Source organism: Vitis riparia, chromosome 8, assembly GCF_004353265.1.
Source record: "Vitis riparia cultivar Riparia Gloire de Montpellier isolate 1030 chromosome 8, EGFV_Vit.rip_1.0, whole genome shotgun sequence".
NCBI lineage: Eukaryota > Viridiplantae > Streptophyta > Magnoliopsida > Vitales > Vitaceae > Vitis > Vitis riparia.
This window is the reverse complement of record NC_048438.1, coordinates 5,715,646-5,859,824: the sequence shown is the minus strand read 5'-3', so window position 1 is coordinate 5,859,824 and position 144,179 is coordinate 5,715,646. Positions and strand designations below refer to the sequence as shown.

Here is a 144,179-nt window from a genome sequence, read left to right as displayed (position 1 = left end):
CAACTCACGTTTGGCAACATGACATTGGAGCTCAATATCTTCTATATGTCCAAAAAACTAATCACTCTAGAAGAAGAAGAAGGTCCAAAAGAGGTGTGCATTATTAACACTCTAGCGGAGGAGCACTGTAATCAGAAACTACAAAACAAGTTCAATGAAAGTCTTGGGGATCTTGAAGAAGGGTTGCCTAAACCCTCTGATATGCTTGCTCTCTACAAGGTTGGAGAAGGAGAGAAGAAATTCTACCTTTGTTCAATAAAGAAGAGACATAAAAAGCTTCTAAAGAAGAGACCCTAAAGCTCAATCTGAAACCTCTACCCACGGAGTTGAAATACACATACCTAGAAGAGAATAAACAATGCCCTGTTGTTATATCTTCATCTCTTACTACTCCTTAGGAGAAGTGTCTACTTGAAGTTCTCAAGAGGTGTAAGAAAGCAATAGGATAGTAAATATCTGACTTGAAAGACATCAGTCCTTTGGTTTGTACACATAATATATATATGGAGAAAGAAGCTAAACCAATTCGCCAACCTCAAAGAAAATTGAATCCTCATTTGCAAGAGGTGGTACGAGCTGAGGTGCTGAAGCTACTTCAAGCAGGTATTATCTACCACATATCTGACAGCCCTTGGGTGAGTCCTACTCAAGTGGTACCAAAGAAGTCAAGGATTACTGTGGTTCAAAATGAAAAGGGGGAAGAAATTGCTACATGCCTCACTTCAGGTTAGAGGGTGTGTATTGATTATAGAAAATTGAATGCTGTGGCAAGGAAATATCATTTTCCATTGCCATTTATTGATCAAGTGTTGGAGAGAGTCTTTGGCCATCCTTTCTATTGTTTCTTGGACGGCTACTCCGGGTATTTTCAAATTGAAATCGATGTTGAAGATCAGGAGAAGACCACTTTCACATGTCCATTTGGAACATATGCCTATAGAAGAATGTCTTTTGGTTTATACAATGCACCTGCAACATTCCAACGATGTATGCTAAGTATATTCAGTGATATGGTGGAGCGAATTATGGAGGTTTTCATGGATGACATCACCATATATGGAAGTACATTTGAAGAGTGCTTAGTCAACTTAGAAGCAGTCTTGAACAGATGCATTGAAAAGAACTTGGTGCTCAACTGGGAGAAATGCCATTTTATGGTACAGCAAGAAATTGTCCTTGGACATATCATCTCCGAGAAAGGCATTGAAGTTGATAAAGCAAAGGTGGAACTTATTGTCAAATTGCCATCCCCAACAACTATAAAAGGAGTAAGACAATTCCTTGGCCATGTAGGGTTCTACAGAAGGTTTATAAAAGATTTTTCTAAGCTTTCAAAGCCTCTTTGTGAACTTTTGGCTAAGGATGCCAAGTTTGTATGGGATGAGAGATGTCAAAAGAGTTTTGATCAACTGAAGCAATTCTTGACAACTGCTCCAATAGTGAGGGCTCCCAACTAGAAACTACTCTTTGAAGTAATGTGTGATGCCAGTGACTTTGCTATAAGAGTTGTGCTTGGCCAAAGAGAAGATGGTAAGCCCTATGTGATCTACTATGTAAGCAAGGCATTGAACGAAGCTCAAAGGAACTACACAACCATAGAGAAAGAATTGTTAGCTGTAGTGTTTGCCTTAGACAAGTTTCGTGCTTATTTAGTAGGGTCTTTCATCATTGTTTTTGCTTACCATTCAGCCTTGAAGTATTTATTGACAAAGCAAGATACAAAAGCAAGGTTGATTAGATGGATTCTCTTAGTACAAGAGTTCGATCTTCAAATCAAAGATAAGAAAGGAGTGGAGAATGTGGTAGCTGACCACCTTTCAAGGTTGGCTATAGCACATAATTCCCATGTCTTACCTATTAATGATGACTTTCCTGAGGAATCACTTATGTTGCTAGAAAAAAACTCCTTGGTATGCTCATATTGCTAACTATCTAGTTACTGGTGAAGTTCCAAGTGAGTGGAAAGCACAAGACAGGAAGCACTACTTTGGAAAGATTCATGCTTATTATTGGGAAGAGTCTTTTCTTTTCAAGTATTGTGCAGATCAAATAATAAGGAAGTGTGTCCCTGAAGAAGAGCAACAAGAAATCCTCAGCCATTGCCATGAGAATGCATGTGGAGGCCACTTTGCCTCTCAAAAAACAACCATGAAGGTGTTGCAATTAGGGTTTAGTTGGCCATCACTTTTCAAAGATGCCCACACCATGTGTAGGAGCTGTGATAGATGCCAAAGACTCGGGAAGCTAACAAGAAGAAATCAAATGCCTATGAACCCCATTCTAATAGTTGATCTTTTTTATGTTTGGGGCATTGACTTCATGGGACTTTTCCCAATGTCTTTTGGTAACTCTTTTATCTTGGTGGGGGTGGACTATGTTTCTAAATGGGTTGAGGCAATCCCTTGTAAACACAATGATCATAGGGTGGTTCTCAAGTTTCTTAAAGAGAACATCTTCTCAAGATTTGGGGTGCCCAAGGCCATAATCAGTGATGGACGTACTCATTTTTGCAACAAACCTTTTGAAACCCTATTAGCCAAGTATGAGGTGAAGCATAAGGTAGTTACACCTTATCACCCTTAGACTTCCGGACAAGTTGAGCTAGCAAACAGGGAAATAAAGAATATATTGATGAAGACGGTAAACACGAGTAGAAGATATTGGTCTATTAAGCTCCACAATTCACTATGGGCATATAGAACAACTTATAAGACTATTCTTGGCATGTCTCCCTATCGCTTAGTCTATGGCAAAGCATGTCATCTCCCTGTGGAAGTTGAATATAAGGCTTGGTGGGCAATCAAGAAGGTAAACATGGACTTGATCAGAGTTGGGGCAAAGAGGTGCTTAGACCTTAATGAGATGGAGGAATTACGAAATGATGCTTACATCAATTCCAAAGTTGCAAAACAGAGGATGAAGATGTGGCATGATCAATTAATCTCCAACAAAGAATTCCGGAAATGACAAAGAGTCTTACTCTATGACTCAAGGCTCCATATCTTTCCAGGGAAGCTGAAGTCAAGGTGGATAGACCCTTTCATTATTCACCAAGTGCATCTCAATGGAGTGGTTGAATTACTGAATTCCAACAGCACTGACACTTTTAAAGTCAATGGCCATCGTCTCAAACCATTCATCGAGCCATTCAAGCAAGATAAGGAGGAAATCAACCTCCTTGAGCCACAGAAAGCCTAATAAAAAAAGGGTTAGATGGACTTGGTCTTACCAAAGTCCATATTTTTGTTTAATTTTGTTAATTTAAGAGCTTTATTAATTGTTGTGATTTTATTTTTGATCTTAATTTATGTTATTTTTATGTAACTTAGACTTTTTGAATGATCTAATTTAGGAGGAATTGCAAAAGAAGTGAAGGAAGGTCTCAGGGAGCTAAAAGGAGCTCAGGAGCAAGAAAAATTCAGAGGTTTGCGAAATTTCGTAGCCCAAAATAGCCTCCTGCGAAAAGAGTCCTCTACTGCGAAATAATTTTGCAGCCACAAGGTGCCCGTTGCGAAATCAAGGCTTGGTTGCAAAAAAGGCCCTTCGTGCGAAATCATTTCACAGTCCCATAGGTACCCCCTGCGAAACCACCCATTGGCACACGAGTGCCATTTCGCAGCCCATGCCCCCATTTCGCAGCTGCGAAAGCCTATGCTAAATCACCCAAGCCTTCAAAATCCTAATTTTGCAGCCCAAGCCTCATTTCGCAGCTGCAAAACCAGCTGTGAAACCACCCCTTGGCACACGAGTGCCATTTCGCAGCCCCATTCCATCATTTCGCAGCTGCGAAATGGGTTGCGAAAACAACCCTTTGCTGCGAAAATGCCCCTACTCTGCTTCCAATTTAAACGTTTTAAATTCCAAGTTTTCATTTTAAACCGGTCATTTGCCTTGCGAAAACCTTTCTTTGGTGCGAAATAGGAGCCAAGATAGAGCACCACTCCCATAGCTACCCCCAACTGAGCCCAAGCCGCACACGCACCTCCGACACCTTCTCTGAGTTAGCCATGGAAAAAACCCGAGGAGCTAAGTCCTCATCTCCTTCAAGCCGCCTCAGAGCTACAAGAGAGGCCCCTGAGCCTCCATAGCCACTGGCCGTCCCACCTTCAGTAGAGGGTGCACCCTTGAGTTCTCCTTCGAGGCGATATGAGACGAGGAGACCACCCACCACACCCGGGACAAGCTCATCTCATGCCAAAAAGTCAAGTAGTCGTCCCCCTAAGAAGAAAGCAAGGGTATAAGCACTACTTGAGCCATCAGAGCCTGCATCAGAGCCTCAGCCGCCTCAGCCACCTGCCACAGAGTCTCAGATTCCCTCTTGGATGACTCCTGAGGTGGTTATCAGGCGTCCCATGGTTACTCAGCCACCCATTGAGGGTAACTTGGATTGCAGGGCTAGGCCATTTCACTCCGAGCTTTGCTTTGACAGAGCTACCTTCAGGCTTCAGCCAGAACTCAAAGATTCCTTCCATCTGCTGCAGGAGGTACCATATGGAGCACTTGATGACTCCTAGGGATTTCTTCTATCCCCGTGTAGCATTAGACTTTTATCAGTCTATGACTACGCATCACGTCCGGGATCCTACTGTCATCCACTTCACCATTGACGGACGCCATGGTATCTTGGGAGCCAAACATATAGCAGAGGCCCGCGCATTCCCTACGAGCCAGCACGTCCAGAGGATTATCGAGTCTGGGGTCATCCTTCCTAGAGTGACATGGTTCATATACTGTTCAGAGGGGCATCCACACACTCCTATATGTTGAGGAAGGAACTCCCTCCTAGCATGTTCTTTATAGATGCACTCCTACGCCATAATATCTATCTGATTCAGCATATGGTGCAGAGGAGATGAGCTTTTCTAGAGGCGCTGTTCAGGATATCCGAGGGATTTTTCTTTAGCCTCATCATCTCATTATGGTCGTTCTTCTGTACTTTGAAGAGAAGGTCCATAGGAAAAAGCTACTCAGAGTGGATGCTATTCCACTTCTATTCCCGAGGTTGCTATGTCAGATCTTGGAGCACTTAGGATATCCTTCTCAGCCTCAGCTTGAGCGTAGACGCATTTGCCGAGAGATATTCACTCTCGACAAATGGACTAGTATGACAACCTATGATGCAGAGCCAGGATCCCTAACTGGACCAGAGCATCCAGAGATTCCACATCCAGAGCATCTAAAGAAGCCACAGTCGGTTGAGATACCAGCTGACATGAGAGCAACTGCCCCTGCAGTGCCCTCTACAGAACCTATGCCTGAGGTTGCACCCTCTGCTCCTCCTGCCGCACCAGGGACTCTACCTGTTATACCATCTACATCAGAGCCTCCTCCTCTATCTAAGTCTAGGATCGCCATATCCATTTCCGAGTTCAGAGGCCTATGTCACACTTTGCAGACATTGACCACTTCTCAGAGCATCCTGACTCAACAGATGACAACTCTTTGTGCCCATCAGGAGCAGATTATCGCCACCCAGACCCAGCATACTGCCATCCTTAGGCAGATACAACAGCACCTGGGTATTCTATCGACTCCTGAGCACGCTATTCCTATCCCATCAAATCCTACAGATACATCATAGGGCCCTCCTCTCGCAGAGCAAACTATGCCCCCTGAGGAGCCATCTACAGGAGAGATTTAGGCATCCATCCCGAGCATTCCAACCTCTATAGCCGAGCCATCATCTCCACATGATCCTTCTACCACTATCTGATCATTTGCATAGTTTCCTTTCTGTATTTCTTTACTAGTATAGAACTTATAATCCCATGTTTTTTATGTTTTATATATTGGGATTGGTTGTATTACTTGTTTTGCTCTATAGTGTACTTTCTTGAAGTAATACAAATCTATCAATTTTTTTAGTATTCTTGGCATAATTTTATTTTAATTCTTCTACTCATATCTTTTATTGTTTTTGAAACATGTGGTTTCTCCTATTCTACTCAAACTTCATATCACTCAGGAGGCATCACTTCCTCCCTGTTTTTCAATCGCTCATGCCACATTGAGGACAATGTTCAGCTTGGTTGGGGGGAGAGTTGAGGAAGGAAGTTTTATTATTAATGCTAAGTTATTTTGATAATTTAGTTGCTTTTTGCTTAATTTTAAATTTTTTAAAAAAGTTTTTATTCCACTCTCCATGGTTATTAAGGAAAAATTCTCAAAAAAAAAAAAAAATGAGAGAAATCGAATTTTTGTTTTTCACTGGACTTAAAGTTTGTTTTATACTTACTAAAGTTGATGAATTGTTGAAACTTCTATTGAATTCAACCTTAGTTCTTCCACTTTAAGCTATTCACACACTGTGCACAATAGGTTCTGAGTATAAGATGAAAAACTATTTCCCTCTTGACTTAGGAAAATTTTAGACTTGGTACCTTTGACCTCATTTAATAGTGTTGGGACACCTTATAAAAGGCCAATGAGCCTTTGAAAAAAAAAATGTTTGCTTGCCTTGAAACCCAAGCAAGGTCTGAGGGGTATATGGTGAAAATCTTTAAAACCTGGTGCCCTAAGCCTTCATTGGTTGGGAGTCACCGACCTCAATGCTCATTACAAGGGTGGATAGGTGGAGTTTAACATACTGTAGGTGCTTGGGTATTAAAATTCATTTTCAAAAGTCTGGGGTAAAATCAAGGAGTTAGTGGTTGAAAGATCCTTAAAGCTTGATGCCCTAAACCTTAATTGGTTGGGAGTCATCGATGGACCCCCGTTACATGGACAATTTAGAAAAGAATACCTTTAAGCCTTGTACTCCTACAATGAAAAAAATTGTGAAACAAAAGGGTGCGTTCTTAGCCTATTAAATTTTGTCAGTTTGCTAAGTGTTGAAAAAAAAACTAGGTTGGGGGGAGAGATTAGTTCAACATACTATATTCGGAAGCTATCAAGTAACACTTAGATTTTTGTGGAAGAGTAAGGTTTGGACCTTTGGAAGTGGAAATGATTTTAAAGCTTCAATTTGCATAATGTCTACTCTTTATGAATTGTGATTAGAAAAAGTTTTTGATAACTCTTGTTGAAATTTGGGTTTTATATCTTTAATGTTCCATGTGAGAGTAAGATCATCATGCCACTTAAAATTTTTTGAAGTGATCAACATGATTTTGTAAATTATATTACTGTTTATTTTACTTTTTCTCTCCTTCATTGCTAAGGGACTAGCAATATGTTAGTTGGGGGGAGTGATTACTACTAAAAAAGTGTTATTTTGTACCTTGTAATTAACTCTTTTAAACACTTTTGAGTAGTAGTTATTAATTTTTAACCCAATTAGCATATTAAGGACCTTTGCAATCAGTTCTAATCAAATTGTGTTAAGTTTTGGTGTTTTTGATAGTATTTTGATCACCAAAGCAATCCAAGATTGAGGAGAGTTCTATGGAATCCATGGAAAAAAAATTGGAAGCTCATTAACATGAAGAACCTAAGCCTTGAAGCTTTATAGTCCTTTTCCAAAAGCAAATCATGAATGCAAGGAGGGAAAGCAAAGAGAGAAATCTAACATGAAGAATTCAAGAGGGCAGAAACTGTTGGACACTTTTGGAGCATTTCCTGGAGTCCATTTCATGCATACTATATGTCGTTTCGAAGTTTGGGAAGTCATAAATCCAATGCTTCAAACGGTGCACGAATCAGAGTTGAAATGAAGAAGTTATAGTCATTGGAAGCCAATCACACCAAGTTGAAGGCCAATTTCGCAGCTGCGAAATTAGCCTTTGGCTGCGAAATGGAGACCTTCAACTTGCGAAATTTTGCAGCCCATCTTGCATGCCTGTGAAATCCTCCTGAGTGCTTCCAGATATTTGCGACCAACACTTTTAGATTTTTTTTTCAGATATTTGTTGTTTAAATCCTCATTTTCTCCTTGTAATCCACCAATCATAGGATTCCTTAGTTAATAAGTAAGAACAAATGGTGAATAACCTCATATATGTTTGTAATTTTCTTTACACATACATCATCTCGGGAGCTTGTTCTCAGAGACAACTTTTTGTATAGTTTTGAAGGAAGTAATATACAAAGTTTTGCTCTGCCTTACCTACTCATTTTGATTGTATTTTTCTTACTAGCCAAACAAGCTCTGAAGATGTTTCCTCAAAGAATGAGTGGCTAGGTTTTTTGTCTCTTGGAGCTAAGGTAGCTGGGTAAGGTGCTGAGTGCAAGAATTGGTAGTTTTGTTTTTTCAGCTATTAATGAAGAGAAAGTGTGACCAGTTATTGGTTTCTATGTTTTTAGTTAACTTAAAACACCTTTAAATCACCTGGGCCAATACTTGGTAAGGCAAGTGATCTCTATCCACTGAGATGCACTAGTTTACCTCTTGCAAGCCTTTGAGAGGTGATTTGAAGGTAGGATTTTCTAGAATTGCCAACACTTAGTAAGCTTTTGGACTCTAAGGAGACATCCATTAATTATCTCTTGCGAGCTTGAGAAAGGAAATCCAAGGTTAAGAATCACCTTGAATGGAAAATGCTAGGTGAGAGACACGAGCCATTGCAAGATGAATCAGTGAAAGGGATTTAGTGTTTGAATCCATAAAAGGGAAGCATCTGTACCGCACTGGTTAGAGAATTAACTATATGTTAATTCTCTAATGCGAGGAAAAGATTCAAGTGACCGGAACTCTATTTTTGTATGAGGAGCCTGACCCCAGTGACCCTAAAACTCCAAGAAACTCTTTTCTTTATTAGTAATTTCAATTACTCTTAGTTTTGGTTAGCTTAAAACCAATCCTTTTTCAACCAAAGATTATGTTTTCTTTTAAAGCTAACCTTGAAATGAAAAAACATCAATTCAACTTTGAATTAATGTTAATAGTAAGTTGAAAACACTTCACAGTGAACGATCCTAGAGCCACTATGCTATGTTAGTTAAGGCTATCCTAGTACATGGTGATATAGGTTATAAATTTTGTTGATTACTCTTGTCTGAGGACCAAAATCAAGGTACACCAGCTAGGCACGCAATCACCTATGCAATGATTTTAAGCTTAAACAACAAATGAAATCTGAACAAAAGGTCTACAAAAATGATTTTAGCACGTTTTATGGTCAGTTTGGATTCAATCAAAAGGAAACTAAGCTCCATTCTAAGCAATGCAAAAAAAAGACAAGTAGTAAGAAAACCCAATAGGGAAAACCTTTATCATAATGAGAGGGGAACTCATGGAAAATATAAGATGAATGAAATAAGAAGTTAAGACACATCCAAAGAATAATGAGTAGATGACATCATGAGAAGATAGAAACCCCTTCACACTCCAATCTAGTTTGTTTTAAGTGTGGAAAAGTAGGACACTTTAAGAAAGATTGTAAGGTTAAGAAGAAAATTAATAACTTGAATGTTTCAGATGGGTTAAAAGACATGCTATGTGAACTAATGTTAAACACCTCTAAATCTAAATCTATGACCGGTTCAAATAACCAAGATGACATAAACCAACTTCAAAACACTGAAGAAACTTCAAGTCAATCATCTAGTGATCAACAAGAATACATTAAGGATAGTTGTGATTGCCAACCTAAGACTATAAATCTCAGCCAAGAACAAGAGTTAATTCTAGATCTATTAAAGAAGGTAAAAGATTCGTCAGTCAAACAAGAACTTTATGAAGTCTTTAAGAAATTTGTTCACAAACTAGAAAATAAGAAAATAGTAAGTCCATACAATCTAAATGAAATCTTAACAAGATTCAATCAGAAATCTCTCAAAGATGTAACTATTAAGGATCTTCAGGAAGAAATAAGACAATATAAGATGAAAGTACAAAAATTAAGACAGTTCACAAACTTAGGTTTAACAGACCTCCAAGATCAAATTAATAAGATTTTAAACAAAGCATAGGGGTGCAAACGGAAGAACCCTAAATGCATGAATAAAAACTCTAAATTGGCAGTTATAGGGTTTGAATATCAAAGCCAAAGAGAAAGAATTAATAGAACACATTGTCCCTAAGGCATTATAGAAAAACCCTAGAAAGTATAAAAAAATGAAGCACTAAACCAAAGTGTAGGCAAAACCCAAAAAACTAACTTGAGAAATTTGAAGAAACGGTGACAACCTTCGATAATAGATGGCAAAATAGTAGCGAAATGCGTAGAGAGGAGCAAAAAAGCATAGGAATGGTAGAAAGTGAAAATTGAGAAAGAAAATAGGTTTAAATAAGAAATAGGAGGAACGACGATCGAGACACCCTCTATGAAGCACCACTTGATAGTGGGTATAATCATTATCCACTATAATAAGACCATTCGGGTCTTAAGCCATCGACACACATCTAATAGGCATCAACTCCCATTTTTTTTTTTTTTTTAATTTCATCATCTTAAGCAATGTACATTGTGGGCCTATGAGGTTGTGATGCGACCAAGCTGATTTTTCTCAACGAAGCCCATTTCATCCAAAACATGAGTGGCCTTAGATGAGAAAGGTGGGCATTGTGGGCCTATGAGGTTGTTTGGATCTAGTAGATGGAATCGCTTGCTTAGTGGGAAACCATACCAAGGAACATAACTCCTTATTGGGTAGTAGGAATATAAATATAGTAGTTACACGTCATTAAAGACCAATGATCATCACATTAATCGCCAACTGTTTATAATAATTAAGTGGTTGGCCATTACACATTAATGTGCATTAAAGAAATAATGAATATAAATCATAAAAGTGCGAGTAAAGTTTTGGACCTTGCATTTATAAAAAGCACCAACACTTGAAATCAAGGTCCACAAAGAAAACCTTTTCAAATTGTGCTAGAAATTTCCTCAAGCTAACTTAGCCATTGGAGGGGTGTGCTCGGAAAAACCATCTAGTCACTCATTTTTGCAAGTCCATGTAACAACTAAGTGGAGAGGGTTGCCTAAGACAAACAATAGTTTGTCATGCACCAACATATATATAATGCACCAATTAAATGTAGAAAAATATAACACATACATAGGAAAAATCAAGTTATTTTGATGTAAAAAATAAAGTTGAAATGAAAAAAAAAAAAAAAGAATGTGGTGTTGGAAATTCCAATAAAGATATTTGAAATAAATGTAATGATGAGCCTATTTGTAGGAAATAAAATACCTTTTATTCTTTTTGGATTGGGAAAGTTAGGATATGTTTTAGAGAACTAATTTTTAGAATAGTTTTTTATTTTCTAGAATAAAAAATACGGAAAATATGTTTGAGAATCAAAAAACTGTTTTTTGTTCTTAAAAATAGAAAACAATATGTTTTCAGATAACATTTTTTAATTGTTTTCTATTGTTTTCTTAGGATTATACAAACATATAAAATTATTAAAAATAAAATACTAGATATAAAAATTATTTTTAAAACATATTTAAAAATATTAAAAATAGGTTAAAAACATTTTAGGTTTCAAGCATATTTTTGTTCTATAAAAATTAGAGAACAAATTTTTAAAACTATTTTTCAAAATTGTTTTCAAAAATAGTTACCAAACAGGTCGTTGGTCGCATTTCTTCATATATTTTCATATAATTAGACATTATCCTATTTTTTTTCCTAATATTTTTCAACTAACATATATAAATTTTATATCACTCCTACATTTAAATTAAAAGTTGGATCTTACACAACTTTTTATATTTTTTTCATTTTTTTTTATTTTACCCTTTAAGTGAAGCTCTATCATGGAAATGGTGATATTAATACCATTTATAATATAATTTTTATATATACCTAATAAGAAATCAATTTATATTTAAAAAAAAATTATTAAAAAGAAAAAAATTGTCACCCTAAGAATGCAACTATTTGAGTTGAAAAATTGTAAATCATATTTTGGGCTTTTACTCATGCTTTTTTCACTTGCATAAATTCAAACACTAAACAAATCTTTTGCACAAAATTTACAATTTTGTTGGACCCTATTTATTTTTATTATTGCTAGCAGCTAAGTTAGGAAAAAACTTTTGCAAAAATAAAATAATAATAGAAAAATTTTCAAATCTATTACCAGTAATAATCATAAAATAAGGAAATTTATGAAAGAGTAGGGGTATAATCTCTCAATTATTGCATAGCTCATAGCTCTACCAAATCCATCAAACCATTAAACTATGTTTAGTTTACAGATAATAAAAAATATTTGTTTTATATTTGAATATCATTAAAAATGGCAAGGAAAATATATTAACAAAAAAAGAGAAGAAAATATTAAAAATAAGTTTCTCCTCATTTTCCTTATAAATTTTTTAATTTTCTAAATTAGTTTTCATTTAACCTTTTTTTTTTTAATGAACCTCCAAAAAAGAAAAAAATAAAAAAGAAAAAAGAAAAATATAATATTTCGAGTGCATTTGAGAGTGATTTTAGAAAGCGTTTTTAGCATTTCTAACATTTGAATGATAAAAATTTTCAAGCATTAAGAATATTCGAAGTGCTTTTTAGAATTACTACCAAACGAGCTCTTCTTCATCCCTTCTTTTTTATCTCAATTTTCTTTCCAAACCAAAGTTAACGGCATGTAAAAATTAGATGAGTCATGGTCTTTAAACATGTGAATACAAAAATATTAAATTCTATAGGAATAAAATCTTCTCGTTCGCTTCATTAATGCATATAATAATAATTTTTATTTTTTAGTTTAGAAATCCTTAAAGCCACAAGAAAATATAAATTAATAATTAATTAAAAATATATATTAAAAAAAAGCAAACAAAAAATTCATAACGTAATTTTTTACAATTTCTATTCTTTCAATTTATTTCTTTCTCAAAATATATATATATATAATTATGTCTTTTCTTTATATATAAATTGAACTCAACCTCTTTTTTCTTTACATCTAAACTGAACTCAACCTCAATGTTAAATTTGCTTGGATATGTAGATATGTTATAGATTAGCTTTTTATCTCTAGGAAAAAACAATAGAAAGTTTTTCTAACTATGATAGAAAATAAAAAGAAAATAAGATTATGTTTGGTAATTGTTTTTGAAAATTATTATATCATTTTTGTATAATAAAGTCTATTTGAAAGCCTAAAATATTTTTAACATATTTTTAAATATATTTTTAAAATAATTTTTATATCTAGTGTTTTATTTTTAATTATTTTACATGTTTCCATAATTAATTTTTAAAACAATCCTAAAAAACAAGTAAAAATAATAAAAAAACAACTAAAAAGATGTTTTATGAAATCATCATATTTTTTGTTTTTAAGAACAGAAAATAAAAAATAGTTTTTGATTATTGAACGTTTTGTTTTTGTTTTTATTTCGGAGAACAAAAGACTATTTTAAAAAATAGTCCAAGCAGGCCCTAAAAACCTAAAGAAGATTAAAAAAAAAAAAAAAGGAAACTTGTGTTTTCAACCTATGATTAGGAAAATATATGGTTTTGGAATCGTACAGAAGTGAAATATGAGATTTCCATGTTAATGAGAAAATATTATATTTCTCGTGCACTATATACTGTTTAGGTATGAATTTCCAAAATTGCCCTTTAATGTTTCCCTGTCAGCAGCCACCAGTGTCCATGTCAACAGGAAGGTGCGCAATTTAATAAGCACCAAAATTTGAAACTTGAAGTTATCAAATCTGAAACCCACAAAACACCTGACCCAAGAAACATTTGAAATTTGGGAAACTCTCTCTGTCATTTTCTCTCATTTTGCCCTAACTCGACCTCATAAAATTCTCATTTTCATAGCTCATTTGATACACGAAGATAGGCAGTCGATCTATTTATTGACGTCCTGACCAGGCAATGGATACCCATTTTCCCAGAGCCGTCTTCGTCTCATTTCGGCATAACCCTAGTGTGCCTCTCTTCAAGAATTGGCCACCCAAACCCAGTAGGCATCTTCCGAAAACCTTCAATGAAGCCAAAGTCGAGGCATATCTTCATATTTCTTCATCAAAGGTGCAATTTTTTTAAGGTTTCTGGAAACTGAAGTGGAGCTTCCTCTTGTTGTGGATTAATAAATCATAGGTGAGTTCTCCATTTAAGGATTCGTTTGGTTGTTGAGAAAATATTGGGGCCAAAGGTCTTATATTTTGGGGTTTTTTGTATTTTGATTCATTTTCGCATCAATGAAATAGGCGGAAAATTTGTTTTGGTTAAAGAAATTTTTAGATGGAGTTAATTTTAGAAACGAGAATGGTTGTTTTCCGTTGTTAAGGACCCTGTGATTTAGAAGATTTGGGATTTTTTTTTTTGTTATATATTAAATTTTTATGTTTACATGGACGGCTGTTTGTGGGGAATTGTTTAGGAAAATTTTTTTGAGAACCACACACATCATAAATTTGTTGTATGTTCCTTTTTAGTTTTGAAAATGGAAGATATTTTTTTAATGTGAATGAAAGCCTTAGCTTAATAGGTTATGTGTAATAGAGGAAGGAGACTGTGTTGAAATAGTGAAAAAAATGTTTATGGGTTATGTACTTTCAAGAATCATATACAATTAACAATGTAACTAAGTAGTTTGATTCAAAAATAGCTTGCTATAGGACTTTATTGTTCTTATTAGACATTTTTTTTTGGTAACCTGTAATCTATTTATCATTAGCTCATGGATGTTACATACTATAGAGGATTTAAACCAAGGGAGTTGTGGATGAGTGGCAAAGTTTGAACTCTTTGAAATTTTATTTTTTTTATCCCATGGAGAGAAAACTATTTAGGTGTTGACATTTTAAATGCAAGTAAGTGGTATAGGCCTGATGGGTGAAAATAGGTGGATTAAGTTTATCAATACTACAATCAAATTCTCTATAGTGAAAAAATAAGATTCTCCTTTTGGTTTTTCACCAATCTTACTAGTTTTGAGACAAGGCAATCCTTTTTCCTCATATTTGTTTATGTACTCATAGAAGTCTCAAGTTATATGGTTTAAAGAGCCATCAATAATGGTTTCCTTCAAGGCTTTATGACCAGTGAAATAATATTGAAGGGTTATAATTTTTTCATTTATTCTTTAGTAAGGGTTGTATTCTTTCCTTTGATAGGAAATGGTAATGACTAATTGTTAGTTTTGGGGTGAACCTTCTTTTCTTTATGGTGGTTCTTTGAATGAATAGAAAATTTTATTTCCGAAGTAGAATGTCAGAACATGGAATTAGTACTTTCAATTGTTGGTTAAAGGGTAGGGCGTTTGACATTTATATACTTAGGCTTACCTTTAGATGTTCCTTTTAGATTGATGTTATTAGGGATTTAGTAGAAAAAATGATCATAAGAAATTAACTTATTAAAGAAGACAATATTTATCTAAGGCTAGAGACCAACTTTGATTAAAAGTTACCCTTACTAACTTCTCAATTTATTTCATATATATATATTTTTTGTCTTGAAGTAGACAATTCTTTGGAGAATAAGGTTTATCTTACAAAGTGTCTACCATTTGTTTAGGGAAATAAGTAGGAGTTTTTAAAGTTAGGAGTCTTTTAATACTAAACAAGTTGTTGGAAAGTAGGTTTTGTGATTGCATGGTTGTAATTTCTAAATTAATTCTCATCCTGAAATTGGCATTATGTACAAAAATTGTAATTTATTTGATGATGTGGTAAAACATTTAGGTTAATTCAAACATAGGGTAGTTGACTTAATGTTGATCACTTGTTAAAGAGGTTTAATGGTTACATGTTTCGTAGAGTTTTCTTATCTTGATCAAATTAGCATAGCAATGATTACTGACTAGCCTGATGCTTATAAAATATTATCCTATGCTTGTCTGAACTGGCTAGATTAATTCATGAAAACCCTTCAAAAATCAGGATTTATCGTTGTGTACGCATTTACTGACATTTGGAGGTTTGCTAGGTTCTTTTTTATACAACTAACTTATTGGAAAAGAACATAGATCCTCTTCACTCTGATTTGATCCAACTCCTCTTATCATGCAGATGCAAGCTTCCTCGGTTGTTTGCCTCCAATTTGCTCGACCATTCCCAGAAGCAAGCTAGTCCTTTATCCTTAGGTGCATTTGATTCGCAGAAGCAAAGTGTTGCGACAAAGTTTGAGGTGAATATGTTTGTTTCCTGGAACTGCATATACTGTGAATCTAGCTAGAAATTATTTTTCAATTACAAGCCACCGAATATGAAATGTGGAACAGTACTGCAGTATGTGAAGTAATACTATGTAAAACCTACTCTCTTTTGATAATTTAATTGATTTAAAATTGTAAATAGTATTTGCATAAGTACATGTTAATGTGGTTATTTGGATTATTGACTGCATATATGGTAGTTTGGAAATCATAATGTGTTTCTTTTGTTGTTTGATGAAGGTCTTTTATGCGTCTGTGATGAGATGAATATCAATTGTTCACCCCCATTGTGTTTTATGTAATGCTAGGTTTTTTAACTAGTTTGTGTATAAATGTTATTTAATTTATAACAAATTACAAGTTTAGCAAACTTGTCATAGAAAACATGTTTAATGGTCATGAAAATTTAAATATTCAAAATGTTTTCTTGTTCCTATATATTTTTTCATAAAACAAACATAGATATGAATACGTAAAAATAAATTTTAGGTCTACAGAAAAGGTTAAGCATGCAATTAGAATGAGATATATTTGGTTTTTCTTAAATGTAGTATTGTCAGGAGTTGTCTTAATTAGTTGTCACTGTGAATTAGAAGCTTAATAGTTGATGTAAAAAATATTTAAGGTTGGTATATGTGGTCATCTCACTCTTGAAGAGCTTTTCCCCTTTCCAATTATGGCATGAATCCAAGGACTTCAAAAGCTAGTCCAACACTCCTCTACTCACTTTGATCCATCTCTAATAACCTTTGCCTTTTTCCATTATATATACACTCCTCTACCCCTTGACTCATCCAACTCTAAGCTCAAAACACCTGGACTCAATAAGGACCAACCTTGAATTTTGTACACCCCTTGGATCCATCTATCTTCTATCTATATTCCTCATTACTTCTAGACATGCAACACTAGCTAGCTACCTATGTCTAGTATTCATTGATACAAACACAAACACTTATTTATTATTTATTTATTTTGATGAATTTGATACAAACACAAACACATGCAACCACAAACATATCTAGGTATACCTCATGTTAAGGATAGTAGTGGATGTGTTGATATGGGTGGAAAAAAGAAAGAAATAAATAGGTTTGAAATGCAAAACAACCCTGCTATGAGCTTTTCAAGAGTAGAGTGCACATCACAAAACACAATTTTCTTTTGGAGAAAAAGGACACGGTTCTTATACATGTCCACATTGGCAGAAACATTTAAACAAACTGATTGCCTCACTAAAAGAGAAAAGATTAGACTTGCCATAATGTTTCTTGGAACTGAATTTCCAATAAGGTTGGTTGCACAAATGCCCTTACTTTTGTCTAAACTATGTTCAAGCTAATGAGTCTGTTGCATAAAATTTTCAAAGAATTTCTTGTTTTCTGAACAATAAAAACCTAAGATGATCTCTTGATGAAGCCTTTCTTGGCCATCACCCAATAAAGGAGAATCTAAACCTGTGATGCCACCATATGTGCAAAATGGCAATGTAAAAAACTAGCATGTGTTAAAGGTGAACCAATTGTGGAGGAGAGTTGTAGAATATATGATATAGCTAAATTGAAACCCTATTTCAATTTGTAATCGGGTTAAGTTCACAGGGTAATTTGATGGCACATATGCTTGAACAGTTTATGGACTTATTCTCACCCATGTATATACTAGGTCACTAAGAATCACGAGTCTTTCTAACTTCCCAACAAATAAAAAAAAAATGTTATAACAATCTGATCTACGTCAGGTTTGTATTTTAAGACTGCTTTCTGCATCAATTATGTTTCAAGTAGTGATAAAAAAAAAAAATACTTAACAATATTATGGATTGGACTTCAATGTTGGGATTGATTTTTTTTGGGCAAATGAGATATGGATATATTTAAATTATTCAAAATTGGCACTTGATCTTGATTTTTTATTCAAAATTATTGTGGAAAAATTAAAATCTCTATGGATATTTTCTGTGATACAATTCAATGGTATTACATTTGTGTAGTTCTCTTGCCACTTACTATTCTAGTTTGAAGTATATTGTCCAAATTTGGATGCTTATATTTGCACTAACTTTTGTTTCCAACTCACTTTTCATAAGTTAAGGCGTACTTAGAATCATCAAGACAATCAACTTCCCAGTCATCAGAAGATGGGCCGGTATCATTACAACTGTTTTATACAATTTTCTGTTGATTTCTATCTATTGGATGCTAGATTGGCTATTGCAAATAGAAATGTGCAAGTGGATTGTTCTGACATTCATTTTTATAACAACAGTTGAAGGGGCAAAATTCTTTAGCTGAAGGGTCTAGAAGGGAAATTGAGATTCAAGGATTTAACTAACATGGTATGCTATCCACTCATGAAGTTCATTTGTATAATTTTTCTGTTGGCTAAACATGATTTTTTTTTCAAGTTGATAACTTGATATTATGAAATTTCTGAATCCATTTTAGTTGGAAATTAATTATTTCATTTGGGTAGTCTATTGGAGCCTACCTAATAGCCTTATAAAGTGCTAAAAATACTATAAAAAAAAAATAAAAGAATAAAAAACTAGTGTCTGCACATTTGTTATGTTTGGTGTTTTGCACAAATGAACACAATTCAATAGGAAAATAGTTGACTAAATGGAACACTAATTTTAGAAGATGCTTAATGCTTGAGGCTTTTAAATCTAAAAATTGTCACACTTAGATGGCAACATTTTTTTTGGTTTTTTCGATTAAGCAAATTGAGCTGATCCTCAACACTATAAAATCAACTGCTTGGTTTCCAGCTCATTGAAAGCTAGCCAATCATTGATTGTTCATACACCATAATTCTTTATATTTTGTAGATGTTGGATGTAACAGAAAATTTCGTACTTATTGCATGTAGAAACAGAGTTTAACCCATTTTTCTGTTTTCCCCACTTGGAGGCCAAACCCACCTCCTAAGGAATGGCCCCAACACACACATTGTTGCTTCCATAGCTGTGTGCAACTGATTTTAATGCTTCAAAAGCTCATTTGAATATGACAGAACCCTTTAAGCTTTCCCAAGCCAGAAAGCGGAGATCATCCTCAATGTCTCTTCTAATTGTTGGGCTCTTGAGTAATGTTCTTATTGCTAGAACAACCCTAGGCGCGTCACTGGGTCTGATGAGGATTATTTATTAGATGTAGCAGCCCAATTAGATCATCCTCAATGTACTTGTTTTAGTCATGGCAAAGGCATGACTAAAACAAGTACTTCAATAAAAGAGCAACTGCAATTTGTTGAATGAAAAATGTTGTCACAAGTCACATGCTTCAAAGATTAAGTTGGAATGCATTATTGCCCAAAAAAGAGGAACTAAAAGAAAGAAAAAGACAACTATAATTTTACAAATATTCAGTTAGATATTTTACCCATATGTGGAGCTTTTGAAAAGCTCATTTCCAGCATTGAGAAATAGGCATAAAACATTGACCACTTTATGAGTAGAATACCATAAATGTGACAAAGGCAAATTAGAACTTGTCTCTTGGAATAAATTTTTCTTCTTCCAGTTTGTGTAAGGATCTTCTGTATTATATGTTGTTCTATGGATATATCAGATCTTGGGTTAAGGGATGGGTCCCAATCTGGAAAATTAACCATGAAATCTGTGTTATGATCCCGCAACAATTAACAAACCATATTTTATTGTTTACGCAAAATGCTTACATCAACTAGGTGATGCTTTCTAGTTATCAATACACAAATAGGAGTTGGAAAATATGCATTATTGCAATTAAACTATATTTAGTAAAGCAAATTTATAATTTTACATCGTTAGAGTCTACTTCAAACGAACATGGTAAGAAATGATCAAGGACTCTGACCTAGCTCAAAGGCTATTCCACATTTTTTTTCCTGAATTAAACATTAAAAAAATTAAAAAATTGTTTGGTCCTTTACGAGTTCCTCGAAAATTCATATCCATAAGTATTAGTTTAATCTAAATACACTGGATAAACAACCATAAGGAGTATTCCCCAATTGAGGAGAAATTCTCAAACACTTGAAAACTTTGGGATCCTCTCATCCTTCTTTACAAGTGAATGACTAAAAATTTATAGGAAGAAATGATGAAGTATCACCCAAAAATTGAGTGCCTTTTTGGTGCTCAATTCACTCAACTGAACTTGTGAGAATGAGAGATTTTTTAGATTATCTTTCCTTGCAATTGGAATATACTAATATTCTTAAGAATAGGGTGAATCTACACAATCAAGGCATGACAACAATACCATGGATATATGAATCATTCCATAGAATATGACTGATGTTTCATAAGATAATCTTCCAAAAGGGAAATAAAAAAATTGTGACTATAACATGGCCAATTGATTTATCCCAAAAACATACATCAATTCCATTTGTACAATTGTAAATTGTTCGATAAAGAATTTCCCATGCTGCTTCAACATGATGAACTGTTTTACCATAGCGTCTATAGGAGTAGGTTTCTAGTCATTCCTACAAGAGAAATAAGTTAAAATCACGATTATAAAACGCCAAATGTCATCAATTATCAACAAAAATTCTGACCATTGTTCTGCAGGCTTGATATCAATCATGTCATGCACTTGGAAATTTATAATTCTAATATTTAAAATCAAGCATGCAACTCATAAAGGATGGGGGCAGGAGGAAGACACCATAATTACATATAACAATGCTAAAACAGATTGTATAGCATGCCAGATCCTTGTCCTGTTCATAGCACACATACAATCACACAATCGCAATCAAGTAAAATAAATCCACCCTAGGAGAATAAATGAAAGTGGCAATTTTTTGGCCTATGCTTACACAAAAGCACCATTCAATATTAATATTGCCACCAAACTTCAGCCTATTAATTCCAGATTGAAAAAATAATCATGGATCATTTATTGGAGGGCTTTCTAGTTCTCATAAGGTTAGAAAATAAAAGTACAATTAGAGAATTAGGTTATTGAAGCTCTAGAGAATATGAAAATGGAGAAAGTGGGATTTTGAATTTAGAAAAGCTCTACAGAAGATGAATATAGGAAAGACCATAGGAGACAGGGTGATGAAGTTGGACAAAGACTTCAAAAAATTCATGCAGGGCCCACTAGTGACCAAGGGGACCACCATGAGTTTCACATGACAGGATATCATTTCTTGTGGAGTATGGTTGAACCTCCATGGTTCTAGCCTCATATATTGAAAAAAAAAAATCTAAAAGTTTGATCTTAGAGGGTGTTTTGGAAATTTAAGATCATGAGGCTTTTTGGTATTCGACTACAAGAGAAAGAGCTAGGGGAAAATTCATTTTTCCCACCAAACCAAAGGACACATGATAATCAATCCTATGGGTCTCTATAGGAAGCCTTTATAACTTATCTCACCTTATTTATTTCATCTAGTTTGTACTCCTGAGCAAAAACACCTACTTGCATCCAACAAGTTTCTTTCACTAACCCTAAGTAGATAGTTAATCCTACGGGTCTTTGTAAGAAGCCTTTAGATGCTAATCACACCTTATCTGTTTCATTTAGTTTGTACTCCTAAGCAAAAACACCCACTTGCATCCAACAAGTTTCTTCCACTAACCCTAATTAGATAAAAGAGCAATATGGAATTTAAAACTGGAAAATAGAAAATGAACTCTTATGCATTGTCTTATAATATCCTTGGACATAATATTCTTCCATTTTGGCTCCGACAATGCATTTTTTTCAAATTTCAAGGCACAAACAATCACTAGATGGGGCTGCAAATGCACGATAGGAAGTCAAAGAAGCTGATTAAAAATTAAATAAAGACAAGACTTTTGAGAACATAAGAGATCTCCTAGAAAAATTATCAACCATCAATACGGTAGAAACAACATTAGATTATTGTGTTAATCACCTCAATGATATGTGGTTTGGGCATGAACCTATCTGACTGTGACTATTTATTTATTTTTATTAGAACATGACTAAAATATGGATCCTTTTAGACGCAAATACCCATGTCTAAGAGTAAAAGACTGGCGAACAAAAGAGAAAAAAAGAAAATTTTCCAATCATTATTGACTCAAGTAAAAATTCTTTAAGTATAGAATAACATTTTTTTTTTTGTATTCAATAGCAATTAGGGCAGTTAAATTACCATGCCATTAGGGAGTTAAATTACCACAAGTTGAACATTTTCACTACGAAATGCCATTTCAGACATCGGCTCATAAACAACTGGGTTTTGCTCAATTCCTTCCATGCACATGCCAACACCAACCTATGGGAAACATCAATAATTAGTGAGCCATGTCAATAACCTCCTCAAGAACATAGGAGGTGAAATGATATACTGGAATATAAACATCCAAAAGTTTAGTAAATCTCTATTTTATGAAGATGACAAATCAAACAGAAGGAGGAAACCAATGTAGGTTCGAATGGAAGCTTTCATATAGCTATGTACTAATCTTTGTTTTGTCTATACAAAATGACTACAAAATATAGCATCTATTATCTATTTGGTTCCTTGTCATTATATATTCATGGTCACTGATTAATATCTTAAAGTATTGGCTACTAAGTTTAACAAATAGTTTGATGAAGCCAACATGTCTCAAATCCTATTATGTTGTCTGCTTCTACTTTGATAATTAAATCTTATAATGTGCTCACTCAAATTAAATCTTATAATTAAATCTCATCCTCGTTTTATGCTCATACACATTTTTTTATCTGCATCATGGAACCTTCTACATCTAACAAAAATGTAATTGGGCTTCAATAGTTGCATCTAAAGTTTTTTTTTCTCAATTTATTTATTTATTTTTTCCCCCTCATGACTAGAACTTGGAACCTCCTACAAACCCATCCCATCTCTTTATCACTTGAGCTATGCCTCAAGGACTAAGTTTCTATTAATAATTTTTCTTGCACTTGAAAGGCTCTGTGAAAATCATAACTTAAAAAAAAATGGAGATTGCTAAGGGACTTATTGAATTTTACTATAGGTCTATTTTTAGCTCATAGTTTAGTTGGCATAAAAATTAAATTAATCTTTATTTATGTTGGTGTGTTTTGCAGATGCATTTTAGGAGCAACTAAAGGTGGCTGCAGAGAGGAAGGTGTGGTTTTTGTTATATTTTGCGTACTTTGAACCACTTACAACATTCAATTCTATGGTCATGATTAAGCTAGCAAATACACATTATTGCTTAAGGGCTTTTAATTGATAGGCTATGTTTATGCTATGCCTCTTTTTCTTTGTTCTTTAAAACTTTTATGACGTGGTTGAATGTCCCATTAAGCATAAATCACTGAAGTATGTTGTTCATTAACATATGAAATCAACTCACATTGTTATTTGAGTAGCCTTATTTTTAATTTCCATGGCATACTGTCTTTCAATTTTTCTTTCCCTATTGAATTTCTTGATCACTCCATTATTTGTGTTTGCTACATCTTTAGATGGATTTTTCGATTTTAAATATATGAAAATGACATTGCATTGCTTCATTTTACTGGATAACACACTGTGCTTATTCTCTACATGAATTTCTATATATATATTCTAAGAATATCAAGGTTGAGTGGGTTGCATGTACCTTAGTTTGTGTTTAAGTGGCAAACATTTCAATGTTACCCTCGCATCGTCAAGATTAGGTTATTATGCCCATTAGGTTTCGAATATGGGTTAAGGTGCCTCATTATTGTACTTGACAAGAGCATCTCCCTTATCTTATGAGATGTCAAGGTTTTGGGGAAGGATGAAATTTATTAATATTACCTTATAATGTAAATTGCCTATCATAGTGAAACTCAAGTTTCTCGAACTAACTATCAACCTTATCTGCTTACCAAACCTTAGGTACTTCCATACTCAACCTTAGGTAGTACTTTAGTTAAGTGCAAAACTAAATGCCAAAATGAGTCAATAACGATATTTAATCCAACATCATTATAATTATAAAGTGGTCCTTAATACAAAGAAATCTTATATTCATACATAATCCCTAGTTACTTTTGTTGTCGTTTTGTTTGTGACAAGTTTTTATGTGATTAAGGAGATGGAAAGGGACATGTTTTGCTACATTCATGAAGGCGGTGAGCTAGTTAAGTGTGTTGGTGGGTCTATAGAATATTAGGATGGTCGGACTGAATGCATTATTGTTAGCTCGCATATGTCACATAGTGATTTTGTTTCAAAATTGTGTGATGAACTGAACATTGACCGAAATTTAATCAAATTGGAATTCACAGTCAAGTTTAACCCATCATGTCTACTACTGTTGCATGATGACGCAGCCATATTGAAGATGTTCAGATTCAACGAAATGTTTTGTCGTGTCTATGTTTCCCTATCAAGTTAAGTTGTTGCAGCTTGTATCGCATCGACTAGGTGTATATGGCTTTACCAACATCACATTCACTTTGTCTAATAACTTTTGAAAGATATGTAGATGGATGAAGAATTTGTTTTTATGTTTTATTTGTAGTGCCCCAACCCCTATTGTTGGTTCGAATTCGATACAAGTAGTTTCCTTCAGTGGTGATCCCCCAATGGATATCTATAATGCTTTCTTACAATTGAGTCATATGGGTTTTCCTAAAGATGTGTTGAATCAAATATACTTGAATGTGACTCAAGACGGTTCAAAAATTCCATTATGGGTAGTTGACATACCTTCCCCAATGCTGTTGAGTTTCAGGATGTTGTGTATTTGATGTCAATTGCTGGTAGATTTCGTTATTGCTTCAAGAGGAAGAGTATAAAACACATGACAGTAGTCTGCATAGTTAATGAATGTCCTTGGAAAGTCACTACTCATGTAGTAAGGGATTCGAACATTGTTTAGGTTCACACATTTCAAAACCTCCATAATCATAGTTTGGAAAATATTGTCTCATCCCAACCTTTAATGAGATCCAATTGTGCCTCATTGCTTATTGATGATGTCCTACGGTCTACTCCTGATTACCAACCCCGCCAAATTTGTTAGGACTTCCAAAGGCAACATGGGATGCAATTGACATATCTTCAAGCATGGAATATCAAGGAGAAGGCAAATGAGCGCATTTATGGAGAGCCCAAATATTATTACAAATTGTTGCCTTGGATGTGTGAGAAAATGGTTGCAACAAATCCGGGAAGCATTGTTGAGTTGAGTCATTCGAGTGATGGGCATTTTGAGCAACTCTTTGTTACTCATTCGGTATCTATCCAAGGGTTTGCAATGGGGTGTCGACCAATCATAACTATTGACTCAACCCATATGAGTGGCCCATATAGGGGTGCCTTATTTTCGGCCACCGCATACTAAGAAAATAAAGGCTAATTTTAAATGAGGAAAACACCCAAAAGGAAGAGTGAATTGGTTTTTAAAAAATTATTATTGAACACAACAAATTTAAGCACAATAGAAGCAAATATAAAAAGATAGAGTTAGAGAAATCAAACTCATATTTTATAGTAGTTCAACACTTTCTTGCCTACGTCCACTGTCCTAAAGCTCCTAACCGAGTGAGGATTCCACTAACTTGAAGCTTCAACCAAACTTCTAATCTCCTTTACACTTGGATTCCGGCTCCAATGGGCTCTTACACAATCTCTTCAAGATTCAACTCACTTGAAGGCTTTAACACTCAATTTTTCAAGAATGAATCCCTCAACCTAGCTCAATAATAGCTCAAATACAAATCAAAGCTAGGATGAATAAAAAAGGTGCACTAAAGGATATGCAAGTGAAGATTTAATGCACCAAGAAAGAAATGAGAGCTTTTAAGGCAAGAACAAGTGGGTAGACAAATAAATGCAGGTGCTCTCTTCTTCATAAATGAAGTGAACCTCTCTATTTATAGGTTTCTAAACTCAGGAGCCAAGAAAATCAAAAAGCATCCTTAACCGATCGAGTTGGGGGTCGACCGGTTCACTAGCCATTGGAGCATTTAATGCTTTGAAAGGTTATCGTTGCTCCAACCAGGCCTCTACCGGAGGTCGACCAGGAAGGAAGATACCTCGACCGGGAAGGAAGATACCTCGATCGGGAAGGAAAGGCTACTGGAAAAGCGAGAGTATTTTTTACACTCCTCAATTAGACCTCGACCAAGCAAAGGGTACCGGTCAATCGGTTCCCTGGCCGGTTGAGCCGATTGGCCAATGCCTCGACCGGTTCACCATTTTGGGCCCGAAAACCTATTTTTTTCAGTTTGTTTCTCTTCTAACACTTAGGCAAGGTTTTTAGGTAAATTAATATGCCAATTTTGAAATGTTTTGCCTAAGGTATATTTGATAAAATTCGGGTTTTAATGAAATTGTAACTTTACAGAATAAACCGAGTTTTTCAAAGATGCATGAAATGATATGTAAAATCTAAGTGCACCTATGCATTCATCTTACATTTGTTTCCTATTATTAAAGGTCTTCCAAACGTCTTGATCTTATATCCACTAGGTCCTTTGATGAATTTCCAAATTAATACCTGAGATTCTTTACAATTCAAACCAATTAGTAACTTAACCATGGTTTGTTATCATCAAAACCTGAGGAGAACCCTTGGGTTAACAATCTCCCCCTTTTTATGATGAAAAACCTTGGTTATCTAGGAAAAGAAGAATCTCCCCCTCAAACCAATCATGGATCAATCAATCAAAATTTATGAAGTTAAAACCAAGATAATCAAGACATGCTAGAGAGAGAATGAATTTTCAATAAGAAATCGTGTAAGTCATGAAATATATAAGCATATCATATATAAGTCAAATGTACATGAAACATATAAGCATATCATATATATGATCCAAACAAATGATATGACAATGATATGCATGTAAGTCTCCTAGATCCTAAATATCTCCCCCTTTTGGCAACATAAAAAATGAACAAAAGGGGTCTCTATGAAATCAAGGCTAAGGAGGTGGAGGTGGAAACACAGAGCGTAGGTAAGCCATCATCTCCTCATGCTGACTCTGCAAGAGATCCTCAATGCGCTCAATCCTCTACTATAGATACTCAAACTGAAAGGTGAAACCAACTTGCTATTGATCCATGCGATTCTCAAGACGCTCAAATCAAGAGGTGAAGTTAGCCTGATACTAATCCATGTGATCCTCCATGGAGTAGAACCGAGTATCACTTACTACAACAAGCTCCTCCATGCGAGTGCTTAGAGAGCTAATCTAAGCATATAGATCCATCCAAGGTGCATGATCAGGAGGGTGAGGTGCCTGATGAGGTGGTATCTTTGTGTGAGGAGGCTCAATGAATGATGGCTGAGAAGATGGTCCCGCTATATAAGTTGGCTCAGACATCATCGACCCAGAAAATGTGGCCTCAAACTGAACACCCTTTGACTAGAGTGGAGGAATGTCAAGCTCGGGCTCTCTCTATTGATAGCCACTCTGGGGGTCTACTCCACTCTCCATCTCTCGTATCTTGACCTCCTCCTCTACTTCAGGATGTGTCTATCCCTATCCTCAGGCATATGCTGGTGGTCTCTCTGCTCGCCTAACCCAAGAACCATCGGGGGCCTTCTCAAATTTCATCCGCCCCATTGACAGATCATCATACGTGTCATAAATGTTGGGGGCCTCAAAATCCGTCTCTCTACTCAAATCAACCCCGACATCCTTGAACACTCTGGTAAGGAAGTGACCATAGAGGAGTACGCAAGTCGTGCTCTCACAAAATGAGATCATGTACATCATCATCAAGTACCCCAAGTGGATCCGTCTCCCTTTCAAAATAGAATCCATGAGGAATGCCTCATAATAGGAGACCTCATCTCGATGTCCGCCCCATGGTAGTAGGATACAGCAAATCATGTGGTGTAGTACTCTGTTGATCACGATTAAGCTGTGGACCGAGAGTTTGCCCATCCCTTGGGCTTCTACAAGTCCGTAGATCCTCTGAACGACCTCTCTAGGCTCGAATCCTGGCACAGTGGGCCAAATCTTGGACTCGTACACCCTAAGTCCAATCGAAGCAATATCGAAAATGCGACAAATGCTCTTCGGGTCCAGGCGGATCTCGACTCCTCTAACAGTGGAAATAATTGGGCCACCAATGCCATAAGTAGCCCTCAAATAAAATGCTTGCACCAGAGTCAGGAAAATCGGCTCTGAAACTGTCACCATAGGAAGCCAACCCATCCTATTGAAAATGCCCTCAAACCTGAAATGTTGGAGTTGGGAGAAATTGATATTTCTCTCTAGAACTACTTTCCTTTGAGTAGACTTTTGCTTGTATCGCTGGTAGTCCTCCACGGAACTGAATAGGGCAATGTCAAATCTTGCCTTTCGGCGAGCCTCCGACTAACAAGCTCAATTGGGCACTTGCCCTATGCCCTAGAGGCAACTGACTCTTTCCTAGGAGCCATGAGAAAAAGCAAAACACTGGAGAAGGGGCTGGTAGAGAGAGAAATGAGCACAACCAAAACCCTAGGTGTGCAAAAATGAAGTAGAACTTGACTGTGACGCGCAGAAGGAAGAAAATGCAGTCCAAAACCGAAACCCTAGCCTCCAATCTTGTCGAAAATTCAATCCAAAGCCTTCAATCTGTCCAAACCTCACTCAAAATAGTCTCTAGAAGCCAAAATGTGAAAAATCCCTGAAGAAATGGTGGAGAAACTAAAGCGTAGGAGTCACTTAAAAACCTTAATCCCGACGAACCAATCAACCAGTCCTGGTCCTGTTGACCGCCTACTCAACGCGGTCAACGACTTGACTTTTCCAAATTTTCACGTATTTTCTCATTTTGTGATCCTCTCCCTTCCCTTTTCAATCGAAATCCCCAATTTTTTATACCCAATGCCAAGGGAATTTTGATTTTTGGTCAAAATTTGACCATTTATCTAAGTATATGTCTATGTGATGCATATGACATGAAATTCATGCAATCAAAAGATACATTCATAAAAAATTCATAAAGTAATCATTAGATCATAAAGAATTCACCCCTAATTGTCTTCTAATATCAACAAATTTTTCTTCACTTAGAGGTTTTGTAAAGATATCTGCAAGTTGATATTTTATGCTTACAAATTCAAGTGTTATGTCACACTTTTGTGCATGGTCTCTAAGAAAATGATGTCTAATCTCTATGTGCTTAGTCCTAGAGTGTTGCACGTGATTTTTTTTATATAGTTATGGCACTAGTATTATCACATTTAATAGGAATATGCTCAAAAGATAAATCAAAATCACAAAGTGTTTGTTTCACCCAAAGAATTTGTGCACAACATAAATCGGTTGCTATGTATTCGGCTTCCGTTGTTAACAAAGTTACCAAATTTTGCTTCTTACTATGCCATGAAACAAGTGAGTGTCCTAGGAAATGACAAGTGCCACTAGTGCTTTTTCTTTCAATTGTACAACCGACAAAATTGGCATTCGAAAATCCAATTAATTCAAAGTTATCACTCTTAAGATACCATAAGCCTATGTCCATTGTCCTTTTCAAATATCTGAGAATTTTTTTTATGGAACTTAAGTGAGATTCTTTAGGACAAGATTGAAATCTAGAACACAAGCATACACTATACACAATGTCGGGTCTACTAGCAGTCAAATATAGCAAAGAACCTATCATGCCTCTATACATAGTAGAGTAAATGGATTTACCTTTCTCATCCTTATCAAGCTTGATGGATGAGCTCATTGGAGTCTTCATTGTTTTGGCTTCTTCCATGTTGAACCTTTTGAGAAGATCTCTTATATACTTTGCTTGATTGATGAAGGTTCCTTCTTTTAGTTGCTTGATTTGAAGTCCAAGGAAGAAGTTGAGTTCTCCCATTATGCTCATTTCAAACTCACTATACATGCACTTAGAAAATTCTTCACAAAGAGGGACATTGGTAGCACCAAAAATAATATCATTAACATATATTTGAACTAAGAGCATATCATTTTCTTTGGTTTTTATGAAAAGAGTTGTGTCAATTTTTCCTATTTTAAAACCCTTTTTCAAAATGAATTTACTCAATCTTTCATACCAAGCTCTAGGTGCTTGTTTCAAACCATAAAGTGCCTTTTTAAGTTTAAAAGCATGGTTAGGAAAGTTAAAACTTTGAAAACCGGGTGGTTGTTTAACATATACTTCTTCATTTATAAAGCCATTTAAAAAATCACTTTTCACATCCATTTGATATAAAACAAAGTCTTAAAACATGCAAAGGCAAGTAGCATCCTAATGGCTTCCAACCTAGGTACGGGAGCAAAGGTTTCTTCATAATCTATCCCTTCTTCTTGATTTAAACCTTGAGCTACCAATCTTGCTTTATTTCTAACAATTATGTCATTTTCATCCATTTTATTTCTAAAAACCCATATAGTTCCAATAACACTTTGATTTGAAGGTCTTGGTACTAATTCCCATACTTCACTTCTTTCAAATTGATTTGACTCTTCTTGCATAGCAATCATCCGATTTTCATAATCTAAAACATCATTTATATTTTTAGGCTCAATTTGAGAGATAAAAGCTAGATTATTGAAAATGTTTCTAAGAGAGGATCTATTTCTTACCCCACTAGATGGATTACCTATAATTTGATCTTGTGGGTGATTGATGACAAACTTCCAATCCTTAGGAAGGTCTTGGCTTGATTCACCTTGCACTTATTGAGGAGGGAGTAATGCCAATGGTGATTCTTCTTTCTTGGGATCTTATCCAATTACTTTTTGTTGCCTTCTATCTTCAATTTGTAATCTTCCCATGAAAGTATCCAAACCTAAATCATCATCAAAACTCTCTCTTTCTTGGAGAGAATTGTTAGATTCATAAAAAGTAACATGGATGGACTCCTCTACAACAATGGTTCTTTTGTTAAAAACTCTAAAATCTTTACTTGAAGTTGAGTAACTAAGGAAAATTCCAACATCCGATTTTGCATCAAATTTTCCAAGATTGTCTTTGGTGTTTAATATAAAACATTTGCACCCAAAGACTTTGAAATAGCTAATGTTGGGTTTCTTGTTTTTCCAAAGCTCATAGGGAGTTTTCTTAAGAATGGGCCTCAATAATATTCTATTTAAAACATAACAAAAAGTGTTAACCACTTCAGCCCAAAAATATTTTGGTAAATTGTTTTCATTTAGTATGGTTCTAGCCATTTCTTGAAGAGTTCTATTTTTCCTTTCAACTACCCCATTTTGTTGAGGAGTTTTAGGAGCTGAAAAATTGTGGTTAATTCCATGCTCATTGCAATAATCTTCAAAATCAATATTTTCAAATTCTCTCCCATGATCACTTCTTATACAAGTAATTGTAAAACATTTTTCATTTTGAACCTTAATGCAAAACTTTGAAAACTCATAAAAGGCTTCATTCTTTTGACTTAAAAACAAGACCTATTTGTATCTAGAAAAGTCATCCACAATAACATATGTATAAGACTTTCCTCCAAGACTTGGTGTCCTAGAGGGACCAAATAAATCCATATGCAACAACTCAAGTGGCCTAGATGTGGAAATGAGGTTCTTATTTTTGAAAGAGTTTTTGATTTGCTTTCCTACTTGACAAGCTTCACAACTTTATCTTTTTGAAAATTTATTTTAGGAAGGCCTCTAACAAGTTCATCTTTGTTGAGTTGGGAAATAAGGTCCATGTTAGCATGTCCCAACCTCCTATGCCACAACCAACTTTGATCATGCATGCTTGAAAAACATCTATCATGATCATCATATTTTGAAATATTTGTAGCGTAAACATTATCACATCTATGACCATGGTTTTATCATTTTAAATATCCTTGATGATGTAATGAGATGCTTCAAAAATCACTTTAAAACCTTTGTCACAAAGTTGACTAATGCTTAAAAGGTTATGTTTTGAATCATCTACTAATAAAACACTTTCAATAAGAGAGGATGTGTCATTACCAATGTTGCCTTGACCAATGATTCTTCCTTTTACATTGTCTCCAAAGGTAACATATCCTCCATTTTTCTTTGTAAGGAAAGCAAACTTGGATTCATATCCGGTCATGTGTCTTGAGCATCCACTATCCAAGAATCACTTATCCTTCTTTGAACCCTGTAATATAAAACTCAAGTTGATTTAGGTACCCATATCTTTTTGGGTCCTTGAGGGTTACTGACCTTGGATTTTTCAAACCAAACTTTTTTAGCTTTTGCATTTGAATTCTTTTGAGAACCATTTCTTAAAGGACATGTACTACTAATGTGCCCTCCTCTTCCACAAAAGTTGCAAGTAGTGGAAGGACTTGCACTTGTGGATTCTTTTACAAAATAGTTTTTAAAATACTTTTGATTTTTTGAAGATTTGAATCATAACCCTTGTTTGTCAAAAACACATTTTTGGCTAGCTAAAATCATTTCAAAAGATTTTTGTCCACAAGAAAATATTGAAAACGAGAAGGTCAACCATTCATTTTTCTTTCTCAAAATCTCATTTTCTTTTTCAAGAGAAATTTCAACATTTGAAAAATTTTCTTTTACTTCTCCAAGTTATTTTTCAAGTTGTTGAATTTTCTTTTTAAGAGAAATATTTTTCAAACTAAGTTTTTCAAAATCCTCGTACAATTATTCAAAAACATCATGTATATACTAAGGTCAGAGTTTACCTCATCAAGTTCATCTATTGCCATGAAGCATATGTTTGCCACTTCTTTCTCCTTTCCTTCTTCGAAGGATTCTTCACTTTCACTCCAAGTGGCCATCATTGCTTTCTTCATTCTCCTAATGGCTTCACTTTTGTAGAGAGGATAATCATATTTAATGTGTCCCATTTTCTTGCATTTGAAACACACAAAATCACTTTTCTCTTCCTATTTCTCCTTGTCACCATGAGATGAAGATTCCTTTTTAGAAAGGTCTCTTCTAGAGGTGAACCTTCTTCCTCTAAACCTTTCACCTCTTATGTATTTGTTGAGCTTTCTTGTGATGAGGGTTAAATCATTATCTTCTTCTTTAGTTGTAGCTTTGAGAGCTATGCTCTTTTTTTTTTTTCTTTTTTTTGTCTTCACCTTCTTGTAGCTTCTTTGCTAAATTGATCTCATACGTCATTAATGACCCTATGAGCTTCACCATAGGTAGCTTGGTCAAGTCTTTGACTTCTTGAATTGCGGTGACCTTTGTATGTCACTTTGATGGGAGTGACCTCAAGATCTTCATTAGCAAAAAAACATGGATAACAAATAGAGGAAATGAAAAAACCATGTTCCACCAAGATCTGTTCTGGTAAAACATTATATAGTTCTTTCACAAATTTTTATAACTCTGAACTTTTAGGCATAACTCAAATATTGCGACATCTTTGTAATATTTTTTTCTTATTTCATGTTGTAGGTTAAGTTACCGAAATCCCGATTCTTGGGAAAGAGTTTCCTGACAGTCATTGAGACACTCCCAATAGAGAAAAAAAATGTCATAGTTGATATGGGATTCGTAGGTTTGCTGCAACTAGGTTGCAAAGAGTTGCGGTATGAACTAATCACGTGGATAATCGCCAATTACGATATAGGCTATCACCGATTATGTATGCGGACAAATGTTGTTGTCCCAGTTACTCCCAAAGATGTTAGAGAGGTGATAGGCATCCCAGACAATGGTGTGGACATTGTCATTTATAATAGGTGCAACATACCCAATCGCACATATAACATTCAGTTATTGGAAGATAATCTGCGTAATCTACCACTTGGCAACAAATTCAAGAAATCCTTCCTCATATTTGCATGTGCCACTATCCTTGCCCCCAACTCAAAACTTGTAGGACACAATTTGGGATAGTGATGTGGCTGTCCACAAAATTTGGGCAAAGTTTGTGCTACAATTTGTAAATGATGGAATAAGGGACTATCGTAATAGTCACCCGACATACATTAGAGGTTGTATGTTGTTCCTTCAAGTAGTGCGTTATTACTCTCTTCACACGAATGTCATATACGTCTTTCATATTAATTTGTGAAGTTATTGATCTTTAAAAGGCTCCTCTAACTCACTTATATTTTCTTCCCATTGCACAACTTTTCTATATCACCAAGTTCTACATGTCGTCTGTTCAAGTTGAAGTGTGAACCCCACTATGTGCTGCGTGGATAGATGACCAAATTAAGCGGCGTTTAACAGTAGAAACTCAGACTTATGGAAAGTATGATCATGTCTAGGTATGCTCAAATTTAGCAACCCCATAAATGTAGATTGGTGAAATCATTAATTTTGTTTCGAACATAATCATCAATGTTTGTTTGTTGTATGGACAGGTTCGACAGCCAAAACAACCAGCTACACATATGGATGCACCTCCACACGAAGCAACATGCTCACATTCCGATGACCCCACCAAGGTACTCCATGGCTCTATAACTTTAGAAATGCACACACAAACATGAGCACCATGATTATTATAGTTGACATTGTTAATTGATACTCCATGTCCCTATCTATTACACCATTAAAGCACGAATGATTCGAAAATCAGAACAGTTTATGAGCCTCGCTTCATCTTTGGCAAAAGACATTGCTACACTACGTTCACAGTCCAGTGGAGGACAAACTGGTTGTGCAATCCCCCCACCACAAGCACCAGTAAATGTCAAAGCAAACAAAAAGGAGGCAAGAACCAACATTCATCCTTGTAATGATCAATTTATAAGAAATTGTACTGGTTCAGCAAGGACACATTCTTTGTTGGAAAAGGACACCACTGCAACAGTAGATGTTTCCCCATTGATTGGTTAACAATCATGTCCACCTTCTAATTATGGTGCTAAATTTGATTCATTTGAAGCGGTGGAAATTGGTTTTGAAGAAGGCAGTGGCAGCAAACCGGTTATCCCTACCTTTAGGCGGAGATAGAAATGGACAGCGAAAAGGCTTGTCAAGCCTACAACCATTTGCAAATCCCCCTTCGTGTCTCAATGTCTTACATAATTTCCTAAAATCACCTATCAAGAAAGGTTGGTTATTGATTTTGCATTGGCGGAAGACGGTGACCCGAGGTATTTCACATTAGTTCACCATATATTATTCATGCGACCATCATTTGTTCAACTTTCGACTATTGAGTTAAGGCATTTTGTACATTGCAGTGAGATATTGTGCGAATTCATGGAGCATACATCACACAGGATAAGCTTTTTTCGTTAAATGGAGGTCGTTGGGCTAATAGTGTGGTATGTGTTAAATGTTTCTACTTGATCTATGAAGGTTAAATACGAATCACATAATTTTGTTTTATGCTTATTAACATGTGTACATATAACATTATGTGGGCATTCTGACTATGAGCTGCCCAAATTTTTTATGTTGGTTAATATTTATCCAAATCCAGTCACCGTAGGCAATCTATGTTTGTTAATAAGGGGAACATAATTTTTTAAGTTGAAAAGAATTCCTATCATTTTATTGTCCATGATTAAATTATAGATGCGGAAAAATTCTTAGCCCTTTTTCTTTCTTTTTATAATTTTTAATTACATTGATTTTGCATTATCCAAATATAATTTCTATAAAAAAAACATAATTTAAATAATTAGAAATTTATTTTAGCTTATATTGACAAAATTTGTACATATGAGCTTTAATTTAAATTTGAAAAATGCTAAAATTTAATTTCCCTAGATATAGTTGTTAGCTTTACATTTCAACTAAAATTTATTCCAAAGCTTATGATGTATCAAAAATTCTCAATTTCTCTTATGTTGTGACCTTTAATAAACAAATTGTCTTATGCTCCAAACATTTGAGTGAACATTTTCAATTTAACAAAGTTGATAATAATAATCACATAGTACCTATGAACACTGCGACAAATACATTATTAGACATTGATATTCACAACATATTTACATAACCTATGTTAAACTAGATATTACACTAAGCAAAACACATGCTACAAAGAAGCCAACAAAGAAACTGATTACATATGTATATGAAATATTTTGCAAGGAATGCTGATCATCAACTACAAGTTCAAACTTTGGTTTGGCCAGTTGATGAACATTCATCACTTCTCTTCCATCTTGGTGCATAGAACACCCAAGCTCGAATAGTTTCCTCTCTAGAAGTATATGATTTGTAAACACTCCCCTCATAAAGGAGCACATTGTTTTGACATTCAGTCTAAGAATTGTACACTCCATGTCTACGACCCACTAACACTACATAGTATGTTTGCTTGTTCGTCATCTGATGACATAATTATTGTTGGTTAATTTTTTATAATCAATCAAGTAATAACTATTGAAAAATATAGTACGAAACGTATATAATTCACACATGTGTACCACATTTTAGGATAACAACACTGATGATTAACTAAAATTTTTTAAATATAACAAGTAATGTTCAGGATTCAAGGTTCAAGGCTTCGGATAGGTAGAACCCAACTTTAACTAAGGTAGTACCTAAGGTAGATTAAGGTGGTACCTAAGGGCTATTGAGGTAGTACCTAAGGTACAGTCAGAAAAAAACCAAAGGTGAACCACTTGACCACACAAAATAATCACGTAATGGCATGCTCTATGGGTCACAAATGAAGGTCTGAGGCTTCGGATAAGTAATACCTAACTTTAACTAAGGTAGTACCTAAGGTCGGTTAAGATAGTACCTAAGGTAGATTAAGGTGGTACCTTACAATTCACAAAAAACCAAAGGTGAACCACTTGACCACACAAAATAATCACGTAATGGCATGCTCTAGGGGTCACAAATGAAGGTCCGAGGCTTCGGATAAGTAATACCTAACTTTAACTAAGGTAGTACCTAAGGTCGGTTAAGATAGTACCTAAGGTAGATTAAAGTGGTACCTAAGGGCTATTAAGGTAGTACCTAAGGTACAATTCACAAAAAACCAAAGGTGAACCACTTGATCACATAAAAGAATCACATAATGGCATGCTCTAAGGCTCACAAAGGAAAGTCCGAGGCTTCAGATAGGTAGAACCCAAATTTAACTAAGGTAGTACCTAAGGTAGATTAAGGTAGTACCTAAGGTATAACCCGCAAAAAACCAATGGTGAACCACTTGACCACACAAAATAATCACATAATGACATGCTCTAAGGGTCACAAATGAAGGTTCGAGGCTTCGGATAGGTAGTATCCAACTTTAACTAAGGTAGTACCTAAGGTCGCTTAAGGTAGTACCTAAGGTAGATTAAGGTGGTACCTAAGGGCTATTAAGGTAGTACCTATGATACAATCCCCATAAAAACAATGCGGCTTACAACCAGATATGCTGTAAGTTCCATCTGGTTTCAATACGACTTATGGGTCATATGGTTATTTAGGAATAATATGGTTCCCACAACCCAACACAAAAGTTCAAGTCCACTAGCGACTCCAAAATTGTTGATGTGCTCTATTTCAAATAAATGAACTAAAGAACAATAAATGAAAATTATTTACCTTCAGATTTCAGTTTGGGGTTAGGGCAAAATGCCATTCAATGATAGGAAGAGATATCTTGTTCACGAAGCCAATATTTTGGATTCCACCTTTCCGTTCTAGTACGCGCTGCTGTGGTAGATTCACAATCACAGATGCGCCTCTTGAAGTCCTATTTTAACTAGACATTCTTAGGATGGCATGCTCCATTTTGTTGCACTTTTATGTGGACAAGAGAGAAACACATAGGTTGGAGTTTTGGATTAATTGTTTTTTTTTCTTAAATGAGACAATTTTTGGGAAATTTTACATGGGTCTCGAGATTGTGTGGGTGATGAAGCCAAGAGAGAGAGAGAGAGAGAGAGAGAGAAATGCTCCCAAATCAGAGAGAAGAAAGGTTTCATATTAGGGAAATAACAGCTGATTACTACTCAAAAAGTGCTATTTGATAGCTTCTAATTAATCCTTTTAAGCACTTTTGAGTAGTAGTTAGTGCCTTTTAACCCAATTAGCATGTTAAGGCCCCTTTCAATCAATACTAATCAAATTGTGTAAGTTTTGGTGTTTTTGTTAGTATTTTGATCACCAAAGCATTATGAGATTGAGGAGAGTTATTTGGAATCATTGGTAAGCAATAGGAAGCTCAGAGGCATGAAGAATCAGAGCCTTGAAGCTCTTATGCCATAAGCAAAGTGGAAATGCAAAGGGGAAGCAAAGAGGATTCAACCATGGAGCACTCTTGATGACAGTCACTGCAGCTAGTTTTGGAGCACTTCCTGATGTTCAATTTATGCATACAATATGTCATTTGAAAGCTTGGGAAGTCAACAATCCAATGCCTCAAACCGTGTGCAATTTGGATCTGAAATGAGGAAGCTACAGCCGTTGGAAGATAACTACTCCAAGCTGAAGGAAGGAAGACTTCAGTAAAGTGCTGCGAAATCACCATTCTTGTTGCGGAATGGTTTCGCAGCCTTTTTGCACAGTGCTATGGAGTTCCCCTGAAGCTTCACGCCGCGATGGAAGCCAAACACCTCAAGTTGGAAGTCCACTTTGCAAAGGTGTTGAAGCAGCTGGCTGCTATGAAGAAATTTCGCAGCTCCTCTTGAGTACCTGCGAAATTTCGCAGACCTCATCTTTCACCTGCGAAGTGGTCCTTAGTGCTTCCTGATATTTGTAACCGACTCTTGGAGATATTTTTCATTAGATTTTTGTTGCCTAAATGCCTAAATTCTCCTTGTAAGTCACCAATGATAGTTTTCCTTAGCTTTTAAGTTAGGAATTTAGCAAAATACCATGGGATAGCTGTAATTGGGATTTTTGGTATAAAAGGGAGCCCGAGGAGCCTGTTCGAGGCGTGCTGGTTGTTGAACCTTTTGTAAGTTAACAAGAAAGAAATACAAAGAGCTTTAGCTCTTGACTACCTTACCTTCTCACTTCGTATTTTAATATTTTCACTAAGTTATGCACTCTCTGAGGAGTTTTCCCCAGAAAATGAGTAGCTAAACCTCTTAGTTCCTTGGAGTTAAGGTTGCCGGGAAAGGTTCCAAGTGCAAGAATCAGAAGCTTTGTGGTTTCAGCTATGAATGAAGAGTAAGTGTGTCCCGTGAATGGTTTCTAATGTTTTTAGTTAACTTAAAACACCTTGGAGTCACCTGGGCCAACACTTGGTAAGGCAAGTGATCTTCACCATGGAGATGCACTAGTTTACCCCTTGCGAGCCTCTGGTAGGTGACTTGAAGGTAGGATTTTCTAGAATAGCCAACACTTGGTAAGCTTTTGGACTCTTAGGAGACATCCATTAGTTACCTCTTGCGAGCTTTTGACGGGTAATCCAAGGTTAAAGATCACCTTGAATGGTAAAGGCTAGTGAGAGGCTCAAACCATTACAAGTTGCATCAGTGAGAGAATTAAAGCTGAAATCCAATTGAGGGATGCATTTATGCAGCACCTGTTAGAGAATTGACTTTATGTTAATTCTCTAATGTGAGGAATTGAACCAAGTGACCGGAGCTATGCTTTTGCATGAGGAACCTCCCCTGTATACCTGAATCTCCAAGGAATGCTTTTTTCTTAAGTTATTTTCATCACTTGTTGTGTTGTTAATCTAAGTCCAAACCTTTTTCAACCAAAGTTTGTGTTTTATTTCTTAAGCTAATCTTGAAATGAAACAGCACCAATTCACTTTGAATTGGTATCATTTTCAATCTTGAGTACCCTTCCCAGTGGAACGATCCTAGAGCCACTATGCTATAGTAGCTTTGTATTTGCTACCCTAGTTCATGGTGTTATAGGTTAAAAATTTTGTTGATTACACCTGCCATCAAGGAGCACCAGCTGGACATACATCAGCTGAGACACCAATTAGGCATGAATCAAATGGCGCCGTTGCCGGGGAAGGTGTCAAGAATCAGTGATACTATTTCAGTGTACTTGTGATTTTCATCACAAGTGTGGTAAAGTTTCTTTAGCTTTATTAATTCTCATTATTTTCGTTTTACTAACTCATAATCTAAAGTTAGTTTTTAAATTCAGCTTAGTTTTATTTTGTTTTGGTAGCTTTGTTTTCTTTTTGTTGTCCTCTGTTTTCATTTTAGTTTCAAATAGTTGCTAGTTGTGTATGCCAAAGTGGATACGAGGTAGTAGAGGAAGGCTTGTTAGAATTGAATCACCTCATACTAAGGAATTGGAATTGAGCTTGAATATCATGGAAACTACTCCTGAAGAGCAGCATAGTCACCAAGTTCGTCAAGACAATCTCAATGAATTTAGATCAATGAGGGACCGTATGCATCCACCTCGTATGAGTGCACCATCATGTATAATACCCCCTACAGAGCAGCTAGTTATTAGACCATATATTGTTCCACTTCTACCAACTTTCCATGGAATGGAAAGTGAGAATCCCTATGCACATATTAAGGAATTTGAGGAAGTTTGTAATACATTCCAAGAGGGAGGAGCTTCAATTGATTTGATGAGGCTTAAGCTATTTCCTTTTACTTTAAAGGATAAAGCCAAAATTTGGCTTAATTCTTTAAGGCCAAGGAGTATCCGTACTTGGACTGACTTACAAGCTGAATTCCTTAAGAAATTTTTTCCCACTCATAGAACAAATGGCTTGAAAAGGCAAATTTCAAATTTCTCAGCTAAGGAGAATGAGAAATTCTATGAGTGTTGGGAAAGATATATGGAAGCCATAAATGCATGTCCTCACCATGGTTTTGATACTTGGCTATTAGTGAGCTATTTTTATGATGGGATGTCATCCTCAATGAAGCAACTCCTGGAGACAATGTGTGGAGGAGATTTCATGAGCAAAAATCCAGAGGAAGCTATGGATTTCCTGAATTATGTAGCTGAAGTTTCAAGGGGATGGGATGAGCCAACCAAAGGAGAAGTGGGAAAGATGAAGTCTCAACTGAATGTTTTCAATGCTAAGGCTGGGATGTATGCTTTGAAAGAAGAGGATGATACAAAAGCAAAGTTTGCAGCTGTGACAAGAAGATTGGAGGAGCTGGAACTGAAAAAAATGCATGAAGTGCAAGTGGTTGCTGAATCACCAGTGCAAGTGAAGCTTTGTCCTAATTGTCAATCCTATGAACATTTGGTGGAGGAATGCCCTATAGTTTCAGCTGAAAGGGAAATGTTTGGAGATCAGGCAAATGTTGTTGGACAATTTAAGCCCAATAACAATGCACCCTATGGAAATACTTACAACTCAAGTTGGAGAAATCATCCAAATTTTTCATGGAAGACTAGAGCACCTCAGTACCAACAGCCGGATCAACCATCTCAGCAATCTTCAAGTCTTGAACAAGCCATTGGGAATCTCAGCAAGGTAGTGGGAGACTTTGTTGGAGAACAAAAAGCCATCAATAATCAGCTTAATCAAAGAATTGACAGAGTAGAGAATATTCTGAACAAAAGGATGGATGGAATGCAAAATGATATGACTCAAAGATTTGATAATCTCCAGTACTCAATATCAAGGCTTACAAATTTGAATACAGTGCAAGAAAAGGGAAGATTTCCTTCTCAACCCCACCAAAATCCCAAGGGTGTCCAAGAAGTGGAAAGCCATGAGGGGGAATCATCACAGATGAAAGATGTCAAAGCCTTGATCACTCTAAGGAGTGGTAAGAAAATTGAGCAGCCACCACCTAAGCCACCTGTTGAAGAAGAAGAGACAATGAAGGACCAGGAAATGAAAGATAAAGAAGGAGAGATCAGTGAAAAGAAAGAGGACTCTGAGTCAACAATGAATGCAAATCCAGAGAAGGAACTTCTGAAGGAAGAAATGCTGAAGAAATCAACTTCTCCACCTTTTCCTCAAGCATTGCATGGGAAGAAGGGGGTTAGAAATGCAGTTGAAATTCTTGAAGTATTGAGACAAGTTAAAGTCAATATCCCACTGTTGGATATGATTAAGCAAGTTCCAACATATGCAAAATTCCTAAAGGACTTATGTACTATCAAAAGAGGGTTGACTGTAAATAAGAAAGCCTTCTTGACTGAGCAAGTAAGTGCAATCTTACAGTGTAAGTCTCCTTTGAAGTACAAAGATCCGGGAAGTCCTACCATTTCAGTCATGATTGGAGGGAAGGTAGTGGAAAAAGCTTTATTAGACTTGGGAGCTAGTGTGAATTTGCTTCCATATACTGTCTATAAGCAATTGGGGCTTGGTGAGTTGAAGCCAACAGCAATCACTCTATCTCTAGCAGATAGATCAGTAAAAATTCCCAGAGGAGTGATTGAAGATGTCTTGGTTCAAGTTGATAATTTCTACTATCCAGTGGATTTTATTGTTCTTGATACGGATCCTACTGTTAAGGAAGCTAATTTAGTTCCTATCATCTTGGGAAGGCCATTCCTTGCTACTTCAAATGCAATCATCAACTGTAGGAATGGGCTCATGCAACTCACTTTTGGCAATATGACACTTGATCTCAATATCTTTTATATGTCTAAAAAGCAAATCATTCCGGAAGAAGAAGAGGGTCCAGAGGAAGTGTGTATTATTGACACTCTGGTAGAGGAGCACTGCAATCAGAATGTGCAAGATAAGCTAAATGAAAGTTTTGTGGATTGTGAGGAAGGTTTGTCTGAACCCCCTAATGTGCTTGCTACTCTACAAAGTTGGAGAAGGATAGAAGAGATTCTACCTTTGTTCAATAAAGAAGAAGGAGCAGATAATGAACAAAGAGAACCACAGAGGATAGTCATCAAGAAAGAATTGATGAAGAAACGTATGCCTCTACTTTTCCTCCAAGCGTTGTATGGAAAAAAGGGAATTGGTTTCGTTGCCATCATACACACAAGCCTCAAATGAAGGATACTAACTTCATATGGGATCCGGGCAAGCTAAATTAGGATCAAATTCTTTGATGGACTTAGTCTTTTTAAAGACTAACTAGTCCATAGCTTTTTGTTTTACTTATTACTTGTTTTAATTTTGATTTCAATGTTTTAATTTTGATTTCAATGCTTTAATTTTGATTTTAATGCTTTAATTTTACTTTGTTTTGATGTAATATAGGTTTTTGGATGATCAAAATCAGGAGAAAATGCAAAGGAAAAAATCGGGAAGAAATCGGAGCGAAAACAAAGTAAAAACAGAGCAAAAACAGGGGAGGAAAAGAGCTCTGCGAGATTTCGCAGCCAAGGAGGATTTCTCTGCGAAAATGGTTTTTGCTGCGAATCCACTTCGCAACACTTTTAAACCCTCTGCGAACGATTTCGCAGCTGCGAAACCGATCTTTGGCACACGAGTGCCACTCCGCAGCACAGGAACCCCCATTTCGCAGCTGCGAAGTGCTCTGCGAACCACTGAAGCGTAAAAAAGCCCCATTCCGCAGCGATTCCTCAGCAATTTCTCCATTCCGCGGGGTGTTTCGCAGCTGCGAAGTCACCTTTTGGCACACGAGTGCCATTTCGCGGTACAGTGACCCCAATTTCGCAGCTGCGAAACGGCTGCGAACCACCAAAGCATGAAAGATCCCATTTCCGCAGGGAAAGCTCCATTTCGCAGAAGATTTCGAAGCTGCAAAACCAACTTTTGGCACACGAGTGCCATTTTTGCAGCACGGTGACCCTTATTTCGCAGCTGCGAAACGGTTGTGAAGCATAAAAACTCCCAATTTCGCAGCCAAAGTCCCAATTTCGTAGGGTATTTAAAAGCTGCAAAATGGCTGCGAACGTAAAAACTTTCAATTTCGCAGCCAAAGCTCCATTTTGCAGGGCACTTTTGGGCTGCAAAATCACCTCCAAGCTTCGAAATGGTTATGAAATGATCTCCAAGCTTCGAAGTGGCTACCAAATCATCTCAAAGCTTCGAAATGGCCTTCAAATTGTGAAATTAACTTGCAAAATGGAGGGAAGTTTGCAAAAACACCTTGCAAAGCTAAGGGAAGTTGCTAAAATGCCAACAAAGCCCCACGACCATGCATATAAAGATGAGAGCTCCACACACCAGCTGAGTACCCTCTGGAACTCATGAACAACTACCTCTCCATTTCAGCCATGACCAAGACTAGAGGAAAGCCCCGTGTACCCTGAGATCACACACATGAAGCCTCTCATTCCATTTCTTACCTCCTTAAACCATCAAATCCCATAGCTACCAACTGAGAGCTCCAGTTGAGAAGACTATGCCACCTAAGGAGACTACCAGAACAGAGGTTGAAGTTTTGATCCAACCCACTCAAGAGGCCACCACAGATGCATCAGCTCCACAGGACTCTACCATTACTTGATCATCTTTTTATTTTTTGTCTTTACATATTATATTAGTATACATAATTCCATGTTTTGATGTCTTATATTCTGGGATTGGATGTATTACTGATGATATATCATATATAGACATCAATTTTTTGTTTAAACTTGGCATTTTTCTATTTTCTCTACTCACTAACTCTTTTGTTTTTTTTGAAACATGTGGTTTCTCCTATACGACTCAGACTCTATGTCACTAAGGAGGTACCACTTCCTCCCTTTATTTTTTAATCGCTCTTGAAACATTGAGGACAATGTTCAGCTCGGTTGGGGGGTAGAAGAATGAGGAAGGAAGTAGGCTAAGTTGAAGGAAGTATGCTAAGTTATTTTGATAATTCAGTTGTGCCTAGTAATTTAGTTGTAGTTTTTTTTGCTTGTTACTATAATCTCTATGGATTTTGAGGAAAAATTTTCAAATTAAAATAGGAGAAACTGAACTGTTGCTTTTCATCTAACTTAGAGTTTGGATTATGCTTGCTAAAGTGGTTCAATTGTTGAAACTTCTATTGAAATCAAGTTTAGTCCTTCCACTTTAAGCTATCCACATATTGTGCACAATAGATTCCTTTTATAAAATGAGAAACTATTTCCCCCTTGACTTAGAAAAATTTTGGGACTTGGTACCTTTGACCTCATTTTAATGATATTGAGACACTATATGAAAGGCCAATGAGCCTTTGAAAAAAAAGAAAAGAAAGCAAAGTGTTTGCTTGCCTTGAAACCCGAGCAAGGTCTAAAAGGGTATATGGTGAAAACCTTTTAAACCTGGTGCCCTAAACCTTAATTGGTTGGGAGTCACCGGCCTCAATGCTCGTTACAAGGGTGAATAGGTGGAGTTAGCATATGGTAGGCAAAAAGGGTATATGAAAAAGTCTGGGGCAAAATCCGAGGAGTTAGTGGTTGAAAAATCCTTAAAGCTTGATGCCCTAAACCTTAATTGGTTGGGAGTCATCGATGGACCCCCATTACATGGACAAAACAGAAAAGAATGCCCCTTAAGCCTGTTGACTAAAAAAAAAAAAAAAAAAAAGTGTGTTCTCTGCTTATTGAATTGGTCAGTTTACTAAAGTGTTGAAAAGAGATAGGTTGGGGGGAGAGATTAGTTTAGCATGCTATATTTGGAATCTATCATATTACACTTAGATTTTTGTGGAAGATTAAAGTTTGGTTCTTTGGAAGTGAAAATGGTTTTAAAACTTCAATTTGCATAATGCATTCCCTTGATCAGTGGTATTTAGCAAGGTTGCTGATTTCTCTTGTTGAAATATTGAAGTTATAGTTCTTTAATGATCCATGAGAGAGTTTTTCAGTCATGCCTCTTAAATTTTTTTTTTGGAAGTGATTAGCATGATTTGTAAATTATGGTAATTTTGTTTTGTTTTTCTCTCCTTCATTGCTAAGGGACTAGCAATATGTCGGTTGGGGGGAGTGATTACTACTCAAAAAGTGCTATTTGATAGCTTCTAATTAATCCTTTTAAGCACTTTTGAGTAGTAGTTAGTGCCTTTTAACCCAATTAGCATGTTAAGGCCCCTTTCAATCAATACTAATCAAATTGTGTAAGTTTTGGTGTTTTTGTTAGTATTTTGATCACCAAAGCATTATGAGATTGAGGAGAGTTATTTGGAATCATTGGTAAGCAATAGGAAGCTCAGAGGCATGAAGAATCAGAGCCTTGAAGCTCTTATGCCATAAGCAAAGTGGAAATGCAAAGGGGAAGCAAAGAGGATTCAACCATGGAGCACTCTTGATGACAGTCACTGCAGCTAGTTTTGGAGCACTTCCTGATGTTCAATTTATGCATACAATATGTCATTTGAAAGCTTGGGAAGTCAACAATCCAATGCCTCAAACCGTGTGCAATTTGGATCTGAAATGAGGAAGCTACAGCCGTTGGAAGATAACTACTCCAAGCTGAAGGAAGGAAGACTTCAGTAAAGTGCTGCGAAATCACCATTCTTGTTGCGGAATGGTTTCGCAGCCTTTTTGCACAGTGCTATGGAGTTCCCCTGAAGCTTCACGCCGCGATGGAAGCCAAACACCTCAAGTTGGAAGTCCACTTTGCAAAGGTGTTGAAGCAGCTGGCTGCTATGAAGAAATTTCGCAGCTCCTCTTGAGTACCTGCGAAATTTCGCAGACCTCATCTTTCACCTGCGAAGTGGTCCTTAGTGCTTCCTGATATTTGTAACCGACTCTTGGAGATATTTTTCATTAGATTTTTGTTGCCTAAATGCCTAAATTCTCCTTGTAAGTCACCAATGATAGTTTTCCTTAGCTTTTAAGTTAGGAATTTAGCAAAATACCATGGGATAGCTGTAATTGGGATTTTTGGTATAAAAGGGAGCCCGAGAAGCCTGTTCGGAGGGCGTGCTGGTTGTTGAACCTTTTGTAAGTTAACAAGAAAGAAATACAAAGAGCTTTAGCTCTTGACTACCTTACCTTCTCACTTCGTATTTTAATATTTTCACTAAGTTATGCACTCTCTGAGGAGTTTTCCCCAGAAAATGAGTAGCTAAACCTCTTAGTTCCTTGGAGTTAAGGTTGCCGGGAAAGGTTCCAAGTGCAAGAATCAGAAGCTTTGTGGTTTCAGCTATGAATGAAGAGTAAGTGTGTCCCGTGAATGGTTTCTAATGTTTTTAGTTAACTTAAAACACCTTGGAGTCACCTGGGCCAACACTTGGTAAGGCAAGTGATCTTCACCCATGGAGATGCACTAGTTTACCCCTTGCGAGCCTCTGGTAGGTGACTTGAAGGTAGGATTTTCTAGAATAGCCAACACTTGGTAAGCTTTTGGACTCTTAGGAGACATCCATTAGTTACCTCTTGCGAGCTTTTGACGGGTAATCCAAGGTTAAAGATCACCTTGAATGGTAAAGGCTAGTGAGAGGCTCAAACCATTACAAGTTGCATCAGTGAGAGAATTAAAGCTGAAATCCAATTGAGGGATGCATTTATGCAGCACCTGTTAGAGAATTGACTTTATGTTAATTCTCTAATGTGAGGAATTGAACCAAGTGACCGGAGCTATGCTTTTGCATGAGGAACCTCCCCTGTATACCTAAATCTCCAAGGAATGCTTCTTTTCTTAAGTTATTTTCATCACTTGTTGTGTTGTTAATCTAAGTCCAAACCTTTTTCAAACCAAAGTTTGTGTTTTATTTCTTAAGCTAATCTTGAAATGAAACAGCACCAATTCACTTTGAATTGGTATCATTTTCAATCTTGAGTACCCTTCCCAGTGGAACGATCCTAGAGCCACTATGCTATAGTAGCTTTGTATTTGCTACCCTAGTTCATGGTGTTATAGGTTAAAAATTTTGTTGATTACACCTGCCATCAAGGAGCACCAGCTGGACATACATCAGCTGAGACACCAATTAGGCATGAATCAACAGCCGATTGTTTGGTCGGGTGATTTTTCATAGGTTTCAAATTCAAATTTTTCTATTTTATAAATTTTCAATCTCTCATGTGACATGGAGGGTTTCCTGCTAATATGGAGATAGGGTTACAACTGACATGGAGGCATGGAGGGGCAATCTAAGAACATAAAATGGAGTCAGCAAAGAGTGCATGAGAAAGATCATATTTTGCCATTTCACAGTCAAATCTCATATTTCAGTTCATTGCAATTTGATTGTTATAATGCTTTCAAATAATTGGCTGCAAACACAACTTTCTCAAAAAAATAAATAAATTAGAACTCATTTAAAATAACAACTTTTGATAATTTCGTTGGAAATAGGATGTGAAGATAAATTTCAAATGGATCATGTGGGTCCCAAAACTTGTGGTTTATTTAAATACAATTTTGTTTTGCTTTTTCTTTCCGGGTGGCTCGAAGGTGTGAAAAAGAAAATATTTTTAACAAATATAGATCATATAATTCTCTAGAGAATATTCCTCCATCTTGAGGATTTTTTACGATTGTTTGTCCTGATACTTTTGTCTATGCGCGCAAAAGTCGTGTCCAATGTTGGTTTTTCTAAGAAATCAATATCAATATCAATCAAAGACCATTTAACAATTGAAATTTGTAGTTAAATAATTAAATGATATGGAATTGAAAAAGTCTGAATTTTTGCAATGATAAAAGTAAAAATGATTTTCAAAATTTGCATCACCATTTTTATTCAATGAGATAAACATTGAATCCAACTGCACATCCATCAATGATTCAACTACCCCCCATATTCACTAATGCCAAATGGGACCGTAGAAAAAAGTCTTCAAAAATAACAAATAAAATAATACATGTACTATATGGTGCATCTCGGTGTAAGATAAAAAATCTGGACTTCAATCAATCCTACGGGCTACGCCTGAGTAGGTGGAGGTGGTGGAGGTGGAGATGTGCTACTGGTGTTCCCGCTACTGCTGCTGCCGTTGTTCTCCCAAGGCCGCACGGTGAAGAGCACAATCAACAAGATAATCACAATCAAGATGATAATACCGTAACAGGTCCACTTGCGGCTGCTGATCTGGTGCTTACGCGCCGTTTGGAGTTGCTGTGTTCCGCCTCTAACGAACGAATTGGCTCTTGCCACCTGGCTCTCGATGTCGTCGATTTGCTCTCCCTGAGCTTGGACCAGGACAGCCATGTCGAGGAACACCTGGTGGAGTTCCTTGAGGTTCCTCTCCAGTTCTTTGACGGACTCGTGGCGCTCGCGAATCTCGGAGATGGTGTCCAGAACTCTACCTCTGCCTTGCTCTTGGATCGCCTTCTGAAGGAAGGTTTCGCTCTCGCCGGTGGAGATGAGCAGATCTACGGTTTTTTCGTCGGGATTTTCGCCGGTGACGGTGAAGTAGCGGCGCTGGACGGTTTCGCGATACTCGGAGGTGATTTGGTTGCGGATGGAGTTGAAGGCGTCCATGGAGTCCCTGAGCTTCTTGCGAAGGCCGTTGACGACGGATGTGCGGGTGCGGTCGGAGGAAGAACCGGGGCCGCATCCGGGGAGACTGCGGTTGGCGGCGTTGGAGCGATCGAGGGCTTCGAGGCGGAGCTTGATGAGCTTGGCCTTCTTGAGAGCGAGGGAGACGTGAGAGTCCATCCGCGATCGGAGCTCCTTGACGGAGTTGGCGTTGTGGAGAGTCTTGCTCTGCTCGTGAGCGTCGTGGAGCTTCTGCTGCAGGGACTCCATCTCTCGGAGTTCCTCCTTGATGGATTCGACATCTTCGAAGAACTTGTCGAGATTGACACCGGCGGTGGCAGAGGAGGTCATCTCGACAGACGGAGGCGGCTCTTCGCTGCGGAAGCGGGAGAAGGAACCGGAGAAGAGATCGTTCATGATTAGCCGGGTGGTGTTCTTGGGAGGAGAATGGTGGGATTTTGGGGTAGTTTTATTGGGGTAAGAAATGGAGGTATTCTTTGTTGGCTGCTATGGGGTTCAACTACTACTCTATTCTATTTATCTGGATGATTAAATTGAGGGGGGAGAGAAGAGGGAGGGGGTCAACCGTGGACTGTTGATCTTTCTTTCTGCCTGTTTTTTCTTTAATATGGAAGTATCGGAGAAAGGGGCGGGATATAAGAAATCGATTAAAAACGCGTTTTTGGATCTTTTGGGCGAAGCTGACTGGGTATAGGCGTCTTTTGCTTCTGGACTTATTCTCATTTATTTTGGTACACGTCGTAAGTAAAGTCATGTAAACCACCCACCACCCAAGCAGCCATTTCTAAGGAGTACCCGGACCCAAGGTTTCCCGTGTCAGACCTCCTTTTTAAACCTCATTTTTTTAAACTCCATCCTCTCTATTCGGATGTACCCAATGCTTAATCCAACCTTAGTTTTTTAAACTTACATTAAATTTGTAATGACCATTAGACTTCTCATATTGAATTCACATTGAGCATTATACTCAAACAAAGATGAAAATATTGGTAATTACAGATATAGATTTAAAATTATTAAAAATTCATGAAAATGTAAGAAAAATCTCATAATAATATAATTAGAAATATAATAGACATTTTAAAGTTATTTTATTAAAAAATTTGATATATGCATAACATGATTTATCATATTTGAAAATAATATCGTATGCATCGATAAAAATATGAATTTTATAAATGTATATTATTATAAAATTATATCTAATATTATGATATTTGATTATAATATGTCTAATTTTAAAATATATATTAATATTAAAATTATGATCCATTTATCACTGGACGTCCAATTCAACAAATAAGATGCTCAACAAACTTCCAATGATAATAAACAACCAAAAAGGGAATGAGAAACAAGGAGGCATAGGCTTGAGTTTAGTCATGATTCAGATATCTCGAGACCGAAATAAGCCGCCAGGGTAATGAATTTATGACATTTTCTTTGCTTTTATTTTTCTAAGAACAAAGAGGAATTCAATCTCGGTTTCTGTCTTAACTAAACTTTGTCACCATTCCCTACTGTTACCAAAAAAATAAAAAATAAAAAACAAAACATTGAAACACAATAATTTACAAGCAAAAAGGTACAAAAATTACTACATCCAAGATCCTGTGCCCTTTTTCTTCATCCCTTTTCTAGCCCAAGGTCACGTGTCTAAAACTTTGTAGGAAGGAATCAAATATATATATTCTAGATAGAGATTCTCAAGCAGATTGCAGCACAGTGAGATAATAGGGGCTCCCTGGGCATTTCCCATGACTTCCTTCATCCTTGGATGACAGGAGATTCCAATGCAAAGCATAATTTGATAGATCATATGTACCTGGGGAGAATACACATATCTGGAGAGGTACTACAGCTGTGGACATTGGCTCAACTTCAACTTTAGTAGAGCTTGACCCAGACCAAATGAATTGGGAGACACTATCCAGTGATGGTGGCTTTCCAACTTTCATTCCAAGTACGTCGGATGTGACCTTAATATCATTCAACAGAGAGGTATCATACCACCCTGCTTGGTTTCCAGGAGAACCTGCCATTACCTCACTTAATTGACTGGTGCTGGGGATAGAATCAAGAGTATGAATGAAAATTGATGCTGACAAATCTGATGAGTTGTAGAGAGTCAACTTTAGTTTCACTTCACAGAAAGAAGCAGAAAAGTTATGATGTATGGTCCGAGGCCCTTCCATTAACCACCATATCGGGCTTGTGCTCTCAATCCTATTATAAACAACAAAATGTTCTACACAGTGAAACACCAGTATTTACATGAAATCCATATAAAAGTCATTCTTTTTCATGTTGAATCTTACCTGCAATGACATACATGATGAGAAAAGAGATGTGGAGGAGGATTGGGTAGCCCGGTATTGATACTATCATTTGATGGCTGAGAGATCAAGATGAAGTCGACAGAATTTGGATGTTCCTGTGCCAAGCAGAGAGAAAAAGATCGAGTTAATGGTAAGACAGCAAACTAGAAAATTTATTCTTCTACTAAATCCACAATACATGCACCTGACTACTAATGAATAATATTTTTTACATTCCCAAGACATTGCTTCTAATAAAAATAATATTTCCAAAAAGGAAATATAAGATGATCAATAGCCATATCCAAACTAACCAACTCTTGAGTGTAGATGACTTTAATGTGCCTAAGGAATCACTTGCTCAACTTGCATCATTTGATAGTACAAATGCAACATGTGTGAGAACATTAACAAGAACCTTTTCAAAATCTGCATGTTAATTGAATGAGAATATGACCCTTTTCAGCAGAAAAAAATGTTCCAAGTCTTCCTCTATACCAGCATCACTCCCTTTCTGATTTCAGCATTTGTAGGGTTCAAATGGATCCATAGTAAATGTTAAAATCAGAGCGGAGGTACTATATAGATCTTTCTGTATTATCAGGAAATTATAAAAATAACATTTAGATAAACCAAATCCCAGGTGGGCAGTGGTGATGGTGGTGTAGCATTATCTATATTAAGTGATTATATAGCAAGACAAAAATTAACCTGATGTGATCCTTCCTGGTGGATTCTTTCGCAAATGTGGAAATCAGCCAGAGGTGAGCTACATATGTCAAACAGAATTTCATTGCTAGCCTCACTGCCCAATTTTACATCACTTCCCTCTTGAGGAGCAAGCAAAGACACCTTGTCTTCAGGAGTTGTCAATTTCCTGACATTCTGAAGCAAGAAGATAATTAACAGAAAGGAAAAAGAAATAAAATTAGGTCATCCTCGAAAATAACGAAAACTAATTGACCGACTTAAGATGGCAAGTATATTGGTAACAAACTTAAACAAGGACAAGTGTGTTGTGGAGGACACAATGCAAAAGAGTGGCTACACACATAAAGAAAGGCAAGAAATAACTCTTTAGCCCCAGTGCTTGAGCATTAAGCTCTAAGGTCTGTAATGTGAAAATATGTCACAGCAATCAGCACAACAATGTATTGACAAAATCAATCCCAGAAACACATCCTTGTTAATGGGTTAGTAGTCAGTGTGAGAGAGTAATGATGAAAATCAAGGAAGCATATTAGTGGAAGAAAACAGAATACAATGAAATACTTTAAGATCAAAATTGAAATCATTGCAAAAAAAGCAATGGACAAAAAATGCAACTTCTTCTACCAACCTCAAGCTTGAAGAAACGTGACAAAGCTTGGCCAGGCATCAACTCTGAAGGAAGCATGGTCTCAACAGGTTGAAGCAATGAGATCTTCCACTGACGCCCAACAGATGATAACTGATGAATCTGGAAAATCTCTGAACTGGTCTTGTTGACAGCATCCATGCGCACAAGGAACTCTTTCAATCTTGATGGACAAGGGCTGATTTGGAACGACAAATCCAATGATGGTAACACCTATAAGAAAAATGTAACGGATCACCAAACAATAACAGTTCACAAATAGGTCGAAGCCAAATGGTAATACCTATAGAAGATCAATCTAATGGATTACAGAACAATTATAGTTAACAAATAAGCAGAAGTTAATAAACATAAAAATAGTCATAGTAATGAAACAGATGGAGTTCTCATTTAATTGGAATCAATATGGTTAAATGTGGTCATATACATGACCAGTAGAAGAATCAAAAGCTTAGAAATGAACACAATGATAACATTGCCACAACTTCAAAATGCAACTCAATAGGTATAATAGTATATTTGTTCTTACTATTAGCAGAACATTTGTTCTCCAGGAGATTAATTTCTAATCAAGCCATCACGAGAACTATAAGAAGCATATAATATATATATAGCCCTTGAGGCCTGGCGCAAGTGGTAAAGGGATGGGGAGGGTTTGTGGGAGGTTGTAGGTTCAAATATATATATATATATATATATATATATATATATATATATTACACACACACACACACACACACACATATGTAACATATATAACAAATCAAATTAAGAAATTAGAATTTCTCATATTCAAGTGCATACCTGTAAGTTATGATACATACGTAGAATTCGGTATCTCATGATGTTAGATATGTCTCCCATCTCATAGTATATTGTTATATACAAGGGAATGTTTCCAGGAACAGCAGCCCGAAGCCAAAGGGGCCACAGGAATGGTGTTCCCCCTTGAATTAATGTGTCCTGAAAAACATAAACAAATGAAAAGAATCAAACCCAAAAGATAGCCTGATAAAGACTTTGCATAAATTATCCAAAAAAAAACTGACCTCTGGAAACAGAAACACGGTATGAGACTCTTTGTTATGGTTAGCCTGTACTCTTTGTTCAGGATCTGTCTTCTTTTCTAAGCAAGCAGGGAATTCTGTGTTCAAAATTTCCCAGCTCCCAACATTTAGAAATCTAGGACTGCTGATCTTCATCTTCATATTCTGCCAAGAAATTTTACAACCAACTTTAAGGACTGAACAAGACCAGCACACATTTGCATGCATACTTTTGTAGGAAAATGTAGATCAACCTAATGCATGGCCAAGCTTGCCTATATGTGTTTCTCATTTGGAGACACATTATATGTGTGCCCATGTTAAGCTTATGCCGAAATACAAACTGCAAAGTTCTGAGCATTTGAACTCCGAGATAAGCAATGATGCACAAGTCAACTAGAGTCGACATGCAGAATGATCAAGAGGTAGAATTTTTTTTTTCTTTTTTGAAGATGCTAAATGAGAAATCCTTTGAAAATTACAAAGCTAATAAAAAAAAAGAGAAGTGTGATGATAATGCTTCACAAGAAAGCATGACAAACTTTATAAGTTAACATGCAAAGCTATATCAATTACTATTTAATGGACAGTAGAAGAACAAAATCCATACCTTCACAGGATATTCTGACTGGTTCCTCAACTCCAAAACAAGACGCCGCAGGTCTCCCGCATATACTTTTTCGGGTAAGTGATGAATAGAGCCCTCAAGCTTGGGAAGACTCTGCATAATGAGAAATTCAATACAAAATAGAAGTCTCCCGCCTAGTTTAATTGGCAGTCTAGAATTAAAGAAAGGGGAAGAAACAAGAAAGAGCGTGAACCTTGATCACTAAAAACTTCAGATTATCACTAGGAGAATGCTTGGCTTTCCTTCTTCCCTTCGCAATTTTCTTCTTTACAAGATTAGACTCAAAGTTATGAAAACCAACCACAGAGTCTGACAAGTTCCACCTCACACCAACTACTTTTAGGATGCCTTCTATTCTGGGAGTGACTGTAAGTTGTACCTGAAAATGAATAGCGATTGCAAGTTTACAGAATTCCTCAAGATAAAAATAACAGATGCACAAATTTGTCTTTAAAATAAAATCAGGAATCAAGGCAAAGAAGGGAAGGAATGTCAACACTTACCCCTATACAATAGTAATAGCCAATTAGGTAGAAAACAAGGTGGAGACATGTGGATTTCCAATTTAATTCCTAACTTTTAGGAATTAGTTTCCTAGTATTTTGGGATTAGATTCTGATTTTATTTCCTATTTTAAATAAAGATATAAAGATGATTGTATCTGAAATCTCTATTCTAATTCAATCAGCATATATCCTTTATTTTGAGGGACTGTTTGCTACTTGAATTATGGGGATTCAGATAAGCTTGTTGTCATGCTTCTCGTATATATTCTAGCTTCTTCTACTGTTTATTTAATAAGAACAATCAAAGTTTTCCTCTCTGGATTTCATTATGGTGTCAGAACCACATCTGTACCTCACTATCCAAATGGTGAAATACGGAATGACTACTCTAGACACAACCTCTAACTTGGATTTGATCTCCATCCAAGAGGTTACTTCTTCCAACATCAATAGCGGATCAGAAAGTTTGGTTATGTCGATTACTAGGCATAAGCTGAGTGAAAATAATTACCTCCAATGAAGCCATTCAGTTATGCTTTTCATCTGTGGGAAAGGAAAAGATGATTTTTTTCACCAAGGCAACCACCACTCCGCCAATAGAGGATCCGAAGTACAAGGCCTGGAAATCTGAAAACAACATGATGATGCCATGGTTTATCAATTTCATGACCTATTCCTTATCTAGCTGAAAACCAACTTCGCAAACTTCTTCCATGAAGGGGCATTCCAACCAAACAACGCTCTCTTTAGAAATGGGAGATCAATCCAACTCTTCTATCATCCATGAGTCTCCAGGTGGTCTAGAATACAAATTTCTAAAAATTTGACTATTTCTTCCAATATAACTAGTGTTGCCCTAATCATTTTGATGTACACAAATAGATTTGCCTTTTTGGACTAGTATACACTTATCCACCTTTTTGTACTAGTATACACTTATCCGCCTTATTGTTACACTTTGTATAGACAATTTTGTATTCTTAAAGGACTTCTCATCCTTCTTTGTACTTACCTTTTCAATGCAACTAATTCGTTGTTTTCTGATTGAAAAAAAAAATGAAAAAATAAAATCTTGGGCATGGGATTTAGTACCAAATGAGTGTCTAGACTCCAAATCAAAAGTGATACTTAGAAAATTCTTCTAGGAACTAGACATTGAGAAATCACTAATTGTGTGAAATGAAATTTCCTCTTAGATCTCCTTAAGCCCATGCAAAACATTGAGAAATGATAGAGAGGGATTCCAGATTGTACTCAAAACAGTCCATTGTGTTTATGAATCAGACCTTAAGGAATTTTGGAGTAACTTATTAAGCCCTTCTTTTCCAATTAATGAAAATGCTTATCCTCCCAAAACTTTTCTCCCTAAGCTATAGCTTTCAAATACAACATAGGGTGGAGTGATGATGATAGGGGTCAAGACAAGAATGTATACCAAGTTGACTTGATATGCATTATTGACTTGGTAGGTTAACATAGTACCAAAGCCTTGGTTAACAAGAGGTCAAGGGTTCAAATTTTCTTGATGTTTATTTTCTTCGTTTATTAAGCTCACATGCAAGTTCAAAGAAGATTGCCTATAAGGTGGGGTGTCAGGGATTTAGCTCAAGTTGACTTGATATACATTGTTGGCTCATCATTTAGTAGCTTAAATTGTGGGGTCAATTTGTAGCTTAATAATAGAGAACAAAAAATTTTATAAGTAGAGAGTAAATATAAAAATAAGGATTAAAGATCCTTCTCAAAAAAAGAAACAAAAAATAATACTAAATTCCCACCCCTACATACAACATCAAACATACAATTCCAACGAAGCTTCACCTAGCATACTACTACCAAAATAGCTCTTTCTTGGGATGGGAGAGCAAACTGTGCCCTTACTCCAAAGAGGTCAACTCTAAATAAAGATTAAAGATCCTTCTCAAAAAAATAAACAAACAATAATACTAAATTCCCTCCCCTACATACAGCATCAAACATAGAATTCCAAAGAAGCTCCACCTAGCACACTACTACCAAAAAAGCTCTTTCTTGGGATGGGAGAGCAAACTGTCCCCTTAATCCAAAGAGGTCAAATCAAAAGCAATCCTAAAAAATGCTTTAAACATCAAGAGCGATAGAGAAGATACAAGGAGCATACTGGAGAGTTTTGAGATGAGGATGAGGAGTAGGTTAGGGAAATCTATTAGTGTGTCTCACCTATTATATGATGACAATGATATGGTAGTTTATGGGCCAAAGCAGCTGAAATTGAGATACCTTGGCAATTTCCATGAAGCAGTGTCTGGTATCAGGACAAATTTCAACAGAAGTATTGTTACTTTTTTAATAGGTTCAGTCCTCAACAGCATGAGAATTTAAGATGCAGTTTTGTTTCACTGTCTACAACATGCCTGACACTCCCTTTGGGGCCTCTTTTGTTTAAGTCATTGTGGGATGCAGTGGTGATTCTGGTGTAGTGTTTCAAGCAAAGGCCACTTGAAGGAGCAACATTTCTCAAAGGGGGTAGGTTAACTTCAATCAAGAGCGCTTTGGCTACTCCGCCTGCATATTTAATATCATTTTTCACAGTCCCTTGAATAGCACTGCTGCAAAAGAAATTTCAAGGAGGAACCCTACTATGAAGGTTCAAGAGGGAACCAACGCTTCATCTGTTTGCATGGGAAAAATGTGCAAACCACCTGGAAGGGGGGGAATAAAGTTTCATCGATTCAAGTTGTAAAAAATGTCATCTGTTTTGGTTTTCAAAATCTCCCTCTGTTCGATAAAGCCCTTGCAGGAAGCAACCATGAAGGTATGCTCTAAGAAATGACAAGCTGCAGAAGATGGTATAAAGTATACCTGAAAGGTATGTGTGGGGGGGATGAACAATCAGGACCTCAGGGCAGCTGACTAGGTTGGTTTGTGTAAAGGAATAAGGAATTGTTTGTGTAAAGGATTCAGAATAAGCAGGGTTCTGCAGAGGGGGAAAGGATTTTGTAATATTTCTTCAAACATTAAAATATGAATATTGAAGTAACATTGTTTGTGAAATCTTAAGAGTTAATCCTTTGCCATAGAATGATAATTGTTCGATGATCCTCCGCATCTCTCCCAAAGACTCATCACAGACGCTCACCATGGAGACACCAGAGAACCCCAAGTCAATCGATTGAAGGGAGCGCTGCAACGTGTCTCCAAGCAGCTGACATACATGTAAAACTACACAGGAATGCAAAGGAAAATCCGAAATTTTTGAGAATATGTTAAGGACGTTGAAGGTCTCTATGGAGAGGAAGACCTTCTTGGTTAGGTTGGAAGGCGAGAACGGAGGAAATTGGTGTTCGATCACAGAGCACAGCAAAGGCTCTGTTTATGTCTTAGGATTTGAAAAGGAAGAAGTTGGGTGGTTGATTGAACATTTGACGAAAGCCATCGAAATGAAGAGTAACTTGGGGTTCAACAGAAAGTTCAGGGGAAAATTTTGTGTCCATTTGTTGGAAGTTTGCTTCAGCAACCACGGAAGGTTCATAAGGATTTCAGAGTTCGCTACCAACAGAAAACCAATTTTTCTAGTTATTCCTGAGGGCAAGAAGGGCAGAGGATGGGAGATTCTAAAAAGTGCGTTGTCTTCAATGTCGGTGGTCCCCCCATTGAATGCATATGAAAAAGGAAGACATTACAATGTGGAAAGGGTTACCCACAATCACGTGGGTCCTCTGTACCGGTCTTTTGCGAACGTAGTCAAAGACAAAGGACCAAGGAGAGGCGGACTTGTTCCTGTTGGGAGATGGGCGTGAGCCATGGTGTGTGAATGCAATGCAGATAGCGTTAAATGGGTTGAGGTTGGCCGAGTTGTGGCGAGAAGCTTAAGGAAGAAAGGAGTGGCTACGATTGTGCAATTCTTAGGCCAAAAAGGAGTTTTTTTTGTAGAAACGATAGAGGAAGCTCTCTTTCTCCAGGATTTAAGGTTTATTAAGATTGAGGGAGGGAATTCAATTCAGTTGAGAAGGTGGTCGCCAAAGGAAAATTCGGAAGTTGAGGGGAAGTTCAGAGGAGGTTGGATTGAGCTACGGGGTTTGCCATTTCATCTTTGGTCTGAGGTACATCTGAAGAAAATAGTGGAGCAGTGGGGGACAATGACTAAAATTGATTGGCGAACGTTGAAATTGTTTGATCTTAGCAAGGCAAGGATAAGAATTGCAATGAAGGATCGGTCAGTTCTTCCAGCTTTGATTGAGATAGACGGGGATTGGGTGTTCACTATTTCTATCGCAGTGATCGGAGATGAAGAGGTCAGGAAAGGCAGAGCAATAGGTGAGTCGACTCGGGTGGTTCTTGAATCTCACTCGGGGACAGGTGGTGGAAGGCTCAGAGACTTAGATCAACGGTTGGAGGTAGTTTCCGTGTTGGGAAAGTTGGCAGAAAGAAGAAGGGAGAAGAAAGGAGGTCGGCTGATGTTCTTCCAGTGGGGACATGTGCTAAGAGTGGTCAGGCTATGGGGAATAGTCGGTTCAGTTCAAATTCAAAAAAACTGAACTTTGGGCCTGTTGGGACAGAGATGGCGAGCATAGCTACGGTCGACGGGGACGAGGCCTTCTCAGACGAGAATGGTCGGGCCTTCGAGAGAGAGGCCCAATCTCTCCCCAATTTCAGCCCACTAAATGTTGCAAAATTGGGTTGTAATTTAAAAGGCCCGTTGAGGCTGGGCCAAGGAGAAGGAGAAAAGAAGACCTCTGAGAAGCAGGTTCCACCACGAAGAGAAGAAGTCGCTGTAGGGGGAAAGGGGAAAGGGAAAAAGAGTTTCAGACGATCATGATGAGCAGACGAGAGGATCCGCGAAAAAGGAAGTAAAGTTTGGTTCAAAGAAGCTGTGGAATACCCTATTTCCTTCAAGCTTCGATTGCCGACAAGGTTCTCGTAGTCGCAGCGAGCCTCTTTTGCTCGGGAAGCCTTCGTCAGATAGCGAAGAATTTCCAAAGGAGGGGGCTTTCAGGGAAGAAGCCCAGTGGGAACGAGGATTTAGTGCGAGTCCTATCTTCTTTTGCTGATCGCCAAGGATTCGATGTTTGGGGAAGGGGCTTTGTCATCTAGAGACGAAGAGGCTATGCATGATCTGCAGGTGCGCAAACCTTTTTTTGAAGAAGGCAGAGAAGGACTCTTGGGCCGAGTGGGGTCCGATCTTCGTGGTTCTTCAGTCACGTTATTGCCTTCTAATCCAAAAATCAGAGGTAAAGGGCTCAACTTTTCGGTGATTTGTGGAATGTTGGTAGCGAAAAACTTGGAGGTAAACTCGTCCTCTCTTTCTTAGTCACTCTTGTCTTCTTTTCCCACTTCTTCTGAGTTGGCAATTCCATTTGTGAGCCCTTCTGCTCCCGATCTCCCTAATCCAATCATTCAATCTCAATTTCCTATGAAAAATCGAGTATTTTCTGAAATTTTTTCCAAAAAAAGACGACGTGGGTTCTTTATGTCAAAATTGTGTTGGCAATCCTAACCATGTTGCGGTGGGGTCCCAATTTGTTTGTTCAAACCAGTTGCCCGAGACTTTCAACTCCATTAAGACTAAACCCGTTTTGCCTAGTGAGGTGTCCAACCGGGTTATAGGTAGCCAAGGTGATGATGGGGTCTCCTCATTAGGCGAGTTCCAAATTGAAGGTTTGTCTCCCAGGAAAAGGGCTAAAGTGCGTGAGGTTTTATGCTCTCTGGATATTAAGGTATATTCCAGAAGGAAGAGCAGACGCTCTACAGGTTTGTGAGACCTATTGGAACTGGTTGGGGGCTTAGGGTTTGTGTTGTTTTTCCATGAAAATAATTAGTTGGAATACCAGAGGTTTGGGATCAAGGAAAAAGCGAAGGGTGGTTAAAGATTTTCTGAGGTTAGAGAATCCGGATGTAGTGATGATCCAGGAAACAAAAAAAGGTGGAGTGTGACAGAAGGTTTGTGGGTAATATCTGGTCGATCAAAAATAAGGATTGAGCTGCTCTTCCGGCGTGCGGGACTTTAGGTAGGATTTTGATTATTTGGGACTCTAATAAATTGCATAGTGAAAAGGTGGTAATAGGATCCTTTTCGGTCTCAGTCAAGTTTGCTTTGGATGGTTGTGGGCCTCTTTGGCTGTTCGTGGTTTATGGCCCTAATAGCCCCTTACTTAGGAAGGATTTTTGGGTGGAATTGTTAAGACATTTTTGGACTATCTTTTCTGTTATGGTGTGTGGGTGGTGATTTTAATGTAATAAGGGGAAGCTCAGAAAAATTGGAAGGATCTAGTCTAACTTCAAGCATAAAGGACTTTGATGGTTTTATAAAAGAATGTGAATTGTTTGATCCATCTTTACGGAACGCACCATTCACTTAGCCAAACATGCAAGAGTCTCTCGTGTGTAAAAGATTGGACCGATTTCTTTACTCAAATAAGTGGGAGCATCACTTTCCTCAAAGCCTTCAAGAAGTTCTTCCTAGAAGGACATCGGATCATTGGCCGATGGTTTTGGAAACCAACCCGTTCAAGTGGGGCCCAACTCCTTTTAGGTTTGAGAATATGTGGCTGCAACATCCTAGTTTCAAGGAGTGCTTTAAAAGTTGGTGGAGAGGTTTTCAAGGAACTGGGTGGGAAGGTCACAAGTTCATGAGGAAATTACAATTTGTTAAGGCCAATTTGAAAGAGTGGAACAAGGTTTCTTTTGGAGTGCTAAACGAAAGGAAAAAAAGCATCCTGAATGAAATAGCTAACTTTGATGCCATTGAGCAAGGAGGGGGTCTCACTTCTGAACTTTTAGTTCAAAGAGCTCTAAGAAAAGGGGAGTTAGAGGAATTAATTTTGAGGGAAAAAATTCATTGGAGACAAAAAGATAGGGTGAAATGGGTGAAGGAAGAGGATTGTAACTCAAAGATTTTTTCATAAAGCGGCTAATGGTAGGCGAAATAGGAAATTTATCAAGATGTTGGAGAATGAATGAGGAATAGTGTTGAATAATTCAGAGAGCATCACAAAGGAGATTTTACATTACTTTGAAAAGCTCTACTCGGGTCCTATTGGAGAGTCCTGGAGAGTTGAAGGCTTAAATTGGTCCCCTATATCTGAAGAGAATGCGTCTAGGTTGGACTCCCCTTTTACTGAAGAAGAGATTTATAAGGCCATTTTTCAGTTGGATAGGGATAAGGCGCACCGGGTCCTGATGGCTTTACCATTGCAGTGTTTCAAGATTGCTGGGATGTGATCAAGGAGGATTTAGTGAGAGTATTTGCAGAGTTTCACAATAACGGGATTATCAATCAAAGCGCTAATGCCTCCTTCATAGTTCTGTTGCCCAAAAAAAGCATGACAAAGAAAATCTCAGACTTTAGACCTATTAGCTTGATCACTAGTCTTTACAAGATTATAGCCAAAGTGTTATCAGGGCGTCTAAGAGGGGTACTTCATGAAACTATTCATTCTACTCAAGACGCGTTTGTTCAAGGGAGACAAATATTGGATGCAATTCTCATAGCCAATGAGATAGTGGATGAGAAAAGGCGTTCAGGGGAGGAAGGAGTTGTATTCAAAATCGACTTTGAAAAGGCTTACGACCATGTGAGTTGGGATTTTTTGGATCATGTGTTGGAAAATAAGGGATTTAGTCCTAGCTGGAGGAAATGGATAAGAGGTTGTTTGTCCACGGTATCTTTTGCAATCTTAGTAAATGGAAACGCTAAAGGGTGGGTCAAGGCATCTAGAGGCTTAAGACAAGGCAACCCTTTGTCTCCCTTGTTGTTTACTTTAGTCGTAGATGTACTGAGCAGGATGTTATTGAGAGCAGAGGAAAGAAATCCGTTGGAAGGTTTCAAGGTGGGTAGGAACAATACAAAGGTGTCCCATTTGCAATTTGCAAATGATACCATTTTCTTTTCTAACACTAGTGAGGAAGATTTGCAGACTCTCAAGAGTTTATTGCTAGTATTTAGGCATATTTCGGGGCTTAAGGTTAATCTTGACAAGAGTAATATTTATGGCATCAATCTTGAACAGAATCATCTTTCTAGGTTGGCCGAGTTGCTAGATTGCAAGGCTTCTGGTTGGCCTATACCCTACTTGGGTCTTCCTTTGGGAGGGAATCCCAAAGCTTGTGGCTTTTGAGATCCAGTGATTGAGATGATCTCGAGAAGATTAGATGGGTGGCAAAAGGCTTATTTATCTTTTGGAGGTAGGATAATTTTTATCCAATCTTGTCTCACCCACATGCCTTGCTACTTCCTTTCCTTGTTTAAGATACCTGCTTCAGTGGCTGCAAAAATTGAGAGATTACGAAGGGATTTTTTATGGTCAGGAGTTGGGGAAGGTAAAAGAGATCATCTTGTCAGTTGGGATGTAGTGTGTAAGTCGAAGGCAAGAGGGGGTTTGGGATTTGGAAAGATTGTTCTAAGGAATGTCACTCTCTTAGGGAAATTGTTGTGGAGGTACCCTAGGGAGGGTTCAACTCTATGGCATCAGGTTATTTTAAGCATTTATGAATCACACTCTAATCGTTGGGATGCCAACACCATAGTCAGATGGTCACATCGTTGTCCTTGGAAGGCTATTGCACAATTCTTTCAGGAGTTTTCCAAGTTTACTCGGTTTGTGGTAGGAGATGGGGAAAGAATTCGGTTCTGGGAAGACTTGTGGTGGGGAGACCAACTTTGGGATCCCAATATCCAAGACTATTTAGAGTAGTCACGAATAAAAATATTCCTATTTCTTCAATTCTCGAATCTACTTGTCCCTTATCTTGGAACTTTAATTTTCGCCGCAACCTATCCAATTCTGAGATAGAAGATTTAGAAAGTCTCATGCAGTCACTGGATTGTTTGCAGTTGTCATCTTTAGTTTCAGATGCAAGATCCTAGTCTTTATCTTCTTCAGGGCTTTTTACAGTCAAATCTTTCTTTCTTGCCTTATCCCAATGTTCTGGATCTTCTCCAGTTTTCCTTACTAAGTTTGTTTGGAATTCTCAAATCCCTTTCAAAGTCAAGTCCTTTGTCTGGTTGGTGGCACACAAGAAGGTAAATACTAATGACTTGCTACAATCGATAAGACCCTACAAAGCTCTTAGTCCAGATATTTGTAAGTTGTGCATGAGGCACGGAGAATCAACAGATCATCTTTTGCTACATTGTTCTTTGACGATGGAGTTATAACACACATTATTTCAGTTAGCCAAGACGGATTGGGTTCCCTCGAGGAGCATTTCCGACATGTTGTCCATCAATTACAATGGTTTTGGTTTATCTAAGAAAGGGACAGTTTTGTGGCAAGCTACGTGCATAGTTATAATTTGGGTTGTGTGGCGGGAAAGAAACGTGAGGATCTTTGAGAATAAAGCAAGGAATTCAGAGAATCTTTGGGATTCTATTCATTTCCTTGCTTCTCTTTAGGCTTTTTGTTCCAAGGTCTTTAAGGGGACTCCCCTTATTGTGTTACAACTTGATTGGCTAGCGGCAAGTAATTCCTTTGGGTTGGTCTAGTCTAGAGTGTTTGTTCGTTATTACATTGTATTTCTTTGTTTTCGTATTCTTGTAGTTTAGTTTTCTTTGGTGGGAGGATTCCTCATCCTTCTCTTATACTTCTTTTTTCTATTAATATATTCCTTTGTCGTTTCCTATAAAAAAAATATATATATATATATATTTCTTCAAACATTCAACAAGCTCCTCAAAACTAGCATATAGATTTTAACAGAAATTAGATCTTTGTGGATTTATTCACCTATTCTTCTGCAATACTTACCATAATTCTTTCACCTCCTCCAAGTGAAAAATCAGCCTCGGACAATGTAAATGAACTATTAGAGGTCTGCTCCCTACAATCATGAAGCAAATACATTAATTAGCACTTGTAAGAATGTCAAAAATAGATATAGAGACTAGTATCAGAAATTTGTTCCACCAAATAGAACAGATCTTTGAGGGGGAAAATTAACACTCGAAAAATTCAAACACACACCTACTAATGGTTAATTTTCCAGATTCCTCATCATTCTGAAGCTCAGAGGTTGAGCTATTAGCATCTGCCACATTGATACACTTGTCAGCTCTCTTTGATGACAGAATTTACCAATCTCAGACACTAAGAAGAAAAGGGGAAAAACAGAAAAGAAAATGTGAACAGGCACTGGTACGAACTTACCACAGTCCATTTCCTCAGAACTAGCTGAAAGCTCACATATTAAGGAAACACTGGAGATGGAAATTGTGATTTGAAGAGGATTTTTGAATTCGACATCCACCTTTATAGCTTCTGCAAGTTGAATAGTCAGTAAATATCGAGAAATTATATTGAAAGACCTATATAAGGCATCCCTCTGAGACCTTTCCATCAATCCATAATAATAGACCATTTGACAAATAAGTGAGATTATTTGAATTCAACTCCCTAATATTTTTCTCTATTTGCATAATTCAGTATTAGAACTGAAAAAATGTCTCATTCTTGAGTTGATGCCTTCTCAAGCTCCAAAGCACCTCTTATCCTTATTTTTTCCTTACTAATTTTCATGGCAATGGAAAGTTTGTTTCTAATGTTTCTAAGTAAATAATAACAATAATAATAATAATAATAATAATAATAATAATAATAATAATAATAATAATATTTTTACTTACTATTTTTCATGGCAATGGAATGTTTGTTTCATGGAAATATTTTCAATAATAATAATAATAATAATAACAATTCCCTTTTTCTTGCATAATTTGATATGCATTCTTCTTTTTTAACACCCTGCATGTTCTAAGGATCCAATGTTGCTATTAAATATAGTAAGAGGCCATTTGTCTCCCAGGCGGATAATAATAGTAATTATAATAATTCCCTTTTTCTTTCATAATTTGACTTGCATTCTTCTTTTTTAACACCCTGCATGCTCAAAGGATTCAATTTTACTATCAAATATAGTAAGAGGCCAGTTGTCTCTCAGGCGCTGGTATACTTTAAACCACCTTCTGATCATGTGCCTTAGTTCCAAGACCTGTAACTTTGATTGCCTAAACTAGGTTTTGTTCTTGAATATCATGAATTTACAAATGACCCTTAAGGAAAAGAAGAGGCTTGATAAGCCAGTTACAGCCAATTATAAGATGTTGAAGAGATGAATAGGAGAGTGGTTGGAGAAGTTGTAAAAAGGAGAAGGGTTCCCAGCTGTGAATGAGACATGAAATTGCCCAGTTAAATCTTGGCAACTCAACTTTGATAAGCAGTAACATGCATCTACCAGTTCCATCCTAACCAATCTCACCAAGTGACATACATCTGATGCTTTATGAAAATCCATAGCTACTTATAAGTTGATCATTGCATAGTGGATCATCACAAACATATCTAGAAAACCCAAATAAACTAATCTGAGAGTTTAAGCCAAAACATGTTTATCCTTGACCAAAATCAATGTTGGAGAAGATTGAATAAAAAATAATATGATAACATGAACTAATTGTGCAATTTAATTGACATACTACAACCTTCTTTTTGATAGGCAAAATACTATAAACTTCATACCTCCTGTCACACAAATGTTTGATTGTTTATGTTTTTTTGAAATATTCTTAGGTAGTGACTCCAACCAATTAGTCCTGATGGTAGGCAAAGATGGAATCATGTCCTCCTCCAAAGACTGCCACATACTTTCTCTAACACTAGCCTGTATTTTTTTTAGAAAACAACAATAACATCAACGAAAAAATCATAATCATGTAAATTTCTTTTAAGCAATAAAATCAACACTTTGGAACCAGTAATGTTAAAACAAACAGGGGAACCAAAAAAAATGATGATGCCATGATTTTGAATATCAAGCTGTTGAGATGGAAGAAAACATATTTATTAATTGGAAGCAAATGCACAATTCCAAACCCCAAAAAAAAAAACATACTTTAGTTATCCTAGATACATGCACATTGGTAAATTGCATGACACTCTTGGCATATGAAACTCTGATTAGATGAGAGTATTCAGCACTACACTTGGTCTATAACACTAAGGGCATATAAAATTCTGATTACGAGATTATTCAGTATCACACTTGGTCAGTTGGTCCTTACTTTTTAACCAATACCCCTATGTGCAAATAAAATTTTTTCACAAAATAATAATCTAACTACAACTTTTAGCAAACAAAAAATAATTCTTAATGGCAATGGTAGAAACATCCCAACCTTCACCCAAAAATTGAGCCTATTAAGCCAACCTAATTGATGCCATTCCACAATGACTATCTGTAGGGCCATCTTATATGGTAAGCTGTATACATTCAAAATATTCCAATTTAAAGGGCTAAACATCCATAAATAACAAGAAAAGAAATAAAATCCAGCAAATCTAATTATGAGAGTTGCTTGGGTGTAGCATCAGCACTCTGAAGGCTAGGGTGTTTTGTAAAGCTTCTTCCTTTGGATTAATAGGTTGTGTGCTCTGGGAAGAAAGGATTAGAGAGGATTACTTCTCATCTTCTAGCATGCCCTATGATAGTTTACCAGGCAGCATTCTTTCAAAGTCCTGAAATCTTCCAAGAAATGGCTTCTTAAAATATATTTATAATATATATTCAGGTATTGTTTCAGATGTCGGTGACCTGACGTACATCTAGATGTCAGCTCCATTTAATACCCAGATCTTAGGACATAAAGGATACTTCTACACAATTTAATTTCACTTTTTCTCATTCCATACCCAAGGCCAAGTTATATTAGTAAGACAGAATGTCCAATGTAAGTCTAAGTTCACTTGCAATAAGTTAGGAACTTATTCTGCTTTCTCTTTCTTCAGCTCATGGTTAGTGAACTCTATGGAACCAGAAAATTTTTAGGCCTACCTCTTCCTACCAACAACAAAAGATTTGTGGGATGCTGCTCGGATTTTTTAAATTAAGACCAGCATTTGTGAAACCCAGCAAGGCAGTCATGAGATAACTCAGTATCACAACACTCTGAAAGGCATATGGCAAGAGTTGGATTTATTTTGTGAGTTTGAATGGGGATGCGCAATTAATAGCACCCAATACAAGAAAATTTTGGAAAAAGATTGTGTTTGAACTTGATGAAGTACGAGGATGTATACTTGGAAAGGAACCACTCCCATCCACTGATGAAGTTCTGAGGTTAGAAGAGAAGGAAGCAGAAGTTTGGGGATGATGAGGGGCCCTGCTACTACTGAGAATTCGGCACAGGCTACGCTTCAACAAAAGGTACTGCTCTGGTTGCTGGTCAAAAAAATCAGAATAAAAAACACTCGAAGAAAAGGATAAAGTATGGTGTTGTTTTCACAACAAGCCTTGACACGGCAGAGAGATGTGTTGGAAGTTGCATGGGAAACCACAAAACTGGAGAAGTGCCAGGTTTTCTAGACAAAACAGCTGTGCATTGCCAAGCTACAGCAGAAAACCAAGGAAGTGGCGATCCCACTTTCTTTAGTAAGGAACAGTTGGAATAACAGTAAAATTTTTGGAACAATTCTATTCAATCCAAAAACTTCAAAATCCTTAATCTTATTGTTCTTTAGCACAGAAAGGTAATCCCTTAAGTACACTAAATGTTTCTTCACAAACTCGACCAACATGGATCATTGATCCAAGAGCAACTAGTCACATGACAAGTCTTTTGCAGTTATTTTTTTCATATACTCCTTATCCCCAAAACTTGAAAATAAATATTGTTGATGGTTCTTTGTCTTTCGCAGTAGGAAAAGGTTTAATCATTGTTATAAAATATTTAACACTAACTTATGTTCCTAACGTATCCCACAATCTTTTGTCCATCGGCAAACTAACAAATGATTTGAATTGTGTTGCTAATTTTTTTCTTTTTGTACCTATGTTCAGGGAAGACGATTGGCAGTGTTAGAGAGGTTAATGGATTATACTACTTTGAAGGTGACATTGTCATGAGTGCACAAGCTCAAGCAACAAGTAGTGAGATTTCTTTTTATGTTGAAGATGAAATAATGTTATGGCATCGTAGGCTAGGCCCTCTTAGTTTTCCATATTTAAAAAATTTGTTTCCTTTATTGTTCAAAAATAAAAATCGTTCATTGTTTCAATGTAAGCATCATCGTGCATTCTTTCTATCATAGTCTTATAAAGAATCTAAACCTTTTTCACTTGATGCATAGAGACATATGTAGATCTTCTTGCGAGACTAATATTAAGGGACCTAGTGGTTTATTACTTTTATAGATGGCCATACACATGTTTGTAGGTGTATTTACTGAAAGAAAATTCAGAAGCTAAAAAAATATTTAAAAATTTTCATGCCATGATTAAGATCCAATTCCAAGCTAAAATACAAATTCTTAGAACTAACAATGGAAAAGAATATTTTAACTCCTTTCTTGGAAATTTTTTGTTAGAGCAAGGGATTATTGATCAGTCCTGTGTTGACACTCCTCAATAGAATAGGACTGTAGAAAAGAAAAAAAAAAAAAGCATCTTTTAGAGGTTGCGAAAGCACTAATGTTTACCATTGAGGTTCCTAAACCTTTCTAGGGTGAAGTAGTCCTCACTGCTTCCTACTTGATTAACCAAATGACTACTTGGGTCCTTAAGTTCCAAACCCCTCTAAACACTCTCACATAACTATCCCCACACAAAAATCTTTACATATCTTCATCTTGAAGTGTTTGGGTGTATGACATTTGTCCATGTTCATAATCATAATAGAAATAAACTTGATCTTAGAGCCTTCAAGTGTGTTTTTCCTTGTTATTCTCTAACTAAAAAAGGTGCAAGTGTTATGATCCTATATCTAGTAAATTGTTTGTTAGCATGGATGTTACCTTCTTTGAAAATAAACCCTATTTTCCCAAAACTTCTCTTTGGCAAGAGAACTTTAAAAAAAAAAAAAAAAATCATATTTAGGAAATTTCTTTGCCTATGACTTTGCCTCTTGTCCCTACCTCATCTAAATTGATGACTCCTAGTCCAAGTCCTCAATCTAAGATACCATCAATGAAAAATTGATGTCAAGGGGAGATCCATTGCTTGCTAAACAACAACCTGAGCTTTCTGTTTGTTCAAGATTACTTAAGACAGCCCTTATCAAAAAAAAAAAAAAAAAAAAAGATTACTCAAGACAGCAAAACCTACCAGCAATGGGAAAACAACCTTCTAATCTCTACCAAGAGTCAGAATTGAACATGGGGGCACTTTGGAATTTACAGGTACTCCTAATCTTTCTCTTGCTGTTCCTCTTGTTCCTTTATCTAGTGAAGAAAATGAATATAAGGATCCTGATATATCTAGTGCAATTAGGAAACCAATTTGTTCATGTATTATGCTTCTAATTGCTAAATATGTATCATGTCATAGATTGTCTCTTTCATATAGAGCATTTACGACTAATGTGTCAAGTGTAGAAATTCTAAAATTTGCATGGGATGCTCTTATTATTCCTGGATGGAGAGAGGGTGGTCATCGGCAAATAGATGTTTTCTTCATTCAGTCAAAGGGAAATCAATTGATCATGTTCTTCTTCACTGCATCAAATCAAGATTCCTATGATAGTTGTTGTTCTCTTTATTTGGAGTATTTTGGGTGTTTCCTTCCTCAATTAGAGAATGTCTTTTAAGTTGACATGGCTTCTTAGTAGGAGAAACGGAAGAAGGTTTGGAAGACCTCCCCTCTTTGCATGTTTTGGTCTGTGTAAGGAAAGAAACCAACAAGCATTTGAAAATAACGAGATATTGAAACGAAAGTTGAAATGTTTATTCCTGACTAACCTCTTAGCATGGTTATGGATGTATATAAAGGAAGGTTCAATGCCTTTGATTGATTTGTTGACTGGTTAGGATCTTATTGAGAGAGAGATAGAGAGAGAGAGAGAGAGAGAGAGTTGTTTTTTGTGTTCTCTCTTATGTGGCTTTACCTATTGTGTTTGTTGTATACGTTTTGTGTACTCTGGTATACTCTTTTTCTTTTATCATATATATACAACCTTTTTTGCCTATGAAAACAGATATTCCTAAATGGAGAGAGGCAATTCTGAAGGAGATAAAGGCACTTGAATAAAAATGGTACATGGGAAGAACCCTATTGATGGTAAATGAGTGTTTACAGTAAAGTATAAGGTAGATGGATCAATTGAATGATATAAGGTCTAAGAAAGGAATTTGTGTCTCAGAGGAAGTATACATTAATTCTGTTAGAGTAAATGCCTATTTACAAGAGCATAACAAATAAGAAACAGAAAATAAATAGAGCACACATCATTTATAGTGCTTCACTTTCAATGTGAGAGGTAGGTCCACTTTGCTGCTACAAATTTTCCACTACAATAAAAAATTATAAGGTAATCTTATGCCTTATAATAATCATCTCTACTACGTTTTCCCTCACACAAAAAATCAATTGCCTCAATAATTCTTTATATAATAATGAAAATTAGAATAGACTAAAACATGTGTAGAATACTTAAAAATACATCTTAAAAAATTCGCAATCACCCCCACACCCCCTGTCAACCTTGCCATGAAGGTTGATTCATGATCACAAGGAAGGGGTTAACGTTTAAAAAAAGAGATCATCTACAAGTTGAGGCATATATAGATGTTGATTAGGAAGATTATACAAGTGATGGGAGATCAACTTCACATCATTGCACAACATGGAAAAGTAAAAAGCAATAATGATTGCTAAGAATAATGTTGGGGCCGAATTTAGAGCTATAGCTCAAGGCGTTGATTAACTCCTATAGTTGAAGATTTTACTTAAAGAACTAAATATTGATTGTGAAAGGATAATAAAATTGTGCTGTGATAAAAAGGTTGGAATTAATATCAGTCATAATCTAGTATAACATGATAGGACTAAAAATGTGGAGGTAGATCACCGTTTCATCAAGGAAAAACTAAAGGAAGAACTGATATGTATGCCCTTTGTACCAACAAAGATGTAGCCTATGGATATCCTCACCAAAGGACTACACAGGTCGTGGTTTAAGTCTCTAAATAGCAAGTTCGGAATGTATCATATCTTTGAACCAACTTGAGAGGGTGTCTATAAAAATATAAGTTTTACAATTAGAAGTAGTTTTTTAAGTTACAGAATTATTCAAATTAGGGATACATTCTATTTATGAATTCATTTGTTTTTCTATTTCCCACTTTTTAGCTTGTGATCTGGCTAGTCTTTCATTTTTGTTTTTATGAATCTCTATAAATACTCAATATCCATATACCAAAAAAATTAATGAGAATTAAGTTGTTTCTCAAAAATGTATTCAAATATAATCATAACTATTAAAACTTATGATAAAATGATATGAGACATTTTTTATGAAAATTGATATGTATTGCAATTCATATCGTATCTTAAGTGAATTGATATACACGCACACACACATGCGCAATGATACATACACTTCCAACAATTTTTGTAATTTTTGTGAAAAATCAATTTTTTTTTTTTTTTTTTTTGGTGACAAGAATTATTATATTAATTTTTAAATGTGTTTGTCATCCAAATATGATAGGAGATTCCTCCATGGTTGATGTTAGTGGTTGCTAAGGAGAGGTGCAAGTTAGGTGTATATATATACACACCCACCTATTTTTTGTAATGCCAGTGAAAAATCTTTCTTTTTTTTTATGTTAGAAGAATTATTGTATTAATTTTTAAACATACTGAAAAGTATTCACAGTCCAACTATGGTGGGAGATTCCATGGTTAATGTTAGTGGTCACTAAGGAGAGGTGCAAAGATATTGAGGTTAGGGATGAAGGTGAAGGAAATCCATGCGTGGTTGGGAGAGGTTAGAAGAAAAGAAACGTGTTAAAGTGGGCTTGTAGGTGTCATGTATAGAGCATTATCTTCCTATGCATGAATAGTAGAGTCAACTTTCTCTTAGCATGATGGCAGAAGCCATTTGTTGTTCCATGAGCCTCATACTGATGTGGGCTTTATGCCCTCAATGTGCCCTAATGGGTCTCTTTGTTGGTTGATGGGCCTCTTGTCTTCCAAGGACAAGACTAATGTGGGCTTGTATTCGATGAGCCAACCTTATCATAAAGAAGTTGATAAAGGGGTTTCTAGCAAGCCTTTATTAGGCCAACCCATAGTAGTTAAAAGCTTTATTAGGTTAGAAGGGAGCTTTGGTGGGCTGGTTAAGGATAGGTTTGTGGCTATTTCGAGTGTCACACCCATTTCCCTCCTCTTTTTATTTTTTATTTTTATAAGTACCCATCTCCCCCGTTTATGGACTAAAGGTTTTTTTCTCAAACCCAATAGATGAATTGTGAGCAAGTTTATGAAGGCCTAAGAGGATCTTCAAAACTCTCCTTTCAATGAAGAGAAAGGTAGCAACAAGATCTTTGTCGACCACCTTTTGCAGATGAGGTTTCAAGTTAGGAGGGTTTTCGATGTCAATGATGCTATATTTGATATTAGTTGCAAGTTTCGAAGGTGGGTCTTCTTCTAGTGTTTTTTTGCTTTAGGGAGGGCACTCCACCTTTTCTTCCCCTTCCATTTCTATGGCTAGGACACTCAGCAGAGGTAGTGGACCTTTGAACCAACCCTTAGTAGAGAAATCCTAGCTAGGAGGACTCTCAGTCGAGGGTGGGGATTTCTATTAGGTCTAGGAGAGCTGGAAATGGGCCATGTCAGATGTTTCAAGATGGCTCAATGATGGAGTTTCTGAAGAACGATGTGGAAGGTCCTACTTGCAAGGAAGTGGTTGTCAAGCTTGAGGAGCAAGAGTCTTCTAAGGTGAATTCCAGTTTTTTAGTGAAGGAGGAGCATCCTTTTAATGGCCTCTTTAGTAAGTTGGCCAATTTCAATACCTTTGTGGGGATGCTAGTTATAGGTTTTGAAAAAGAGGTTATAACTGATTGGGGAAAGCCTTTAAAGTTTATTCAAGGAGGAAAGGGAAGACCTAAGTAAACTTCAAGTAGGATTAATATTAATTAGAATTGAATTAGGATTCATATTTGTTGGAGTCTAATTAGGATTAGCTAGTTGAGTTATAATATAATTAGAATTTGACTCATGATAGGTTATTAGAGTCCTAGTAGACTTTGGATGTTATAATTAGAATTAGAATCATAATAGGTTATTAAAGTCTTAGTAGACTTTGGATTTCTTAAAGAAGCCTATAAATAAGCTAATCAATGTAAATCAAAGGGATGAATTGATATTAATAATATTATATTTTCTTTCATCGCAAAGTTGCAACCCTCAATGGTGAGACTCCATTGATTTTCTTCTAGGTCAGACTCCTAAAAAGCCTTAGTGAGACTCTAAGGCTTTCCATCTTTTCTTCATTGTTTCTTCTTTCTCTCTATTTCTTATCTTATAAGTTTCTCTACCATAAAATTTATTCCTTGTTCCTCTCCTTACACCCTAAAAATAAAACCCTAGTCCACCTACCCTTGTTTGTAGGCAACCATCCTAGGGTTGTCCTACATCAATAACCCTTCTAAGAAGCATGGAGGCAAGATGAGGGAGTGGTGTTAAAGCTTCAAAAGGGAAGAGGAAGTCAAACTCATCATCCCATTTCAAGAGGGAGATCTAGAAATTGGAATGCTCGGTCAATTACAAAAGCTCCCCTATGATCGGTAGGGATAGGGGGAAGAGAATCTAGTTGTTGTTATGTGATGTTGCTTTACCTCCCTTCATGGTTTGGTAGAATGGTAATTGTTGTAAATTGCTCAAGGGACATATCTAGTTTGCTTTCAAGTGATAAAAGTGGCTTCACTTGTTGGTCTTGATGTTATAAAGCCTTTGTTTGCTTTATTCCTTGGTTTTAAGAGCAACGGTGGCTTGTGAGTCAATTGAGAGCAATTTAGATTTTTGTGTTGTTAGGGTGTTGCCTTTGTTTCGGAGGTTTTTTCTTATTCTCTTTTCCTTCTTACTTGCCTTTTAGGCACTATTGTTTTTTTCTTTCTTGGATAGGTAAAAGGATATTGTATTAAAAAGGTATACACAATGTATACAAAGCAACAAAAACTAAAAGGAGCAAATACACAAAAATAAGCAACCACGCCTTATGGGGAACCTAACCAATCCACAAAATCTAACAATGACATAGACTCATCCTCAATATACAATTTAATCCAATCCCAAAATAGATACAAAAAACTTTCACAATTCTCAAAGGCTCTCCCCCACTTCTCTCCCTCCAAATGGGCCAAAAAAAGGCATAAAGGAGCAACTTTTCAAGCCTTTTTCCTTTTTCTGCCAACTAAGGAGCCTCCCCAACTCAAGAGCACCCCTCTCACAGAAGAATGCATCACCCACTATACATCAAATAAAGCAAAAATCAGCTGCCACAACATGCGAGCTTTCGGATAGTGTAGGAGAATATGGTCACCCGTTTCTTCTTCTACTTGGCACAAATAGTATATGTTAGGCATCCTCCATCCCCTCTTTCTGAGTTGATCTTGACTCAAAATAATTTTAGCCCAATTTCTTCCCAAGCAAAAAAACTAGCTCTTATAAGAGTCCAAGAGTTCCAAACTATACTAAGAGGGAAAGGCTTCGCTCTCCTACTTGCCAAGGAGGAGTAGGACTTAACTAAAAAATCGTCATCTTTTGTCTCCATCCAAACCATAACATCATCATTATCTAAAGAGATGGAGTGATCATGTAACCTCCCAAAAAGGGCATCTACTTCTACCAACTCCCAGTCATTGAATTGTCTACTAACCTCGAGCCCAATTACCCCATCCCAAACATCAACCACCCAAGCATCTTTAAAAGAGGTTGTACAATAAAAGTCCAAGAAGGAATCCCTCAAAGAAAAATCCCCACACCACTTATTCTTCCAGAACTTCACCCGGTTCCCTAAGCCAACCTAAAGACTAATTTATCTTTGAAAGCCTCCTATCCATTTGTTATTGCCTTCCAAACCCCTACTCCATACCTCTCTCTCACCTCTTTTGAGCACCAACCCCCCTCCTCTGGCCCATACTTACCAACAATCACTCATTTCCAAAGAGGATTCATTTCCCTCACAAATCTCTAAGACTATTTCCCTAAAAGAGCCTTGTTAAGAATTGGAAGGCTTCTAAAACCCAAGCCCCCTTTCTGTTTTTCCAAGCAAACCACCGACTAATTTACTAGATGGGGCTTGTTAACCAAAGCCCCACCTCCCCAAAGGAAGTCCCTTTTGATTCTTTTCCAATCTATACACCACTCTTTTAAGGATAATAAAGAGGCGCATGAAGTAAATGGGTAAGTTGGATAAAGTGCCCTCAATCAAAGTTTGTCTTTCACATTTTGAAAGGTATTACCTCCTCCACGAAGCAAGCCTTTTTTGAAACTGCACTTCCACCCCTTCCTAAACCCTAATAAACTTGTAAGGAGCACTTCCTCAGTTGGTGGTTGGTAAGGTACCCATCTTGCAGCCTAAAACCTTAGCAAGCAGCTCCAAATTTGGGATATCCCCAACTAGAATCAATTCACTTTTCTCTAGATTAATCTATAGCCCTAAACACACCTCAAACCACATGAAGACCTAACTTAAGTGCTCAAGATTTTCCTTGCCAACATCACAAAAATATGAGAGTGTAATCAGCAAAGAACAAATGGGAGACCACCACTCCCACATCATCCATTCCTTTGATTGGGAATCCAATCTCTCAATAAAACCACCTTCCTTTGCCCTAGAAAGCAAGCGAGAGAGGATCTCCATCACTAAGATAAACAAATAAGGAGACAAAGGGTCTCCTTGTCTCAATCCTTTAGAGCTTTTGAAAAAACCTAAAGGAGTGCCATTTATGAAAACGGAGAAGTGGGTTGTAGAGTGTGAAAAGAGAGAAAATGGAGAATCCATAATTTTTGTTATTAAAAACTGTTAATAATACACATTGGACTTGGGTATATATATACATGCTAGTGGGACCCACAATACAATAAGGAAAAAAAAGGAAAAGTAAATAACTGTACACTATCTAACACTCCCCCTCAAGCTGGAGCATATATGTTATATGCACCAAGCTTGTTACAAATGTATTTAATTCTAGGACCTCTGAAAGATTTAGTAAAAATATCTGCTAGTTGATCATTTGAATTGACAAAACTAGTCGTCACACATCCTAATGTAATCTTCTCTCTAATGAAGTGACAGTCAACTTCAATGTGTTTGGTCATTTCATGGAAGACCGGATTTGATGCAATATGCAAAGCGGCTTGGTTGTCACAGATGAGCTTCATTTGTTCATCCTTTCCAAATCTCAACTCTCGAAGAAGATGTTTCAGCCATATGAGTTCACATGTTGCCAAAGCCATAGCTCGATACTCGGCTTCAGCACTAGATCTGGCCACTACATCTTGTTTCTTACTCTTCCAGGATATTAGATTACCTCCAATAAAAACACAATACCCGGAAGTGGAACGTCTATCTGTGGGTGAGCCAGCCCAATCTGCGTCTGTGTAACCAACAACCTGGGTATGACCTCTACTCTCGTACCACACCTTGGCCTGGTGTGCTTTTGATATATCGAAGAATGTGGATCACAACATCCCAATGGCTATCACATGGTGACTGTAGGAATTGACTAACAACACTTACAAGAAAAGAAATGTCTGGACAAGTAATGGTGAGGTAGTTCAGTTTACCTACAAGTCACCGATATCTCCTAGGATCTCCTAAAGGCTCCCTCTGTCCTGGTATAAGTTTGACATTTGGATCCATAGGAGTGTCTACCGGTTTACAGTCTAACATACCGGTTTCTTCCAAGATGTCTAAAACATACTTCCTTTGGGAAAGAACCACACCGGAAATGGATTGAGCTATCTCAATCCCTAAGAAATACTTGAGTTTCCCCAAGTCTTTAGTCTGAAAGTGGGTGAAAAGGTGTTGCTTTAGTTTCTGAATATCATTCTGATCACTATCTGTAATGACGATGTCGTCAACATAAACTACCAGATAAATACACTGCCCCGAAGAGTTATGATGATAGAAAACGGAATGGTCTGTTACTGTGAAACATGCCAAACTCCTGAACAACAGAACTAAAACGGCTAAACCATGCTCAAGGAGATTGTTTCAAGCCATATAGAGAACGGTGTAACCTGCACACTAAACCAAACTCCCCCTGAGTAACAAAACCAGGTGATTGCTCCATATAAACTTCTTCAGCAAGATCCCCATGAAGGAAAACATTTTTAATATCTAACAGATAAAGAGGCCAAGAACGCATAGCAGCCATGGAGAGCAATAGACGAACAGAAGCTATCTTGGCAACAGGAGAGAAAGTGTCACCATAATCAGAACCATAAACCTAAGTATAACTTTTCGCCTGATTCCAAAATTTAAAGCATGTTTTGTAGGCCTGAAGATGAAGCAGAATCTTAGCATCAACTGATTGCCATAACACACTACATAACTGTGCATCTATCTTCCTCCATTGTACTCTGTCAACCTTAGGGATATCCACCTCCTGCGTAACAAGGTGATCCTCATAACCTTAACCCATAAACCAAAGCTCCACAGAGGCAGACCAGGACAAATAATTTTCACTGTCAACCAATTTCTCCGAAGTAATCATAGGAGATTCAGATATAACAGAGGAAAAAATGGAACTTTTAGTAGTCATATCTACTTATCTGGAGAACGAAATATGTTTGGATCGAAGAGAGCCCTAATACGGCTTCAGATTGCGACTGAAAGAAGAAAAAAAAAACGAGGATTCGCGGCTGTGAGAGACCAAATAGTAAAGAAAAACAAATGTGACACTACTGGAAGGGTAGAAGAACACTTCCTAAGACACGTGCAAGACTCGGGGTGGAGAGGAAGTCACCGGAGGTCGCCGGAAAGGCTGTTTAGAGGGCTGGCGGAGACAAAAACCCCAAAAATACACTTGTAGGGCTCAGATGGCACAAGCACAGATGGAGAGTGGCTAGACGACGTCAAGCAAGGTTGGAGGTGGAAGTGCGTCGCCGAAAAGTGCTCCACGCGCCGACGCATGAGGTTCAGGCCGTCGGAGAAGAAACGCGCGTGGCGGGTGCGTGACTGAGATTCTTCCTCTGGTGCTTTGACAAAACTTGAAGATCTCCTCCTTGCGCACCTGATGGTATGGTTGGTGTCGGAAAAGGACTTCGCCGGAAAGAGTCGCCGGAAAAGTCGCTGACGGTGAGGGTTTTCTGACGGCGATACGATTGACCGGAAAACTTTAGGAGATAGGGAAAGTGATCGAAATGAAACACAGTTACTGAAAAGTTTCCCAGAATTGATTCACAGATAAACCGGAAATAATTAGGGTTTTTTTTTTTTTCTCCCTAGTGTCATGGACTTAGTCGTTCACTAAGCTCGTGCAGCACTTAAACAAGCCAAGACGCTTGATCTTGCTAAGTCAGCCTTGCTCCCCCCAATGCTTAGCTTGCTCGGCTAAGACACTTGCGGCTCGAAAGCTCAAGAAGCTTGGTAGGCAACCCTTGAAAGAATGGAAGCTCTCTATTACTCAAGGAAGCCTTTACAAGTGCTTGGATGCTCACTTGCTTGGTTAGGAAGTGATTTGGGTGGTGCCTTGGCCAAATGAGGCCCTCACCTATTTATAGGCACCAAGGGAACTCTCTGGAACCTTGGAGGGTTCCTTACAAATCAAGAATATTCTAGAACTCCCTACACTAATCTATGTACATCCTTATGTACAAGAAATCTCTAGAATTCTCTAGAAAGCCCTGGACTTCTCTCATGCCTTCCACCATAGTGTAGAGATGTGTGGACATCTCTAGGCATTTCTAGAACCTTCCACACTCTTCCCACCAATGGCTTAGTGTAGATGGCTCCAGGAGTCTCCAGAAGCTTCCCTCCTCCTATATAAGCCCATGGGGAGGGTCATTTGAAGCATCCTGTGACACTAGGCTCTGATACCATGTGAAAAGAGAAAAAATGGAGAATCCCTAATTTTTGTTATTAAAAACTGTTAATAATACACATTGAACTTGGGTATATATATACATGCTAGTGGGACCCACAATACAATAAAGAAAAAAAAGGAAAAGTAAATAACTGAAATAACTGTACACTATCTAACATAGAGATACACCATCTGATCCAACCTAACCACTTAGAGCCAAACCCTAATTTTCCATAACTATAAGGACAAAACTTCAATTTACGTGATCATAAGTCTTTTAAATATCCAGCTTGCATAAGATTATTTTTTATTTTTTTATTTTTTATAAGAGGTAAAAAAATATTAAAAAGAGGCATCAAAATGGCAACTCAAAGTAAACAAAAAAGAGACACCAACCCCCACCCAGCTAGAACAAAAATAGTTGTGAACAAGGAGGTACAAAAAAGACCTCACCCTCAATGAGAGCCTAACCAATCAATGAATTCAATTAATGTCAAAGAACCATCTTTTATGAACAATTTCGTCTCCCACCCAAAAAAAGCTCACTTTAGGCTGCACACAAGACTTCCAAATGATATTTGAGGGAAGGAAATTGTAGAGCTTGGTTCTAAGGCTTTGTAAAGGGATTTAACAAAAAGCTTCCCACACTTAGTCTCCGTCCAAAGCACCTTATCCTCCTCATCCCGCTGAACACTCTTCCCATTAAGACTCAATAAGAACCCGTCCACCTCATCCATCTCCCAATCATTAAAGGGTCTAGAGAAATGCAAGCTCCAACTCCCCCCTCCATTAGTGGAACTTCACACATCATTCACCCAAGCGTCCTTAGAGACGGCTAGAGCAAATAATGAAGGCAAAAAGTCACAAAAAAGGTGAAGCCCCACACCATTTATCCTTCCAAAATCTCACCCATTGTCCAGTATCCACCATCAAGGAAAGTCTATTACTTACCAAGTGCCCACTCCTTCCTAATTGCTTTCCACCACCCCACACCATGCCCATCCCTCACTTCCTTAGTACACCATCCCCCTTTCTCCTTCCCACACTTTCCCCTTATCACTTGATTCCAAAAGGCCCCTCTCTCAATTGCAAGCCTCCAACTCCATTTCCATAGGAGAGCCTTATTGAGAATAGATAGACACTTCACCCCCAACCCCCCTTTTCTTTTGTCTAGGCAAACAGTCGCCCACCTTACAAGATGAGTTTTCCTCTCAAGAGCCCCACCTCCCCACAAGAAATCCCTTTGAATCTACTCTAACCTCAATCTGACCATCTTGGGTAAATAAAGTACAGACATGTAATAAATGGGAAAGCTAGCCAAAGTGCTCTGTATCAAGGTGATCCTTCCTCCTTTGGAGATGTATTGTCTCTTCCACATTGTTAATCTCTTTTGAATCCTCTCTTCCACACCATCCCAAGCAGCCACAGACTTAAAAGGTGCACCCAACGACAATCCCAAGTAAGAGGAAGGAAGACTCCCGACCTTACAACCAAGCTCTACAGCCACTAGGATTAACTCACTTTTCTTCAAATTAATTCTCAACCCCGAAATGGCCTCAAACCACATGAGGGCCCAACATAAATACATCATCTGATCCTGAGAATCCTCACAAAATACAAGTGTATCATCCACGAACAATAAGTGGGACACCTGAGCCCCTTCACCACCTCTACCCTCACCTTACAAGCTGTCAAAAAGCCCCCATTCACAGCTCTCTTCACAAGACAACAAAGTGCCTCCATAGCAATCACAAACAAGTATGGTAAGAGAGGATCCCCTTGCCTTAAACCCTTGGAACTTTGGAAAAAGCCTGAGGAAGTCCCATTAACCAAAATAGAGAACCTGGTTGTGGAAATACACCATTGCATCCACCCTAGTCATTTCTCCCCAAAAGCCATCATACTCAAAATTGAAAGCAAGAATGACCACAGCCAACTGCCATAAGATCTCCCCCCCTTTCCACACCCCTCAGCCCAACAACAAAAGTCTGCTGAAAATGAATATTGAAGAATTTTGATTAAATCATTATGCTACAGCATTCTGACAAATAACTTGCACTCTCTCCTCTATCTACAATAATTGCCTTTTCATAACTAATAATGATGGCATTTCATTAATAATGGCCTTCAAATTTTATCACTCCAGATATAAACATGGGTACAAATAGGCTAATGGTTGTGACATGAACATAGTTGTCCAGTGGTTGAATCGTTGTCATCTAAGGCTATTGCCTAGTTTTTTTACTATTTTTTTTCTTGTTTTACTTGTTTTTCAGTGGGTGATAATACAAAATTCCATTTAGGAAGATGTTTGGCTGGGAGAGCAGCCCCTTTGTGCTCAAGTTCCAAATCTTTATAGAGTATTGAGATGTCGAGATTATTAAGTCTCGTCTATTTTAGACCTCTCATGTTCATAGTCTTGGAATTTCAATTTTTGCTCTAACCTCTTTGATTCAAAAATCAAGAAGCTTGAACTCCCTATATCTTCTTGATCCATGCGTATTTATCGCTTTCTTTTCCAGATGTGAGGGTCTAGTCTTCGACTTTCTCAGGGGTATTCTCTGTTTTCCTTTCTTTTCAACCCTATCTAAATCTATGAATCTAATTCTGATAAATATATATATATATATATATATATATATCCTATGAACCTGATTCCTTTCTTTCCATCCAATTTCATTTGGAAATCCAAAGCCCTACCTAAGGTAAAGACCTTTGCATGAATGATGCCCAATAAGCAAGTCAACACCATTGATTTGTAATTGTTATTTTGAGTATAACAAAATGAGGACAAACACAATTCTAAAAAATAAAATTAGAAAAACAATAACTTCAAGAATTATTACCAAAGGATTCACATGTCTAGACAATGAGGTAATAAATTCAACTTACAGCTGCAGGAGATGCATAAGTTCGATTATCTTCAAAAATAACTTTGACTGAAGGAATGTTGATAGCAGGCAACTGAAGTTTCAATACCTCAAATTTTTTCCCTGTGTTCTGTATCATCAAAGGAAAAAAAAAAATAGTTAAAATTCAGATGAATTGGTTCAATGAAACTTTATGGAAAACCAGGCAAAGGACAATAGAATATCTAAGTCAAACTTTGTGAACTATAGAATAAAAGACAGCTTTTAACATTGGCCTTTACCTGAACAATTTGAAGGAATTCCCTTAAGAATAAGTCCTGTGTTGTCTTAGACTGATGACCACATGTCAGAACTTCCAACATATGTGGGACTGCCACATCAAACATCCCAAGAAAAGCATACCACCTAAATTAAGTAATGAGTTTTATTAAGAACCTTTGCCCATTGTCGATGCCGAACTCCAATAGATTTATCATGCAATAACAAGTGTATGATTCCATAACTTACTTTCCAATATGGAAATGAACATGATCTTTGATATAGCTCCACATAGTTCCTTTGTACACAGAAAGAGCCCTTCTATATGTCCGAATTGCATGCTTTATCTGGAAAGGACAAGGAAGAATAACCATTTCAAAAGAAGACAGTATTTCATATTAAAAAAATTAACTTTTGAATTATATACTCGTGTAGGTACCTGATCACATTTTTTATAATGATCGCCAGAAAGAACAAGGTGAAATCCATACTTGTGTAACATGGGTGGTTTAGAAAACAAGTAGCAATAAGATGCTTGCTCAAGCATTACAGCAGAATGTAAAGGTTCCTAAGAAGAGAAACAGTGTCAGGAGCAGAAAATAAATCTTTCCAATCAGCACTCTTTTCAAGAAATTGGGAATTACCTCACCGGATATACGGAAGTAAACACTGGCAGCCTCTTTATACTGATCCCTTGTTTTCAACATTTCTATCCACCAAAGACCACAACGTGTTGCATTTTGCTGACCTGATGACCCAATTTTCTGCATGAACATCATTCAGATCACAGTACTGAGTACTAATTTTACCAAGTGATTCACTGAATTTGAAAAGAATCTTCCAGATCAAGGTGATGTAAAAAATAAGCTATGAGGCCTCATGGTATGGATTTTCCTTTTATTTATTATTTTGCACCAGAGATGAGTGAACTCATATTGACGCTATCTCCCAAGAAAATGATGAGTTCATAAGCTATCTGTCATCCAAAACTGACAAATTGCATGGCTTGACAATGAATCCCTGTTATCTTAATGAACAACCAAGCACTACAAGCAACTGCTAAACATTTTTCAGAAGCCCAATTGAATACAATATGCTGCAATGTTCTCATTAACATTTGTCTTATCTGATTAGGAGGAAGACCAAGTATCAAAAAGAACACAACATCATAGAACATGTATACTTTTGTACTAATCACAAGGAGAAGAAAATGCTCCATCCAGATTTTGAATATGTTAAAAACCAAAAAATTTCCTCAATAGGCCTACTTAAAGTTAGGATTCAATATTCAATGATGACAACATAGAAAATAGTACAACTGAAGGAAGATGAAGAAATAAGGACATATATCTTTTCCCTCTGCCATTGGTTGCTTAAGCCTTGAATTACCAAACTAGAATGGGACTATGATAGATAAATCTTATGCTAAAGCAAGCGAACAAAAAACAAATAAGAAAACAATCACAAGAGAAAACAAGATTTAACATGGTTTGACAATGCGTCACATCCATGGGGAGAGGAGAGATCAATTAACTATACTCAAAGGTAAGGTTACAATCCTAAAACTCTCAAATCTAAGTCCTAGTTACATCCAAAAGGACCTCTTTAGATCAAAATCTCTTCCCATATTATTTTCTAATTTTGTAGGAATATCTTATAGAGGGAAAACCTATTTACACAAGAAAGTATCACAATATTACAAATAGGAAAACTCCTAACAAAATTTTATCCAAATAGGAAAATATCAAATATTTAGAAATAGGCCAAAAAAAGGATTTAAGACATTTTTAAACAATCAAGAAGACAAGTTTTTAATATTGGACAAAAATTGACCTTACTACCTCAAATGGCAGTGTCCTTCAGATCAGAAAATAAGAATTGAGAGCATATAGTGTACAGAAAATCTTACCCACCAAACAAGAAACCCATAAGCAACAGGTTAATTATTAAAAAAATAACAATAACACAACAACATTTTCTCATCCAAATAAGGACCTAATATGTATATATCAAATTGGTAAACTGTACTCTGAAAGCTGAAGCTAGATTTGAGATTATATGTCCAGAACACATAAACTTATCTGGATAAAAAAGAATAAGTTCCATAATTCATCTTTACAAGGAAAAAGTGCATAACTCCAAGAATACGGAGACAAAACCTTTTTTCTCTTTTTTCCCTTTTTTGTTTTCATAAAACAACATGGAGCTAAATGTAAGATACAAGCAAGGCGTAATAGGAAAATTTTCACTGAAAGGATTGAAAATTTTGAAAATTAGCAAGAAATTCTGGATTTTCATTACAAGTCACAATTTTGGGGGGAAAACCAACAAATAAAAAATAAAAATAAAAATAAAATAACCATGAAAAAAATTAATAAGTATTTCCAACTCACAGTAAAATTTTATACAGTAAAATAAAACTAAAAGGAAAAAAGGGATCATCCTTTGGAAGATATTCTTTCTTCTTTTTATAGTTTTGTAACAGCAACAAAAATGCAAAAGTGGCAGATTTATGGGCGATTAAGTGGTGTCAGGGACATTGGAGTCCTTGTGGGATATTTTAGTCACAACTATAGAGTTGCAGTGGGTTCTTCCAGGAGAAAACAAAAAGATCTTTTCTCAGGTAACATGCTTAGGGCTTGGATAATAGGAAGAGAAGCAGCGTGGGGAATAGCTCCTCTCTCCACGTATTGGTTCATTTGGAGAAAGTGGAGCAGACAGTAATCTAGAAAGAAGGAATGCTCCAATTAAAGCTTGAAGTGCTTTTCATGGATTCAGAAGACCCTATTGGAGCACTTTAAAGTTCTGTTGGGATGATGAATTGCTCTTGCAACATTCATTGTCCACTTAAGCTAGGGCTAGAAAGTGTTCATGACTGTTCTTTTCCTTTTGGTGCTATGCTTCTTGTGTTCATGGGTTGGACCACCCACCTTTTTTTTTTTTTTTTTTAATGAGAAACAACACAGTAATATATTAAATAATGATTAAAAGATACAAAGGAAGGATGAGAAATCCTCCAAAAAAACAAAGAACTAAACAAATGGCACCTCCAAAATACTAAATATAACCTCTCCTTACTAGCCCACACCTTTGTACTTACACACCAACAACCAATCAAGTTGGATCATATGAAAGGGAAAATCCTTGAAAGTTGTGGTGCAAGATGCCCAAAAGGAAGCAAGGAAATGAATGGTATCCCAAAGAACCTCTAAAGTCCTCGCCTGATCCTAAAAAATTCTAGCATTTCTTTCATGCCGCACAACCCAAATCAAAGTCATACAAGCATTTTTCCACAATAACAATACTCTATTGGAGTTTCCCAATCCCTTATATGCAATAGTCATTATATCACAAATACTCCTAGGAGGAACCTAGTCCAACTTTTTTTTTTTTTTTAATAGGAAACAACAAAAATATATAATGATAGAAAAAGAAGTACAAAAGAAGGATGAGGAATCCTCCCACCAAAGATAAAACTAAACAACACAATAAAAGATCAAGAAACTACACTATGAAAACTACGAACAAGCTCTCTTGGCTAGACCATCCCATTGGAACTACACACTGCTAGCCAATCTATTTGTAACACGTTAAGGGGAATGCCCTTAAAAACCACGGAACAAAAAGCCCAAATAAAAGCAAGGAAGTGAATGGAATCTCATAGATTCTCTGAATTCCTAGCTTTGTCCTCAAATATCCTAGCATTTCTTTCCCGCCACACAACCTAAATTAAAGCAATGCACGCATTTTGCCACAAAACTATCCCTCTCTTGGAAGTGCCAAAACCTTTATAATTGATGGACATCATGTTTGAAATGCTTCTCGGAGGAACCCAATCCATCTTGGCTAGCTGAAATAATCTGTGCCACAACCCCATCGACAAAGAACAATGTAGGAAAAGATGATCTGTTGATTCTCCTTACTTCATGCACAACTTACAAATGTCAGGACTAAGAGCTTTGTAGGGTCTTCTCAATTGTAGCAAGTCATTAGTATTTACCTTCTTGTGTGCCACTAACTAGACAAAGGACTTGACTTTGAAAGGGACTTGAAAATTCCATACAAACTTAGTAGGGAAAAGTGGAGATAAATCGGGCATTTGGGATAAGGCTATAAAGAAGAACTTGACTATAAACAATCCTAAAGAAGATAAAGACTAGGATCTCGCATCTGAAGCCGAAGTGGATAAATGCGTACAATCAAGAGATCGAATGAGGCATCCTAGATCTTCTATCTCGGAATTAGATAGATTATGATGGAAATTAAAGTTCCAAGAGAAATGGCGAGCAGAACCGAGAGTTGAAGATATAGAAAGATTTTTATCTGTGACTACTCTAAATAGTCTTGGATATTGGGATTTCAAAAGGCTGGTCCCCCCACCACAAATCTTCCCAAAAGTGAATTATTTCCCCATCTCCTACCACAAACCGAGTATACTTTGAAAAATCTTGAAAGACTTGTGCAATAGCCTTCCAAGGACAACGATGTGACCATCTGACTAAAGTGTTGACATCCCAACCATTTGAATGTGTCCCATAAATGCTTAGAATGACTTGATGCCACAGAGTTGTACTCTCCCTAGGATACCCCCACAACCATTTCCCTAAAAGAGCGAGATTCCTTAAAGAAATCTTCTTAAACCCCAAACCCCCTTTTACCCTTGGCTTACACACTGCATCACAACTAACAAGATGATCTCTCTTACCTTCCCCAACCCCTGACCAAAGGAAATCCCTTTGCAATCTCTCAATTTTTGCAGCCACTAAAGCGGGAATCTTAAACAGAGAGAGAAAGTAGCTAAGAATGTGGGAAAGGCAAGAGTGGATAAGAGTTATCCTACCACCAAAAGATAAGTAAGCCTTTTGCCACCCGTCTAATCTCCTTGAGATTCTCTCAATCACTGGATCCCAGAATCCGCAAGCAATTGGATTCCCTCCCAAAGGAAGACCCAAGTAGAGTATAGGCCAATCAAAAGCCTTGTAGTCAAGCAACAAGGCTAACCTAGAGAGATGATTCTGATCAAGGTTGATGCCAAAAAGATTCCTTTTGTCAAGATTGACCTTAAGCCCAAAAATTTGCCCAAACACTAACAATAAACTCTTGAGAGTTTGCAGCTCTTCCGCACAAGAGTTAGAAAAGAAGATGGTATCATCTGCGAATTGCAAATGGGACACCCTAGTTCTATTCCTACCTACCCTAAAACCCTCCAACATACTTCTTTCCTCAGCTCTCAACATCATTCTGCTCAACACATCTGCGACAATAGTGAACAAAAAAGGGGATAAAGGGTCACTTTGCCTTAATCCTCTAGATGCCTTGGCCCACCCTTTAGCATTTCCATTCACTAAAATAGCATAAGAGACGGAAGACAGACAACCTCTCATCCAATTCCTCCATTTAGGACTAAACCCCTTCTTCTCCAACACGTGATCCAAAAAAATCCCAATTCACATGGTCATAAGCCTTTTCAAAGTCAATTTTGAAGACAACTCCTTCCTCCTCTAATCGCCTTTTCTCATCCACTATCTCATTAGCTATAAGAACTGCATCCAAAATTTATCTCCCTTGAACAAAAGCACCTTGAGTAGAGTGGATAGTTTCGTGTAGTACTCCTCTTAATCGCCCTGATAAAACTTTGGCTATTACCTTATAGAGACAAGTGATCAAGCTAATAGGTCTAAATCTGAAATCTTCTGTCTGACTTTTTTTGGGCAAAAGAACTATGAAGGAGGCATTGGTGCTTTGATTAATAATCCCACTACTATGAAACTCTGCAAACACCCTCACTAAGTCTTCCTTGATCACATCCCAACAATCCTGAAACACTGCAATGGTAAAACCATCAGGCCCCGACGCCTTATCCCTATCTAACTGAAAAATGGCATTAAAGATCTCTTCTTCGGAGAATGGGGAATCCAACCTAGAAGCACTCTCTTCTGAGATTGGGGACCAATCTATGCCTTCTACTCTCAAAAACTCTCCAGGAAGACTCGAGTAGAGCTTTTTAAAATATAGTAAGATCTCCGTTGTGATGCTCTCAGAATTATCCAACATCAAACCTCTTTCATTCTCCAAAAACTTGATGAAATTCCAGTTTCATCCGTTGTTAGCCACTTTATGAAAAAACTTTGAATTGCAATCCTCGTCTTTAACCCATTTCACCTTAGCTTTTTGACTCCAACGAATTTCTTCCCTCAAAATTAATTCCTCTAGCTCCCCTTTTCTTAAAACTCTTTGAGCAGAAAGATCAAAAGATAGAACCCCTTCTTGCTCAATGGCATCAATGTTAGCTATTTCATCCAAGATGCTTTTCTTCCTTTCCTTTAGCATTCCAAAAGTATTCTTATTCCAATCTTTCAATTTTGCCTTAACAAATTGTAACTTCCTCATGAACTTGTGACCTTCCCAACCATTTCCTTCAAATTCTCTCCACCAACTACTAAAGCACTCTTTGAAACTTGGATGTTGTAGCCACATATTCTCAAACCTAAAAGGTGGTGGGCCCCACTTGAAAGGATTGGTATCCAAAGCAATCAACCAATGATCCAATGTCCATCTAGGAAGAACTTCTTGAAGGCTTTGAGGGAATAATAGCTCCCACTCATTTGAATAAAGAAACCGATCCAATCTCTTGCACACCGGTAACTCTTGCATGTTTGACCAAGTGAAAGGGGCATTCCGTAAGGGGGGATCAAGTAATTCACAATCTCTTATAAAACCATCAAAATCCCTCATGCTAGAAGTGAAACTAGAGCCACCCAATTTTTCTGAACTTCTCCTTATAACATTAAAATCACCACCCACACACCATAAAGGAAAAGAAAGGCCAAAAATGTCTAATAGCTCCACCCAAAAATCCTTCATAAGTAAGGGACTGTTTGGGCCATAAACTGTGGACAACCACAAGGGTCTGCATCCATCCAACAAAAACTTGACTGAAACAGAAAAAGATCTAATTACCACCTCCTCACTGCTCAATTTCTTTGAGTCCCAAATGATCAAAATCCCTCTTGAAGCCCCGCATGCCGGAAGAGCAGCCCACTCCTTATTCCTAACCGACCAGACACTACCTACAAACCTTTTGTCGCACACCTCTCTTTTTGTTTCCTGAAACATCACTACATCTAGATTCTCGAGCCTCAAAAAATCCTTAACCACCCTTCGTTTTTTCCTAGATCCCAAACCCCTAGTATTCCAACTGATGATTTTCATAAATACACCTCACTGACCCTAAACCTCCAAACCAATGCCAACAGGTCTCAATTACTGTTCTTCCGCCTTGAATACACCTTAATATCCAGAGAACTTAAGACCTCACAGACTTCGGCCATTTTGCTGGGGGAAAGGCCTTCTATTTGGAACCCACCCATCGGGGGGAATTCCGCATCACCCTGGCTAACTATAAGCGTGCTGGGTTTGGTCTTAAAAGATTTAAAACTCTCGAACAATTGGTTCAGACTAGATAACTGGGACACCACAACATCTCGGTTAGGATTGCCAATAGACCCAAGACAAAAAGCTCCATCGTCATCTTTTTTGGAAAAAATTTCAAATATAACTCGAGGTTTCGTAGAATACTGAGACTGAATGGCTGAATTGGGAAGAACGGGAACAAAAAGACTCAGGTGAGGAAGAGCCAAGCCAGAGGGAAGGGAAAGAAAAGACAGAGATGACTGAGAATGTTGATAAGAAGATACCTCGAGGTTTTCCACTACCATCAATCCACAAGACCCCACAGAGTTGAGCCCTTTTTCTCTGGTTACTGGAAAAGAAGGAAAAACCGCGACTGATGAGCCACGATGAGGAAAACCCGCAAAACCCTTACAACCTGCTTTGTCTTCACCTTTAGAGAATTTGCGCAGTTTCTCCTTCCCCTTTGAAAGAAAAGGAGCCTTAAGAACAGACCTTTGATCCACGTCTCCACTCAACGGCGACATGCCTTCCCCAAAACACCATTTTCGAAACCCTAACGAACGACTTGGACTTGCACTGAAGCTTCATTCCAGCTGTGTTCTTGCTTCGAAAGCATCTTCCTTTGGAAGAGCATCGCTAGCTGACGATGGTCTTTCAAGCAATAGAGGCTCGCTTCAACTTCGGCCCCCTTGTCGGCATCCAGAACTTGAAGGTAACAGAGCATTCCACAGCTTCTTTGAACCACACTTTAACGCGGAACCCCTCAATTGATCTTCAAAAGCCCCAAAGCCTACCTTCCCCTTTCCTTTTGCAGAGGGGTCATCTTTGCGTAAAGAGCCCTTCGTAGAGATGGGTTGTTTGCCTCCCAATTCTTGGCCCAACAACGAAAATCGGCCATTTAAGGAATCTCCCCTCTTCTGGCCCAAGTCAGCTTCAACCTATGGACTGGGCTTAAGAGAAGATTGGGCCTTTCTCACTTGTTTGGAGGCCCAAAGCCCTTCCTCATCAGTTGATTGGGCTTTGTCGCCTCCGGCCCATACTTCTCCATCCTGCCTTGGCCCGACAGACCCAGTTCTCATAAAATTTGAATTCGAACTGAAAGATAGGGAAGGTTAGGACCAATTGTTCCCCAGTGTCAGTCTTCTCTTGCCGCGTGTCCCCACAGGAGCAATTTCAGCCTTTTGACAACCGCTTCCCTCCTTCATTCTGCCAACTACCCCATCAGAAGACCTACCTGCAACCGTTGATCTAGCCTCCTCAACCCACTTTCTGCCACCTGTCCACGAGTGAGGCTCAAACTTCTGCCGAGTTGACTCACCCATTTCTCTACCTCACCTAACGTCTTCCTCTCCAGCCATTGCAACTGAAACTGAAACTGTGAACTCCCATCCCCCATCTAACACCTCAATCAAAGCTGGGAGAATTGATCGTTCCTTCATTAAAACTCTAACCCTTGCCTCGCTAAAATCAAACAGTTTCATCGTTCACCAATCGATCTCTATCACCATCCCCTACTACTCCATAATTTTCTTCAGATGTACCTCAGACCATAAATGAAATGGCAAACCCCGTAATTCTATCCAACCTCCTCTGAATTTCCCCTCTACTTCTGAATTTTCCTTTGGAGGCCATCTTCTCAACAAGACTGTAAGCCCACCCTTAATCCTGATAAACCTTAAATCGTGGAGTGATAAAGCTTCCTCTGTGGTTTCCACAAAAAATAAACCTTTTCCAACAGAGAAGGGGACGATAGTCACCACACCTTTATGCCCTAATCTTTTCGCCAAAGCCCGGCCAACCTCAACCCAGTTAACAGAACCAGCATGACATTCGCACACTACAGCTCTCGCCCATCTCCCGACTGGAACAAGGCCTCCTCTCCTCGGTCCTTCTTATTTGACTACATTCGCAAAGGATTGGTACAAAAGACCCACATGTTTGTGAAAAGTCCTTTCCTCCCTGCACTGCCTTCCCTTTTCAACAATACTCGAGGAATGGACCACCAACGTTGAAGACAACACAATCTTTAGATGTTCCCATCCCCTACCATTCTCTCCCTCAGGTATTACCAGGAAAGTTGACTTTCTGTTGGAAGCGAACTCTGAGAGCCTTATAAACCTACCATGATTGTTGAAGCAAACCTCCATTAAATGGACTCTAGTTTTTCCTCTGAACTTTTTGTTGAAACCCATGAAATTCTTCATCTCAATGGCCTTCGTCAAATGTTCTATCATCCAACCAACCTCTTCCTTCTCAAAGCCTAAGGCGAAAACAGAGCCTCTACTGTGCTCTGTAAGCGAACACCATTTTCCCTCAGCTTCACCTTCGAACCTAACCAAGAAGGTCTTCCTCTCCACAAAGACCTTCAACGTCCTTACCATTCTCACACTTCTCCCCAACTCCTATCCCTTGGTAAAATAACCCAGTCCAACTTATCCAATCCAAATAATTTGTGTCACAACCCTATGGTCAAAGAGCAATGTAAAAAAAGTTGATCTACCAATTCTCTACGCTCCATACACAACATACAAACATCAAGACTGAGGGCTTTGTAGGATCTCCTCAGTTGTAGCATGTTGTTGGTGTTCACCTTCTTGTGTGTCACTAACCAAGCAAAGGACTTAACCTTAAAAGGGACTTGAGATTTCCAAACAAAATTATTTAGGTGCTCCACTATTTGTTAGGTGCCCTTTAATTTATTTATAACTGTCTATCAAAACAAAGCATAATTTTAATTCATTACAAGACATTATTATATTTTTAAACTGATTGGTAACCCCACACTTCTCGATTTTGAATTCAATACTTAAAATGAATAATACACTTTTTTCATTCTATGGTACCAAATTAGTAATCGTACCATACCCTCTTCTTCCAGCCAATGAAAAAAGGACACAAAATGAATACTTCAAAATATTTTCTTTTATCAATTTACTGGCTGCGATTAGCCCTCAACCATCCAAGGATTGAGATTGGATGGGGGGTATGTTAGCAATTTAGAGAGATTTATTATAGTGGCACAAGATCAACTGAGAGAAAACATTTACAATTTTAGCAAGAAAAAGCATACATACCAAGTAAGTATTAAATGCATTTTCCATGCAATATTCTGCCTCCTTTCTTGATTGATCCAACAAGAAGTATGTAAGCCCCATCATTTCCTGCAAGGAAGCATGAGACAGATCAAGAATATTCTATTTGCAGATCATCTGTGTGGCAAGAGCTAGTTACAATGGAGAAAATAAAGAAAGATCTGAAGCTACCTGTACACCAGCACAGCGCTTCCAGGCTTTGTCAAGCTTGTAATCAGTGGAAAGCAGTCGATAGTTTGACAATGCAAGTTCATAATCCCGTAACATAAAGGCATAATCACCCAAAACTCTAATTTGAGATTCAATGGAGCTAAAGGTATACCTTTAATAGGGATAACAAGAACTAAATTAGTAGAATATAATAGAGAAAAGAAGAAAACAGGGATAATAAACACTAAATTAGAACAGAATATAATTTTTTTTCAAAACCACAAAAAGGAAGAAGAAGAAGCATGAAGTGACATGTAAACAAAATATAGTAGTAAAACATACATAGGGCCATTGGAAGCATCTGGTGTATCTTCTTTCCCTTTTCTCCACCACAAATTTTTAATTTGGTTTCTAAAACCTTTCCGTGTTACAGAAACCTATAAAAGAATAAAAAAATGTATGAAGAAAGAAGGGCAGAAACAAAATCATGATTAAAGCTACAAAGTTCCCTTCATATCAGAAATCCTGTAGAAAATGCTTTAAGGGACAACCTGCTGATTGAGCACGCGTATTTTTTGCTCCATGTGAGGAATGATATGTTTAGAAGAAAAATCTTGCATGAGATCTTTTATCTGTTTCCAACTTACACAACATATCTTGGTCAGAATTTCTGATCAATCAGTAATCATAGACATGAAATCCTGAATAATTGTCAGTTTGTTAACCAGGGGGTAAGAAAATCAATCACCTCATTAAAATCATCAATGTTGAGAAAACAGCCAAGAGGCTGACTAAGTGAAGCATCAGTTTTCTGTCACAATAGTAGAAGTGTATAGCTTCAACCTCACTGATTTTTACCATATTTACCAAAGAAATTGAAAAATATAATAATAAGACAGTTGGGAAAAAAAAAAATAGTCCCTAAAAATGACTTACATAAGGAGCCCATGGGTTATCTTCATGTTCTACTAATCCATCTTGAGAAGAGTTAATGCACAGTAATCGACAATCATTAGAGCCAAAAGTACTCCTCATTTCTGTTAAAATTTTTTCTGCCCTGGAAACAAAGAAGCATGTGTATTTTAAAAATATTAAAAATTAAAAATTAAAAAAATAAATAAATCAAATTGCTGATATGTAAGCCCTATTTGGAAGAGTTTCTTAAACGCTAAAAGCAATGTTTAAAAGTCAAATACGAGGAAGATTGTCCAGTAGCCTGAACCCTATCCTATACTACTAAAGAAATTTCGAATCTCTTGTCCCCCCCGCTTTTCATTCTCTTGTCCCCTCCGCTTTTCATTCTCTTGTCCTGTACCCGCAAGAGTAGGCTTTTCAGTTTGGCTGCTAACGAGGGAAGAGGGCTGACACAAAAGTGGCTTTTAGGCTGGAAAAAAACCTTGGGTAGTAGTCTCCTTGGGGCATTGTATAAGGAAGAGATTTTCCCTTTATCACAGCTTGTTGAGAAAGGGGCGAAACGGCTTAAGGTAAGGAGCTGCATTAGTGTATAGAATGCCTAGTTACGTTCAACGCAATGTTTCCAGTCATAATTCTCTTCCTTTTTCAACCTTTAAGGATATCTGGATAATGTGGGCACCACAATTTCCAAAATAATTATCAGCATTGTGGAAAAGCAAAGAGATCCCTATTTTTCCTCAATCACAATGTGGAAAGTAGATTTTTTATTTAATGAAAGTTTAAAAATTGTCTAAATTATCCTTATTTTTAAGAAAAGTATTTCACGACCGTAAAATCAACTGCATGGCAATAATATTTACTTGTACTTCTATTAGTAAAAATAGAAGTTAAAAGGTATCTCAAATAGGCTTGTAAAAAACAAATATGTAGTAAATGGGGTTAAAAGCATAACAAAAGCAACAAGAGATGAAGGGAAAAGATACCAAGACTCACACTAGGACCGATGAAACATCATATTTGAATTAAAAAAATATATTCATTTTTCTGTTCTCAATCCAAACTTCTACAATACCCAAACATAAATCCTCATATTTCTTTTCTTTTTTTTTTTGGTTTTGATTTCATACTTCCTGCGTTTGTTTGAATTTAAAATATAAATAAATAAATAAATAAAAATCACTTTTCTCTTTTCTGTTCTCAATCCAAACTTCTACAATACCCAAATATAAATCCTGTCCTCTCCAATTGCCGACTTGCCATCCCTGCTGCTCACCACTGTTTACCACCCCCACTCCTCTTGGATCATCTGCTTCTACTCCAACACCACCACTCATCAACCAAGAGTAGTACACCACTGTCCACCACCTTAAATCCCCTCCAAAAGTGAACACTCTCACCCTCAGTCCTCTTCTCATTCTCTTTGCAACACCTCTATGCTCTCTTCAGGTGAAATGGTGGTTTTTGGATTGGGTGAGTGAATTGTGACTATGGTATTTCCAAATTTTTTGTACTTTTTAAGGGCTCGGTGAATGAAATTGTTGTTTCTAATTTATGTGGATGGATTCTTATATGGGTTTCCTGGTGTTTATGCAGTTTTGTTAGATTTGTTGATGTCTCTGTAGTTTTGTCATATTTATTGGAAATATGTAATGGAAACAATTATTTTTTGTAGGTTTAAGGCATCTAATTACTAATTTTAGATGCTTCTAAAAGGCAAAAATAACAAAACTTAAAACTTAACAACATTCAAATATCAATAAAAACAGATATATCACTCAGACTCATGCATTCCACTCTATTTAGATTTAAGTTCAAATCGGGTCTATTAAGATTTTAGATAAAAAAGAGAAGGAAAAAAAGAAACAAACAAACATCACCATAAACATAAAGGGAAGCACATTCACTAGACTAGTACTATCATATCTGGGTGTAGATATGAACAAGATTAAGAAAATCCTGGAAATGGTGAAAAGAACCACTTTTTTCTTGGTCTCAATCACTAAAAGCTTTCTTACAAATATTTCCAGGGATTGATTAGTGGCTTCCCTCTCCTATCTAATCATAAAACTTGTTAGAGACAAAGAGATCCACTAGCTTAGAGAGGCAAAGCTGCATTGAGTAAGCTTAGTTAAATCGAATTTGACATTCTGTAATATGGCCTTAATTCAACTTTATTTAAGTTTATTCTTGCAAGTGTATTTTGGTAACTTTAAGATTCAGATTGTCTGGTATCTGGCTTAGTATTCATTTGGATATAGGATTTGTCGCTTGTTAAGGATTAGTGTGTCACTTCAAGATTTTTGTTAGAAATTTCCATTTTTAAGAAGCTTTTGTTTCCATCGATCTTCCTATTTTGTAATAGTTTCAATTATTTGAAATTTACTTTAGTTCTATTAGTTCTTTCTTAGAATGCAAACCAACCAGGAAGTATTAATAACTTTCCATTTTAAAAAAACTCTGTCCTGCTGGTAAGTTATTTTTTCTTTTCTTTCTTTCCTTTTCTTTTTTCTTTTTCCATTTTGTGTGGAAATTTTCCTACTAGACAGCAGATTTTAAGAGCAAATACAACTTCTACATGTAAAACAAAATTATAGTATATAAATGAATGCTTTTAGTGCTTAGTTTGATTTTCTGGACTTTGAAGATATGATCTTTGGATCTTTTTTTTCGAAAGACATGATCTTTGATTCTTTTTCTCCTTTAATTCTTAGTGTTGCCATAATGCTAGTTTCTCCCCACGACAAGACACAACAAACCAATCTTCAGTTTTCTCACCTATGACTCCATATTCAATTGATCCCCCGAATGTTTAAGCAATGGCAAACATGATTTTTAAATAAATAACAACCCACATGATTAGAAGAATCTGAATGACTGATCTATAAATCCCTCAGGCAGTTCTTGTTATTTATCTATCTAAAGAATAGAGTCAAAAAGTCATTCCAATTTTCAGTTGTCTGGATTTAGGGTACTCAAAACAGCATGACTTCCACTCACTGGAATCACTATTAAATTTTGTCGTAGCTCTTTCCACATCCAAAGACATTCACGGTTGCCTGGACATACATGGCAATTAGATTGGAAGCCAAAAGAAACAAAACACACTCCACTTTCCCTTACTCTAATTCAATCTTGTCCCTTATGAACCAAAATGGCCAACATAACCACACTATTTTCTCCAGAGAGTTCATATTCCTTCTTAGACTCCAAAGATCACAATGAACTTGTCGTTCTAAGGGTCATTTCGTCATTTAAATCTTATCACAAGGGTATGATTGTGATGTTGGTTTGCTGCTACTTGGTGTGACCAGAATCATATAGATTTTTTTTTTGATTGGAACCAGAATCATATAGATTATGTCAATATCTTTTAATCATGTTTTGACAGTAAGTTTTTGGTATCCAAAACTGAAAATAAACCTGTATGCTTGCCAAATGCCAGCATACAACACCTCTGATGGACACATAATACTAGAAAAATATGATAGTTTCTTGCCAAATGAAGCATTCTAAAGTAATAAGGAACAAGCCAACATACTTCTCTGAGGAGCCATCTTGGTTATCATGCACTAATAAATAATGTTTCAAAATCTTTGGGTCCATCACACCATCATTAAGCAGAAAGGGCAATTGATTGGTGTTGAAAAGGTCAACAAATCTGTTAAGTGGCCGTTCATCCTTCGTTGAAACAACCAAAAGGCCTGCATGTCAATTTAGACAGAAAGCTGAAATTGAATCCAAAATAATTTATGGGGAATAAACAAACTTTTAAAATATTATCCCGAGAGGAGGATGGGTCACATTAAAATTAGTTTAAAACTTACATGCCACAGGATGGTCAAAAGCTTCATGATCTGAAAATGACAGGGAACGTACAAGCTCTTTATTGAAAAATTGAAACCATGATGGCAGAATTTCAGATTCAGGGGCTGCACAGGAAAGCCACAATTATCAGTCCCAACAACTCCAAACATTCAACATAATCTCCACTCTACCAACACTGATCCACATCCTCCAAATTATATTTCTAAAAATCTAAAATTTTCAAACAAAGAGCAAATAATGAAGGTAGCAGCCTCTCAAATCAATAAAAGCAAAAGAGGGAGGATGAGGAGGAAGATACTATGCCTAACACTATTGTTTTAGAAAAAATAAAATGTTAAGGGGAACTAGTTGCAGTAAACTAAAATGGAAAAGGTTAGCAAGAATGGGAATGATTTTGGCCATTCACAATACCCTTTAAATTAAGAACAAACTACAGAATGTTTTTCAAAGCCTTAGACAATCAGGATGATGAAGGATTAGAAACGCCATTCACTGAGAAGAAGGTGTTCAGGGCTTTGTGGGATTTGAATGGGGATAAAACTCCAAGCCTGAATGGCTTTTCTACGGCTTTCTAGCTATTCAGCTAGGACTTTGTGAAAGATGAAGCATCGGGATTCTTTAAGGAGTTCCATGACAAGGAAAGTTTGAAAAAAGGTTGAATGCTACGTTTTTTGTGTTAAAACCCAAAAGATGGGGTGCAACTGACTTGAAAGACTTTAAACGAATTAGCTTGATAAATAGTTTGTATAAGCTCATACCTAAGGTGCTAGCAAGGTTGAAGAGGATGGTGGGAAAGTGGTATCTATGTTCCAAAATGCTTTTGTAGAGAGAAGGCAGATTCTTGATGCAATGCTTATGGCTAATAAGGCAATTGATCCTATGATGAAAAGTGGCTCCATTGGTGTAATTTGTTAACTCAATCTTGAGAAGGTGTGTGCTCTTGTCAATCAGGATTTTTTACTAGCCACTCTTTGAAAGATAGGACTTGGCTAATAATGGATTGAACAGATTAAATGGTACATCTTGACAACAAAATTTGCTATCCTAGTTAATAGCACCACCTAAGGGTTTTTTTTTCAAAGCTTTAGAGGTTTAAGACAAGGAACTCTCTCCCCACCTATTTATTTGTGTTGGCAATGGAGACACTCGGTTGTCTATTAGAGAGAGGTAGGGAGGGTGGTACTTTGTCGAGATTTAACGTGAGGGGAAAGAGCTATGGGGATGAAAGTGTCCCATGTATTGTTTCCCATTGACACCTTAGTCCTTTACAAGGCCACACAAAGTCAAATGATTCATTTAAGATGATTGCTTATGTGGTTGAAAACTATCTCCAAACAGAAAATAAACCTAGAGAAAAATGAATTGATCCCAGTAGAGAGGGTGGCAAATGTGGAGGATTTAGCCCCTTGAATTAAGATGTAGCATAGAGGAGTTTCCATCTACTTGGGTATCCCCAAGGGTCTCCTTCCAAATAGTTTGGGCTTGTGTGGAAGAAAGGTTTCGCCAAAGACTATCAATGTGGAAAAGACGATATACTTCTAAAGGGGGTAGGGGAGGACCCTAATTTGAATTACTTTGTCCAGTTTAACAATATATTTTTTATGCTTGTTCAACTTTCCCAAAAAGTGATACTGAGGCCAGAGAAAATTCAAATAGACTTCCTTTGAAGAGGTGAGGCTTTGGAGAAAAAGATATACTTAGTGAAATGGTCAATTGGCTATAAGGAGAAACCAAAGGATGGCGGGGAGGAGGATGGTCTTGGCATTGGATGCCTTTATTCAGTTAATATGGTTATCCTAGGGAAGTGGTGTTGGAGATACGCTTTGAAAGGAGAAGCGTCACTCAACGAAAGTATGGAGAGGAAGAGGTGGGTTGGAGTTCTTGCAAAGTGAGCGAAAGGTATGGAGTTTGGGTACAAAAAAATATCATAAAGGGATGGAACACAGTCAGCAGAAGAGTAACTTTTGAGGTAGGAAATGGGAGAAGGGTAAAGTTGTGGAAGGATAAGTAGTGTGGGGAAGAACACTTATGCATGTCTTTTCCCTTCTTGTATGTCTTAACATTTTCAAAAGAGGCTTGGATGGCAGACGTTTATGATGATTTAGGTGAAGGGAGCCCTTAGAATCCCTATTTCAATAGGAAGATTTGACAAATTATGTTACGATTTGACAAGCTATAATTGGTTTGGCTTATAAATATTGCAACTGATTTTGTATGGTTATATGTTTTATTTCTTTCCTTTAATTCTTCCTTGGAAATTTGCCTAGTAATTAGGTTTCCTGATTTAGTCTTAAATTAGCTATAGCCCAATCAACCCTTGTATGTATATAATTTGTTTTTTTTTTTTTTTGATCAATTTGTATGTATATAATTTGTACTCACCCTTTTGGAATTAAGATATAGTGAGAAGTTATTCATTCCTCAATTTCTCTTAAGACTTCAATGATTAGGAGTTAAATAATGTAAAGGCTTACTCTCTCAAGGTTGCAAGGAAGGTCAATAAGGAATAAAATGATAGAGTGGTCTGGATGGTCTCAAGGAAGGGAGTCTTCTCAATCCAATCTTTATATTCCATCATGGAGCTAGGTTTTATAATTCCTTTTCCATTTGGCATTATTTAGAAACGATGGATTCCATCAAAAGCAAGTTTTTATGCTTGGGAAGCTATATGGGGAAAGGTGTTGACTTTGAATCAACTTTAGAAGAGAGGGTGGTCCTTGATGAACAGATGTCCTCGCTGCAAAAATGAAGAGGAATCAACACCATATTCTCTTACATTGTGCCAAAGTAAGAGAACTATGGCAATTGTTATTCTCTCCACTGGATATTGTATGGATCCTTCCTTTTATAGTTAAGGAGACTATTTTAAATTAGCACAACTCTTTTGTGGGAAGAAAAGGTAAAAAGATTTGGAGAGTCACGCCCCTATGCATTTTTCAGGTAATTTAGAAAAAAAATAGATCGAAAAGCATTGGAAAGTAAGGAGCAGCCAACTCAATCATTAAAGTGTTCTTTCCCTAAAGTCCAGTAGCCTAGGTTATATATATATATAGTCCAAAGCCTTTGATTGATTTTGTAGATTGGATGGATCTAATTGAGGAAGGGATTAGTTTTTTGTTCTCTCCTCCATCTAGCAAAATCTTTTGATACCCATTGTATATGTCCTCTGAACATTGGTGCATACCTTTTCTTTATGTATTTATAATATCCTCTTACAAAAAAACAAGAACAATGAAAACAACAAACTATTGAATTTCATGTCATTTAAGAGCAAGAGAACAAAAATAACCAGACAAAGGAAAACAAACGAAGGAAGATAACTTACTAGATAGGACATCTTCAATTTGAGGTGGGTCTGAACACAAGTCAGAAAAGTCTTTCTCCCCAGCATGGGTAATAACCTCTTTCAGCTGCTCTTTTGCAACCTAGTTGAAATAAAAATGTCTTCAACAACAGATAGCCAATAACTCAAAAGGAAAAATTTTCACAATGCTACTACTAATATTACTAACATGCACAATAGTGCCAAATATTCAATAGTTCAAAGTGCACAACCAGCATAGACCCTCTTTTCTCAGTGTAGTTAACTACATAGTCAAACCAACACAAGGAAAATCAATCAATGCAAGAGTGAAAAGGCTTTTAACAACTTGGAATACAAGAAAATCAGCTCCAAGTGAACTTTAAGTTCTTGTGCTCCTACATCACATTGTTTATTTTCCAATATATTAAATATCTGCTACCCTCTTTTTGGGTAGGGAGAAATTAAAGAAAAGAACAGTAAACCGAGTTCCGAATGTTACTGTTATATATTGTTTTATTTTCCAAGAACAAGTGAAAAATTCATTTAAGAATCCATAGTTATTGCCTTAGGTTCATCCAAGAAGTATGAAGAAATACAAATTAATGAAAATTTAAGACTCAGAAGACCAGTCTCAACTGAAGTTTAAAATCCTCATATTCGCGTATCCCATTGCCTACTTCAAGATATATTATATCAGTTACCGTTCGATGAGAAGATTATGCAAAAGGACAGAAAATAAAATAAAATTATGTACAAATCCTATTGTACTATGTCGTTGTCTTCTCCCATTATCCTGTTTAAAATGAGAGCAACTGATGAACAAGTCCAAATCCTCTCATTGAGTTCAGCTAAGGAAAGGTTTAATTTCTTTCATTTTAAATTATTTTCTCGGCTACCAAGCACAGCATTAAGAAAAAAACTACCTCCAGATTCGGCTGTCGGATATCCGATGCATAAAACAATCGTAATTTGAATTTCTGAAGCCTATAAGGTTGATCGCTCGCCGTCCGTACTGGAACTGCCACAAATCAAAAGGATCCAAACACAATCATCTCAAATTTCACTCACCATTATACACAAATAGAGGCACAAGATACACATAGATGTATGATTTTACCGTCGATATTGTTAAAGGTACAGAAAGGAGTAAGCAATTCGACGAGGTTGAGGCCGTTCTTGAGGCAAGCTTCTTCGACAAGAGGAGTGCGGAGAACCATCACCACCGGAGTGATCTCGTCCAATAGCATTAGGCCAAGTGGCGAATTCGCCGGATCGGATTGCCCTAGCATCGTCGCCATCGTTGTCGTCGCCGCTGCCGGCCGGTGAGTGGATGGTAGTGAGCTTCTCCACTCGGCTTCAATGATGGTGCTGAGTCAAACTCATTCACTGGGTCGACTCGGCTTCTGAGGGAATTGCTCAGATCTCTGAGCGCCTTCTCTCTGTTGCGAGCCAATAGCCAAGGCAAGTCGTGGAGGTCTGTGACCCGTTTTCCCTTTTGGATTGTGAACTGTCTTTCGGACTATCCACTTTAGATCTGTTGGGCTTGGGCCTACAAATTTTTATATTGTTTAGGTGTTATTTTCTTAAAAAATAAATAATAATAAAATCATAAAATACATATTTGATAACGCATGTGAAAATTATTCTCCATTTTGAGGAAGAAAAAAAAATATAAATAAAACACATTTTTAATAACATACATAAAATGTGCTAATAAATTTTTCTCAAAATTCGTGGATGTTTGAAAAAATACCTCAAGAATCCATAGGAGGAATTGGAAAATCCAAACAATTTGAAAATAAAATTTTATTGATTTTCATTTGAAAAATATTTTTAAACAAATATTCTCAAGCTTTTAACATGATGATTGGTTACTAGAATAACATAACTTAATTGATTTTTTTTTAAATTTCTCTCTCTAAATTCATTTCTGTATTTTTTTTATTTTTTTAAATATGTTCACTATGGAAAAAGTCCTCATTTCCCTTCTTTTTTTTCTTAATAAGCTACACAACAAAATTTAAATGTTAAATATTTTCATTATTTACACAATTTCTCAGTGACTGCTTTTAAAATTCTATAACCTAAAATTAGACAAAAATATAAATATGAGAAATTTTTATAACCATAAGTTATACAAAATAAATACAATATATATACTACTTATAAAAGTTAGAGATGGTTTACATCTTTTGTTTCCAAAAACTACTCTTATCAATTTCTTTTTCTTTTTTTCAAAAATACCCTTCAACTCATCATTTATGTCAAGTGTTTGTAACCTACCCTATATTTATAGCAAGCCGAAGCCTTAAATAATAAATAAATAAATCAACTTAACAGTTTATCTCAAACATCATCATCATCATACCCAACTTATTACCCATTTTTCAGCCCCAACCCTTCTTTTTATGTTGGTTGTGAATAATTAAAAAAAAAAAATCAACTTACCAATTTACCATACATTACATATAATCAAGATAGTACAACATTGGACCCATTTGCAAACTCCTCACTCAGAACCAAATGGTGAGTCAATTGGTCCTTTGTTTCTATTGCACCGCGACAAAGTCTTCATGGAGAGCCGGTACTATACAATTAGCTTTATTCTTTTTCCCTATTCTGAAGTTTCTTTTCCATAGACAAATGAAGTTTTCTTTTCTTTTTATTTTTTATTTTTTATTTTTTTGGAATAGTAGTGGGATTTTTAAGGGGGAAATGGGGTTTTGATTGTCTCAATAAAACAAACACAAGGGAATCGAAAGATTAAGGACTAAGATGGTGAAGTCACCATATTGTTGTATTTATACCTTGATCAATTGGGTTGTTCTCAATTTGATAGAACTCAGATTTGGATGGAAATGTTACTTTGATGCATAAACCGAGTTTTTAAAAATGCATGAAAAGATATGAAAAACCTAAGTGCACCAATGCATTCATTTTACATATGTTTCCTATTATTAAAGGTCTTTTAATTGCATTGGTCATGCATCTATTGGGTCCTTTGATGAATCTCCAAATTAAAACTTGAAACTCTTTATAATTCAAACCAATTAGTAACTTAACCATGGTTTGTTATCATTAAAACACGATTAAGAGAACCCTTAGGCTAACATAAGGTATTCATCAAACATTGAAACATCACCAAATGACATGAAAACCACCCTTATAACACTTTGTGTACCCAGAGGTAACAATGAATGTAACTGAATGTACCACTTCAAACAATGCATAACTTTATATTCACACACCTAGTCAATAGCAAATGGAAAATTATATAGTTGATTCATTAAGGAATACAAAGAAATCTAATATCTTGCATAAGGTATTTCTTAACAGAGATGACAAAACTAACTTTAGGTGTTAAAAGTTAAGCATAATAAATGTGCACTTAATTGTCAAAGGTTACAACAACATAACCTCAAAAGACAAAGAATGTATTCATCCCACTTACATTTGAATAAGCAATTATCCAAATGATGATAATAATGTTAATTATCTTTAGTAATATTGACCAAAACTAAAAATCTTAACTTCAAATAGAGATATTTTGGACAACTATTTCCTTTGCACGAGCCTAGAAGTGTATGTTAAACAATGAAGCTAGAAATGTACGTTGGACAATTGTTTCCCATCCATGATATATAGAATACCAACTTAGATGTCCATTAAACAAAGACTAGATGGATACAACATTTCCAGTTTTATCACAATGTTACTCTTACATTAAAGGGTTGTACCCTAAGTCAACATCAATCACAACTCACATCAAAAGTGTACATCATTCAACCAACATTAAGAATTTATAGCGAAAAAATTGATGTTAACATTACAATTATTGTACCTTCAACTTGTACAAGGGTTGGGTGGCATGCTAAGGATTTACTTAATTGACCTTGGTACATCATTAAAACAAAAAGTGTTAATTGTCATTGTTTGCAAACAATGTCAAACATATCTCAATCACGTTAAGGCTAAGACTACAGAAGTGTATAATAGTTCTCTTCTAAAAGAGAAACTATTTTTATTTACAAGTAACAATGTTTTTTACTTAAAATACCACCGCCTTTATGCAGAACATGTTGGAATCGCATCACAATTGAACTGATCTAAGTTATTTCATCTTATTAATTTAGATGAAAATCAAGATTACGCACAAATATATTATCTTCTAATAAACTTAATACGAGCTTTGAAAAGGCATTTTGTTCTTTAATTTATTTACTTAATCATAAAAATTAATATCTCTATAAAAATAATATTATTTATATTTTATCACTATCATGATTTATGTAAATAAATAAAGATACAAAGACATTAACTTCAACAATCAACCATGACTTGCCAATTTTTCACCAATGGTCGAAATGTCTTACAACTTTTTCCCTTGAATGTCCAATTCAATATCAAATACATTCATATTGAAAAATAATAGAAGGTTCTATCTTCATGACCAATTCAATATTCTCATATCCTTTTTCTAATCTCCTTAATACAAGGGTGACCACAATTGATAGATCATAAGATAATAATAACTAGAGTCAAACTCATTATAGTGCACAAATAGTGATCAATGGAAAATTTTTGGCGGAATGAACATAAATGAGGATCTTAATTTAGCAACAATCGGGTTTCTACTAAATAAAAATAAATAAATAAATAAAACATGGTCAAAGAATGGGATTGACAAGTTACATGATAAGAAGAAATATATTTATTCTCTATGATACCCATCTAAATAGGTACTCTTTAATTTCTCAGATAATATACTACTACAACTATGTTTTCATCCAAACAAAATATGAAAGTTAGAATTAACATGCTTTAGTAATTATAACCAGGTATGGAAGGTTAGCAATTCTTCATCTACAAATGCCTCTTCCACAAAAAAAAATGCAAATACTCAGTATAACAAAGCTAAACAAAACAATCACATATTGTAAGATCAAGTTCACCAAGTATTGGAATTGAAATGATATATCAAATTATTTGTCATCATACACATATTGGTATGAATATCGACACACTAAAATTAAGAAGGAAATTGGGTATTTGTAAGCGATCACAAATCCAAGCATGAATTACAAAGGCCACAATGAATATGATGGTGGTGAAAGCAATGTTGCAACATAATCAATCAAGTGTTTTCATCATCCAATATATAATCTCGGACACAAGACCAAGGTTCAAACTAAGAAACATGCAATTTATATCAATCAAACTTCTTATTTCCTTTTAAACAAACACTCAACAAAACTCTGATAAAACTCTGTCCTTGAATTTGTTTTTGAAAAAACATAGGAAAAAGAATTAAAAATAAATTAATTAATTGAATATCACATTTAACCTTTTTCGTTCTTGGCAACCAAGCGACTATAAAGAAAAAATTAAAGTTCATATTTGTTATTTATCTTTTTTTCCAACACTCTCTCAAAAACCAAATAGATTATACACCAAAATCAATTTTTGCATCAAATCAATGACCCTATCCAAAACTCAATTTAAAACTTCAAACCATATAATGTAAAAGCAATATCAAACATATATCATTATCTATAGAAAATAAGAAACAAAAATTCCACCAAAATGCTAAGGATGTATTTTAGCCTATATGGGATTTAACTTAGAATTGAAAGTAAATATTTCATTTCACAAACATCAAAGTATTAAATCATGTGTTTGGAGTTTAACGAATTCAAATTCAATCTCAAATGTGCATTAAGAACCCAAAGAGAAGGTTTCAAATTAGGTTTTCAAGTTCCAATTCCAAGAAACCTAACACAACCTCACTTGTGAGGTTCAAATAACAAAACTAGTAATTTTTTGAGTTCATCCCTAATTTTCATTAAGCGAATAATACCAACTTTTTCTCGTATAATTCAATACTTCTTAAATTATTACCATATGCCTTGAATATTTCAGGAAACAAATACCTAATTTTCAAAAAATACATCATGGTGTCATACAACCATCTACAAAATGTTCTAATTATATGTTTCCATATTTCTAACATGCACCCTAATCATTTACATCTGCTTATCATATATTCTCCAAATTACTTCAAAAATTCAGGGATACTCAATTTATCACTATAAATCATAATAAATCTCTATGCATGTCTTTATATATGTAAACTTTCAAAGTACATCAATTTCCATTCTTCTAATAACTCATTTGCTTTCCAAGAAAATAAAGGAAAAGAAAATTTCCAATTTTTCACATTTTGTGAATTAGAATATGAAAAAGGAAAAGGGTACAAAGTTTAATGCTAGACCAAACTGAATCAAGCTCAATTCAACTAAAACAACATTCAAAAAACTACATCCCTCTTTATTTTCCCATATTTTCTTAGTAACCAAACAAAGTACCAACTCAAACAGAAATTAAATTCCCCAATAACCCATCACCAAAACAACTAGTTTCACAAAAACCCCAACAACTTCCAAAGAAATTCCCATGGACCCATCACAAAAAGACCCAATCAAAGAAAAACCCCTAACAAATTCCAAATAAATTCATCTATAAAAGGCATGGAAAAAAACAAAGGAAATAATGACAAGACTCACTATGGGAGGATGGCATAAGAATAAACCCTAAACGGTTGGAGTTTGGTAGGAAATCAGGATCACTGGTGGGAATCCATGGTGTTTCCACAACCTCAGGAGATACAATTGTTGAAATTAGAGAAGAGAACAAATAAATAGTGCATGTAAACCACCAATTTTCCTACTGCTTTCGTCTTCACTCATTTTCCAAGGGTTATAGATTTGAAGAGATAGAGGGTTTCTCACTCCCTTTCTACCAACACAAAGTCGATGTCATAGGCAACGAACCTCATGTAGAGATGGAAAAATGGTTGGGCCACTTTTTCCAAGACATGAGGGTTAAGGCTCCACCAAGTAAGCCCATTTCATGGGGTTAGGGCTCCACCAGAGAACAGATGTTGATTCATTTTAGTTTTCATTTCAATCAGTTTTTAATTTTGTTTTATTATGGTTTAACATGTATTATTATGTTTTAAAAGGACAATTATGTTTCAATAAGTTTTTAAGGTGGTGGTAAGTGATAATTTTTCAGCCAATGGAGGAGGCTAACGTGGCTACCACATTGCCTTGTTGGCTAGTGTGGGTGCCAGCCAAAAAGACACTCCAAGGGCATTTTCAGCCAATATGGGGAGGACACTGTACTAGTGCATGAAATGGAATTTTTTTGCCTAAAAATGCACTACTCATGAAATAGCCCTTCTTGGTTTTTTTTTTTAATCTATAATTCCTAAATTTTACATACTTACATAAGTCCCCCTTCCCCCTAATATAAAATATTTAGTTTATGTAGATGATCACTAATTTACCTAAAAAAAAACTGTGTTCGGGTCTTACATGTTAATACTAGACCAGATTTATTGACAATTAGATTGTCTAATTTCTTTATCCTTTGGTTTCATTTGTTCGTATGTGGGTCACATTTCTTCATTTGTTTAGGATGTACTTATCTCATTACCTTGCTCATAGTCTCATTCGGTTATATCAAAGTCTTAATCATTCCTATTTTAACAAATTTATTGAAAATTACTTTATTTAAATTTTCTATAATTTTTGTTTATTTTTATTTTTTGGTACCTCGACTTCTTTTTTCATATCATAGTCTCATTTCATTGTACCTTGATATTATTTGTTTATAATTAGGTTTCATATCTTTATATTTTACTCTTATTTGGATTTACCTTGCTCCCATTAATTCGTACAAAGATTTTATTTATTCACATTATGTTATTTTGTTGTCTCTTAGCCCTAATGCTTATACATTATCATAGTCTTATTTTATTGTACCTTAATCCTATTTTTTTGTATCTTGGGCTCATAACTTCCTACTTGACTCTCATTTGGTTTTACATTAGTTCATTAATTGATACCTTTATCTCATCATTTTCTTATACTACAGTTCTATTTTATTGTACCTAGTCCTACATGTTTGTACCTTAGTCTTAATTTTTTGTACTTTGATCCCAAGACTTCATATAACTTAGGTCTCATTTCTTCATACTTTACCTTTATGATACAAATTACTTGTCCTCATTTTCTTTTACCTTTGTCCAACTTGTTCAAACTATGGGCTCATTTTCATATATGTTGACAAATTTTATTAAAAATTGGTTTGTTTAACTTCTTCACACCTTGGTCTTATTAATTCATATTTGAATCCCATTTCTTCATAAATTTAAGATATAAAGTAGCCAATCCAATTCACCAAAACTACTTCCAAGCACCATATTCCACTACTCTAGAGAGTGTAACTCATCTATGTAGTGCAAATTTCATAAAAGGTCATAATACTCTCTCAGCAACAACATTCCCCAATACAACCTTCCAGTCTAAAGTGTTTCACTATAAATTTGTGCACTTATAGTTATTGCATAAGATATCTTATCTTCTAAAATTGACCATTTTTCTCTATTGTAATATAATAAAGCTTAATATGTAATAATTTAAGGAGAAAAAAAAAACAAACAAAGATAGGATCACTATAGCTTAAAGTATCCTAGTTGTCATCCTCTAGTATCACCATGTTAGGATAGAGTCCTTCAAAACATGACATAATCTAACATTCATTGGATTTATTATTTATTTCATAATATTCAAGTTTCCAAATTCTTTAGATCTTATTCCATGCATTACATTATGAGCATTCATATCTGACATCTTTTGCATTATACATGATTTTGGTATATTCAGAGTTTCATGGAAGATTCAAGTCATGAGTTCCTTGGAATTAGATGACTTATTTACAACTGATTCATGGACTTATGACAATTCATTTAAGCCTGTAGTGCACCACATCCTAATTTGAGGGATCTTGGTCATCAAAATGGGTCGTCCATGGTGAGTGCACTAATGTGTACGATTACACATTAGATAGGACCTATGATGAGCCATGGTTATTGGAAAACCCCGAATTGCTCAATTCACATGCCTTAGATCATTAGGATGCATTCAACCCTATCATAGGCTCTCTATATCTAAGCTCAATAGAAAACTTGGTATTCAAAAACCAATAATAATACAAAAAATCTAGAGATTACTCACATACTTGTGATTTGGATGTTCTTTATCGATTCCTATTAGGGTAGAACACTCCAAACCTATAAATGATATCATAAACTCAATAATCACCCCATTTTCCTATTCCTTCCTCCTTGATGACTCCTCCTTGAGTTTAGGCACAGAAATGGTAGAGATCTCTAGGTTGAAGGCTAGGGTTTTCTCTCTTTGGACTGAAGGGAAATGTAGCAAGACTAAAGCCCTCACCCCTAAGAGGAGTGTTTATTAGTTTCCTATGGGGCTTAAGTGACTTAAGCCCACCATGAGTTTGGATCACTTAATATAACCATAAGTTTGCTAATTGATTAATTAAACCAATAAGGCTTAAATTAGTCTAGCCCAATCCATAGATATTGTTCACTTACCCTCATGCAACCTCGCATAATTAGCAAAACACCCTTATGCACATAAGTGAACTAAAAACCTATCCAACTCTTATAAACCATATCATCAAGGAATATAAGCTTGAACGAAGATCATTTTGACCCATAGGACAGTAATGGCTTCCTCAAAATCCAATTACGAAGTTGACTTAAAGTCCCATTATAGAGATTCAACTATGCTCCAATACCCTACATATATTACACGAGACACAAGTGCTCAGATCTATGACCTGTTATTCACTATATGTAGTCTTCCCATGAACTAGTCGTCTATAGTCTATCAAGATGAGAACTATCAGCCTTTCAAGACTATCTATACTATCCTCAAGTTATAGATCCTCCTATTATATGAACAATTGACATACTCTAACTCACTAAGATCATATATTAATTTCCACTAAAGGAATTACTACGAGCCCATGGATTTCATGATCATACATCCTTAGGATCACCTAAGGAAACATAATGTCTCAAAGTTGATGAGATATCATGGTGTTTTTATTAAGAATACTTGTTGCTACTACTTCCATCAATAGTAACCCAATCCATAGGGAATATATGATCACTTTAGCATCTCACCATAGGTCAAAGTCATTGCTAACTTTGGCATAAACTCAGTATTCTCTCAAGGTTAAGATAATACAATGTAGCAACTTGGTGAAGTCATAACTACCCGATAACCTATGTCATGACTCATTGTGAATCCTATCCAATATGTTACCATATACACTAGTGCACTCACCATGGGAACATCATCCCAATGGCCAAGACTCATTATTCTTTCAATTAGAAGGTGGTGCACTACAACCTTAAATGGATTATCTAAGTCCATGAACTTACTGTGAACAAATCATTTATTTGTAAGGAACCCATAACTTGAATCTTTCTTATAACTCTTAATGCATCCCAATCATGTACAATGCAAAAGATTCTAGGTGAGAATGCTCATAAAGTATAATGCACAGAATAATGATAGATAAAAGTAAAACTAGAATATCATTAAATAAATAATGGATTCCAAAACTATTATGTTAAGCTTTTAAGATATCTATCCTAATATTCTCCCACTAGCCCTCAAAGCATTATGTTATCAATGCATACTAGATACTCATTTAAAACCTAAGACATTCTTATAACTATCAAAGACTTTTTTCATCAATGTCTTGGTTAAAGGATCCACCGGGTTGTCTAACAAAACTATCTTTTCCAACTATTATGTCACCCCTTTGAACTATCTCAATACTCTAGAACACAAGCACATAATCTCTCATTCTCCTAAGATACTTGAGTATATGCTTAACTATTGTCTGGTGTTTTGGACTTGGATTTATTGAAATCAACTCACCATACCTATAATAGAAAATATTTGATCTAGCACATAACATTACATGCAAAGTTGAGATTAAGCCCCTAAAAGCAAAACATGATGTAACAAAGTCAAACTTAACTATCCCCTTACCATCTATTTTATGCAATGACATTTACTTGAGCATTCAACCCATATCTCTTGCATTGTACATAACTTGGGGTGTATTAGGAGTTGCACAAAGGATATAAGTCATGAGTTCCTTATAAGTATATAAGTTGTCTATAGTTAGTTCATAGATTTGGGCAATCCAGTAGAGACTGTAGTGCACCACCTCTTAATTGGAAGGATGACTTGTCTTGGCCGTTAGGATGGGTTTCCCATTGTAAGGGCACTAATATGTGTGATACTTACAAGACAGGACTTATAATGAATCATGAAACAAATTTATCAATTGTCATGATTCACCAACGTACTATACTACATAGACTCTCAACCTTGAGAGGATATTGAATCTATGCCAAAAGTAATAAGATGCTTTGACCTATGGGTGAGGCCCTAAAGTGGTCATATATCCTTATGAATTAGGTTACTATTGATGAAGGTTGGTGGCAACAAGTATTCTCAATAAAGACACCATGATACTTATGGGATTAAGACAGTGTGTCCCCTTGGATGACCAAAAGGACATGCGATCATGAAATCTGTAACCGGAATAATTTTTTTAGTAGAATTTGGCATATGCTCATTGAAGCTAGAGTATGTTAGTTGATCACATAATAAGTGAGATTTGTAACTTAAGGATTTGAGAGGTAATCTTCATAGGTGATAGCACCTTGTTAGATTATGGACACCAGTTCATATGGGGCTTACATTTAGTTAATAGTAGGTCAAAAACCTAAACTTTGTCTCATTGTTACTACATAGGATACAGGAGTGCAGTTAATTCTTTTTAGTGGAATGTAAAATCAATTTTAGAATTAGATTATGAGGAATCCAATACTCTTGTGGGTCGTAATGGTCCCCACTCTAATCTCATATACCATGATGACACAATTTATGAGGGTTGGATTGACTCTAGGTTCATTCTTGAACATAAGGGTGTTTTGATAATTATGCAAGGTTGTACAAATAATAATGAACAAGTTCTTTGGATTGAGTTAATTGATTAATTAGATGACCCTATGTGGTTAATTAATCAATTAGGACTCGTTTTGGACTAAGTAACCCAAGTCTTGGTGGGCTCAAGCTACTTAAGCCCAGTAAGGGAACTTTCTAAATACCCTTTAGGGGTTGGGTTTCCATCACTTTTAGTGTAAAAGTTGTCTTCCACCTCCAAAGAGAAAGAGCCTAGGATTTATCCATTCCAAAGCCTACACTTTGGGGTGTTAAGATCGTGGTTCAAGTCATTGGATAAAAGATCTTGGGTATACGAGACCTTCAAGCATGTTTTTCACCACCAAGAATTGATCTAGGAACATCTAGATCTAGGTATGAATACTATATCTCTAGATCTATAGTTAATAATGATCTTTATTGCCATTTTATTTTGTTATGATATATTTAGATATTCGTAAGGATAGATGCATGCACCTTACGAGATCCAAGGATAGGGAACAAAGTAATTTGAGGTTCCTAACAACTAGTATCAAAGCCCTAGGTTAGGTTCTAGTATGTTAGATCCTTTATAGGGTATGCTAACTTTGTTTTATTCATCTCATGACCCAAATGAATGAATGAATGTCATTATTACTTTTGGATTTACTAATAATTATCGGTTGTAAAAATTGTTTCCTTTCAATAGACAGGTTGTAAGATCCATTATAAGAGCATAGGAATTTTTTATTATTGTAAAAATTTTAGTTTTTTATTATTGTAAAAATTTTAGTTTTTTATATCCATTTATTGTGACCCAAGAAAAAAGAAAGATTTTTTAAGTTTCTTTTTTAGATTCTATGGCGACCCAAGAAAAAAAAATTCTTAGAAGTTCTTATTTTGAGATCTATGGCAACATAGTGACATCAAATTTAACTCAAAATTGAGACTACCTCTTGTGAGTTTAAAAAATATATATATTTATAATATTATAAAAGTATAAATTATATTAACCATTAATCTTCTTCTTCCTTCTTGAATTAGAATTATTGGGGGTGGAAATTTCCATATCATACAAAAATAAATATTATAATATATAAAATTAGATGTCAATTAAAAAATATATTTTATATTATTTTATCTTTTTTTTTTTTTGAAACAATTTTTTATAAGAATGCAATTGCTTGGAATTCTATCATTTCAAGATACAATCAAATTATTATAAAACTAATAATTTTATGTAATAAATTTAATGTATAACAATAATTAATATATTATTTATATATAATATTATAAATTAATTATTTTTATATATTATGTATAAATACAATATTATAGAAGTATAAATTATATCAACCGTTAATCTTCCTTTTCTTTCTTGAGTTAAATTATTCTAGGTGGGAATGTCCATATCATAAAAAAATAAATAAGATTATATAAAAAAAAATTAGATGTCAATTAAAAAAATATTTTAAATTATTTTACCTTAATTTTTTTAAACAATTTTTTTATAAGGATGAAATATGTTATTTTATTTTAATTTTTTCAAAATAGTTTTTGATAAGGATGCAATTGCTTGGAATTCAATCATATCAAGATACACTCAAATTATTATTATAAAAATTAATAATTTTATGTAATAAATTTAATGTATAACAATAATTAATTTATTGTTTGTAAATAATACTATAAATTAATTATTTGTTACATTATGTATAAATAACAATGTTATAAAAGTAATCTTCATTTTCCTTCCGAGTTAGAATTCTTCAAGGTTTGAAATATCAGTAGATACAGAGATATATCGGAACTTGAATTTTACGGATATATTGGAAATATTGGAGAAATACAAGTGGATATTTTGATAAAAATATCGATGTAGTGAAAATTATTCAAAATTCATAGAAATACTTGAAAAAACTCCAAAAAATGATAAAAATAAGCAAAAATATAATGTTAAAGTTATTTTGTAAGTGTAATCGATATAAGTACAATTAAAAATAATATTTATCAAGTTTTTATAAAAAAAAATTAGCTTAAATTCCTTTAATATATTTATATTCATTTATTTTAAAAATGAAAAAATACTTTTATTAAAACATGTTTTATTACATTTTAAATTAAAAAAATTAAATTGATCTATATAAAATATTTCATTTGAGATTTAATTTCTAAACTTTTATTAAAAATATGTTATGACAATTTTTTCCATTAACATTTATTTATTTAAATAATTAAAATTATTAATGATTTATCTTATCAAATTAATTTTAATTTATAAAATATTAGGACTTCATTAAATTTTTTTATATTGTAGCAAATTTTGAGTGAGTGAAAATAGGATTAATGAAATAAATATGAAAAATAGTTATAAATAAAAGGATAATATAAAATAAAATGATAATATAAATTTAAAATAAATAATTTTAAAATGGATAAATTAAAAATAATTCAAAAAATCACAAATTATCAGTGATTTATCAAAGTTTTTTTCAACTACCCTCACCCGTCGCCTCATGCTCAATTTTTTCGCCGATGTATCTCCCTACAACCAATATTTTGGCAATTTTTTCGATTTTTCTTGATTTTTATCCCAACCAATTATTAATGGTTGATTTTGTTTCAACCACCGTCGATCGATATTTCGCCAATATTTCGGTGAAAAAATTCGATTTTTCAAACACTAGAATTCTTGTAGGTGGAAATGTCCATATCACACAAAAATAGATATTATTATATATAATATAAAATTGTATGTTAATTAAAAAATATTTTATATTCTTTTATCTTAATTTTTCCAAAACAATTTTTGATAAGAATGCAATTGCTTGGAATTCAACTATCTCAAGACACACTCAAATTATTATTATAAAATTAACAATTTTATGTAATAAATTTAATGTATAACAATAATTAATTACTTTTTATTTGTTATGTATAAATAATAATGTTATTAAAGTATAAATTACATTAACCATTAATCTTCCTTTTCCTTTTCAAGTTGGAATTCTTGGAGGTGGAAATGTCCATATCATACCAAAATAAATATTATTATATATAAAATTAGGTGTCAATTAAAAAATTATTTCATATTATTTTATCTTAAATTTACCTACATTAAATATATTATATTTAAGTTGTTGGAGAATATTGACCAAAAGTTTAATTTTTTATTAAATTAAATTTCTAAGATAAAATTCAAAATTAATTAAAAGAAACAATATCAATATACGTGTTATGCCTCTGGGATTTTTTTTTTGTTTAAACATCGTTTTAAAAACCGGACCGAGTTGGCTGGTCTGACCGTTGGCCAATCACGGTTCCGGTCTGGTCCGACTAATAGAGTTGGCCAAGGGTTGAACCAAAATCGAATCAATTGAATTGGCAATCAAATCAGTGAAACGGACGGTTCAACTTCTTTTTTTAAGCTAATTTTTTTTAAGCAAAATAACTTCTTATTCTTTTTTTTCCCTAAGGGAATCAAATCACTTTATAAGGAGCCCATCCAACCCATTTGTCATCAAGCCCAATAAGTTTTTAGTCTTACAAGTTAATGATTCTTACATGTCTTTTATACCCTACAATCCCTACATATTTGTAGACCCTCCATTTTATCCTTCTAGCACATGTTTTATTAGGTATTTGTTCAATACTTTACAATAATTCCCTGGTGGCCTATTACTACTCATGTAGCCTATCTTTTCTAAGCCACCTTGGGGACTTTGATTGAGGGATTTACCTAACCCCATTATGACTCTTGGCAACCCTATTTAGACTTAGGATCACTTAGGCACCTTAGGATCACTTAGGCACCTTAGACCCACTTAGGCACCATAGGCCCACTTAGGTACCTTAGGCCCACTTAGGCACCTTAGACTCATTTAGGCATCTTAGGCCCACTTAGGCACCATAGGCCCACTTAGGCACCTTAGGCCCACTTATGCACCTTAGGCCCACTTATGCACATTAGGCACCACCTTAGGCCCACTTAGGCTCACTTGGGCCCATTTTGGCTCTCCCTGGCCTACTTAGGTATACCTAGTCTTGCTTAGGTCACCTCTCAAGTAGAATTGTATGGCTTGTATGACTAACACGTGATTGATTTTTTTTTATTCTTATTTTTTTTAATTTTTTTAATCTTTTTATTATTATTGCATGCATTTAATAATTATATTTATTTTGTTTAACTTTTTTTATTTACTTATTTAATTGAAAATTGCTTGAATTGCTTTGAATTGAAATATGCATTGGTTTCCTAATTAAATCATAGAATTATGTAATTTAGTCTTTCTTGTTTTTTCTTTTTCTTTTTTTTTTTAATCTTCTTTTATTTTATTTATCAATCTCATGATTTTCATTAGTTTCTTTTTTTTTTTTTATAAAAAAATTAAGCTTATTTTGTTTTGTTTTGCATGAGGAAACGATTACACATATGAGAATAAAGAAGACAAGGTACAAGATTTACAGCAGGAGATACAAGCACTCCACATTGCTATTGAATCACTATGACTAAGGCCTAGATTTTCAAATGCTTAGGCGCTAGAAGCTGGGAAGACTGAAAGTTAGGGTTTGTTTTTTTTTTTTTTTTTTTTTTTTTTTTTTGGGCGAGCTTGAAAGCATGGAAGCAGTAGTGGTCGACACTGGTTCCAAGTTTCTCAAAGTTGGATTCACTATTCTATATCAGGCTCCTTCCATGATAATTCCTACCCAAATGAAACGCACACTTGAAGATGGACCCTTGACAGACAATTCGTTATTTGAGGACATTACTGTTGATTTAGTTGTGCGAGGTTTTATTAGAGATTGGGATGCCATGGAAGATTTTATTTACAGACCCACTTTCAACTCCCAAGGCTTTCAAGGAACAATTGGTGCAATTGATGTTTGAAACATTTAATATCTCCGACTTTTATGCATCAGAGCAAGTAGTATTATCACTTCATGTTGTTGGACGAATCTCAAGCTGCATTGTTGATATTGGTCATCGGCAGATAGTTATTGCACCAGTAATTGAAGGTGCAGTTCAGCATATTGCCTCGAGAAGATTTGAAATTGGAGGTGTTGATTTGACAGAGTTGCTTGCTCGGGAACTTAATAAATCCATCCCAATGGTGAATCTCAACATAACTGACGTTGAGAGGTTAAAAGAGCAATATTCATGTTGTGCTGAAGATGAACTTGCTTATGAGAATATCCTTGATGTACACGACTGAATGGAGGAATATGCCAGGATGCACCTAAAATGGAAAAGAAGCAATCAAAAGAGAAATTGCAAGACAAGGCGCAGGGAACTGTCAGCATTGGTAGGCAGTCCCAATCCAAAATCAAGCGGCAGTTGCTTACATGCCTGCGATGGGCCACACACCAATACTTCCTCTTGTACTCCACCCTTACCCACCGCCATTGATCTCTACACTCTCATATCTTGTCTCATTCTTCACCAGAAAAATTCTCTCTCATCCCGAAAAATGTTTCCTGGCAGAGTTTTGCTTGCAACACTTATGTTTTTCTTTGACAATTCAGTTGGGTGAGTCGTTCATGCCCTTCAATATGTGGCCTGATCTTATTGCAAAGAGCAAGGAATGTGGGACAGATGTTATCCAAGTTTATGTATTTTGGAATGGGCATGAGCCAGTGAGATGATAGTATAACTTTGAAGGAAGATATGATAATGTCAAGTTTGTGAAACTAGTGGGATCTAGTGGGTTGTATTTCCATCTCCGCATTGGTTCTTATCTTTGTGCCAAATGGAATTTTGGGGGCTTCCCTGTGTGGCTACGTGATATCCCTGGTATAGAATTTAGAACAGACAATGCACCATTCAAGGATGAAATGCAGCGAGTTGTTAAAAAGGATCTGATGTAGAAGGAAATGTTTTTCTTTTGGCAAGGTGGTCCAATTATTATGTTGTAGATTGAGAATGAATATGGAAATAATGAAAGCTCATTTGGTTAGAGATGGGAGGACTATGTAAATGGGCTGCTAGAATGGCTCTTGAGCTAGAATGCTGGGGTTCCTTGGGTTATGTGTCAACAAGTTGATGCTCCAATATTATTATGAATGCTTGCCACGGATTTTATTGTGAGGGTTTTTGGCCAAATTCAACAAACAAACCCAACATATTGACAAAGAATTAAGTTGGTTGGTCTAAGAATTGGGGTGGAAAGGACCCATGTTGAACTGCGAAGATCTTTATTATTCGGTTGCCCGATTTTTTCCAAACTGGCGGCACATCCCAAAACTATTACATGTATCACGGTGGAACCAATTTTGGTAGAATAGCTAGTGGTCCATACATTACGACATCATGTGATTATGACACAGCTCTGGATGAATTTGGAAATTTGAACCAACCAAAACGAGGACATTTGAAGTGAATGAGAAGGAGTGCATAGGTATAAGGACGAAATATGAGCTATGTTCAGAGAAGAGAGAGTCTTGACCATGTTGTAATGACGCGGGTGATTAAGACTCTCTTCGGGCTGGTGAGTTGTCTTCCCATGTTGGTGGAGTCAACGAGTAGGAGGAGGGCTGAAAAGGGGAGTTTTCTCTTAGTAGAGAGGAAGATTGGCGGCACCAAAATGGGAAGAAGATGGGCAACACCAAAAATAAGATGGGAAGCTGGCTGCAAAAAGGATGAGAACTAGCAGGAGGGAAAAAGGAATTTTATAGAGGAGCGGACACCGATTCTGATCGTGAGAAAGGTGCAATTGCACCATTAGAAGGGGAGCATGAAAAGGTGCAGCCGGAGAAGAAAGAAAAGAATTCTAGAGATGAGCGGACACTGATTCTGATCGTGAGAAAGGTGCATTCGCACCATTGAAAGAAAATTCCTAGCACGTGGAGAAGGCTCAGAAAGTTTGGTTTTGCCGGAAAGGAGGCTTGGATGAAGCACGCATCCAGAAAAAAAAAAAAAAACGGCCACACCAAAGAAAGAACATTTTGAGCACGTGATAAAGGGTGGAAGAGACACCATTCAGCAAAGAAGAAAAGTGTAGTTACACCATTGGAGAGGGTGGAAGAAAGGTGCGATTAAAAAAAAATTCCAGAGAAGGGTGAGCAAGAGATGAACATAAATAGCCTCATTTCAGGGTAGATCCATGGGCTAAAATGGGAGAATGATTCACAACAGATTTTTAACATGAACAGAATCAGACGGAATCAATGGCATTAACTGAATGAAGAACATAGCAAACAGACAAAGAAGTAATTTCAATAGAACAATTTGTGGCCCTTTTTGTCCACACCAATCAATAAAATATTAAATATTCTGAAACAATCAGAAGAAGAAATTGAATATAAGCAAGAATTCTGAGAGTAACCAGAAACGTACCCTAAAGAACTAGTCTTTGAGAGGTATTCCTCGACTTCAAGTGAGATTGATTCTCTTTCTGAAAAATCAACTCAAGACCGGTGATCACGATCTCTTTTTCTTCTTACCAAGGCAAACCAAAAATTCCTCTTTTATTTTTCCTTAAGATTCCTCTCTTTTTCCGTTCTCTCTGTTTTTCTTTAAAAACCTTTCCCACTTCTCCTCTCAAACCATTGTTTTCTTTTTCCTTTTTCATTTCTTTTCTTTCTCTCTAGGTGTCAAATCCACAAAGACCCCTAGAATTTTCTTCCACGCTTTTAGTTTTCCTCCTATCGAGTCTCCACCCAGGATTTCTCAAAAACCCCTTTTTTATTTTCTCTCCAAACATCTCCCTTTTTCTTCCTTCTTTCTTCTTTTTCTACATCAACATCCGCACCATCCCATTTTCCTTCCCGTTTAGCTCTGGAAATCCTCACCTTCAACATCGGAACCCTAACTCATTTACCTCCCCCCTTCCCAAGGTGGGCAGCTGCCCCTCATAACTTAATAATTCCTTACCCACCAAGAATCCATATGGATTCAAGGTGGATTACAATCCATCCACAAAATGGCCCAAATCGGACCTAAAACCATTCTCCAAACCTATCTAGAGCACCAAGGCTCAAACCAACCAGAAAAATGGCACCCAAAATGCTAAAAACAGAGTTGTTTGCCAGCATCCCTGATGAATCGGTCGACCGGTGGCCAATCGGTCAACCGCTTCAAAAAAAACTTGTCGAACCGGTTGAGCCGATTGCCCATCCGATCGACCGGTTGAGAAAAATTCTCAAATTTTGACACAATGTTCCTTGAAGAATAAGGAATCCAAAAAAAAAAACGGTGTGCAATTCCGAGATCGGATGAGGGAGAAATGACTAAAACAAGCCAGTGTGTTCCGTCATGATCTCCAACTTAACTGAGGTTGTGGAGACCTCAACCTCTATCCCATAGAATGATATGAACCAAGGAATTGACCATGACGACACTTCATAATGGACCAATTACTCACACTGAATCGGACCATAGGTGAACTCACATGAGGTTCGAGAACCGATTAAGCCCAACAAAGGCTCCATGGTCGTGACACATAGGAATTGAGTGCGGGCGACACCCCCAAGATATATGCAAGTGGCAAGGGATAAAATTGAGGGTCTACAAATATGGCCCTCTTCGATAGAGATCACGAGTGTAGGGAATGTGAGTAAAAATACGAATAATGAGTGGAACGAAGTGAACTATACCAAAGAACTAAAAAAAAAAAAAAAAAACTAGAGATTTTGTCCTAGCACATGGCGTGAGTAAGCTCAAAACACAGGATTGCAATCATAAAAAGAAAATGAAACCACTCTATGTTGTGAGCTTAAGGCTCTAAGTGGAAAGAATGACTCTAGGCCATAGATAAGAAGACGACTCTAGGTCATAAATGAGAAAAAAAAAAAACGACTAAGGGAACCATGCACGATGTTGGAGAACCGCCGAAAAGAAAAAAGGATCCAAACACGATACCGAAGAACCGCCGAAATGATAAGGGATTCCGGGCATGATGCCGAAGAACCGCCAAAAAGATAGGCGATCCAGGTGCGATACCGTAGAGCCGCTGAAATAGTAGGGGATCCGGACATGATGTCGGAGAGCCACTAAAATGATAGAGGATTCAGACACGATGCAAGAGAGCCATTGAAAAGAAAAGAGGATCCGGACATGATGTCGGAGAGCCACTGAAACTATAGGGGATTCGGACACGATGCCGAAAAGCCGTTGAAAAGAAAAAGGGATCCGGGCGCAATGTCGGAGAGTAGCTGAAAAGATAGGGGATCCGGGCACGATGCCGGAGAGCCGCCGAAAAGAAAGGGGATCCGGACACGATGCCAAAGAGCCGCTGAACTGGACATGATGTCGGAAGGTCATCGAAAAGAACAGGGGATCCGAACACGATGGTGGAAGATCATAAAAAAGATAGGGGATCCGGGCACAATGTCGGAGAGCCACCGAAAAGAGAGGGGATCCGGGCACGATGCCGGAGAGCCACCGAAAAGATTGGGGATCCGGACACGATCCGAAGAGCCATTGAAAAGATAGGAGATTCGGACACGATGCCGGAGAGCCGCTGAATCGATAGGGGATTCAAACATGATGCCGAAGAGCTACTGAAACGAAAAAGGAATCAGGACACAATGCTGGAGAGCTGCCGAAATGATAAGGGATCCAAGCATGATGTCGGAGAGCTGTCGAAACGAAAAGGGGATTTGGGCACGATGTCGGAGAGTCGCCGAAATGAAAAAGGGATCCGAGCGGGATGCTGGAAAGCCGCTAAAAAGAAAAAGGGGATCAAACAACTCAAAGAGAGATGGGGTATGCCCCAGCCTAGTGTCTAGGAAATGCTAATAAATGACTTAAATAAGCAAGAAATCAAACACCTAAATCAAGATTAAAGAATAGGGTATGCCCCAATCTAAGATATCAGTACTATGTTGGAAAATGGGAGTATGCCCCATTCTAAGGTATCGATACCATGTCAGAAATAGGGGTATGCCCTAGTCTAGGATATTAGTACCATGTCAGAAAGGGGGGTATGCCCCAGTTTAGGATACCAATACCATGTTAGAAAGTCGTAATTGCACATGCGGTTAAAATCCAAGAACTGAAAGCACCACACATAGTCATCCATAACAAATCATGCATTATTTTCCACAACATCTAGTGTTCACAAAGCTATTGAGGGGAATGTCCCTATATGTACATCTAACATATGTATGCTTTGGCGCACCAACTATGAAAACGCATCCCTAAAGACCATCATCCGTCGGAACACGTGAACATGACAATGCATAGGATATGCTCCAATGTACACTCCTGCTGGGTCGATCAATACGGATGAATCTGATCTTGGGCAAGCCCCGGAAGCACTCTATTGTATGAAAAATGCAGGCTGAATGTGGAGTATGTCTTAGACACCGATGCTAAACCTCCTCAGGTGAGATGGACCGTATGTTTACATGTAAGAACTGATGTTATCATGCGAAGGTAGGGGGTATGCCCCAGTATAAACATGTCAAAGCAGCAAGTAAAGGTGTCCTTGATAGTCCCAGCTCTCTGCATCATCTGTCTCTGATAGTGGCCCTTGGGCAAGGAGACCGAATGGAAAAAGCATTATGCGACTCCTCGATATCCTTGAGAAATGGAGGTTGGGCAACATCCTGTGCATTAACCAGTAGACGGAACCTGTCCAAATGAAATATGTCGAAGTGAACAGGAGATCTCGTGGCCTTAGGATGGTCTTACGACTTAGACCGTAATGAAGGCTATGGGTAAAAGGTGAATGAAACGATGGGAAACAAGGCCCAAATACCTAAAAGATAATACCAAACCTCTAAGTGCGCAATGTCACATATCAGAGAATCATGTGAGCATAGTGACTCAGCCTACATACAAATGAACAGTGCCAAATAATAGGTTAATAAACACTAGAGGACACGTCGTTCAAGAAGTAAAAGGACGATCGAGGAGGGTAAAAGAAAACAAAAAATGATAAGACAATGATGAAGGAGTATAGAAGAAAATAATGAAAACAATTGGGATAGAAAACGTGGCAACGTGTGATAACAACAAACAACTCACCCCAGCAATGACAGGTCAAAGCAAGCCACTGTAGGACGAGAATGGTGATGTAGATAATGATCCAGGGGACCCAGCACTAAGGGAAACCAATCCTCACTCCCAACGTATCTCCCAAATCCATGCAGAAATAGATCATACAATGTTCTCACTCACTCTCAGAAGAAAAATAAAATCTCTTTTACACAAAACGACATTTGATGACTAAGTCATGATACTAAAGGCTAACAAGGTTAACTCAAACATCAATGAAGTGAACAATGAACAAGTTTATTCCTTTTTTTTTTTTTTTTTGCAATGACACCGCAAACCAAGTAAGCTAAGGGTTACACTAGCACAATCTAACAAGTGATTTTCAAACCCCAAACCTAAATGGTTCCCCCCAAACTAAGACTCCTGGATCAAAACCTAACAGTGGAATGAGGGGAGTGACATGCTCGACCTAAAATACTGGGACGAGAGTGCATCATCATCACACATGGGAAAATAAAATAAGTACAAGACGACACGATAAAAACCTAACTAAAAAACAGATAAATCGGCAATGCCAAATGGAGGAAATAACAACCATGAAAAACCTACAAAATGGAACAAACAAACAATGGCACAATGTGCTCGTAACACTCTCCGGCCAAGGAAGTAGTTGCAAAGTGCACCATAAGAGGCTCCCAACCCGGGCAAGAAAAAGTATGCAGGGCTAAATGAACGAAAGGATCGTAATATACCATGTGAGGCTCAATGGGCTAGCAACTGGATATATCAATGTATGGATACACAAAAGGGATATGGCTACTCAAAACGATGGCCACCCATCCTTCGACCATGATCTCACGCGTAAAACTTCTTCAGCTGATCCATGTTGACGGGCTCCGAAAACTGATTTCTGTCCAGATCTGTCAGCCAGGCGGCTCCCTCTCGAGTCAACTCTCAGATAACATAAGGCCCACTCCAACTTGGTCTAAACTTGCCCCTAGGGTCACTAATCAATCCCCTGAGGACCTTCAAGACTAGGTCACCTTTCTGAAATTTTTTAGGCTTGACCCTCTTCCTGAATGCACGGACCATTTTCCTTTGGTAAGCATGCATGTGATCTGCAGCTCTCAATCTCTTTTCATCAAGTAAATTCAACTGGTTGTATCTGGCTCGTAGCCAATCCGTCTCAGCAATCTAATGCTCTAAATATACCCTCAATGAACCCACCTCTATCTCAACAGGCAAGACAGCTTCCATGACATACACCAACGAAAAAGGAGTAGCCCTTGTGGACATGCGAAATGATGTGCGATATGCCCATAATGCAAAAGGAAGTTTCTCTAACCAATCTCAAGATGTCTTGACCATCTTTCGTAGAATCCTTTTGATATTCTTATTTGCGGCCTCAACTGCCCCATTGGTTTGCGGCCTGTACATAGACGACCGATGGTGCCGAATACCATATTCCTGAACTAGTGTATCCACCTCACCTCTAAAATGTACCCCTCTATCTCATATCAACCCGTGAGGAATCCCATATCAACAGATAATATGTGATCTGATGAACTTGGCCACCTTAGACGTTGTCAAGCTAGCATAAGAAGCAGCCTCCACCCATTTGGTAAAATAATCAATAGCTACTAAGATGTACTCATGACCACTAGAGGATTTCAGAGAAACTTTCCCTATTACATCAACACCCCATGCTGAAAATGGCCAAAGGGATGTAAGTGCATGTTGCTCAGATGGAGGTATATGTATCAAGTCTTCATGGATCTGACATTCTGGACATCTCTGTACAAACTGGCAGCAATCCGTCTCCATAGTCAACCAAAAGTAGCCAGTCCTCATGATCTTACGTGCCAGCATGTGACTTCCCATGTGTGGCCCGTAGACTCCAGTATGGACCTCTCTTATCACCCTATATGCTATGACTCAATCTATATATAACAACAACATGCCATCTGATGACCTCCTGTAAAGGGCATCCCCACAAATAACAAATCTGGTGGCCAACTGTCTCAATGCTCTCCTATCATTGGTTGTAGCTGACTCAGGGTAAGCGCCATATACCAGAAACTAATGAATATCGTGATACCATGGTAACTCAACCTAATTCTCAATATCTCCAATCAAACAACAATAAGCTGGTGCGAATCTGGTCTCAATCAATAATGGTCGCATAGTCATCCCTACAGGAATCTCAATCATAGAAGCCAAGGTGGCTAACGCATTAGCGAGCTGATTCTCTGCCTTAAGCAGATGTATATACCTTAACTCATCACATCTATCAATCAACAAGTCCAAGTAAGCGTGGTAGGGTTTCAACTTCTCATCCCGAGTCCTCCAAATGCCCTAAGTCTGCTGTATCACCAAGTTGGAGTCCCCGTGGATCTCCAATTGTCTGACCCCAAGAACAAGTGCAGTCTCTAGGCCTGTGATGCATTCCTCATACTCCACAACATTATTCGTCAACCGGTGATTATCAAAAAATACTAATCGAACCGACCTAGGGATATGATCACCTAGGGGTGATATCAACAGGATGCCAATGCCAAATCCCGACTGATTAACGGCACCATCAAAGTACAAGCACCACCCTACAATACTGGCAATCGAAATAAACTGCTCATCAGGGAAATCATCATCAATCGACCTATCATCAGATACCGATAATGAAGCTAAGTGATATGCGACAATGCTACCCTTCACTGATTTCTGCATGACATACTAAATATCAAACTCTGTTAACAATACCAACCATCTCATGAGCCTACCAGTCAAAATAGGCCTGTCGAATAGATATCTCAACGGATGCAATTACGAGACCAAGCGTATGGAGTACTCTGTCATGTAGTGTCTCGGTCTCCTAGTGGCCCAACCTAGTGCCAAGCAGAGAAGCTCAATCATAATGTATTTGCACTCGTACTCAAGCATTCTCTTACTCAAGTAATAAATGGCTCGCTCCTTCCCTGAGTCGTCGAGCTGAGCTAACATGCACCCTAAAGCCATGTCTGAAACTAACAAATATAGAAGTAGAGGGCGCCCCGATGTAGGAGGCACTAAAACTGGAGGAGAAATGAGACACTCCTTAATCTTCTCAAAAGCGTGTTGGCAATCATCATTCCAAATTGTAAGCTGGTTCTTTCTCAGAAGACAGAAGATAGGCTCACATATGTCTGTCAATCTAGCAATGAAACGACCGATATATTGTAACCTGCTTAGAAAGCCTCTTATCTCTCTCTCAGTCCTCGAAGCAGGCATGTAAAGTATGGCTTTGATCTTCTGTGGATCAACCTCTATACCACGCTCGTTGACGATATGTCCCAGCAGCTTCCCAAAAGTTACCCTAAAAGTGCACTTCTTGGGATTTAACCGCAATCTGAATTGTCTGATCCTCTCAAAGAATCTCTGCAAGGCTGCTAAGTGATCTGCCCTGTCTCGGGATTTCACTATCATGTCGTCCACATATACCTCAACATCTTTGTGCATCATGTCATGGAACAGAGTAGTGGCGGCTCTCTAATAAATGGCTCCTACATTCTTCAACCCAAACGGCATGACCCTGTAGCAATAAGTGCCCCACTCAGTGATGAAAGATGTCTTCTCCATATCCTCTACAGCCATTAAATTCTTATTATACCCAAAAAAACCATCCATAAATGATAACATAAAATGCCTTGTAGTGTTATCAACTAACATATCGATGTGTGGAATGGGAAAATCATCCTTAGGACTGGCCTTGTTAAGATCCCTATAATCGACACAAACCCTAACCTTGTCGTCCTTCTTAGGAATGGGAACGACATTAGCCAGCTACTCAGGGTACTCGACCACAAATAAGAAACCAACACTGAGTTGTTTCTGAATCTCTTCTTTAACCTGTAAACTCCATCGAGGGTGTAGCCTTCTCAATTTCTGCTTAACTGGTCTAGCATATGGTAGAATGGGCAAGTGGTGCTGGACTATAGAGGGGTCAAGGCCTGGCATGTCCTCATATGACCATGCAAATACATCCAGGTATGACCTAAGCAGGTCAATCAGTATGCTCCTCTTGTCAAGAGATAAGGAAGAGTCAATCTTAAGCTCCTTGGGTTGATTAGAGGTCCGGAAATCCACTAACTCAGCACTACCAAAAACGGGTATAACTTTCCTTTCTTCTAAGCTTGAATCACAATCTGACTTACCACTCAGTGGGTCATTTGGGTCCCCCACATCATCAATATCATGTATCGGTGCTATGGGTACCTGAGGTGCGATGAAAGGGAAATGTTGTGACACAGGTAAGTACTCGAAAAAGCTCATATCATTATTATTTCCATCAGACATAACATCATAGCGAGTGATGAACTTGGACATAAAGTCAAAAGAAAGAGTTGGGTCCACAAGATCGGATGCTCCCTCAATAGAAATGAAACTAGGGGTAGCAACATCAGTAATAAAGTCATCCTCATCTATCTCAAGCATAGAAACACCAAACAGATCAAAAGCAGAATGGGGCCTGTGTGGAGCTGCGTCAAGAATACGACCTATGCCTATCATATCCATCTCGTTAGTGTAGCCATCATCAAGGGTCACTCCGTCGGGTCCATCTCTAGAGTCCATAAGCATTCAATAACCAAAGTCCTCATCCGAGAAACACGTAGAGAACATGCTGGCCCGGCCTAGTGACGAGGGCGCAACTATCACAACATCAGATGCCTCGGTGATCCCAGAACTCAAATGCACCTAACTCAATGCCTGCTGGATATCCTGGATCTCCATCGTCTCTAAAATATGGTCAATCTCTTTCCCGTGGGGTACATGCTCTGAACCTTTGATAAAGTAGTTAGCCAAGCGGAATATATATGGGCAAAGAGGATAATCAAATGGAATGACAAACAAATGAGCCTTCACCCTGTCCAGGCGCAATCGCGCCATGCGACGTGCATCCTCTTCTATAGGAGTGTAACCCAAACCGTAGGGTGCATATGACTAATTGTGAATGCAAAATCATGTGGCCCCTGTTGGTGACGACTCAATCCCAAACCAGGTAAATAGGACATGTCTCTCATCATGCTGAGTGCTAAGGTGTTGTTGCACTGATCAAACAACACAGGCATCGTGTCTCTACTGTCATCCTCTAAGCTAACTACTAAAACCTCATCAAATGTGAACCCGGTCAAATGCAAGTCATCATCACTGTGGCTAATTTGCAACACAAGCTCAGCAGAAGCGATGATGTCTCTATCAGATTGTATCTAGATGACTCATCCCTCGTGTATGAACTTCACCTTCTAATGAAAGGAAGATGGTATGGCGCCAGCCTCATGAATCCAAGGGTGACTGAGAAGTAGGTTGAAGGATGACTGGATCTTCAAAACCTGGAATAACATGGAGTATCTAACTGGCCCAATCATAACGTGTGTAATAATTATACCCATAACAGTCCTCTAAGTCCCATTATAAGCTCTAACAGTCTGTGTAGAAAGTTCGAAATCAGATGGAGAAAAGCTAAGACCAATGTTTGTAGCCAAATGACAAACATTCAGGGCAGAGTCGTTGTCTAGTAGGACTGTCAGCACTCGACAGACTAAACATGCAACACTGATATATAAAGGATAAATGTGATCTGATCCCTCCGGGGGCAAATCATCATCAAAGAACACAATACATGTGGCTCTGTCAGTTGTCAAAATGTGTATAAGCCCCTCTGGGATAGTAGAGGTATCAATCCTAATCTGGCTGAGTGCTCTGACTAATGCATCTCTATGCGTACTAGATGAGGTAAAAAGGCTCCAAATGGATATGTGAGCCTGCGTAGTGCGTAGTTGGCGTAAAATCTCATTGTCCTCTCTCTAAAGCTCTTCTCTGGTGGCTGCACCAACAAATGGCCTACCAATGGGTGGAGGCTGGGCTACTCTCCCACTCCGTGTGACTATTTGAACATCTCTACGAGTAATCCTGTAACCCTCGGGGAATAGAAGGAAAAACGTCATGGGTGGCACGTGCTGCAAATACCCTGGTCGTACTAATGGTAGTTTGGGAGTCCTATCCGGGGTCAATCTGAATGGCCTAGGGATCTGCTGATCAAAAGTATATCCAATGAAGTCTGAATCCTCATACAAACTGATCGATTGAGATACTTCTCCATCTCACCCCATCATAAATATCTCATCCCCTGCAAACCAAATCAAGTGTACCCCTCCTAGGGGTGGAGGTACGACCCTAGTATCGTGAGTGGGGAGCGGGTCTGTGGTCACACCAGGCCATCCCAAGTCAACTAGGCCCTGGTCAATCAGATCTTGAATAGCATGTCTCAACGCTACACAACTATTTGTGTCATGACCTGTCCTCTAGTGGTAAGCACAATGAAGATTTACTCGGTATCCCGGTGGGGTCTACTGCGGCTGTGGTCTAGGCGGTAATGGAACAATCAGTCCCCCTTCAACTAACCTCTAAAAAGCTCGGCTCAAGGGTATCCTGAGCTGTGAGAACTGTCTAATGGACCTTGGTGGAGGCGGTGCCCTATTCTGATGATGGAACTGCATAGGTGACCTCTAAGCCGCTTGAGTGGCGTATACTATAAGCAGGCCCTGCTAGCCTGGTGGGAACATCTAGTCTGTACTGATCATGCTGTACTGTCGGATAAAGAGTATCTAAAAACTGTCTCGGAGTCTGAGAGCGTCGTGGAGATCTATGGCTCATCATGCCAATAGTACCAACGTCTGATGGTCTTGAGCCTGACTCGGGTTTCTTTCCCTTTGAGTCAGAAGGGGAAGAGTCTACCTATAATCCTCTGGCTATATCGTCCTCGATGCCATAGAAAGCTTGTACCAACGAGCCAAAATCAGTCTGAGGAAAACCCATGAGATGTTTGGCAAACCGAGGTTGAAGGCTGCGCATAATCATACTGATCTGATCTTACTCTGAAGGTCTATCAATAATCTGCAATATCTTCTCCCTCCAACGGGATATGAATGAAGTAACCAATCCTAAGATAGCGTCCCTGAGAAATGCCATGGTATCTGTGATCTCGACTAGTTGGTCAACAATAACATACTGGGAGTCAATATCTCTACGTACTGATGGTTGTTCTATCTGATTGTATTGATCTAAGCCTCTCACAAGTCTCCCTCCAACCCTGATCCAAGCTCTAGAACCCAGATCGTACTCTCAATCAACAATTTTGTAATGAAAGGGAGGATATTAGCTCCTGTGACTATCAAACTTGAAATCAAACCACTAATGTAATCCCATAACTAAATCCTCTGAGGGAATGAACTATCATGTGATGCTAATAGCTAATCAATACATGGCCTCATGTGCGAAGACGAAATTCTGACATGGCAATAAAAGTAACTTTATAAATAATGACAGACGAAAACATGACCTCAAGACTAGACGATCATACCCAAATGGGGCACACAACCTAGGATCATAACCAACAAACAAAGTGACATACTAGCCACGCATGTATCCAAGAAATCCAACTCAAGGCTATACAGGTCTTCATTGCTCGAATATCCGTCATCTCCATAGTGCTCCCAAACATCGATATAACCCCTATGCTAGACCCTACTCCAAGTCCCTATCTTGGTCGAAAGTAAACAATTAGGAATGGTTCCCATACAACTCAACAACTCAAGAAAACAATGAGAGATAGTCGACCAAGATAAGGAACCCGGATGTAAGGGGATACATGTGCGCCCTACAAAGACAAGCAGCAAGCAGTCATGCAAGAGATAATGAGTCATGCAACAAACAGTCATGCACAAGGAGTTGGCCTACCAAAAAATCTACACACAAACTAATCATCTATGCTTATTATGAATCACAAGATTAAGCACTATCAACAATGGATGAACATGCTACCACCAATCAGCTGAACACTCAGGCAACAACAAAACACAAGTGTGAACCAAATACCAACCAAGTAAGTGATCATCAGTCATCCAAATGGCCCAAAAGTCCACTGGTCAATGAACCATGTGCTCTAATATACCCAACTCAAGTTCAAATTTGATCCTCTTATGAAACCATAGATTCTGGGTTCAATCCCCAATGGAGTCGCCAATTTATGGACCCTCTCTTGATCCATCGGCCGGCGCAACTCGCGAATTAAAACAATATGTGGAGAAAAAGTGTGGTTTACAAGTTTTGGAAAATCCATCTCGGCGAGGGACAATTTTCGTTTGGAATCGCCACTTACTTTTTATTTTTATTTTTGAAATGGGGAAAATTAAGTAAGAACAAAAACCCCTCAATGACTCCAGTTAGGAAAAAACGGTCTACGAAACTAGATTTCTGGGTCCGGGGATCAGGTTACCTATCAGGAAGTTACCCCATATGATGTAGCACCCCTTTAAGCCTGCAATTCGGTCTCTACTAATGAATTGGGCACGTTAGAGTATACGGGTCGAAGATTCGTCAATTTCCCCCTCATGCTACATAAATGACAAGACTCACAATTCTAGTTGGTATTCAACACACATAGGAAACTAATAACCAGAAAAAAATTGTGTACCCGAGGTCTCTAGCCGTGCGCTACGAGTAAGGGTTAGTCAATAAGCACAAACACACAATACATCCAAATTCCAAATTTACTAAAATTTCCAACCATGACCAAACCATATATATGTAATCTCTAGGCTCTACCCAATGGCCACCAAGCGCAGCCATGACTTTGGACTACGTGGCTAAAATTTAGTTACTCTTATTCCCTTGGCTTTCAGCTGAGGACTAACATCTTTCCCATTTGAACTTCATCCTCCAATAACCGGAATTTTGAAAACTTTTGAAATGACACTAAAAAATTGAATCCAAACTTTTCGAAACTTTTGGAAATTTATGCTAAAGAAAATAGATCCGGACTTTGAGAACTTTGGGAATTTTTGGAAATGGAAACTAAAAAATAAATCCGGACTTCGAGAGTTTTGGGAATATTTGGAAATGGAAACTAAAAAATAAATCCGAACTATGAGTATTTTGGGAATTTTTGGAAATTGAAACTAAAAAAAATAAATCCAGACTTCGAGAATTTTGGGAAATAAAATTTTTAAGATGGTATTTAAAAAGAAAACTTGGGAATTTTATAATTTTGAGAATTTAGGAAAATAAAATTTGAGAATGGTATTAAAAAATAATGAAATTTTGGGATTTGAAGAGAAAAGGAAATTTTAGGTACCAAAACTTTTAAAAATTAAATCCGGAACTTTGAGAATTTTAGGAATTTTGGGTACGAAAATTCTAAAAATTAAATCCAGAATTTTTCAAATCTTCGGAAACTTGGGTATGAGAATTTTTTAAAAAATGAACCCAGAATTTTTGGAATTTCGGAAACATGAGTACGGAAATTTAAAAAAAAAAATGAATCCAGAATTTTTGGAAACTTTGATATGAGAATTTTTTTTTTTAAAAAATGAAACCGAGATTTTTGAAATTTTCATAAACTTGGGTATGAGAATTTTTAAAAATGAATCCGAGATTTTTCGAAGTTTCGGATACTTTGAAGAAAATTATTCAAAAAAAAAAAGTATAACAAAAGAAATTTCATTTTATAAGACTATTCAAATGTGGCATTTTAAGAAAATTAGACTTCAGCAAGCTCAAAGAAAAACATGTGTGGTTGAAAATCTTGAAGATTGAATAAACAATGAACAAAATATTTAAAAATAAATAAATAAAAGTCCAACAACCATCATTATAATAAATGGTATCTTGCAATGTTATTGGATGTGCGTGCTAAATTATACCTTATAGAGTTGACTAAGCCAATACAACAAGTATTTTTTTTTTTTTTGCAACAGTGGAGACAAGTAAGTGGTTGATTCGTTCCCAATTGGTGTCTCAGCTGATTCATGTCCAGCAGGTGTCCCTTGATTTTGGTCCTCAGGGAGTAATCAACAAAATTTGTAACCTATTACACCATATACTAGGATAGCCTTAGCTAGCATGGCATAGTGGCTCTAGGGTCGTTCACTAGGATGGGTTTTCACTTCACAATTGATATCAATTCAAAGCTGAATTGATGCCTTTTCATTTTAAGGTTAGCTTTAAAAGAAAACATAATCTTTAGTGGAAAAAGGTTTGGTTTTAAACTAACCAAAAATAGTAATTGATTTTACTTACAAAGAAAAGTGTTTCTTGGAGTTTCAGATCACTAGGTTCAGGTTCCTTATACAAAAAGGGAGTTCCGGTCACTTGTTTCTTTTTCTCGCATTAGAGAATTAACATATAGTTAATTCTCTAACCGGTGTGGTACAGATGCTTCCCCTTAATAGGTTCAAACACTAAATCCCTCTCACTGATGCATCTTGCAATGGCTCATGCCTCTCACCTAGCATTTACCATTCAAGGTGATCTTTAACCTTGGATTACCCGTCAAAAGCTCGCAAGAGATAACTAATTGATGTCTCCTTGGAGTCCAAAAATTTACCAAGTGTTGGCAATTCTAGAAAATCCTACCTTCAAATCACTTCCCAAAGGCTCGCAAGAGATAAACGCGTGTATCTCAATGAACGAAGATCACTTTCCTTATCAAGTGTTGGCCCAGGTGATTTAAAGGCGTTTTAAGTTAACTAAAAATATAAAAACCATTAACGGGTCACACTTTCTCTTCATTAAAAACTAAAACAACAAAACTTCCAATTTATGCATGAGGAAACTTACCCGGCTTTCTTCACTCCAAGAGACGAAGAGCCTAGTCTCTCATCCTCTGAGGAAAAATCCTCAGAGTTTGTTTGGTTGGAAAGAAAAAGAACGAGAAAACAAAAATATATATGAAAAACAACACAGAGCAAGTGCTCTGTAAAATATATTTCTTACTTATACAAAAGGTTCTCTCCGGAACAAGCTCCCGAGAGATTCATCATTTTCTAAAGAAAATTACAAACTATATATAAGAGGTTATTCACCCTTTGTTCTTACTTAAAGACTAAGGAATCCTATGATAGGTGGGTTACAAGGAGAATTTGGGGATTTAGACATCAAATATCTAAAGCAAAATATCTCAAAATGTCGGTCGCAAATATCGGGAAGCTTTAGGAGAAATTCTGTTGCACTATGCAAAATGGAGACTTGGTCGTCAATATTATCAAAGTTTGCTTTTTGATTGTGGGTGGAAATGGATCCGGCGAATCGCGAGTGTCTGACGAGCCAAGCTGTCCGGGGAATCTGAATTGTCGGCTTCGGATGCTCTCCGAGTGAGCGCTATCAGAGGATCCGGACATGTCTGACCGGGGGAAATTGAAACGCCCTCCTCTCCCATCCTGCTTCAGGCGCCGGATGTGAAATATCCGATCAGAGGATCCGGACATGTCTGACCGAACACAATTCCGGATGTGACATCCTGAGAAGGTGGAATGTTGGCCGGACAGAATTCTTCCTCGGGTGGAATGAGCTTATGCTGCGCGTTGCAAGGGAGACTGTCTGCGTGTGCAAGGTATAGGGACCTCTCCCCTTGATGACACGGAGCGCTATCCGGAGCAACTCCATCCGGATTCCCTAAGAGGACACGTGGCGCTCTCCCTTATCCGGACTCCCTCAGGGAGAAGCACATGGCATTTGTGAACATCACACCCCGGATGATAGCATATCCTATCCGGATATGTTGTCCGGATCATTGACTAAAGTGAGCAAGCCTTGCTATGTCATTCCGACAACCTGCCACAGCCCACGTTCCGCCGCCCTCCGATGGTGTGTCCGGACGCCCTGTCCGGACATCTTTGCCATGGATTCCAAAGAACTCTCCTCAATCTCAGATTGCTTTGGTGATAAAAAAGCTATCAAAACACCAAAACTTAACACAATTTGATTAGAATTGATTGCAAGGGTCCTTAATATGTTAATTAGGTTAAAAGGTGATAACTACTACTCAAAAGTGTTTAAAAGAGTTAATTACAAGCTATCAAATAGCACTTTTTGAGTAGTAATCAGTGGTGAGTGGGCTGAACGTGCATTTGCATGCAACGCTAGAAGACGGTCACCTTCCGTGCATCGACGGGACTCAAGGCCTAGGAAGTCTAACCGAACCAACCTGTGTCTCGATGGGGATGCTCGGAGGAGAACCGCCCCTTGTCACAGTAGCCAAGGGAGCTACCACAACCGCCAGTGGAATGGCAGCCCAGGCCGGTGCCGAAAAAGTGAGCTACAGCAACCCCTTTTATGCGGCTGAAGCAAGCATTTTGAGATGGTTTTTATCTCTAGTTTTCAGCCGCCGCCGCCGGTAGTGCAACCATCTTGTTCAAGCATTAGTCCATTAACATGAATCCTTCCATAATTGGACAGGCTTATCACTTATATCAAAGCCTCTGCCATTCTCCAATACATGCTCAAACACATAGACAAGGACTCCAACACCGTGAGAAAAAAAAAAACATAAAGTATAGATGAAAACATTTTTAAAAAAAAATTCCCAAGGAAGGGTGAGTAGGAGATGAACATAAATAGCCTCATTTTAGGGGTAGATCCATGGACTAAAATGGGGGAATGATTCACAACAGATTTTTAACATGAACAGAATCATATAGAATCAATGGCATGAACTGAATGAAGAACATAGCAAACAGACAAAGAAGCAATTTCAATAGAACAATTTGTGGCCCTTTTTGTCCACACAAATCAATAAAATATTAAATATTCTGAAACAACCAGAATAAGAAATCGAATATAAGCCAGAATTCTGAGAGTAACCAGAAACGTACCCTAAAGAACCAGCCTTTGAGAGGTATTCCTTGACTTCAAGTGAGATTGATTCTCTTTTTGAAAAATCAACTCAAGACCGGTGATCACAATCTCTTTTTCTTCTTACCAAGGCAAACCAAAAATTCCTTTTATTTTTCCTCAAGATTCCTCCTTTTTTCCGTCCTCTCTATTTTTCTTTAAAAACATTTCCCACTTCTCCTCTCAGACCTCTGTTTTTTTTTTTTTTTTTTCCTTTCTCCTTTCTTTTCTTTCTTTCTAGGTGCCAAACCTCAGAGACCCCTAGATTTTTTCTCCACGCTTTTAGATCTTCTCTTATCGAGTCTCCACCTAGGATTTCTCAAAAACCCTTTTTTTCTTTTCTTTCCAAACGTCTCCATTTCTCTTCATTCTTTCTTCTTTTTCTACATCAACTTCCGCACCATCCCATTTTCCTTCCCGTTCAGCTTTGAAAATCCTCACCTTCAACCTCAAAACCCCAACTCATTTAGCTCCCCCCTTCCCAAAGTGGGCAGCTGCCCCTCATAGCTTCATAGTTCCTTACCCGTAAAAAATCCACATGGATTCAAGGTGGGTTACGATCCATCTACAAAATGGCCCAAATCGAACCTAAAACCATTCTCCAAACCTATCTGGAGCACCAGGGCTTAAACCAACCAGAAAAATGGCATAAAAATGCCAAAAATAGAGTCGTTCGCCAGTAGCCCTGATTAAGCGGTCGACCGCTTCAAAAAATCTTGTTGAATTGGTTGAGTCAGTTGCCCATCCAATCGAATGGTTGAGAAAAATTCTCAAATTTTGACACAATGTTCCTTGAAGAATAAGGAATCCAACAAAAAAACGATGCTCAATTCCGAGCTCGGATGAGGGAGAAATGACTAAAACAAGCCAGTGTGTTCCATCTTGGTTTCCAACTTAACTGAGGTAGTGGATACCTCAACCTCTATCCCATAGAATGATACGAACTGAGGAATCAACCATGCTAACACTTCATAATGGACCAAACGCTTGCACTGAATTGGACCATAGGTGAACTCACATGAGGTCCGAGAACCGATTAAGCCCAACAAAGGCTTCATGGTCATGACACACAGGAATTAAGTGCGGGCGACACCCCCAAGATATATGCAAATGGCAAGGGACAAAATTGAGGGTCTACACATACATGTCCAATTCCTTTTAGTTGTTTAGGCTAAATTTGGGGCATTTTTCTTGGGCATAATTTTTTGTGGCAATTAGGCCTTTTGGGTTTTCTATTTTCACTAACCCTATTTTTGGTTGTAAGACTATTTTTTGGTAATTTGGATTTTGTTCAAATTTTAGTTACCAAATATGCAACAGGATCCCTAAAGGCCGTGGGAAAAGTTTCTATTCATTTATTCCCTTGTTTTGATTAATTGCATATGTGGCCTCAAGATATTTTGGTATTCTTAATTGGAAATAAATTTTCATATTTTTTTCAAAATTAGAAAACTTATTTAAATTGGAATGTGCATGGTTAGAAAATTTTATTTTAAAGAAAAGATAAGTTGGAAAAGGATTAAGATTTTCTTACCTTTTTAAAATTAATTCTAGAGATTTTAATTGTATTTAAAATCTTCTCATATCTTTGAGATCCTTAAGAATAAAATCTTTATTTTAAGGAAAAGCTCTTATTTTTCCAAATCTTTATAAAATAGTATTTTTCCTATTTTGCACGGGACTTCCAATTTAAAGAAAATAAATTAATTTTAGAAATTCATGATAGATAATTTATAATTAAGAATGGTTGCCAAAATAAGTATTAGAACCCAAAGAATTTTTTTTGGTATTCTTAGTAAATTTACATGAGAAGATATTTTTCAAGATTATTTATTTAAACTGGTTGTTTCTAATAAGATTGTTATTTCTTTAGAATTATTTCTTTATTAAACTTTAGGAGGTTTTCTTGTTCTCTCTTGGTGAGAGAAAGAAAACTATACCTATCGTTGGTCCTCTAGGCTCTCCCCCTCAGAGAAAAAGAGGAAATCATTCTATTTGGATAGTTCAATGATAAGGAAAAAGAAAGCAATTCTTTTAACACAGGATTCCCAATTTTAAAGTAAATAATGGATTTGAAAAATCTCATGATAGAGAATTTATGATAAGAAGGGTTACCAAAATAACTTTGGAAAGTTTTAGTAATTTAATGAAGATGTAAAATATTTTGAAAATACTTTCCAAAATGGATTGTTTAATTTCTTTTTGGAAAAAAACAATTTTTGGAGTTTTCCAAAGAGAATATTTTATTCATTAAGGAGTTACTAAAATGTTCTATTTTTGGTAGTATTTAATTGAATAAATTATTATGAAATTGACATAGAAATATTTATCAAGTTGGAAAAGTGTAAGGAATAAGGAAAGTAAATCTTATGAGAATTTTGAATATGAGAAGCAAAAGTTCCTTTCTTGGATAAGGTGCTCTCAAGATTATTCAAAATCTCATAAATTGGTAATTCCTTATTACACAAGAGTTTCCAATTTGGAAAATAAATATTTTGGATATTTTCATTAGAGATAATTTATCATTAAAAGATTATTGCCAAAAAGTTTAGTAATTTGATGGAAATAAATTTCCTTGAAACATTTCCTAAATAAAATATTAATTAATTGGAATTGTGTATAAAAGGAGAATTGTATGAAAACAGTTTTTAAAATTTTGAGAGTGAATATTTTATCAAAATTCTTTTTGAAAATTACTCTCATGGAAATTTAAAATTTTTCATGTTGGTATTCTTCTTTTACACTAGGTTTCCAATTAGGAAATAAATATTTTTGGAAATTTTCAAAGTAAATAATTTATCCATCAAGGAAATTATTAATGATTTTAAAATGCTCTTATTTATCTCAAAAGAATAAGTGGGAGAGGACCTTAGGCAAGCCCACGACCTCCATCGTTAAGCCCATCTTGATTTGGGTTCATTACCACCCCCACGATGGTCGGGTTAACCCTAAGAATCAAGAGATATGGACTCTCCACATGGACAAGACTAGACATGTTTGTAATGGAAGTGACCACTCCCACGGTGGGGTTCTTTACTTGGTGACATTGATAGTACAAGGACAATGGTTATACACTTGACATTGGATATGAAGTGGTAGAATTGCCCCACGTGGTCCCACTTGCATAGTCCATGAGCCAAATAAAAGGTATGTTGATTTTGCCTAATAAATACCTTTATGACTAAGGTAGAGAAATCAATTTGAGAGGGTTTCTAATAAGTAATAAGGTCATGACCTGCCTCATGTAGGCTTGATTCTTATGGTACTAGGATACCTTGCAAAATGACATATAGTTTGAGGGTACTACATTTTTGCTAAATTAATTACCAAATGCCTTGAATGCTTAATTATGTCATATGCTTGGCTATATTCTTTGTTATAGATATCAAGTTAGTTCTATTATCACTTTCTTTTTCACAATAGACCAAGCCTAACTAATCTATTGGACTACTTTTATTCTGGATATAGTAACTAATTGCATAGAAACTAGTTTAGGAGGAGCTAGCTATTCGTTATGAACTAACCTAGCAAAAAGAAAGAGTGGAATATCAAGGTGGTATTAGACAAATCAGAAGACCAAGTGTCTAATACTTGGATCTTTGGATAATGTGTTGCAATAGCAACACATGTCTATTACTAGAGACTTTGATATTATCTTTCTAGTTTGCAATGGTTATTTGGTGATAAAAGTAGGTCAGCTTTGACAAACTACTCTTAGGACTGTTATGAACACCAATATTCATATGATCTTAGAGACCTTGCTATTTTCCTTCGAGATGGCTAAGGGAATTCTAAAAAATTATAGGTGTGTTCATATGGAAGTCAAAAGTTCTTCAAGTTCTTCTCTCAAGAAGAATAAGAACAATACTAAATAAGAAAAGTTCAAAAAAAGGAATAAGAAAACAAACTCAAGGGTAAGTGATTCCTTTGTGACCTTTTGGGATACTAGAAAAGGAATTCCTAGTTTACCTAAAGGAAAAAGGAAAGTATACATCATTTTCTCATTGTTGAATATTTAGTGCTGGATTTCACCATTTATGATGGATAGATTCTAGGTCCACTATTTGTAAGTCCTTATAAGATATTCAACAAGTGAGAAGGTTAAATGATGGGATTATACTTACCTTAGCTTCAAATCCAAGGTTAGTTATGCAGGTTAGTGGGAGGTAGTATCATATTTCTTTATATGTATTCCATTATTACTTTGCCAAGTGATGAGAACAATCAGATCTAAGGATTAAACCTAGCAATAATTAAACATTTGGTTTCTAGACTTAGGTCATATTAATCTAAATAGGATCCAAAGATTGGTAAAGTTTGGACTCTTTAATTCCAAAAGATTTTGCAATCTATGAATCATGTATAGATGGTAAAATGACCAAGAGGACTAGAGCCAAGGAATGTTTGGAGTTAGTGCATACTAACATCTATATGAAACTTTTAGTGTCCATGCATGGGGAGAGTATGGGTATTTCATCACTTTTAATGGTGATTACTCTAATTTTGGATATGTACATAGAAAATCTGATGCCTTGACACATTCATTGTATTCAAAGCAGGATAGGATAACCTATTAGGTGTACATACCAAGTCACTTTAATTAGATCAAGGTGATATGTCTAGTAAGTTTGATTCTTTTCGTTAAAGCACGAGATTATTTCCCAATTATGCGCACCAAGGTCTCTATTGCAAAATGGAGAGGTGGAAAGAAAATATCAAACTTGGATGGACATAGTGAGATTGTGGATAGGTTTCTCATCTTTTCTCAGATTCTTTTAGAGATATGTCTTATAGACTGTGTAATACCTCTTTTTCTTAAGTGGTATATCAGTTTATAGGATATCTAAGAGAATTTTTAGGTTATTATCTTTATAAGATCATCAAAAGATATTTGCTGACATAAATGTCAGATTTTTTTATGAAGACTATATGATAATGAATAAGACAAAGAGTGATATAGATTAGAGAATATATTAGAAGATAGTCCCACATTGCATAGGATATTATTGATCCAGAGGGTTAAAGACATACCATTCCTATGATTTCTAGTACACTAATGCTTCATCATAGTGGGAGGTTTATATCCTACAGATTATGATGAAGTGGTAAGCAGTGTTTGTTCTCACTTAAGGCAAGGAGCTATGAAAAGGTAGTTAGAATCTTCGTATTGTAACATAGCTTGGGTTCCTATAGTAGCACCTAAATGAATAAAACTCAAAGGTGTAAGTTGGTCCATAAGAAGAATATGAGAGTAGATGGAAAGCTTAAGTCTTATGTGGCTAAGATTATAGCTAAAGGTTATAGTTTAAACTTTGTTTCAACTATGGAAAACCTTTTCAACAATGGTCATACTCAAATCCATCAAATTACTCTTATTTATTGTTGTATGTCTCATTCGTAAGATACAACAACCAAACATTTTCATAACAAAGGGCCTTATGTGTACAAGAAGGTATAGGGAAGCGTGGCGATGCTCTAAGATTTTGCAAGTAAATGACAATATACTCATTGGATATGATGTAGGGATATTGCCATCAGTCAAGATCTAGTAGTCTACTCAATTCTATATGAAAATCTAGAGGAAGACATAATATATTCTTCGAGTTAGGGTCTTTTATGATTGAAAGAATAGGAAAATTGTGCCATGCCATCCACATAGATAAGCATTTGGACAAGCACATGATGCAAAACTCCAAGAAGGGTTTGTTACTCTTTGGATTTGGAGTTGTCTTTGTTAGAAACAATGCCTAGACATATATGGAAAGAGATCGCATTAAAGTAGTATCTAATGCTTGTACAATGGATAGCCTTAAGTATGTGATGCTATGTGCTAGACTAGATATTTGATTTGTTGTAGGAATAATGAGTGGATATTAGTCCATTTCCTAATTAGAGCTTTGGGCGGATGTCAATCATATACTCTAGTATCTTTGGAAAACGAGGGATTATATGTTTGAGTCTTTGCAATGAGTTGGTACTCCTTTTGTACTGGGAAATTGGACTTCAATCTGATAAGAATTCTCGTAGGTCTACCTTTGGGTATGTGTACACTTTAAGTGGTTTTTTGTTGTTTCTGTAGGAACAAAGGAAGCCTTTTGGCTTATGGGTAGTTCCCTTGGTTGTATTGTCTAAGATCGTGTTATGTGATAATAGTGGGACAATGACATGGTGTAAAGAATTGAAGTACCACAAGAAGAGGAAACACATAAAGAGGATGTGTTACCTTATTATGAGATACTACAAGGAGGTGGTATGACTGTGAAATAGAATCTTTCTATAGTGCCTAGTCTACTTTTGGGGCTAGTGGGAGTTTGTTGGGATTGAGCCCCAAAAAGAAAGGATGTAACAAAGTTAGACTTAACTATCCTTTTGGTATATTGACATTAATTTGAGCATTCAACTCATGTCCCTTATATTGTACATCACTTGGATGCATTAGGAGTTGCATAAAAGATATAAGTCATGGGTTCCTTGTAATTAGATAAGTTGTCTACAATTGATTCATGGATTTGGCAATGTAGTAGAGAATGTAGTGCAACACCTCCTAATTGGAATGATGGTTTGTCTTGATTGTCAAGATGAGTTTCCCATGGTGAGTGCACTAGTGTATGTGATACACATTGGATAGGACCTATGATGAATCATGACACAAGCCTATCAATTTTTGTGATCTACTAAGCTATTATATTGCATGGACTCTCAACTTTGAGAGGATATTAAGTTTGTACCAAAATCAACAGGAGGTTTTGACCTATGGGTGAGACGCTAAAGTGGTCATATATCCTTATGGATTGGGTCATTGTTGATGGAGGTTGGTGGGAACAAGTATTCTTAATATAGGCACGATGACATCTCATGGGATTGAGATGGTGAGTCTCCTTAGGTGATCCAAAGGACATGTGATCATGAAATCTATGACCACAATAATTCCTTTAGTGGAATTTAACATATGCTCCTTGGAGCTAGAGTATGTTAGCTGATCACATAATAAGTGAGATCTATAACTTAAGGATTTGAGAGGTAATCTTGATAGGTGATAGCACTACCTTGTTAGATTACGGACACTAATTCATGGGGAGTTTGCATGTAGTGAATAGTAAATCATAGACCCGAGCACTTGGTTTCTCGTTCTAATATTCATAAGGTATTGAAGTGTAGTTGACTCTCTATAGTGGGATGTTGAGTCAATTC

At 36.7% G+C, this 144,179-nt stretch overlaps 2 protein-coding genes and 1 pseudogene across 3 annotated transcripts; 1 reads left to right on the top strand and 2 right to left on the bottom strand.

The window, feature by feature from the left end:
• Positions 1-48,214: 48,214 nt before the first annotated feature.
• Positions 48,215-49,698, bottom strand: LOC117921043 (syntaxin-121). The gene has a single exon (XM_034838800.1). It carries the CDS (start codon positions 49,398-49,400, stop codon positions 48,429-48,431), a length of 972 nt encoding a protein of 323 aa, XP_034694691.1. The 5' UTR covers positions 49,401-49,698; the 3' UTR covers positions 48,215-48,428.
• A 676-nt stretch (positions 49,699-50,374) lies between these two features.
• LOC117920127 (trafficking protein particle complex subunit 8) lies at positions 50,375-102,933 on the bottom strand. 2 transcript variants are annotated; one of them, XM_034837485.1, is made up of 28 exons: positions 102,586-102,933; positions 102,392-102,486; positions 101,490-101,589; positions 98,164-98,268; positions 97,878-98,040; positions 94,361-94,481; positions 94,173-94,235; positions 93,976-94,056; positions 93,767-93,861; positions 93,446-93,596; positions 93,257-93,343; positions 83,414-83,533; positions 83,209-83,337; positions 83,019-83,116; positions 82,793-82,916; positions 82,534-82,641; positions 66,352-66,493; positions 64,984-65,094; positions 64,801-64,864; positions 64,585-64,657; positions 54,547-54,732; positions 54,336-54,446; positions 53,729-53,890; positions 53,484-53,642; positions 52,662-52,892; positions 52,034-52,207; positions 51,323-51,438; positions 50,375-51,230 (listed from the first exon to the last, which is right to left on the bottom strand). In XM_034837485.1, the coding sequence occupies exons 1-28, from the start codon at positions 102,764-102,766 to the stop codon at positions 50,711-50,713; spliced, it is 3,870 nt and encodes a 1,289-aa protein (XP_034693376.1). In that variant the 5' UTR covers positions 102,767-102,933; the 3' UTR covers positions 50,375-50,710. The 2 variants fall into 2 exon arrangements, with proteins under 2 accessions (XP_034693376.1, XP_034693377.1); XM_034837486.1 differs by lacking the exons at positions 97,878-98,040; positions 98,164-98,268; positions 101,490-101,589; positions 102,392-102,486; positions 102,586-102,933 and having other exon boundaries at positions 93,976-94,066; positions 94,361-94,475.
• Positions 102,934-117,965: 15,032 nt separating this feature from the next.
• LOC117920256 lies at positions 117,966-118,560 on the top strand (annotated as a pseudogene).
• The last annotated feature ends 25,619 nt before the right edge of the window (positions 118,561-144,179 follow it).

What these genes read in the sequence shown, in the direction of transcription:
- LOC117920127 (XM_034837485.1), bottom strand. Translation starts at nt 102,766, where the DNA reads ATGGCGACGATGCTAGGGCAATCCGATCCGGCGAATTCGCCACTTGGC. An exon ending in ATAACCCATGGGCTCCTTAT is followed by an intron (nt 94,236 to 94,360) that starts GTAAGTCATTTT and finishes CTATTGTGACAG; the next exon opens with AAAACTGATGCTTCACTTAG. An exon ending in ACTTCCGTATATCCGGTGAG is followed by an intron (nt 83,338 to 83,413) that starts GTAATTCCCAAT and finishes TTCTCTTCTTAG; the next exon opens with GAACCTTTACATTCTGCTGT.
- LOC117921043 (XM_034838800.1), bottom strand. Translation starts at nt 49,400, where the DNA reads ATGAACGATCTCTTCTCCGGTTCCTTCTCCCGCTTCCGCAGCGAAGAG.